Genomic DNA, 127,946 nt, shown 5'->3' on the forward strand with positions numbered 1-127,946 from the left:
GAGTCAGAGTCAGCAGGACAGAATGGGTATCATTTTATTTAAGTCACTGTGGCTGTGGGTCCTTCCAACACCATTGTGGCCTCATGCGGATGCTCTCCTTCATCCAGAACAGCAGTTTGTGCCTTTTTCTTGTGTAAAACTTAGCAAAGGAGTTCCTAATAAAATATAGTTGGATTGGGAGACTTTTTCCCCTAAAAACAAAGTAAATACAAAAATAGAAACGAGACTATGGTGGTAATAACCAGTTGGAGAGTTGAGAGAGCTGAACTCTCAATCCTGATAGAAAACCATTGTGACTGAGCACCTGCTCAAGGTCATCCACAGCCTATGAGGTTGAGCCTATGTGTTGGGGAGTAATTGTGTACATAAAGTTAACCATTTCTCTTTCTAAAGATTCTGTCTAAAGCTTACTTTAAATAATAAGCTTTCCCCTGGGCTAGGTAAAGTTCAGGGAGTTTAACCCCCTAGTATCCACCCCCTCTCAGCATTCATCATGTTAGGCCAGAGGAGGCAAATCACACCCACTACCCAGGGAGCACTGCTTCCAAAAGCACATTGCCTGTGCCGGGGAAGAGGGGAGGTACCCGGACCAGAAATGCTGACAGAGTGGAACCAGAGAGCTCAGCCCCCAGCTTCCTGAGGGAGCAGCTGTGATGGTTCACTTCTGGATGAATATGTTTAAGCAAAGGCCAAGGGCATGACTTGGGCAGCACGAAAAGCAGATGTGCAGAGGTTGTTCACTGCATTCCAGAAGTTCACACACTCTCCTGAGGCTCCTTGGCTCAATGGCAGGAAGTCATTGGTGGCTTCCACCTTCAATCCCAAAAGGTCACTGCCGTCCAGTGGATTCCAACCACAGTGACCCTATATGGAGTTTTCAAGACTGTAAATTTTCATGGGAGCCAGCAGTCTCATTGTCCCCCTTGGGACAGCGAGCTAGCAGCCCGTTTTGCCACCAGGGCTCCATCCTCTCAAATTCTGGATCCAGTCCCTCCGAATATCCTGCCCTGCCCTTGTCTAAGCTTCTTAAGTGCGTTCCACGCTGCTTATGTTAGTCTGGGTGCATTCGAGAAACAAATCCACAGAAACACGTATGTATAAGAGAGTTGTATATAAAGGGTGAGTGCACATCAAGAAAACATGCTCACATGTGCTTATGCACCCGCTTTGTCTTCAGCGATCATGTTGGTGTAGGCTGGTGTGCTTTCTCCATGTGGACTTTGTTGTTTCTTAGCTACATGGCCCCCTGTTTATCTTCCAGCCTTTAAGACCCCAGACGCTATATGCTTTGATAGCCGGGCACCATGGTGCTTAACTACTACACCACCAGGGTTCATTAGCATGTGACTTATCTCCTGTCATTCACACTAGATGCTCAAAATAGCAGAAGACCAGGTTTCTCCTTTGTGGCCACACCAGGTACTGACAGAACCAAGAACAGAGACACAGTTATATATCTTGACTATCATTTGCATATTATATGCCAGGAATCCCTAGGAAGTGTCTTGGAATTGTTCTACTCCGGTTCAAATTTCACACACCCTCCCAGTTTCCATACTGACTCTGCCAAACCCCTAGTAACTGATTTGCACCTCCTATCAACTAGGAGAAAACTCCCTAGGCCAGATATAGAAGTGGACATACTTGGTACCCAGAAAAACTGTTCAGTGTTTTGAGGGCGGCTCAGCAAACAAAATGGGCACAGTGATTAAGCATTCAGCTGCTAACACAACACTCAACTCTGTAGTGGTTCTGCAAGAGAAGGATATGGTAGTTGACCCCCCAAAAGAGTTACAAACTTGGAAACCCTACGGGTATTTGTATAGGGTAGCTATGTGTTCCAATTGAGATGATTGTCATAGGTTGGGTTTGGTTCAACCCGTCTTACTGAGGAGACTCCTTCTTTACACGCGATCAGTTACTTTAGAGGAAAAAGACATGCCTGTCCCAGAACAATCCAAGGACTGGTAAAGGCAACACCCACAAAGACACTCCCTCTGCCTGCCTAACTCTAAAATGCTGCCCATAAAACACTCTGCCTGGTAATATCTGGGCAGCACACTGGGGAGGTGCAGCAAATGTGTGTTGAATGTATGAGGCCATTTCATAGTTTGGTTGCACGATCAGGGTGTCTGTCATAAAGCCCATCTCTTTGACTCCACCTCTCAGCAGAGATGAACACAAGCTTCCCGTTTTTTTCTCGGCAATGTCCTTGTCAAATAAAAGTTCCTTGTAGATCAGTAACTTGCCACAGAGCAAAAGATATGGGAAGAGGCTCATCTTTCTCCTGGCTATGAAATAGAATGGCAAGCCCCTCCCTTCAACACACACACACACACACACACGCACGCACACACACACACGCGCGTACACGCACACCCCTGCCTTACAACTACATTCGGTTGATTAGCAAACAAAGCTCTACAACCCAACTATGTGTTTTTCTTCTCCAGAGGAATGACGGACTTATATACCCTGCATTGTCTTTTTTTAATGGAATTGCCCCAGTTCTCCTCACCTTTCCTTAGATAGTGCAGTGAACTATTAGATGACTGCAGGTATTGAAAACTAGTATTGATTTCCGGTTTGTGTCACCTTTGGCTTTTAGCACCCTCCACTTCTCTAGTAAGCTTTCCATTGCTTTGGGGAAATTTTCTCTCTCTGAATTTATTATGTGAGGGTGGTAGTGTAATAATCAATGTGCCTATGGAGGACTATCCTTCATGACCTAAACTCATTAAGGGGCAGTGCCTGATGGAGCATCAGGTTGGAGGAAGGCCTATTAACAACCTGCATTATACAGATGACACAATTTTGCTGAAAATGAGAAGGACTTGATTCACTTGCTGATGAAGATGGATTGATTAAAGCCTTCAGTTTGGATTATGACTCAATGTAAAGAAAGCCCAGACCCTCACAACTGGACCTATTGATAACATCATGATCAATGGAGGAAAGATCGAAATTGTCAAGGATTTTGTCTTGCTTGAATCCACAATCAATTCTCATGGAAGCAGCAGAGAAGAGAACAAATGACACATTTCACTAGTCAAATCTGCTACACGAGACCTCTTTAAAGTGTTGAAAAGCAAGAGATTACTTTGAGGACTGGGGCGGGTTGACCCAGGCCATGGTATTTTCAACTGTCTCATATTCATGTGAAAGTTGAACACTGAATAAGGAAGACCAAAGAAGAATAGATATATTTGATTAGTAGTGATGTAAAAGAGTAATGAATGTACCATGGACTGCCAAAAGAACAAACCCATGTAACTTGGATGAAGTACAGCCAGAATGGTCCTCAGGGCAAGGATAATGAGACTTCGCCTTAACTTTGACATGTTGTCCGGAGAGATCAGTCCCTGGAGCAGGACATCGTGTTCTGGAAAGTAGAGGGGCAATGAAAAAGAGGAAAGCCCTCAACAAATGGGATTGACACAGTGGCTGCAACAATGGGCTCAAACTTAAGAACAACTGTGAGAATGGTACAGGACTGGGCAGTGTATGATTATGTTGTATGTATGGTCACAATGAATCCAAACCCTCACTATGACACTGAACAACAACAACAACAACAACCTGACTGAATCCTCTAGGAGGACTCTTGAATGTGAGAAAAATGGAACGAAGCCAGAGGAAGGATTGGAGGATGTCTTAAGTTTCTGTCTTAATCTCCGTAACCAAAAATTATCCAACAAGTCAGTAGCCTTAAAACACTTTTCCCCCTGCTTTGGAGCTTACAGGTTCAAATTTGGGGTGCGACTCTAGGTCAGGGTCCTTCTTTGTGGATACCAGAAAGTTCCTTGGCATTCCTTGCTATCTTTCTCCCCGTACTGTGTGTTACTGGGTCTATCCTGGCCTTTAACTCAGAAGTGTTTAGGTTTAGGCTCAAGCCTATTCTCATATGGCCTCATTTTTTAAAACATTTTATTAGGGACTCATACAACTCTTATAACAATCCATACATATACATATATCAATTGTATAAAGCACATCTGTACATTCTTTGCCTTAATCATTTTCTTTTTTTTACATTTTATTAGGGGCTCATACAACTCTTATCACAATCCATACATATACATACATCAATTATATAAAGCACATCCGCACATTCCCTGCCCCAATCATTCTCAAAGCATTTGCTCTCCACTTATGCACTTTGCATCAGGTCCTCTTTTTTTTCCACTCCCTCCCCGCTTCCCCCTCCCTCATGTACCCTTGGTAATTTATACATTGTTATTTTGTCATATCTTGCTCTATCCCGAGTCTCCCTTCCCCCCCTTCTCTGCTGTCCATCTCCCAGGGAGGAGGTCACAGGTGGATCCTCGTAATCAGTTCCCCCTTTCCAACCCACTCACCCTCCACTCTCCCAGCATCGCCCCTCACACCTTTGGTCCTGAAGGTATCATCCACCCTGGATTCCCAGTGCCTCCAGCCCCCATATGCACCAGTGTACAACCTCTGCCCTATCCAGCCCTGCAAGGTAGAATTTGGATCATGGTAGTTGGGGGGAGGAAGCATACAGGATCTGGGGGAAAGCTGTGTTCTTCATCGGTACTACCTCGCACCCTGACTGACCCATCTCCTCTTCTAAACCCCTCTATGAAGGGATCTCCAGTGGCCATGTGGCCTCATTTATATTACAAAAGAACTCCCTTCTTTTCAAACAGGATCATGTCCACCAAGGTTCAAATTTCTCACATATTTTGAGGGGGCTACAGATCAATCCATAATGGTTCTTTTGGGTAGCTGTAACAACTGGCTACCAATCGAGTGACTTAAACAGCAGGCATTTGTTCTCTCACTTTTCTGAAGGACAAAGGGTTAAAATTAAGGTGTGGGCAAGATTCATTCCTTCTGAGAGCTCTGATGGAGAATCAAAGTAGCCTCTCTCTGCTTCTGGTCACTGCTGCTAATCCTTGATATTTCTTGGCTTATAGATGCACTGATCCAATCTCTGCCAGTGTCTTCACATGGGGTCTCTGTGTGCCCACTCCCCTTCTTATAAGAACACACCAATCAGTGCATGTAGTATCCATCTGAAATCTAAACCCAGAAAGATGGAGCTCTTGAAATACTTATCTAAGCACATCTGCCAAGACCTCCTCTCCAAGTAAGGCCATAGCCTCAGGTCCCATGTGAACATGAATGGGTGTGTGTGAATGTGATTTAATGTACTACAGAGGGCACGCTTTGGCCTCAGGAGGAGTGTTTCGCCATTACCTGCTTCACAGCCCTGAGATTGCCCAGGCATTTGCCACATTTTCTTGTCTTCCCAACATTTATCCACCATTAGGCCTTTTTCCCTAAGTTAGTCAAGCGTCAGTTTCTGTCACTTGTGATCATGACCCTCCCTCCCGCCCAGCTCACAAATTTAAAGTGACACAGGCAGTTTCTTTAATGGGCACTATGTTATCCTGACTAGCAAGCATTGCTAAGGAGGGAGGATGAATCAGGGAGAACCCGCTTGCTTCATCTAGCTTCGGGGCAGTCCACAGAGGATTGATCCCTGAGCCACTAACGAATTTTGCAACTGTCACAGAACAATGCAAATAAGTAAGATCCACATCTGCTGAACACCATCATGAGGTCAAACTGTGTGTAAATAAATGCCTGTTTCAAAGAGTGAGTAAATCCTAAGGTAAGGAGTGACAGGGCTTTGTTGGCATAAACCCAGCAAGGCATTATGGGTCGGATATTAATGAACTCATGCTCCTGGGCCTCACAGAGCCCCAGCTCAACTGCTTCAGCTTGTTGACAAACTGAACTCAGGGTACCCGGAGAGAGCACTACCATTTTGATGAACAAGGTTGGTTGGGGATGATGCTTCCTAACTTGCATTTTAATATAAATTTGATGATTCATCTGAGCAATGTGGAAAGAGCATTCAGATAAAAGAGAGGGACAAACATCAAGTGACCAGAGGATGAAACTTCTATCTAATCTGTGCCCACTGGAATTGCTTCTTGGGAAGGTATTTTTTGGGGGTGTGGGGTTGTTCCCCTACCCTGCTCCAAGCCTTCCTCCTCATGCCCACCCCCACCCCACCATACATCCTACTGGGAGAATGTCTCTGAATAATGAAGTTTTAATAAATGAAGCTTTAATGAGCCTGATAGTCTGCCTAAGACCCCTTCAAACTGTAGTCTTTCATTTGTATTCTTCCATCCTTTCTGAAGAAATGAACCTGATGGCAGGTAGTATGTTTCCTTTCCAGGATGAGCTGATAGAGCCTCTCGCTGCTGCAGTGGGAGGTGAAACATTAAAAGGCCCTCTGTGGCCATGAGACATGCCCACTCTCCAAGAGACACTGGGCAGGTTTTCTGAAGCTCCTCAGAATTGACTAGTGGCCCTGGTCCACCCATCTCAACCAACCCAGTCTTCATTTGCACTGCATGCCCTCTCTGAGCTCCAACTGCATGCTTCATTTGAGGATGACAAAGCCTCTATTGTCTGAGAAGATGCACAGACATATGAACTAATCAATGCTCCCCCTGTCCCCGGGGAGTGTGAAATTCTCCCATCATGACCCACCAGCTTCCCTGGAAATTCCTGTCTTAACTCAGGCACTTAATATCAATGGTGTCTCTGCTTCCTTTCTTCTTGCACACCCCCCAGGCATTAACTGTCATCCTTCCTCTCCCTAAAATATACTTTGAATCTATTCACTTCATGCCATCCCTACTGCCCCAAGGTGTGTCTTGCATTGACTATGAAACTAGATTCTGTATCCATTTTCCAGGGCTGTCAAAACAAAGCATCGTAAATCAGGTGGCTTTTAAGAACAGTCCACCACCTGTCTATCAGTTCGTGGTGCAGTGGTAGCTAGAGTGCTGCTGTGAAATTGGAAGCTGTGCCACCGATATGACAAACCCCAGAAGGGTCAGCAATGATGGGCAGGCTTCAGTGGAACCTCGAGCCCTGTGGTGCTCAACCTTCCTTTAATACAATTCCTCATGTTGTGGTGACCCCCAACCATAAAATCATTTTCCTTGCTACTTCATAACTGTAATGTTGCTACTGCCATGAATCGGGTGACTCGTGTTAAAAGGTCGCTGGACCCCAAAAGGGGTCACAACCCACAGATTGAGAACCACTGCTCTAGCCTAAGGCAGACTAGGAAGAAAGACCTGGTGATCTACTTCCAAATATTAACAAATGAAAGCCTTATGGGTCACAACAAAATATGGTCCTATAGAGTGCTGGAAGATGAGCCACTGACCTGCAAACAACAGCTACAAAAATAGACTCAAACACACCAACAAAGGCCTGCTGAACTCCAAAGCCCTAACAAACCCACTGCCCTCAAGTCCATGCCAACTCATAGCGGCCCTATAGGACAGGGGCGAACTGTGTATTAGTCTGGGTATGCTAGAGGAAAATCGAGGGAGACTCATGTGTATGAGAGAGAGTTGGTGGTTTTTAAAAATCATTTCCCTATTATTTAATCATTATATTAGGGATTTATACAACTCTTATCACAATCCATCCATCCATCCATTATAAAGCACATTTATACATTCATTGCCCTCATCATTGTCAAAACATTTGCTCTCCACATAAGCCCCTGGCACCTGCTCCTCATTTTTCTCCTCCCTCCCCACTCCCCCCTCCTTATGAACCCTTGATAATTTTATTGGGGGCTCATACAACTCTTATCACAGTCATTCCATCCATCCATCCATCCATCCATCCATCCATCCATCCATCCATCCATCCACCCATTGTGTGTCAAGTACATTTGTACATGTGTTGCCCTCATCCTTCTCAAAACATTTGCTTTCTACTTGAGCCCTTCGTATCAGCTCCTCATTTCCCCACTTCCATCCTCCTCCCCCTCCCTCATAAATCCTTGGTAATATATAAATTATTTTGTCATATCTTACACGTCAAACATCTCACTTCCCCCACTTTTCTGTTGTCCGTCCCCCAGGGCAGAGATTTTATGTAGATCCTTGTGATCGATTCACCCTTTCTACCCCACCTTCCCTCCACCCTCCTGGTATTGCCACTCACACCACTGGTCCTGAAGGGATCATCTGTCATGGATTCCCTGTGTTTCCAGCTCCTGTCTGTACCAGAGTACATGTTCTGGTCTAATTCTACCTTATAAATCCAGAGAGAGAGTTTTATATCAAACAGTAATTGTACATTAAGCAAACGTCCCAGCCCAGTGCACATCAAATCCATAAGTCTGATATTAGCCCATATGTCTGATACCAATCTATAAATTCCTTTTCAGACCCATAAAACATGTGCAGTGATGCTGAATGCAGGATAATCACAGGCCAATGGGTGGAAAGTCTTGTGGATCCAGTGGCATTGTAAGCATCTCAGTGCTGGCTGCGATCTCTCTGAGGCTTCTTTGGCTTCAGAGGTCTGGTCGCATCCATTTGGCTTGCCTTCTGCAATGTCTCCCAAGGAGTAGCAGAGAGAGAGAGAGAGAGAGAGAGAGAGAGAGAGAGAGAGAGAGAGAGAGAGAGAGGTGTCTTCCACCTCCAAGGAGGAAGTACCAGATTTCTCAGAGTTCTCAGGAGAAGGCTATGCCCACATAAAAATCTCACTGACTATCTCCAGATTGGCAGCCTAGACTCCACGCCTACACTCCTAATCCTTAACTTGACACAAGATTAGGTGACTACCACAGGCTCCTAATCCATAACAAGCCCATTTATTTTTTCCCTGCATACCGACACCAATCCAATACCCAAAGCTTTACACAATGGGTGGAGATCTACTTCTAAAACATGAATATAGAAAAATCGCTTTTGCTTGAAGGCTCTCAAGGAAATGCTCACTGAAAACTCCATTCCTATTATCTCACCTCCCCCAAATTAGTCTTCTTCTGGGCTTTCAGTCACACCAAGATCTCTCCTGCCCCAAGGCCTTTACATGCACTGTCACCTCTTCCAAGCCCTGAAGTGCCAAGTTCAAAGTTCCAGTTAATCTCCCTGATCCTGAATTTTAAGAACGGTGTGTGTGGGAGGGAAGGGGTTGGGCTGTTTGTTGAACTGCTGGGTTTTGGAGCCATTTGTCATGCAACCTCATTTTGTCAATGACTGGTTAATTAATGCAGCATTCATTTGCCCTTCTTCCACTCACAGCACATGGCTTGTATCTTTGGGATCACTCTTCCACCATGCTCCATCTCCATGCTTCTGCTGGCATTGACCCAATCTGCCAGCTCCAGGCCTGGCTAGTCAGGGCATGACTTTCCTCTGTCCAAAGGGACTGGGTCAGACTCAGTATGAGACTCATGCTAGGTTAATGATATCTAACCCTAAAAAGTGCCCCAGAAACAATTTCCCCATTGCCAATGAGTCCATTTTGAATCATAGAAGGTCCCTGTGGGGTTTCTCAGACTGTAAATATTTATGTGAGCAGAAAGTTCCATATTTTTCCCTATGAGGTAGCTGGTAGGGTAGCACTGCCAACCTTGCAGTTAGCAATCCAATGCTTACCTGATAGTACCACCAATGATTAGAAAGGAAAAGAGCCTCTCTCTAATAGAATTCCTGAGCTTCTAGATAAAACTACAGCTGTCATCAGGAAGCCTGCGTGAAACTCAAAAGGAAACAGCTCTGAAAGGAAAAGGTTCAAACTCTGATGGTATCAACTGAGTGCCAGAACCCAGCTATTCCTGATGCTCTGTCTCCAGACTTACAAATTCCATAAACCTACCCATTAATTCCTTCTCCTGCTCCTTCCCTTCTCACGCCCCAAGGTACTTTGACTTAGCTTTGAAGGCACTCACAACTTCACGGGTTCTGCCTTGCACAGGTGTCTGCTTGCTTCCAGTTCAGTCCTGACATTGTCCCTATCTTTAGCCATGTTAGGCTTGCGTCCTAGAGCTTTCCTTTGCTTGTCTCCCTATTGCTCTTGTCCTATGAAGTCTGTGGCTTTATCTTTAAGTCTAAGTCCTGCCCTTTCGCTTTCGTAGAAATCTGTCTCTGTATCTTGGCTCATGGCAGGTTGTGTCCTTCAAAGATGACTGTCCTAATGTTGCACATCGCACATTCTCTTGTTACAAGATGAGTTTGTGTTCATTTTTCCAGAAACAGGGCCTGCTTTCCCTCTTCCTTGCATCTTGGCAGGCCTTTGACTATGGCAGAAGTGTTGCTCTGTGACTTCCACCTGGTCGTATTGGGTTGTTCACCATTGGGACCCTATCAGGATGTTGCAAGGAAGACCAAGCCAAATGAAAATGTCACATATAGGGTTCTTCTTGAGCTCCAACCAATAGAAGTATCAGTCGTGTGAGGGAGTGAGTCTTAAGAGAGCTGCAGCGTCTGTCCTTTGAGCTACCCCAGCTAATGCTTGATGAAGCCAAAACTAGTGTCCTCACTGAGCTCTGCCCAGATTGCAGATTTGTGAGCAAAATTGATATTATCATTACTTTAAGATGTTATTTGTGGGGATACTTTCTGTTAGCAGCAGATTATCAGAATACTGCCTAATCAGACTGCATTGCCAGTTTTACTCTCTCTCTCTCCATATATAGATATAGATATCCTCCACTCATCTGTCAGTTGGTTGTACTATAATGGTTTGTGTATTGTTATGGTGCTGGAAGCTCTGTTCCCAGAATTTCAAATACCAGCAGGATTGCCCATGGTGGACAGGTTTCAGTGAAGCTTCTAGACTAAGACAGACAAGGAAGAGGGGCCTGCTAGTCCACTTCCAAAAATTACTGAAAGAAAACCTTATGGATCACAAGAGAACACTGACTGACTAATGTGTTTTGGACACACTATCAGTGGACAATTGCTAGAGGAAGACATCATATTTGATGAAATAGAGGGACATGGAAGATCCTTATTGAGGCAGATTGACCTAATCGCTGCAACAATGGACTTCAACATTCAGGAATGTGTGACAATGGTGCAAGATCAGACAGCACTCCATTCCATTTCATATAAGGTCTCCATGGATCACAGTAGACTTGATGGCACTCTCTATATGTTTGTCTTCAGTGACTTCCCAGAGGGCTGCTCTGCCTGGCAGCCTCTATTCTTCATGCTTCCAAATGGGGAGCACAACAGGTCCATAGTCACTGATATTCCCCTCAATCCCCAGGTCAAGTAAGGAGGCATGAAACTAACTATGTTGTTCTCTTTGCCTTGTCTCTCTTCCTTTTCCCCTCCTCCAACAGGGCTAGAGGGGGTAAATACTTACCTTGCAGTCTAGAAGAGAATTTCTTCCACACCAAAATCTTCTCCTTCCTCAAAAGGCACATACATGCTTTTCTCCCTGTTTTGAATTAAAATGGCAGATGGGATGGTAGGAAAGAAAATGAACTAGTCTAACAGAATGGCCAAACAGATTTACCTTCCACATAAGAATGCAAATAACTCCTCAATCTTGTTATAGAGTCATGATATGATGAGCTCCATCAAAGCAGAGTAGAACACCACGGAGGTCAGACCAGAAAGACCATATTGAGTTGATTTTGTATGAGAGATTCTAGTTGCTAATTATACTTTTCATAACAGACAGATGGCAGGTATAGAAGCCCAGACTTAAAATGTCTTTATCTAATTGCCTGCCTAAATATATATTTGCAATATGGTCCTCAAAGGGAATACTTTCTTTACCTTAAATTCCATTTCTTTGTCCCCTTTCTTATGTAATTTTATTGAAGTATCATTGATGTACAATAAACCATAGTGTGTTTTGCTCTTTGAGGTTTTTAAAAAGAATCATTTTATTGGGGGCTCCTACAACTCTTATCACAATCTATACATACATCCACTGCGTACATTTGTTGCCATCATCATTCTCAAAACATTTGCTTTCTACTTGAGCCCTTGGTAGTAGCTCCTCATTTCCCCTCCTTCCCCCTTCCCCTCCCTCATGGACCCTTGATAATTTATAAATTATTATTCTGTCCTATCTTACACTGTCCGACATCTACCTTCACCCACTTTTTTGTTGTCCCTCCCTCATGGAGGAGGTTATATGTAGATCCTTGTAATCAGATCCCTCTTTCTACCCCACCTTTCCTCCATCCTCCTGTTATTGCTACTCTCAGCACTGGTCCTGAAGGGGTCATCTGTCCTGGTTTCCCTGTGTTTCCAGTTCCTATATGGACCAGTGTATATTCTCTGGTCTAGCCAGGTTTGTAAGGTAGAATTGGGATCATGATAGTGGGCGCGGTAGCATTTAGGAATGAGAGGAAAGTTATATGTTTCATCGTTGCTACACTGCATCCTGACTGGCTCATCTCCTCCCAGCGACCCTTCTGTAAGGGGTTGTCCAGTTGCCTACAGATAGATCTTGGATCCCCTAACTGTACCCCCCCTCATTCACAATGATATGATTTTTTTGTTCTTTGATGCCTGATACCTGATCCCTTCTACATCTTGTGATCACACAGGCTGGTGTGCTTCTTTCATGTGCGCTTTATTGCTTCTGAGTTAGATGGCCACTTGTGAACCTTCTAGTCTTTAAAACCCTAGACTCTTTATCTTTTGATAGCTAGGCTCCATAAGCTTTCTTCACCACATTTGTTTATACACCCACTTTTTGTCTTGAGTGATTGTGTCGGGAAGGTGACCATCATGGGATACCAGTTCCTTAAATTCCATATCTATAGGCTTAAGTCTTACCCACAGGAAACCTATTTTTATTTTATCCCTGGAACAAAATCTTGCAATAATTTTCTCTTTTTGGGCAAGTCCATCCTCAATCACTTATCCTTTAACATTTACAAGAATTTATCTGTAACCAACCCCATTTACATAGTCTCATTCATGCTATTTCCACAATAATTGCTAATAACCCTATTTTTTAGAATCGGCAGAAAGCATCAGCATCAATATCCCATTGCCACTGGGTTGATTTCAACTCAGTGGTACCCTATAGGACAGAATAGTATTGCCTCATAGGTTTCCAAGGCTGAAAAAAAATCTCTTTATTGTGAGTTGGGTGAAGGTTTACAGAATACATCTGTTTTCCATTTGACAGTTCACACATATTTTGCTTCATGATATTGACTGCAATCTGCTCAACGTAATATAACTTATCGCACTTCCTCCTTGTATTTCCTGTTTCCATTCCCCCTTCTTTCCTGAGCCTTCTGAACTTTATCTTTGAATAAATTATATCCTTTTGATTCAAAGAGTTGATTAGTGTTACTTTTTACCTTATAAATCTACCTATTGTTTGGCTGAAGATTGAGCCAAGGGAGTGAGTTCAGTTCCAGATCTGAAGGTGCCTAAGGACAACAGTCTTGTGGGTTCCAAGAATCTCTCTCTGAGCAATACCACTGAAAATTTAAAATAAGTTTAAACTTTGTTGCTCATATTTCTCCTATTCTATCCCAAAATTCCAAAGCAAACTCATTATCATTGTGTTGAAGCTGACTCATAGAGACCCTACAAGATAGAACAGAACTTCACCCTTTGATTTTCCAAGGCTTAAATCTTTACCAGAGCAGACAAACTCCTATTTCTCACATGGACCAACTGATAGGTTAGAACCACTTTCCTTGTGGTTAGGAGATCAATGAGGAGTCCACTCTGCCATTAGAGCTCGTTAAGAATGCGATCCAGCATCCCCTAATGCTATCCCTCTCAGATCAGTTGGTAGTGGTAATCAATGTAAATCTTAAGGGGGTCAGACTGCCACTTCGTAACTCTTCCTTGGGGAAGATGGTGGGTTTGAACTGCTGATTGATTAGCCCTTAAGTGCTTAATTACTGCCTCATCAGGGTTCTCCTTAACATCAAAACAGTGGACACTTATTGGTTTATCTTACTGGTCTCTGTTCCCTAAAAATTGCACTTCATCCACAGGGTTTTCTTCTACAACACACAGCTGCTAGTGTTTTTGGTTTGTTTTTCCACATGACTTCACCTTCCTGGTCAAAGCTGATTTGTCCAGGGCTAAACACACAATGAAAACATAGCCATATTTGCACACTACAAAATTTGAAGTGAGACAGCAAGCTATTTGTTGAGTTTTTTGAATGACTGAAGTCTAAAAGGAAGTGTTATGATACAGGAAACAGTGAGTTTTGATGTCCAGGATCTATGCTGGGGACCCAGTTGGCACTCCGAATGACTATTCAAAGTGATGGTATGAATTCTCCTCTTCCATGACCTACACATATAATAGCTATAACCACTAAGTCCATGATTTGACAAATGTCTTGTGTGATTGAGTTTGGGTTCCCCATAGGATTAGATCCTGAGACAAAGGTTTTAATTAAGCCATTTTCTGGGGAGATATCAATAAGGAAATGGGAAATAGAAAAGAGAAAGAAGGCAGCCAATGAAAAGTACATTATCAAACAATTTAAAATTGTGAGCAACTGGAGGTTAATCTTACTGGAGACACTGTAGAAAATCCACTAGTTATTCTGCCCAGAATGTGAGGGAGTGTGGCTATTTGTCCAACAACTCCTATGGGTCATTGGTTAAGGGTTACTCCAGGAAGCAAGAATTAACTCCACAACCTCCTAAGCCATGCATGCTCAGGTACAGTGGTCTACAGAAACTAGAGAAAGCAAGAAGAGAGATGTGCTGGCCATTCGGAATTAGGCTAGCATGCCAAGTTGTCAGACATGTCAGGTTCTTGAACTATCATAACTTGAAAGTCATCATGATCCTGTGAGATATACCACTGGTATTTCAAACACAAGCATAGTTACCCGTGGTGGAAAATTTTCAGAAAAGCTTACAAGCTAAATAGACTAGAAAGAATAACCTGCCAATCTACATCTGAAAAAAATAGTGGTGTTTGTGGAGCACATTGATAGCAGTGGAATATTGTTTCATATAGTGCAGGATGATGAACCCCTCAAGTTGGAAGACACTCAAAATATAATTGGGGAAGAGCTGTCTCCTCAAAGTAGAGTTGACCTTAGTGATATAAAGTTTTCAGGACCTATATTTGTTGATGTGGCAATGACTCAAAATGAGAAGAAACAGCAGTACTGCAATAACCACTAACAAGAAGATGGGATGCATGAAATATGGATCTAGAAAAATTGGAAGCCATGAAAAAATGGAACACATAAAGATCAAACACTCTAGGTGTTATTGAACTGAAATAGACTGGTATTGGCCATTTTGAATGTCACAATAATATGGTTTACATACCAGAGTAACAAATTTGAAAGGAATGGATGACTTTCATGTTAAAAATGAGAATGTTTCAACATCGATTCCAATGTTCACCATTGTTAGGTGTAGGATATATTACACCTACAAGGATGAATAATTAATAAAGTTATTATTCAAATTTACACACCAACCACTAATGCTAACAATAAAGCCATTGAGGATTTTTACCAACCTTTTCAGTCTGAAATTGATGAAACATGCAATCAAGATTACTGATGACTTGAATGCAAAAATTGGAAACTAAGGAGGAGGATCACTAGTTAGAAAATATGGCCATGGGGATGGAAGCCACATGGGAGATCTCATGATAGAATTTTCCAAAAAGGATGGCTTATTGATTGAAGATTTATTTTTCAGGGATGTAAACAGTAACCATAGACATGGATCATGTATATTCGATAGAAATACACAGGAATTAAATCAACTATATCTGTTGAAATAAACTACTATACATACTCGAGTATAACCCAAGGCAACTAATTTTACCCCCCAAAGCTGGGGTGCTTTTTCAGCATAAAAAATGTGCTGAAAAAACCTCGGCTTATACTCAAGTATTTACGGTATAAAGAAGTTCAATATCATCAGTCACGAGACTGGAGACGAACTGTGGAACAAACCATCAATGGCAAATTCAACTCGAATTCCAACAAAATTAAAACAAGTCCCCAAGAGTCAAAGTATGAATTTGAGTATATCTCATCTAAATTAGAGGATACTTCAAGAAGAAAGTTGACACATTGAACACAAATCACCTGAGATGATACGAGTTCTGCAATAATATCAAGAACATCATAAATAAAGAAATTCAAAGATAATTAAAAAGATAGAAACTAAAGAAAAGACAAAACGGATGTCACCTTGAATGTGGAGTAGCTGAAGCCAATGAAAGAAATGATGAAGTACGAAAAAGAGAGAGAGAAATATAGAAATAATTGATGAAGTAAAGACGCTGAATAAAGAAGCTGAACATAAAATTTCAAAGGGGAATTAAAAAAAGATGGAATAAAGAATTATATGAAAAGGTGCAAAGACCTGGAATTAGGACAGCAAAAATGAAAAGCATGTGCATTTCACTAGCTGAAAAAATTGAAGAGAAATTCAAAATACAGAATTACACAGATAGCATCAAAAGAAGATGAAAGGGATTCACTGACCACATGAAGCCCAGGCTCCACAGCGCTGAGTCCAGAAGACCAAGATAGCATAGGGTTCTCACTGCAGATTGCTCTGAAAGTGCTCACAGTAGTAGGCCCTGGATCAACTGGGGAAAATGTAGAACTCAAAATAAGAAGACTAACCTTAGGATATGATAGGCACTAGTGGAATTCCCATTTGACACCTGACCTCACCTCCATGGCTCAACTTTCAGCCCCCAAATAGGAGACCTATACTGTCAACGATGTACAATTCAGAGCCCAGCATTTGTCAGGGAGTTACTCAGAAGGCAGGAAGGCATGGGAACGAAAGACCAATGGAAACGGCAAACAAAGGGAGGGAATAGGAAAAGTAGTATTGCATTGTAGGTATTGCAATCAATATCATAAAACATTGCATGAATTGTAAAGAAAATCAATTTACTCTGTAGATTTTCCCTCACATCACAATCAAAACAGTGTAAAAAGAAAATAAGTCATATGACCGAGTACACTGGTAGATCTTGCTGAAGACCAATTTCCAGTGTTAAAAGATGTCACTTTGAGGAATAAGGCACAGCTGAGCCCTAGTGGTATAGTGGTTACAAACATAATGCGTCAGAACCAACCAAGTTGGGTTGCTCAACACAAGATCAGCAGTTCTGCTCCCATACAAAGTTCCAGTATTGGAAACCCACAGGGATATCTCTCCCCTGTCCTATAGAGTTGCTAAGGGTTGGAATCAACTTGATGGCAGTGAACTGGATGTAAGCCAGGCTGACTAGAGACACAAATCAAGTGACACTCATATATGTGCAATAAATAGTTTTTAATCAAGAAGTCATTATAGTATTTCTATTTCAAGGAAATAGCCCAGGCCAGTCCAACTCAAGTCCATAAGTCCAACACTAGCCCATAAGTTCCTTTCCAACTTACGCAGTTACATGCAATGATGCAGAATGCAGGGATGTCAAAGGCCAGTGATTGCAATGTCGTGTGGACCCAAGGTCGATGGAAGCATGGCAAGACTCTGGCAGCTCTCAACGTGGGCAGGACGCAGTCAGGTGAATGCAAAAAGAAGGGGAGGTTCCCAGGGCCCTCCTTATGAGAAGGCCATGGTCACAAAGAGGCACCATCAGGCTATGGTGTGATTGACAGATTGGATACCAACCTTACACTTTTACATATCTTCAAACTGACATAAAATTATATAACTATCATACTATGGCATTTTCAATCACCTCATATGTACTTGAAAATGGACAATAATTATGAAAGGTAAAATAAAAGTTGATGTCTTTGAATTATGATGCTGGTGAAGAATATTGAATATTCCATGGACTTTCAGAAGAAGGAACAAATCTTTCTTGGCGGAAGTAGAGCCAGAATGCTTCCTAGACGTGAGAATGGCAAGACTTCATATCACATACTTTGGACATCTTAACAGCTGAGCATAGTCCCTAGAGAAGGTTATCATGCTTGGTAAAGTGGAGTGGTGAAAAAAAGAAGAAGGTCCTCAATGGGATGAATTGGCATACTGGCTGCAAAAATGGTCTCCAACATTAACTGTGAGGAAACAGGCTGTGGGTGCTATGAGTTAGAGCCAAATTAACAGTGTCTAACAATGACAACTCCCCTCCCGCGCCCCATCTGTCAATTTGCTGCACTGTGGTAGCTTGTGCTTTGCTGTGATGCTGGGAGTTAGTCCACTAGTACTTCAAATACCAGGCAGGATCACCCACGGTGAACAGATTTCAACACAGCTTCCAGACTAAGAACTGACAGGACGACAAAACAATCAGTCCACTTCTGAGGGATTCACCATTGAAAACTTTATGCATAGCAGTAAAATATTGTCTGATATAATGCCAGAAAATGAGTCCCTCAGATTGCAAAACAATCAAAATATCACCGAGAAAGAGAGCTTCCTCAAAGTAGAGTCCACCTTAATGATAACTCAAAACCTCACAACAGGAGCTGTAGATAACATCATAATAAATGGAGAAAATATTGAAGTTATCAAGGATTTCGTCTTGCTTAGATTCACAGCTAATGCTCATGGAAACAACAATCAAAAAAACCAAATAACATATTGCATTAGGCAAATCTACTGCACATAACCACTTTAAAGTACTGAAGATCAAGAATTTCACTTAGGATTAAGTTGCGCCTGGCCCAAGGCATGGCATTTTCTGCCACACCTTATGCATGTGAAATTTGAACATTGAATGAGAACGACTGAAGGAGAACTGGTGCATTTGAATTAAGGTACTGACAAAAAAATACTGAAAGTACCATGGGTGGAGAGAAGAACAAACAAATCTGTCTGAGAAGAAGTGCAGCTAAATGTTCCTTGGCAGATAGGATGGCGAGACTTCATCTCATGTACTTTGCAGATGTTATCAGGACAGACCAGTCCCTGGAGGACATCATACACATTACAGTGGAGGGGTTGCAAAAAGAGGAAGACACCCGATCAAATGGATCGAGACAATTCCTACAACAATGGACTCAAACATAACAAAATTTTTGAGTATGGGGCAGGACCAGGCAATGTTTCATTCTGTTGTGTAGGCATTATTATGAGACAGAACTGACTTGAAGGCATCTAGCAACAAAGTGTACTAAAGCTTCTTCTGGCACCTTCATTTGCTAATGGATTATAATTCAAAATGAGAAAAATCATTGCAACCATTCATTAATAATCAGAACATGAAACGTGCAAAATAAGAATCTAGGAAAATTGGAAATCATAAAAAAACGGAATCTGACCTACAAAGATCAATATCCTAGGCATTGGTGAGTTGAAATAGTCCCTTTGAATCTTAAAATGATAAGAATGACTATGCTGACAATGACAAATTCAAAAGAATGTCTCTTTCATCCTCAAAAAGAGCATTTTTAGATCTATCTTGAAGTGCAATGCTGCCTGTGACAGAATATTTATCTTCATACACAAGGAAGGCCGGTTAATAGAACCATTATTCAAATTTTCTCACAAACCACTAAAGCCAATGAAGAATTGTACCAACTTCTTTAGTCTGAAATTGACCACACATGTACTGAAAATGCATTAATAATTGCTGACAATTGGAATGCACACATGGAAACAAAAAGGAAGGAAGAGTAATTAGAAACTATGGCTTTGGGGATCGAAAAGAAGCTGAAGACTGCATGAAAGAATTCTGCAAGAGCAATAACTTCCTCATTGCAAACACCTTTATTCAACAACAGGAGCGGCATATATACATGTGGAATACACAGGAATGGAACTGATTAAATCTGTGGGAAGACAGGATAGAGAAGCTCAATATCATTGAGACAAAACAAGACCGGGGGCCAACTATGTAAAAGAATATCAATTACTAATATGCAAGTTCAAATCAAACCTGAAGAAAATTAAAATAAGAACGCAAAAGAGCCCAAATACAGTCTATATTATATCTGTGGTCGGCTGGGGTTTCTAGAGAAACAAACCAGTGATACTGATACATGTAGAAGAAGGAAATTTATATCAATAAGAATTTTACATTAAGAAGTCCACACAACAAGAAACCCCAGTCCAACTCCAGCCCATAAATCAGATGCAAACTAGAGGCCCTTCCAGACTCCTGAAGCTGTTGGAGGAATAGCCCAAGAAACAGGAAAACCACAGGATGGTGGAAGCAGAGTTGGGAGAGTCCAATGTCAACAGGCAGTTGGCAGGCCACAGACAGCTCTTAGGGTCAGCAGGTCTCATGGTGATTGCCATCCCAAGAAGCCAGACGTAGGGTCCAGGGTCATTTCATCAGGAAGAAAAAGAGTGAGCCCATTCTCCACAGTCTACTTATAGCTATGAAATAGGTCATACCCCCAAGGAGAGTGTGAGCTGCACCTTCTGAAGATCCTGGTCAAGCTAAATTGACACGAAACCTTACTATCACAATATCTCACCTGAATTTAGAGCCTATCTCAAGAATGGTTCGGACATATTGAACATTAATGATCAGCTACCAGAAGACTTGTGAAATAGCATAAAGGTCATCAATCTTTTTGTTTTGTCATGTCACCTTGGCTATTTATTTATTTATCATAAATCATTTTATTGGGGGCTCCTCAAAAAGATCATTAATAATACAGGAAAGAAAGAAAATACTACAGTGGATATCAGAGGAGACTGGGAAACTTGCTCTTGAACATAAAGCAGTTAAAGCAAATGGAAGAAATGATGAAATAAAAGAGTTGAACAGAAAAATTTGAAAGGCCAGCTTGAGAAGATAAAGTAAAGAATTATATTGTAACGTGTAAAGACCTGGAATTAGGAAAGCAAAAGGAATGAGTACAGTCAGCATATCATAAATTGAAAGAACAGAAGAAAAAATCCAAGCCTCGGATTACAATGTTCAAGGATTATTTATCAAACTATTGAATGATGTAGGGAGAATCCAAAGAATATGGACGGAGTGTCCAGAGTCTCTGTTCCCAAGAATTAGTTGAGGTTCTACTAGTTCAAAAGGCCAAGAGGAAGTTGAAGCTGCAATGTAAGCATTAGTGAAAAGCAAGGAAGGGATAGGAATGGAAATATTTCAACACGCTCATGCAGTGATAGTCCATGTCAAGAAATTTGGAAGATAGCTATCTGGCCAACCAACTGGAAGTGATTAATATTTGTGTCCACTCTAAAGAAATATGACGCAACAAAATCTGCAAATTAATTTAAAATAACATTAATATGACATGCAAGTACAATTTTATTGACGATACCTTTAAAAGTAGTTATAGCAATATGTCAACAGGAAGCTGCCAGAAATCCAGGCTGTATTAAAAGAGGGCATGGGGCAAGGTATATCATTGCTGATTTCAGATGGACCGTGGCTGAAAACAGAGGATACAAGGAAAATGCTTACTTATGTACTATTGACTATGCAGAGGATTTTACTGTGTATCATAACAAACTTTGGGTAGCATATGAATACATATGAGAACAATGGGAATTCCCGTACATTTAATTGTGCTCCTGTGGTACCTGTACACAAACCAACAGGAAGTGGTTCGAATAGAACAAGTGGATAGTGCGTGGTTTAAAATCAGGAGAGTGTGTGTTGTGGTTATATCCTTTCACCATATGTGTTAGACAGGGTTCTCTAGAGAAACAAAACCAGGACATTTATGATTTGATAGATAGATAGAACACGAAGGAATATAACAGCTAATTAGTCCACATAGCAGTACAAAGGACTCAGTTTAACTCACTTCCATGCAACAGTAAATATGGCAGTACAGCCAGGCAGCAAACTGCAGAACTAGGTAAGGCAGCCACACACTGGTCTGATCACCAGAGAGCAACTGAGAGATAGGTGTGGCTTGCTGAGCCATTTATCTCTTTGCCCACGAATCAAACTGCGAACTTATTAATCCCACATGTTCTTATTGGCCAGGTTGGCACTATAAACCTACCTATCTATCACACTATACTTATTCAAATAATCTGAGAAGCTGCTCTGTATGAAGAAGTTGAGGCATCTGGTTTGGAGGAAGAATCATTAACAACCTGTATTATGCAGATGACCCAATCTTGCTGGCTGAAAGTCAATAGGCCTTGAAGTACTTACTGATAAAGCTCATATAGTACACCTTCAGTATGAATTAGTCTTCAACACTAAGAATACAAATGTCTTCTCAACTTGACAAATATAAACACACAACATCATTACAAATAGAGAAATGTAGCTAAACTCTATTTTACTTGGACCCACAATCAATACTCACAGAAGCAGCAGTCAATAAATCAACGTATTTCATTGGAAAAATCTGTTGTAAAAGACCTCTTTAAAATGTGAAAGAGCAAATGTTTTACTCTGGGGATTAGCAAATTATGCCTGCTTTTAGCCTTGATATTTTTAATCACCTTAGATGCATGTGAAAGGAGTCTTAATTTCAGTGTCTGGTATGGGTTGAATGACTAACAGCAAGGTTGGTGGTTCAACCCACTTGCTGCTCCACAGAAGAAAGAGGAAGCTATTTGACCCTGTAAAGATTTACAGCCTTGGAAACCCTATATGGTCACTATGAATAAGAATAGACTTGATGGTAATGTTTGACATATGCATGTGAAAGATGGACCATAAATAAGGAAGACTGAAGAAAATATGATGCCTTTAAAATATGATGTTGCAAATAATATTGAATATGCCATGAATGCCCAGCAGAACAAAGAGGTCTATCCCGGAAGAAGTACAGCCAGAATGTATTTTAGAAGTGAGGATGGTAAAACTCCATTTCATATACTTTGAACATGGTATCAGGAGAAATTAGTCCCTAGAAAAGGACAAAATACTTGGTAGAGCATCGTCAAAAAACAGGTAAGCCCTGAATGAGATGGATCAACACAGTGGCTGTAACAATAGGCTAAAATATGACCATTGTGAGGATGTCACAGGACTAGAAAGGCTTTTATTCTATTGTGCATAGGGTCACTATAAGTGGCAGTGCGTGAGTTTTTGTTGATTAACAACACTGGGATATGAGCAATGTGCCCATGGCATATGCTAAACTGTCACCATGCTGGACACAGTTGATCTTTGTGGCTTTAGAGGGTAATTATTTAGAGGGTTATGATTCCACTGAATTTTTTTCTGTGTATTCAAACTATTCCATCCTAAGATTCCACAGATCTATCCAAACCAAGCTCACTGCCATTGAATCAATGCTAACTCATATCGACCCTACAGGACATGGGTAAAATTGTACCTGTGAGGTTCTGAGACTGTACCTCTTTACAGAGTAGAGTCCCATCTTTCTCCCGAAGAGCAGCCGGTGATTTCAAAATACCGACCGTGCAATTAGCAGCCCAATGTGTAACCAAGAACTATTCAGGGAAGCTAGAGGGAGAGCATGAAAAGAAATGAGTAGTTGAGGTGGTTGGATGCGCATCCATCCCTTTGTTCTACTCTCTATGACTTTTTCTGAGTTCATTCAAAATGTAAATTAAGACACAAAATAGAATTCTACCCAACCCTGCTATATGCCTAAACAGTATCCATTTTTCTCATTCTTACTACTAATAGAAGCTCAGTTTTGTTTAGGGTGATAATGTACCTACTTAAATCGCTCCCTCCTAGGCTCCCTTGCAGCTATGCATAAGCATTTGACCCAGTTTGGGCCAAATATGTGTAGGTGAAAGATACTGAGTAGGACTCCCAAGAAAGTTTTTGTTGTTGTTTAAGGCAAAACACTTGTCTGGCATAACCCATTTCATTTTTGTCCTTGGCTCTTCTGCTGTCATGCTCCCTAGTCAGAATATTGAAAGATGAGAGAGTCACATAGGTTACATGAGTTTGGCAGACCAAAAAGCATGCATTCTCCTATATCCAAGATGAGTCCCTGAGCAAATACGCCAGACCTAGGCTACCTATTTCAAGACTTACTATTGTATAAGGCAAACCCCTGTGTGGTGCAAAGGGTTAACACAATTCACTGCTAAGACAAAGATGCCTTGGAAGAAAAACCTGGCAATCTACATTTAAAAATTCAGCCCTTGAAAACCTCATGGGGCACAGTTCTACCCTGAATCATATGGGGTAACTGTAAATCAGAATCAATTCAGTGGCAACTGGTTTGGTATTTTTGGTGTTAATATAAGAAAAATGAAGCTTTTGTGATTAGACCACTAGTGTCGGTTTGTTTTTTCCCATGTAGCCAGATGCAATTTGGACTGATAGAGAAATAATTAAAAGAATGTAGAGTTAAGTAAGCGTAATGATTATGGAACTAATCATTTAGCAATGGGCTGTCACGGTGTATCATATGAGGTCAGCCAGCGGGCCTTGGGGGCCCTTCCCATTATCCATAGATATTTGAAATAAATGGAGGCCCTCAGCAAGATGGGCTGCAGACACCTCCAGGACTCACTTGATCCTTGGGAAGCTCCCTTAGCCTTAGGACACCACCTGCTGGAACTGTGGCTTTGCTGCCTCTCCTGGCTCTCAACTTCCCTCCTAGAGGACTCCAGCCACCCTTCTCCTTCCAGATCCTTCCAGCAGGAGGCAGATATTGGTCTCTATTGCTTTTGCATGTGGCCAGTTTTCTAGGGACAGATCAGCCTCTCCCAAGAATTTGGGTTCACCAGAGTGAGCGTGCCCACAAGTCTGCAGAGCGTACGGCCAGGCCTCTGAAGAGAGAACTGCTGGAAGATTTGCCCCTTTTCAAAAGCGCTAATTCCATAGTTGAGAGCTCGTCTCCTGGGGACTCAGCTTGAGTCTTAAGGAGCACATCCCCTTTGACACTGCTGGCAACTCGAGGTGCTGTGGATCATTTTCTTGCCTTTGAGGAGTGCAAGGGAAATGCTACAATCTGTCCCTTCACATGAACCACCAATCCTTATCTGGAGAACTCTCCGAGATGACAGGGATGGGAGGGAGATGTTTCTGGGGCACGCTTTCATCTGCACATCTCTCAGGTGAGTCAAACATTTGACCCCCCAAAAGTTGAGTGTGATGGTGAGAGTTCAGGCTGGGAGATAGAGTGTCTGGGTTCAAATCAAGAGACTGCACATCTCAGCTCCCATGGTTCTCCTGCATAAAACCCAAGCCAAGCAGTTTATCACTTCCCTGCTGAGCATCCTACTGAGGCCAGCTAAACTCAATCTTTGCTGATGACAACGTTGCTTGTACCAAATGGCTTTACCATGTAGCCCTTAGCAATGGCCAGAAGGGCTGCTCATCAAACCGCAGAGCAGGGCTTCTGGCGCACATGTTAAGAAGGGGGCTATTCACAACAAAGTCGGTAGTTCAGAACCCACTAGCTGTTTCTCTGGAGAAAAACTGTGGCTGTGTGCTTCCATAAAGATGCCCAGCCATGGAACCCCCCTGGAGAGGGCCATGATGAGCTGGAGTGAGCTCTACAGGAGTGGGATTTTTTACTGTGGATGTAATCCCACCCGGGCAGAGATTTTCTTTGTGACATTAAAGAGGCTGTACCTTACACCAATCACGTGGCTGATACAAAAGGATTCAATTCAACACTGAAGCAAACCAACTCCAAGGGAAGAAGGCAGAGAGCTCCAAGGACCACCAACCATGGAGGTTTTTGAAGTCAAAACAAGAATACCGCCCACGAGCCCTCAGCCCCCAGGGATGGACAAAGAGAGCCTGCCCATCAAGCTGGTGCACTGGCATGATGCTGTCAGCCTCCGGTGCTGTGAGAACATTGACTTTAGTGTGTTAAAGGCATCCACTTGCGGTATGTTTGTGATGTCAGCGTGTGGAAACTATGGCAAGCCCCCCTCCCTGCCTCACAGCAGCAAAGCCTCGGCATTACAACCCCGTGCCTTCTGTGGCGCTTGCCAGCTGTGAGAGGGCAGTAAATGCCCTTGGCTTTTCTGCTCCTTGTTGCGACCTCCCGCTGAGGCAGGGAGCAGAGGATGTGAGGTTGGAATCTGTTTTGTTTCATCACTACCCTTTGTCATCTCTCTGAACACTGTCATGTGCTCCTCACCAGTGCTTCGCCCTCTCTATCACCAAGCCATGTGCTCTTTAAAACATGCACACACACACACACACACACACACACCTGATGTTCACATTTTGAGGCACATTTGTCTTTAATTCACTAATAATAACCATAACTATTCAAGCCCCTTTACCATCTGAAAAGAAATCTCTATGCATACACTTAGATCATGGATGCCAACTGCCTTCTTAAGAACATTTCCCAATGAAATATTCAGCAGCGATTATATTAAGCCTGAAGCTGTTCATCCAGTTTGTGTTAATCAAAACAAAAACAAGAGACGAAGGGATCCAAAAGGACATGTAAGATCATAGACTGAAAGTAGCCCCCTTGAGCACCAAAGGCTTGTCCAGAAGGGCAGAGCCACAGGTAAAAGCTATGTCTCTCTGGAGTTGCTGGCATTTAACTAGATGCAAAATGTCAGCGCAGGAAATTGCTTGCCCAATGCAAATACTAACAAGGGAGGCATGTGTTCCTGTGTAAATGGAGCTTCTGCCACTCCGGGCCTTCAGGATCCAGCTCCCATCGCAGCATCCACGGGAAGCACCAGGGGAATGTTCCGTTTGCTTATTTTCCCTCTCTTTGCTAAGAAGAAAAAGAGCCTTTGTGGCCTAGTGGCTACAGGTTGGGCTGCTAATTGCTATAACAGCAGTTTGAAACTACCAGCTGCTTTGTGGGAGAAAGATAAGGCATTCGGCTCCCATAAAGAGTTCGAGTTTCAGACATTCACAGGGGCAAACTTACAGGGGCAGTTCTACTCTGCCCTATAAGTTGGCTGCGAGTCAGCATGGATTCGATGGCAATGAGTTTTCTAAGAGTAAGGAGTATCTAGGGGTGTAAACAGTTAATGAGCTCTGCTATTAAGGGAAAAGTTGTCATTCCCAACGCACTTAGAGGAGCTGTGAAAGAGAAGCCTGGCAATCTTCTTCAGAATCCTCGGCCATTGAAAAGTTTATAGAATGTATTGGCCTTGGTTGTTAAATAAATCCAGGTATATGGTGGAGCATACAGGGCCCAATGTCATAAAACTGGGTGGGGGTGGAAAAAATCTCTGAGACAGATGCAAAAACTGTGAGGGAATGAGTTGTTGAGCCTGGGGGATCAGGACCATCGTCTCTGGGATTTTCAAAGTTCCTGAGCAATCAGGAAAGGGGCAACAGTTGGTCTCTCCCCATCCAGAGGACAGCAGAAGAGGAGAACTGGTTGAGCACAATGAATTAATGACTAGTGACTCAAGCAACGATCACCCTCCACCACTGGAGACCAGAAGAACTAGATGGTGCCTAGCTCTCACTATCGACTGCTATGAAAGAGATCACATTAGAAGGGCTTGATTAGAGTAGAAGGGAAATGTGGGGCAAAACTCAAAATCATGATGAAACACCAAGCTTACTGTTTGGATAAAGGCTGGTGAAATTGCAAGACTATGGTGCTTAGTTACCCTGCAGGTCTGGAACTGAACTCATCATGGCTCGATGTTCAACCAAACAATAGACAGGTCTATAATGGGAACAATGACATTAGAGACATACAAATACCGTAGAATAATAGATCACATGAGATCAAAAGACAGCATTCCCCCAAGAACGAAGTTCAAAAAAGTTGAGAATGAAGGCAGCTTGGAGACAAGAAACAAGAAGATGTGGGGGAAGTGATGGTACATTGTGGGAATTGCTGTCAATGACATGAAACAAAATGTGTATGCATTGCTCAATGGACAGCTGAGCTGCTCTTTAACCTTCACCCAAATCACAATAAAAATGTTTTTAATCAAAGAAAACTTCATGGTTCACTTCTACTCTGACACACACGGGGTGATGAGGAAATAGTGTCAACCAGGTTTGCTGTGGTCCAACCACCAGACATGTGCTTATGGGAGAAAGAGCATGATGACGCTGGCAATACCGAGCAGGACCAAGATGGTTTTATTTGCCTGCATCATGAAGATGGTAGCCTGGTGGTGAGATGATTCAGAGCTCAAGTGCTAACCAAGAAGCCACCCAGTTTAAACTCACCCAGCCCTACTGAAGGAGATTTCCCTCCTCAAAGGTGTTGTTGGTTGTTATGTGCCATTGAGGCGATTCTGACTCCCTGTGACGGGAAGGAAAGGCACACTGTGCTATAGTGTTAGGGTTTTCAGCGGCTACTTCCTCTGAAGTGGGCAGTGGGACCCTTCTTTGTATTCTGTTCTTAGCCTGGAAGTTTCCCTGACACCTCTTCACTTGGGGTAACCCTGCTGGCATTTGAAATACCAGTCACGTGGCTTCCAGCATCACAGTAACACACAACTCACCACAGCACCACAAATGGACAGACAACAACAGGCTAGGAGTCTTCATGGGAGCAGGCAGTCACGTCTTCACTCTCTCGATGGGGATCAGCGAGTTCAAACTGCCAGTCTCTCTGTTACAGCCGCACATGCAACCCCTGTGCTGCTAGGTACATTTCCTTAAAATTCTGCCTAGAAAAATCTGTGGAACAGTTCTTCTCTGTCACAGAGGGTCACTGTGAGCCAGGATGGGCTCTGAGACACACAAATGCAACACCATGAAGCCACCTTACTCTGTCCTGCTCTTATTTAACTCTATTCTTTTCTGAGCTATCTTTTCCATATATTCAGAAGAGACTGGCACTGAGCAGTGTTAATTCCACCAAGGCCAGGAAGGACATCAAAGAGTCACAAAGGACTATCTCTTTGCTCTCATGCCACTGCACTAAGGAGGCTTGGGTGGCAGCTGGAAGCTGCACATTTCACTCCCTGTCCCTACACTCCTGGCTGAGTCTCCTCAGAGTGAGACTGCCCCTTTACCCAGCTCACTGCATTGGCTGTCTTGCTCTGAAAAGAGAATTCGCACATGTGAGTCTGACTGGGTGACAGATGGGAATCTTAATGCTGCTCTTTGGAATATGAAAGGCCTCGGATCAGAGTGCTGCAGGGGAGTGATGTCTGCAGAAGACCTGCTGGTGTCCCAGTTAGAAAGAAGCCTTCCCCTTTGCCTCAGAGGTGCGTTCACTGTGGGTGGCAAGTCAGATCCTTGGGCTGGCACTCTCAGTAAACAGATCATATGGGCACCTTGAGAAGCGCTTGCTCACTGACCCAGCTCCCCAAGGATGTAAATATACCAACCAGGATGACTAAGGACACCAGTGCCAAGAATGATCACATTCTTTGCATGTGTACAAATGAGGTGGGCAGCCACCTTCGCTGATGGTGGCTGCACAGTGAGTGTCTGGAATCACACCTGGCTAGGTGGACCATTGAAAGAGTTGGTGACATGATAATAGGGAGTACACCCCCTTGCCAGTAAAGCTGAGGAAATGGCATTTGAGGAAGCAGGGGCAGCCGGGTCGCCAGAATGAGGTCAGCGAGAACCTTGCTTGTGCCTCCTTTGTTCACTGGTGGCTGCTGGCATCTGGGTAGTGAGGACACCATGGCTACTGCCAGAATTCTCCACGGTCCCTGGTTCCACTCTCAAGTCGCTGGCTTCATCACTACCACTGCCATCGAGTCGATTCTGACTCACAGCAACCCGAAAGGACAGAGTAGAACTGCGGCTGGTGGGTCTGCGGGGACTGTGGATCATTATGAGAGCATTTCTATCTCGCAGTAGCTAAAGGGTCCAAAATGCTGACCTTATGGTTAGCAGCCCAACATAACCCACTTGGTCATGAACCTTTGCCAGCTGATCCAGGGAGTCCATTCCCAAGTGCATATCTAAAAGAATGAAAGACGAGTACCCAGATGGATGCTGTACTAATCACTATGGGCAAAAGGTAAACAATAAGCCAACAATACCCATCAGTAGAAGAATAGAGAAAATATGATCTACACAGAGTGGGGTATACATATAGTCTGTCACAAGAAAACTAAGGCCTTTGATTCGGACAGACTCTGTAACACAGGTGAATGCAAGACATGAAGTGAAAGACGCCAAACACCAAATGCCATGTATTGTGAGTCCATTTAGAGGAAAAATGCTGGACAGGTAAATCCCGTAGAGCCATAGAGTAGATTGGTGGTTTCCCAGGGTGGGGTGGGAGGGGCAATGGGGAATGACTGCTTAATGGCTGCAGGGTCGATGAAAATGTTCTGGAACTGGATGGTGGGAAGCTTTCACAGTGTCCTTAAAACTACTCTTAAAAAGGGGAGAGAAAGAATCTGCAGAAAGCACAGTTCTGATTGACTCACATGAATGTGATCACCAAGAATTGGAATCCACTAGAATTGGAATGGCAGCTAGACTATTGTTTCCTTGGGAGGTGCCTCCAGGAAGGACCAGTAGAGAAGGGTAATACTGATAGAGCAAAGGAGGGGGCCGATAAAGAAATATCATTGAGTAGGTTCCCAGAGACAGTATAAATCCTCTTGTAGTTGTCCCACCCAAAGGCTGAGGGAACTGGAGTGTGGCTCCACCTAACCTCATGTGTCATTGGTTAAAGTGGCATTAGGTCCTGGAGGATGTCAACTTCCCTGTCTGCTCAATGACTGTTCCCTGTGTGGGGAGTTACATGTGCTTCCTGTGAGACCATTGGCATTTATGGGAGTGGTGGATGCCAAGTGCTAATACATGGGCACATTAGCAGCTGCTACAGCAAGTGTTGTACATTTTTAGCTGCTTGAGTGACAGGTGGGCCCTTCCTCCTGCCTATATTCAGTGGTAGGGTGTTCAGATGGGGGGCATTCGAAAAATAACAAGGCCCTATTCTTTGCAAATAGACATTATTATTATTTTAATCTGTCCCAACCCCCTTTCTTATCTGTCCCTGTGAACTACCTCACTGGCTGAAATATCAGTTCCCTGGGGAAGACACCACATTTCAATACGGTCACAAGGCTGTTTTCATTGGCCCAGTGGAGACACTGACATAAGATGGGTCAACTAGATGCTTTTTCTGGAGCATTTCCAACCAAAAAACGAAAAAGAAAGTCCCGCTTTTGCAAGTGGCCTGGCATCTAAGAAGCATAATTCAGAAGCACATGTCCTGCCACGTGGAGGAGGTGGTCTATGTTGCGAGATTACAGCATGTGCCCTGAGAGACAGACACAAAGAACACAGGAACTTGCCAGTGGTGGTCAGGAATGGTCGACAGAGCCAGCTGTCCTCTTGTTCTCCCCACCTTTCCATTCTCCTAGGATTCTCTCTTCCAAGTATTGGTCTCTTTGCCTATTTACAACCAAATGAGCCCCAAATAAGATCCAGATCATAGAAATAGAAGGAGGAAGTTGGATGGAGACTGCAGTTCATACTCCCTGGAAGCCATTCAGACTCCCTGCAAGAAGGAGACACTGTGATGGAATTAGCTCTGGATTCCTGACATTTATTGAGGAATGCACAGGGAATAAGCACCTGTGGGGGGAATCAAGGAAGGGCACAAGAGGGAAATATCAACAGAGGTCTCAGCCCTGCCTATGGAGAGTGTCATAGTCAGTGTTCCCTAGAGAAACCAAACCAGTTATATAGCTGTAACTGGAGATATCGATATATCCACCAGGGCTCCTATGGTTAACCACTGCACCAGCCACTCATTGCCATCAAGGTGGACTCAAAGTGACTGTGTAAAACAGTATAGAACTGACCTTTTGGGCGCTGGAGACTGTAACTCTTCAGGAGATAATGAAGCTTCATCTTCTCCTCAAGGAGCCCTTGGTGTTTTCAAACTGCTGTCCTGGCTGTTGGATGCCCAATGGGCCACCCACTATGACACCAGTGCCCCAGAGAGTGAGGCTTATTTCTAGGAATTGGCTCACATAGGGGAATGGCAAGTTCCAAATTCAGAGGTCAGGCAACAGCCTAAAGAGCTCTGTAGATGTTCATCCTAAAATCGATAGGTTAGGTGATGGGAAAAGACAAGAATAAGAATGGTCAGAACACACCCTAGGGAAACTCCGTTTCTGCGCTGAAGGCCTTTGGCTGATAGGTTTACCCCTTCCCACATTATGGAAGGTATTCTATTTTGCTTGAGACCAACTCCTTCATAAGAGCAAATAGATGAGGTGAACAAGCGGCCATCTAGCTCAGAAGCAATAAAGCCCACCTGGAAGAAGCACACCAGCCGGTGCGATCACGAGGTGCCAAAGGGACCATGTATAAGGCATCATGCAAAAATAAAAGAATATATATATATATATATATATATATATATATATATATATATATATATATATATATATATATCTGTGTGTATATGGGTATATATATATATACCATAGAGAATGAAGGGGGAAGTGCAGAGTGGAGACCAGAGGCCCAAATGTCCACCACTGGAGATCCCCTCATAGAGGGCTTTAGGAGAGGAGATGGGTCAGTCAGGGTGCGATGTAGTACCGATGAAGAACACAGTTTTCCCCCAGATCCTGGATGCTTCCTCTCCCCAACTACCAGGATCCAAATTCTACCTTGCAGGACTGGATAGGGCAGAGGCTGTACACTGGTGCATATGGGAGCTGGAGGCACAAGGAATCCAGGGTGGACGATACCTTCAGGACCAGGGGTGTGAGGGGTGATACTGGGAGAGTGGAGGGTGAGTGGGTTGGAATGGGGGAACTGATTACAAGGATCCATATGTGACCTCCTCCCTGGGAGATGGACGGCAGAGAAGGGGGGAAGGGAGACTCCGGAAAGGGCAAGAGATGACAAAATAACAATCTGTGGATTATCAAGGGCTCATGAGGGAGGGAGGAGCGGGGAGGGAGGGGACAAAAAAAGAGGACCTGATGCAGAGGGCTTAAGTGAAGAGCAAATGCTTTGAGAGTGATTAGGGCAAAGAATGTACAGATGTGCAGACCTTCAGTTAGGGCTTTGGTTAACAGGCTCATGGCCAAGAGTCTCTCTTTGTGAATAAAATTCTATCAGCACACGGCTATGTCCTTCTCTACTGCTTGCTGCTATTTTCACACTCCATCAGTTGGGTTCAGTAATAGTCTCAAAGAGTATATGACCAGTGGAATCATAAAGTATGATTTTCAGGCCTTTTTCAAAAAAGAAATTTGCTGATCCTTGATCTAGGGGAAGAGTCAGGAAGAAAAACAGCAAGACTTTCGGAAATATATAATTTTAAACTATAATGATTATTTGACAGAATATAATATTTTAAATTTTTCACTTGAATGGATAGGTAAGAACTACCTACCATGGTTGTACAGTGGTGACTTGCCCAGTAGTTAAATGAAAAGTCAATCATTCAGACCCAGCAACTGCTCTGTGGGAGAAATTTTTGGTAGAATAACCTCATAAGGAACTACAGGCTTGGTTTTCTTATATGAGAAGTTCTCATCTGTCCTATAGGATTACTAGGAGTTGGAAATGATCAGTTTTAGCAGACTTTTAGTTTGGGTGAAAAGCAACTTTTTTCAATATATTATACTTGAATAAATGACACCAATTTTCAAACCACCAACTTTACAGCCATTAGTTGAGTCCTTAACAGTTAGCACTACCCAGGAACTTCACTGAGTCTGCCTGAAAGCTATTCGACTGTGGCAGTTAAGTGATTTCCTGTCAACTTGCAAAGGAATGAACTCTAGCCTGTCAATCAGTTTGCAGCTAAATGACCTAATTTGGAGGTGCAAATAAGATAAACATCTCACTAGAGGCCACATACATTCTCTCCATGCGAGGCATTCCTGTTCACAAGTCACATGGAGCTACGCAAATAGCAGCCAGAGCCTTGGAGCTGGAGGAGTCCCATGGAAACCCATGTTAGCACTAAGATGCTTTCAAGGCCACTGGATCCACAAGACCTTCCACCCACTAACTAGCCTGTGATCTGCCTGTACTCAGCGTTGTTGCATATGTTGCATGAATCGAGAGGAATTTACAGATTGGTGTCAGACATATGGACTACTATTGGACTTATAAGTTTGATCTGTCCTGGGCTGGTATGCTTTCTCAATTTACAATTGCTGCTTCTATAAAGCTCTTTCTATACACATAGAAGTGCCTATGAATTGATTTCTACAATCCACCCAGACTAACATACTGACCTCAAGACATATGCTGATCACCCCTGACAGAGTAATATACACTCCCTGTAGAACAAGCTCATTTGTTTGTTTTCCTCTCCAACAGAATGTTTTCTCTTCTTACAACTTTGAATCCACAAACATTAAGGGTAGGCACTGAATCATAAACAATATAGATTCCAAGTGGGAAACTATGAGATGAAGAACCCTGGATCAAAGTAAGAAACCTGACTTGAAACTCCCTCTCCAAATGCTCCAGAGTCAGAATGCTTCCTTCTTTTCAGGCCCTTACAGCACCCTACAATACACAGCTCCCTCCCTGCATGGGCGGTTCGTATCTGTACTCACACTGACTTCCCTCCGTGTGTCTTACCCACCGTAATACATGGAATTGTGATTGACTTTTAGACTGTCCATTCGCTGATACAGTGTGTTCTTGGCAATGTTTCTAGAGATGGTACACCAGCCTTCACGGAATCTACATAATATGCGATAGCAACAGTACTAATATGTGAAACCCACTGTAGGCCTGGAGCATGACTGATACAGGTCACAGCAGTGATACTGAAAGTGAATCCAGAGATTGCACAAAAGAATCTCAAAGACATCTTAAGCTCCCTCAAGTCTCCTTCAGACCCAGCGGGTTGCACATTAGTGTTGACACTTGCAAACACAGAATATGCTGGTCATGAAAACCATGACATATTTCCAGTCTCCTGCTCCACACACTAGCTCTCAATAAAATGACTTGTTAAAATACCTGAGTGAGACAAGTCTGTGTTCATACAAACTACTGAATGGGCTTACCTGGGGACTCTGGTACTGAGGATCTTTTCCCAGAGCTGTATGGTTGGGAATGGTGTGGATTTTATTAGCAGAAGGGGGGGGGCGGTATTTGCATATCTTCCTAATATACAGTGGCAACTATGGCTGAATATTTTCAAAATGCTCACTGTTCCACCTTAAACGTAAATGAGTCTCCCAGAAGGATTCATTGGGATTATTACTTGGAAATGGTTCCTTATTATGTGATTGCGATACACAGAATACAGTCCTGTTCATATTGTTTCATACACAATAAGCGATTTATATATAGCTGATTTAAGACAGTATGTATGCTCATTTGCTTAACATATTTCACTCAATTTATTTCATTTATGTGGCAATAGACCCATAAGTTTATATCTAGTCAGCATGAAATGATTTTAATGCTTAACATCTTAGAGAAGGAACACGCATATACTACAATTTATCTCTTTTTAGACATTTAGGTTATTTCTCATTTCTGGTTTTATAATGAAAGTTACTATTTGGGTTGAAATAAAAGAGAAGAGAAAAAAGCATTCACATTAATATTACAAGAAATCACAGTAACAGACATGGCCTTACAGTAAACTTTTCTTCAACACAATTGTAATATTAACAATAAATATCATATTTTTAGTGAGAGCGTTCCCATTAGGACAGAAACACACCAAAGTCTTAACTTTGCTAGAGAAGATGTCTTAGATGACATTGGAACTGCATAAAGATTTTTCTAAAATATTTAATAGTTTAAAGCCTCTTGTGTCAAAGTCAATAGGATCTCCCAGAAGCACAGACTTACGACAATACTTGTTTTATTGCAGAACATATCTTAAGATGTAGATAACAAATGTGGCGAAGAAAGCTGATGTTGCCTGGCTATCGAAAGAGATAGTGTCTGGGGTCTTAAAGGCTTGAAGGTGAACAAGCGGTCATGTAGCTCAGAAGCAACAAAGCCCACATGGAAGAAGAACACCAGCCTGGGCGATCACGAGATGCCAAAGGGACCAGGTATAAGGCATCATGCAAAAAAAATGTGTATATATATGTGTGTGTGTATATATATACATACCATAGTGAATGAAGGGGGAAGTGCAGAGTGGAGACCCAAGGCCCATTTACCGGCCACTGGAGATCCCCTCACAGAGGGGTTTAGGAGAGGAGATGGGTCAGTCAGGGTGTGATGTAGTACTGATGAAGAGCACAGCTTTCCCCAGATCCAGCATGCTTCCTCCCACAACTACCATGATCCGAATTCTACCTTGCAGGACTGGATTGGGCAGAGGTTGTACACTGGTGCATATGGGAGCTGGAGGCACAGGGAATCCAGGGTGGATGATACCTTCAGGAGCAGGGGTGTGAGAGGTGTTACTAGGAGAGTAGAGGGTGAGTGGGTTGGAAAGGGGGAACTGATTATAATGATCCACATGTGACCTCCTCCCTGGGAGCTGGATGGCAGAGAAGGGGGGGTAGGGATACTCCAGATAGGACAAGATATGACAAAATAACAATCTATAAAATATCAAGAGCTCATGAGGGAGGGGGGAGCAGGGAGGGAGGGGAAAAAAAGAGAACCCGTTGCAAAGGGCTTAAGTGGAGAGCAAATGCTTTGAAAATGATTAGGGCAAAGAATGTACGGATGTGCTTTATACAACTGATGTTTGTATATGCATGTACTGTGATAAGAGTTGTATGAGCCCCTAATAAAATATAAAAAAAAAGAGGTAAGTAACAAACAAAATTGATTTCCTTCTAATCGCTTGATGGTGGCTAGGGTAGCAGGAGAGTAATCACTGACAAAATGCAACCAAACTTACCTCTCCTGAAACTCAACAGAATAAAATCACTGAAAGGCTAGGTGTACATTCATAAAAATCTATATCTGACACAGATAAGAACAAATCTGAAATTATGTCCAGAAGTTACTCTTCAGTTTGTTTGTGTATGAAGTCTTCCATTTCAAGAGGAACATAGACATTTGTAGCTGAAAATATTTTTCAACAAGGGAAAAAGGAAAGGGCAGGCACAGCTTCTCGACCTTTGCAGGAGGAAAGAAACAACGAGAAAGTCGTATCTCAGATGCAGGTTCTAAAAGGAAAGAAATGGGCTTACTTCAGGCAATGGTAGTTACCTGGACTTGAGGTGGGTGATCTTCAGTGGGGCCTTATACCCTGGGTACCATCAATCCTCCAAGGCCAAGCCAAGCAGCTCTTCTACTGAGGCATCTTGAGCAGGTTGCTCCGGAGGTGTAGTGGAATAAACTGTACCACACACTTTGTGTTCAGTGGGGCAGTCATTTCCCCAGCAACCTTTCTGTTCATACTATGGACATTACTTTCTTGGAGGTAACAAATTAGGACATACATTTGCCCATGGCCCCGAGTGGGAGCATCTGAAGCAGGGTGCTCATGGTTCACTCGTGGGCGGCCCAATAACTAGTTTAGATACACCCACTCGGTCCTGGAGGGCACTTGCTAACATTTGAAATTTAACCTTAAGTCTTGATAGCTTATATAACTTTTCCTGATCCTCGCTACTGTTGAAAACTTTGAATGCTGCACTGCGATCTTGCTGTGAAGTCTGGGGTCCACAGTCTAACTTTTTAAGGTTTCTTTTAATGTCTGGAGCTGATTGTGAGATGAAATTTGAGTGACGTACAATGATCCCTTTTGGTGTAGTAGGGTCTACTTTCATGTATTTAAACCTTCTGGAAGATGATGTGACAGAAATTTGGCAGAATTTTCATTTGGTTCCTAAATGATTTCCCTAATTTTGTCATAATTGGCTGCTTTATTTGAGGCTTTTGGCAAGCCCTCAATGAGATGAAAATCATATCATTTTGAAGAATTGGGTGCTCATGATCATCTGATAATTCTAATTAGGGTTGTGCTTGGGAACTGCCTTGAAGTCCACGGGCTTAACCCAGTCTGGGCATACCCTTCATCAGCTCTCTTTGTGCAGCTATCCAGATTCTCTCCCGATCTTCAGGGGTCAAGGTAGTTGTTAAAATCATATGGATGTCATGGCAGGTAAGATCATATGACTGAGTGACATATTTAAATTATTTTATTGTTTATCTTTTATTTCATAATCATAAACTTAACTCTGCTTTCCAGCTGGACACAGGAGAAATAAGGAAAGTAGGAAACCTGAGTAACTGGAGGGAGAACACAAGATTAAACGATACTGCAAGCACATTGGGAACAGAAGGGTGATTTCTCAAGCTACAAAAGGAATGGTCTGGTGCTTAAGATAAAACATGAAAATTCAGATCAAATTTAATTAGAGTTGTCCACAGTCAGCAATGGTGATCTTCTTGCTGGTTTTGCCATTCATGGAACCAAAACGCTCCATGGCTTCCACAATATTCATGCCTTCTTTCACCAGACCATCCAACCACTCAGTCTTTGCGGGACAGATAACTGACTGGGAACCGTTCGTAGTGGGCCCAGTATTTGCATAGACAGGGTGCCAGGACTTGTGTGCTTCAGGATGAAGTTCTCATCTTCAAATTTCTCTCTATAGATGGACTTGCACCAGTGCCATTATGGCATGTGAAATCACCACCCTGGCAAATGAACTCTGGAATGCGCCTGTGAAAGAAGGAGCCTTTATAACCAAAGCCTTTCCCCTCAGTACTCAGAGTGCGGAAGTTTTCTGCTGTCTTTGAAACTTGTCTGCAAACAGCTTGAAAGAGATGCAGCCGAGGGGCTCACCATTGACAGCTATGTCGAAAAACACAGTAGGGGTGACCGTGGCTGGACCAGAAACCCTAAAAATTCAAGCAGCAGCATCTGCAAAGCCGATATTTAAATTCTTTAATGTAAGTGTCTGGGTCCAATGTATAGCATCTAAGATGTTTTCCTAAGCCTGAAAAATAATTTAACAAAAAAGGGATCTGAATTTTTACTAGCCTCTCTGCTCCTGCAACATCACAGAGGGTACTGAGGGGGGATAGGATTGAGCATGGATGCTTTGGATTTGAAGGAGCTGTCTTTGTGCTGGAGAGGGCTGGACATAAAAGAATGAGAGGTGGAGATGGTGCTGGCAGTAGGGGACAGGTGTCAGATGTCTTATAACATGGCAAGGGTGGGAGGGGAACTGGTGACAGAGAGGTGGGAGGACTGGACAATCATGGTATGGACAAGGGAGGAGTTTGGGTAGAAAGTGTATGAGGTAACAGGGTAGGGGATACTGGATTACAGAGTGTGGGCTCAGAGGTGGTGGGAGGGTGTTGAAACAAGGCAGGAGTGGGAGGAGGTGGTGAGGAGGAAGGCTGAAGAAGAATGAGACACTATAGCAAGAGATATAGGGTTACAGTCTGGCAACTGGGAGAATGTAGCAGCATCCTGTGGGTTGGAGAAACCTGAAGGAGGTTGTAAAGGGGAGGGGAGAAAGAAGGCACAGCTGCAGTTTGGTCAGAGACAATAGGCACTGAAATTGGCGGCATATCATGAACAGAAGGATCACAGACTGATTCTTAGTCTGAGAGAGGAACATTTTCCTGAACCAGTAGGACTTGCATAGTGGAACAATTCTGAAATAAATGAGGTTGAGCACAAAGGAGAAAACTTGGATATACGGAATATCAGAATATATTTTGTAGATTAAAAAGAAATTATTGAGATCTTGAAAAAATTTAAAATCAAGTATACCACCTGGTGACCATCTTGAATTGTTGTCCAATTTGTACTGCAGTCATGCATTATTACATGAGAAAATCAATTTTCCCCTATGAATAAATGATTTAAGACCGAGTGAATTGAAGTTTGCCAGTACACAAACTAGAAGTATTTTATGCCATTGCTTAGTGTGGTAGTTATATAAACATTTGACAATTTGATGATTAAGACTGAAGGGGTGGAGTCCAGCCTGCCAATCAAAATATAACCAATGGCCCCTGTGTGGGTACGGCCTTCTCCTGACAATTTTGGAATTCCGGAATTTCCTTCTTGGAGGCAGGAGACAGTCTCTCTCTCTCTCTCTCTCTCTCTCTCTCTCTCTCTCTCTCTCTCTCTCTTCTCGGCTCACTCTCTTAGAGACGCTCTACTGACCAGACACATGATACTATGCTGATAGACCCCATGCCCTGGGAACTAGAGAAGCCACATGGAGACCCCTGCCAATGCTGAGATGCTTACACCACCACTGAATCCAGACTTTCTACCCACTGGCCTGTGATTATCCTGCATTCAGCATCATTGCATGTGTTTCTTACGTCTGAAGGGGACTTCATGGATTGGTATCGGACATATGGGCTAATATCAGACTTATGGGCTTGAACTGGACTGGGTGGGAATGCTTTGTTAATGTACAATTTCTCTTTATATAAACCTCTTATACACACGACTTTCTATGAATTTCTCTAGCCTACCTGGACTAACACACTGAGCATTCTTACAACCCATTTTAAAATGCTGAGTGAAAATGTGAGCTCTGTTATATGAGGTAGTAAAACAGGAGAGCATCCTTACACTGGGTAATTACCACCTAAGCCCCCGGGGCTGGGAAGACAATCTGACTGAGCAAAGCTTTCTGGTACGTGGACATTTTCAGAAAGGCCAAGAGAAAATGAGCAGATGACCTTGAAGTAGGGAGCTTTGGATTTAACACTCACCAATGTGTTGTCAGAGGGTCTTTAGCTGAAGATGTGGAGATCCCTCTGTTAGGCTCACTGGCTTGAAGGGGGTCCAGGAAGGCTGCTGGGAACTTTAGAGGCTAGGGAAAGGAAAGTGCCACTCCAGTCCTAGCCTCGACAGCCCCCCACCTCCCCCGTGCAGGCCACCATATCTCAGGTTTTACAGAGATAAGAGACAGAGTGAGACCTTTAATTTATAGATTTATTGAGGGAGGTGTGGTTTGTAGGGAACAGGAAATCATAGGGGTTTAGAATAGTTAGGTAAGAAAGGTTAGAGCTGGCCCTTCGTCTAAAGCCAGAGGATTAGCTAAATTAAAATGTGTAAAATCCATGAGACCCACTATTACATAAGAGAACATGAACGAACTACAGTAGAATTGGTGAGGAAGGGGTTAAACAGCTCTAATGTCTGCTGCAGAACCTGCAGAAAGAATCTAAGTGGGAGGGAGAGCCAGCCTTACAGGTAGAGAGAAGAGGTGAGAGCAAAAGAGGCCAGAGCAGCAGGAGGGTAGAAGGAGCCCAATCCAATCCAGGCTCAATTTGAGTGTGTAAGTCTTTGGGATATCTGTACTCTTTTTGATAGGAGGGTTCCCCCACATCTTTGTGGGTGGTCTGGATAACTCCAATGGACTGGCTGCCAGCTTCCACAGACTGACAACACAGCTGGGTGGCAAGATAGATGGAGGAAGCTTTGTAAACATAAGAAACCTATGCTTTCCTTAGTAAGGGCTTCCAACGAACCCTAGAAGGGTTCTGGCCCTTCTAGAGACCTATAAGCTTTTCCCCAAAATACTGGGTCTCCCTTTGACTGAGTTCCAGGTCACTGAACCCAGTCTTTCTAGGGCAGGGTGTGTCTCTTCTTCTCCTGCCAGCTGCCAAGGTGTTCACTAAGAGCCACCGAACTGGGCCATCTCCTTGAGGCCCCAGTCCTGGAAGGGCTTAGCCCAGCAACCTGGGAATGCCAATCAGTTTCAGTGCATGGTGGCTGCACTGGAATACCACTTCTACACCCACAAGGCTGAGGCTCCCTGCGGCCACACAACAGCTGGCACTAAGAGCCAGGGAGTTTCTAGAACTGGACCTTGGGTTCTCCCCCGGCCCTGCTTCAGAAGAAGGTACCGCACAGGTGACAAGTCTTAGCAAACCTCCGGAGGAAGCCCTAATGTTTTGCGCACCAGCTGCAGCCACTAGCTTCTGGAGACGCGTGCTCTTCTTCGTAGTGAGAGAAACAACAGACCCCAGGGCTCACCGTTGAGCTGATGAGGTGCAAGGAGTCTCTGGGAGAAGGTATCGATGTATGGAAACAATGAAAAGGGGGGTGAGCAGAAACCCACAAGGCAACGAACCTGGGAACCTCGAGGACAAGACCCCCAGCCTGGGATTACCTTTCTCCAACAGGGATTTCCACCAAGAACCCCAACCAATCCAAAAGTTGGGGGATGGGACACCAGCTCACCTCTCACCAGGAGAGGAGCGTCCCCTGGGGAAGGTGAGGAGAAGAGAAAGGTCGCTTACATCCCAGCAGGACTTCTGTGTGCACCAGGGTACCCCAAACTGGCTGCTGCCCACACGCACATGCTTGGGAAAGAGCGCCCCTCACATGGGAGCGCTGGCTACTACGCAGAGCTAAGGTACCAGGAGGTTCTCTCGCACCACATGCAGCGCACAGTAAGTAGGACGCTAGGACGCGCCCAATAAGCCACACTTCCGGCTGGGACATCGCCACTTCCACCCCATCTCTGAGCACCCGGGTTAGGAGGAGCCGGCGGGGTTGGTCTCTGCCTTCACTTCACCTTTGAGGCGGTTCTGGACCGGACCATTGGCTTGGATGCACACACCCAGGTGTCTGGGGAAGGGAAGAACCAGAGTGCTGTTTAGGCTGGGGGCGGGGCCAGAGGCGGGGCCTGGGGCGGCGCGGGGAGGAGCCAGTGATAGTCCTCCCGCAACAATGGGCCCTCAGACTTTGATAATGATGGCCAAGTCACCTGAGGGCAGAAACGGTACTTTCTCCCAGCACCGAGAGTGTGCATGGGAGACATAAAACGATGTACAACGTACGTGGACTGTGTAAGCTTGTGATCAGATTCCCCAGATGGGGCATCCTCCTCACTAACATGAACCATCCAGCCATTCAACCCTGCCACGGTGTTAATGGTGCTGACGCAAGAACCGAAACTAATGACCTTTGAGGTGAAGGGCCATTCTGCTCCCCAAAGCATTGTCATGTATGAAGACTGCCTTTAGGAAAAAAGAAGTAGCTGCCATCAAATGCTCTAGGTAAATTTTATGTCAGAGTAACAAAATTTAAATATAAAACAAGCGGGAGCACTAAAACGTGATGGGAGAAGGGGGAGGGGAGTTGTTAAACTTGACTGTCCTTAGAGTTGGAGTTTGTACTTTTATCTTGTTTTATTTTGCTTGAATGCTATTGGGGCAGTTAAACATGACAGTTCGATTCAATTATGCATATCATGATTTCCCCACTCTGCTAATTTAATTTATCACTCACCAGAGGTTCTATCAATCCAATGGTTTCAAGTGCATGGGCAGAATATTTGTAGAGACTCTTCCAAATTGCGAGGTCTGGAATTTAAATTTAATTCCTCCAAGTAACTCTGTTTGGTCTCTCACAACAAGTGCTTATGGGACAGATCAAAGTGAAGCATGTCCCTATTAATTTGCATCCATAAAGACTATGCTTCTTTTATGGCTGTTATACTAGATAATTTCATTATGAAAGTTCTAGTCAGATTCCAAAGTTGCTGGCTGAAAATGGAGATACAAGAATTTCAATATTGTTACATTTCCCAATTTGGTGAGATCATTCCACAGACGATGGAAAACTGTCGCCTAACTTTATAAGGAATCAAAAAAAAAGTCACTTATCGGCAAATATTTACTGAATTAAACTGATTTATGTTGCCAGTTCTGATGGACTCGCCATATCCTTAAATCTTGGGAAACAGAGACTAGATTTTGCAAAGAAAAGGGGACTTCTCTTGAAATACCTGCCCTGTTCGACTGGGTAGGCTAGAGAAACAAATCCAGGGACACTCATAATGTATACGAAAGAGCTTTATATCAAAGTGTAATTGGATATCAAGAAAACATCTCAGCCCAGTCCAGACCAAGTCCATAAGTCTGATATTAGCCCATTACTCCAATACTAGTCCATATATTCCTCTTCAGACTCATGCACCACATGCAATGATGCTGAATGCAGAAGGATCACAGGTCGGTGGCTGAAAATTCTTGTGTATCCAATGGCAGTAGACTTTCTTAGTGCTGGCTCAGGTCTCTATGTGGCTCTTTTGGCTCTCTGAACAGTGTGAAGGTGAAGCAGAGAGAAAGAAGTTGGCCAACTTCCAGGGAGAAAGAGTGGAAGTTCCCAGAATTCTCATGAGAAGGTCAAGCCCACCAGGAAGCATCATGGAGCTGTGACATGAATGACAGGCTAACCTTCACCCCTAGACTAATTTATCAGGTGAATATGAAATTATGTAACTACTACACCTGCTTTCATGTGAGGTTTTCTGTCCCCATGGATAAATCATGAATTGTCAAAAAAATAAAACAAGCAAACAAAAAAAATCAATCACTGCGATCGAGTCAATATGGACTCAGAGGGATGCTTATAGGACAGGGTAGAACTGCCCTTGTGAGTTTCCAATTCAGCGTCCAAATTAAGTTCCCATGGTTCAGATGTTTACATATTTTTGCAGTAGTTGATTTCACAGTACATGATTTTACATTTACCCTGTAATTATAATTCATGAAGTGTTGTTTTACTTCCAGTATTGCTGCTTCCAACCCAGTAGCTGCTTTTAACAGACTAGATACTTTCAACACAGCAGCTGCTCTCTACAAAGTAGCTGCTCTCTACACATGTGTTACTGGTAAGCAAAAGCACATTATGGCACTAACCCTGTCACACACACTTGCATTTGTACGGGGTGTATGTGATTGGGTTGGAGTTATGATATCATTACGCCAGTTACTCATATGTGGGTGTTTTTTGCATGTGGGAGGATCTGCCTGGAGACAGATAGAGGATTGGTGTCTTGGTTCCTAAGACCATCAGAAATATGTGTTTTCTGATGGTCTTAGGCGATCCCTGCAAAACGGTGTTTGTCTGGGTATTTTAGAGAAACAAATCCAAAGAAACTCGTGTATCAGAGAGAGTTTTATATAAAGGTTAAGTACACATCGAGAAAATATACCAACCCAGTGGTACCCAAGCCCACAAGTCCAAGATTAACCCTCATGTCTGACACCAATCCATTAAGTCCTCCTCCACCTCACAAAATACACACAATGACTGGAGGAAAGCCAAATCAGAGAACATGTAAACATCTCAGTGCTGGAAGGGGTCTGCCACGGCTGCTCCAGGGCTGTATTGGGGTAGGTCCATGCGACTTCTCCTTGGGGATGTCTTGCAGGAAGTGAACCTTGTCAGCTTAAGCAGAGAACTGGCCAAGGCCGCTGCACCCTGGTCCGACCATCACAACGCAAGAGACCTGGGAACTAGAAAGGCAAGGCTCACCGAGTCATTTATCCCTCGGCCCTTCAAACAATCCCACATGTGTTTATCGGCCAGGTAGGCACAATAAACTAATTACCTTGAGTAGTTCGACCTTCAAAGGGGTATCGACCCTCCAAGTTGAGAACCAGTGCTCTATAGGGTTTATATCAGTCTTAAGTGACTGGACAGATGTGAATTGTATGTTTGGGGTCCAGCCTCTAGCGTTGCACCTGAGATAGACCCAAGGTAACAAGGACAATCACAGTTAGCCATGTGTTCAAGAGGAGCATCTCCCCACTCTCATGTCTGAATTCCTAAGGTACTCTCCTCTGGAAACAGCTCCCAGAATGGACTCACTTGATTTGATTTTTCTAAATATAAATCAACCAGTTTTTAGGGAAGAGGCTGAAAAGAATTTATTTCTACATAAGTCCAATGGTCACAAATCATAATATGCTTCATAAAGGAAAGGCAGATGAACCACTCAAGAGAGATTTGAAAACAGTTTCCCCTTGCAAATTAATGGATTGAAACCTGAGGACACAGGCTTGAATGACCCAGCAAACTATAGTGAAGAGCAGTCATTGTGAACTCCAATGAGGCTAACCCTACTCTCTACCCCTGGTTTTTCCAGCTTTCCACCTGACCACTTTTTAGCACTTATTTCATGGAATATATTTGTTTTCCCTTTCCACAACGTTTTACCTTATGCTACTATTTCCTTTCTAAAGCTTTACAGCAATCCCTTTCTCGTTGTTGTTCTACTAATTCTACTACTTCTGCTTCATCTTCGTTTTCTTTTACATTAAGAGAAAATAGAATGGTTCCTACTGGAATTCCTACTAAATCTGTTGCTAAAATCCAAATTTTGTTTGAACAAAATAAACTAAAAACCACAGCAGACCATCCTATTTGTGCTCTCACTTGCACCTACTCCTGGATCTTGGGCCTGTGCTTTTTGGGCCTGAGCACACCCATTACCCTGAATTCCCTTCAGTTCAACCCCAACCCTGTGCTGCAAGGTGGTTTATATGGGAACTCACATTAACTTTCCCTCACTGTGTCTTCTTGCACAGTCATACGCAGCCGGGTCCTCCACGGCCACAGTGCTCAGGTGCAGGGAGAACTGGTTCTTGGATGTGTCTGGGTTGATGAATAGATGATCTCTGAAGGATGGTGTGTATTCGCTAAATCACTCTTACCTGTAGAAGCTCCTTCCTATCCACCCAGGGCCTCTCCCAGGGCTGCCTGATCTGCTCCCAAATAGCGCTGCTTCTGGAGCCTGAGTTCCCAATGATGGTGCAAGTGTGCGTGAGGGTCTGTGATGCCCTCACCACCTCATGGTCTGACTCCTGCAGCTTCACTTTGGACGGGACACAAGGAGACTTACAAAACAAGTATTAAATATCCCACCTGTCATTAAAACTGCTGTGACCTACTGTATCTCCCTGCCACTGACACGATGGGAGACACAGTACCATCAAAATGAGAAAAAGAATGCAAGCAGACCTTTCTGTATCAGAGTCTCCTGGTACAGCAGGCTCTGGAATTCTGCTGGTTCCAGAGGGGAATCTTGAGGGTGGGGTGGGTGTTCATATCATTTAAATAATAAACCACACCAGGCTTTTGCTTATGAGTGTTACTGGCTGTTATCAGGGGGTCAGAGGATGACTATTAAGAGTGTGCTAATTGACAGGGCTCACAGCTCCACATGGAAGCTTCTCCAGAGCTGGTTCTTGAAGCACGTTGTATGGCAGTGATATGTAAGCAATGAGAGTGGGGTGGCCCACAGGCATACACTGAATTTATACCCTCCCAGATCCTAATATTTGCAATCATAAAATTATCCGAGTTCCAGTGTACCTTGTATTGTTTGATTTGAAAAAATGCATCCACTAGTGTGTGCATTAATTTATTCATTTGAGTTCTGAGAGCTATGAACACGCCAGACATTCTTCTGCACTGAGGGAAAATCAGTAAACCACGCAACTGAGCTAGGAAATGAATGATCTCTTCCTCAAAAACTAAACCCACTGCGAGTGCACCTGTCCTGATTCATGGGAACCTTATAAGATTGATTAAAGCTGCTCATAGAAATTCTCTGACTGTAAATAATAACAGGAAAAGACAACCTCATCTTACTTAGGAGGAATGGTTGGCTGGTTTGTGGTGAGCAACCCAATACTTATCCCATTACATCACCACATCTCTGTATATCTTTATACTAAGAAGCCCATATTAAGGGCTTTTTAAATGTCACTTTGAGAAGCCAAGTGGTGATACTTTCAATATTATTATATGAATATGAGCCCTGGACTATGAATAAGGGGTCCATAACCAAATTTATGGCCATTCACTTACCTTTTGGAAAAGAATGTTGAAAGTACCATGGACTGGGCTATCAATATAACAAGCAGATCTCTTGTGAGGGAAACATAGCCTGGGAGTTCCTTAGAATGAAGGATGGTGAGACTTAGTTTCATGTACTTGAACATGTTATCATGACACCAGTCCATTGAGAAAGGCATCATCAATGATAAAGGGGATCAGTAAAGAAGAAGGTGATGGACTGACACAGTGGCTGTAACAATGGGCTCAAACATATTTATTGTGATAATGGTGCTGAACTAGGCATTATTCAGTTCTGTTTTGCGTTGAATCACTGAGATTTGAAATTGATTCTGTGGCACTTAACATCATCAAAATTAAATGAAAAGACACAATATTCTTCCAAAGTTGAATGACAGTGCTAGGGAAAGGATATATGTTTTATTTTCCGTAGCAAAAGGAAATATGTAACAGACTACACTCTTTATAATTGTTCTTATGTGGAATTTCATTTTGCCTTGGTTAAATATTGGTTGCAAAAGTCTTGTCTTCGTATTTATAGAACATTAAGCATCCAAGGTTGTTTGGGTGCAGGAACATAAAGACTCTTAGTGACCCTACATGAAAGAGAACTCTCTGAAAGGATTTTCTTTTCTGTAATAATGATGGGATAACCTTATCAGGTCTTTAACCAACTGAGTCACCATGTGGTTTTGAACTGCCAACCTTTTGGCTAGAAGTTGAGCATTTAATCATGCCCACATAGTTTTGTGGTCCAGGTTCTACTACATATAATTTACATGTATCTACTTTTACTTCCTACAGGTGAATATTTATGTGTATGTTGACTGGTCTTAAGACATTATGTAGAGTTCTTCTAGGTCAATACTATTACTATTATTTGTTCCTTGAGTGTTTAATATGGGATTCTGGCCAATGCATTGTGTGATTTTAGTAGTAACCCTGGGCACCGTCTTCAGTGCCAGAAACACCTCCCAGAATTGTGAAAACTAAGAGTGACTCCTGTAATGGCCAAATACCCCATAAGACATATCAAGGAATCGATGCATTTGGGTTATGTTGTGGCAGTTTCATCATCTCTTGTCAACTTGGGAAGGGATGGAGTCTAGCCTGTCAATGAGATCTCAGCTTGATGACTTCATTTGTAGGTGCAAAGGAGATGAATATCTCCCTGGAAGCCAGACCCAGATAGCATCTCTTCTTGTTGAGACATTCCTGTTTACAAAGCCACATGGAGCTACACTGATGCAGCTAGAGCCCTGGAACTGGAGGGGCCATGTGCAGACCCATGACAGTGCTGAGATGCTTCCATCACCATAAGAACCACAAGACTTTCCACCCACCGGCCTGTGATCTACATCATTGCATGTGTTTCATGAATCTGAAGAAGAATTTATAGACTGATATCAGACATAGGGGCTAATATTGGACTTATGGACTTGATCTAAGCTGGGATGTTTTCTTAATATACAAATACTCTTTGATATAAAGCTCTTTCTTACACACATGTGAGTTTCTCCCTGGATTTGTTTCTCTAGTATACCCACAATAGCACATGGTGTTAGAGAATAATATTAAATCTGTCATGGGCTGCCTGAAGGACAAGCAGGTCTGTCTTGGAGTAAACACATCTTGTTTAATTCTTGTAATCATTCAAATAAGATTGTATCTCACTTATTTGGGCATGACATTAAGGAGAACCAGAACCCAGAGAATGATCTTGTACTTGGTAAAGTAGAATGTCAATGAAAATGTGAGATACTTTCAATGAGACTGATTGTCCTAAGGCTGCAATGATGAGTCCAAAGAGAGGGATGATTGTAAGGATGGCGCACTTTCGGGCAGTATTTCATCCTGTTTGTATTAGTCTGGGTACTTTAGAGAAACAAATCCAAAGAAACTCATATGTATAAGAGAGTTTTATATAAAGGTAAGTGCATATCAAGAAAACATCCCCAACCGGTGCTGCCCAGGCCCACAAGTCCAACATTAGCCCATACGTTCAACACCAATCCACAAAGTCCATTTCCATCTCAAAAATACATGTATTGACACCGACTGCAGGAGGAAAACTGAGTCAATTAATGTGTAAGCATCTCAGCTCTGGCAGAGGTCTCAACATGGCTGCTCCAGTATCTAGGGTGCATTGGGGTGGGTTCATGTGGCTTCTTCTCAGGGATGTCTTGCAGGAAGTAACCCTTGCCAGCTGAAGCAGGGAACTGGCTAAGGCAGCTGCACCTTGGTCCAACCATCAGAAAACAAGAGACCTGAGAACTAGAAAGATGAGGCTCACCGAGCCATTTAGCACTCTGCCCTTCAATTAATACCACGTGTTTATCCGCTACATTGCACAATAAACTAACCACCTCACTGTTGTTCATGTGATCACTGTGAACTTAAGCCAACTTAAAGATCCCTAACAAAATATTATGCAGGTTATTGTAAGTTAAAATTATTACATAAACATATATTTGTGAGTATTCACTGGAAGGAAAATATTGGACATGCAGCTGATGGATTGGAGAAAATTTGAGGCTCACCTAAGAATTTTATACTGCATTAATATTTTTATAAGGAGTTTTGGTGGCATAGTGGTTATGCATTGTGCTAAGATTTGCATTGACCAGTTTGCAACTACTAGCCACTCCATGGAAGAAAGACGGGGATTCTACATCAGTAAAAATCAGAAACTCACTATAAATTGGCATTGAAATAATGGCAGTGCGTTTGGGTTTGGTTTTCTTTTAATATTTTTAACTTGACAACAAATGGCACTAGTTAGTGTCCTGAATTGTAAACTGAGATCTGAGTAGATATTGTTGTGAAGTCTGCCTTTGGGTAGATGGTAAAAAAAGGCCATCCCTATAAAAAGAAGTATGGTCAGATGCCTGGAGATTCCCTAGAATCACACTCTGCACAATGGTCCCTAGAGAGGTGCTGACAAGGCGAGGGAACCACAGCGTCTGAGAGGAAAGCATCACTGACCTAAGTCTCTTGCATCTGCTTAAACCATGACCTGATGTACTAAGGTTTGTGTCTGGGCTCACACTGACTTCCCATCACTGTGTCTCTAGCACAGTAATACACGGCTGTGTCCTCAGGATTCACAGAGCTCAGTTTTAAAAAAACTTGGCTCTTGGAGGTGCCCAGGTGATGCTGACTTGGGCCTGGAGAGCTGGATTATAGTCTGTGCTCCCATCACCCCGTATATCACCAACTCACTCCAGTACTTTTCCTGGGGCCTGGCAGATCCAGTACACACCATAGCTGGTTAAAGAGAATCCAGAGACAGTACAGGTGAGAGACAGGGTCTGTGAGGGCTTCACCAGTCCAAGAACTGACTCATAATTGCACCTTGGCCAGGATACCTGGGTATAAAGACAAACACAGTGAGTCGTGTGCTCAAATGCTGTAATCTCAGACTTCATGTACGAATCTCTGAAGCACTCACCTCCCAGAGTTGCCACCAGAAACAAGAAAAGCCATACACAATTCATGTTCATGTGGCTGAGATTCATGATAAAGGAATGCTCTCCAGGGTGAGAAGGCATATGACTTTAAGTACATGTATGCTGTGGTTTCATCTGAATGCATATTAGGCATTTGCATGTGGGAGGTGCGGTTGTATGTAAAAAGGTGGAAAGGGCAGAATGGTGGTGTCCAAGTGTGTAATCTAAAAAGACTTTCCCCCAGCTTTGTCTTCCCTAAAAATATGCCAAACATTAGAGGCTATTTGCCAGCGTATTGTGGGAGGTAATTGTTTCCATGGAGAGCCAGAGAAGAGGTCAAACCTGCTCAGTGACATCCAAAGTTAGGCTGCCATCCTGAATCTGAGATCCGTCCATCTTGGCACAGGTATACCCCAATTCCTCCCCTTCCTATTGCCTGTATACCCCTAGATTTTCATCCTCTCATTACTGTATTACCTATAGTATGACCCCTCCCTGTGATGTGTGTCTTTACCTGAAATTAGGGGGCTTGCACACCCTCAAAGGTATATAAATCTTGGTTAGAAATAAAGAATCTCTCTCCCGTGGTGCTCTCCTCTGCGGTCCTCGCTTCCGTGTCCCCTCTCCCCTTGTTCTCCTTCCCCTCACTCTCCTGCCCTCAGGTCTCCCATCTCTATGGGAATCACCGAGCGGGGCTACGGTGAGCATGCTAACATGAAATTTGTCTGATTCCATCATTTTACTCTTTCTTCTATCGCCTGTATTTCTCTATGAGTTTACTATAATCTTTAATTATTATCACTGTACAATTGTGCCTACCAGACCTGGGATGATTTGTGAGGTGCTGGCTACCCTGACAGCCATGGGAGAATACAGTCTTCTCCCTGAGGTCTTCACTCTAGCAATCATACAAACATCTGTGCAGATTTCATGTTTAATGTAGCTTTATGTCATTTCCATCAATATACCCAGATGTTCTATTGAAATTAAAGACAATCTCTATCCTCACGATATTTAGGTAACAAGACCAGGCCTACCTGAATCTTTCCATACATCTGAACACATAGGGAAACTAGAGTATGTCATCCATAAAGCTCCTTGGCCCTATGATATTTCAGAATATTTAGAAAGGAGTAAAAATACTTTAACCCTATCTTCTAGATTTAGAGTTGGAATAAAAGGTTTCCTAACAATATGGTTATTGTGTGGTTAAAAGAAACCACAGAAATAAGAAAAAGTGCATTTATCCTCTCATGAGTTATTACCGAGGGTGGGCATTGGGCTCAGTGTATTTTGAGAGGCGCCTGCTAACAGCGAGAGGCGTTTCCTGGACTTACACTGTCTTCCACAACTGTGGGTACCTCAGCAACATTCTTTTCTGGTACTGAGCTTTCAGACTCTTGGTCAGGAGTATTACCTGGAGTTGTCTCTGCAGGTTTCCTGCCATGGGCAGTAGAGCTACCATAGTGGTCAGCACAGCAGTTCTAGCTGACCAGGCACTGCAGTCCTTACCCAGACTCCTGTCTTCACTTCTATCTTCTCTTGGTCCAGAGCTGGTGGGTCCTTAGCATCCATGCAAGTCTGCTTTCTCCCTGAGACTGGTTTTCTGTCTGGACTCACACTGACTCTCACTCACCGTGAAAAGCTTGGGCCATAGAGAATGATACAAGTTGCGAACACTCTGAATTGGTTGCAGTGAAATGAAGTGAGATCGATTCATGTAGATAATTATATAGATATTGTTATGAGATATATGCCACAATAAAATATCAATCAAGAAAGACATTTGCCTGAAAGACAATCAAAGTATTAAACAGAGGTTAGGGTTCATTCTGTCCACAGAAATAGGAACCATACTTAAAGCAGATTTCTATTCAAAGTAATTCAAGCAAGAGAGTTATAGAGTTATTTATTCCATGTTAAGGAAGAAATTGTCAAGTGAGAATTCTTTTTATGGGTTTCTGTGATGCGTTTGGGAGGGAATTTTGCAGCTGTTGGTAATTGTTGAACACAATAATAATCTAATGCCATTTGTGTTAGTCTGGGTACATTAGATAAATGATCCACAGAAACTCATATGTATAAGAGAGTTTTATATAAAGGTTAAGTGCACATCAAGAAAACATCCTAACTCAGTGGTACCCAAGCCCACAACTCCAACATTAGCCCATATGTCCAACACCAATCCACAAAGTCTTCTTCCATCTCACAAAACATGCACAATGAGGCCGATGGCAGGAAGAAAGCCAAGTAAGAGAATGTGTAAGCATCTCAGCACAGGCAGGGTCACCCCTCAGCTGTTCTAGCACTCAGGGCTTCATGGGGGTAGGTCCATGCAGCTTCTCTTAAGGGATGTTCTTGCAGGAAGTGAGCCTTGCCAGATGAAGCAGGGAACTGTCTAAGGCAGCTGCACCCTTGTCTGACCATCAGAAAACAAGTGACCCTAGAACTAGAAAGGCGAGGCTCACCAAGCCATTTATCCCTCGGCCCTTCAATTGACCCCATAAGTGTTTATCGGCCAGGTTGGCACAATAAACTATGTACCTCTCCATTGAATTATGTATGAGAAGAATGTTGAAAATATTATTTTGTAGCACATATATGATAAAAATAACTTAGAATATGACATAGTTTTCATTTTTTACTCACAATTAGAAACTGATGGAGAGTGTTGCTGGTACAACATTTCAAAAGACTAGCTAAAATATTCAATCAGAAAAGAGATTATGATATAAGCCAGAAATTTGAATTTATAAAAAGTGTTAGCAATGGAATAAATATTCTTTATTTAATATTTTATTTATTGTCTCACTTTTCCTCCAAAACTGTTTTATTGGGAGCAAATGCAGTTGTCATATCCATCCGTAGTTCAAGTGCATCAAGCAGTATTATACAACTGCTACCCCAATTAGCTTGAAAACATCATCTTCCTTTCTCAACTAGTGGCACCATCTCCCTTTATTCCACCACCACCACCACTCCACTGTAGTCCCAGAAACCCCTATTCTACTTGCTGTCTCTTTATGTTAATCAATTCTGGCTTTCATCTACCATCAAAAAGAAAAACATATCGCTGAAATTCAAGAATGCTATCCCCCAATGACAAAATACATGAGATAAACTCCAATAAGAATTTAAATTGAGGAAGCAGGCAGTCCAAGTGCAGTCAGCAGCCCTTCCTCGGAATCCATAACAGACCTAGGTGTGCTTCGGATGTGTCAGTCTGGCTACTGGAATGTGAGGATCTTGTCAGTTGACTGCCTTTCTCAGGATATTCTGGATCCAAAAGCACTCTTTAGTAGTTGGTGTCCTGCAACACGCCCTGTGGCTCATGCTGAACACGCAAACTGCTTGTCATATGCATGATATTGAATACAGCAAGAAACAACAAAAAACACCTACTCCCTGCCTTCAAGGAGATTTCAGCTCACAGCACAGCCTTATTTCTCTATGTTTGCTGTTCTTCAACTGCAGCACAAAGGAGGGATGCTTGCAAACCTCCCTCCCTGCACTGGCCACAGAGTGAAACCACTGGCTGTGAGGACTGCTGCCTACTCTGATGGTGAGCCGGCTCTGTCTCTTCTCTGTGAGCAAACTACTGTTGCACACAGAGCCTGTGTGTGAGCTGAGCTTTTGTCAGTGACTTCCGACACTGGTTTAACAGAAATCAACAGTTATATGTGTGCAGTACACAAGAAGGGGAGTAATTCAACTTGAAGGGAGAATAAGCTTATTTTTATAAAAGAACCTTGTAAATTGAAGCACAATCAGGAAAAATATATTTAAAAGGAAAACCATTAACATGTTAAGAAAGATTTTTAAAATAATATAAAAGATGTCACAGAAAAGGATGATATAATTAAAATGAGAATACGATATATGAAGTTTTGTGGAGACCAGGATGATGGAAAAAATAGAACAATTTTTAAAAATAGAACAATTCCTGATAATAATATGAAGTATGATTAAACACAATGCAGAATACACAGAAAACAAATTAATGGACATAAATAAACAAAACAAGATACAAATTCAGAAATTCGATAACTATAAGCCATTGGCACCGTTGAATCCCGAATCACAGTGATTCTAGGACAGAGTAGAACTGCTCCGTAGGGTGTCAGACACTGTTAATCTTTTGGAGGAGCAAACAGCCTCATCTTTCTCGCTTGGAGGAGCTGGTGATTTCAAACTACTGACATTGAACTTTGCATCCCAATGTAAAATAGATAAAAAGATGGCAAAATGAAAACCTGTGCCAGGGGAGGCTAAGAGTTAAGTGAGAAAGCCCTAATTCCAACAGGAAATCCTCCCTGTCATCCATCTGTGCCTGTCTAAGGCTGGGTTCTCTGCGCCCCCTGCTGCCCAGTGTCTTCCCTGCAGGGGAGGTTTGTGTCTGGGCTCACACTGACTTCCCCTCACTGTGCTCCTTGCACAGTAATACGTAGCCGTGTCCTCAGCGGTCACGGAGCTCAGCTGCCGGGAGAACTGATTCTTCGATGTGTCTCTGGTGATGGAGAGTCGGCTTTGGAAGGACGGGTTATAACCTGTATTACCACCATAATCTATGCACCCCATCCACTGCAGCCCCTTCCCCGAGGTCTGGCGGATCCAGCTCCAACAGTAACCACTGCTTGTTATGGAGAAACCAGAGACAATGCAGGTGAGGGACAGCTTCTGGGAGGGCTTCACCAGTCCTGGACCCGACTCCTGAAGCTGCACCTGGGACAGGACGCCTGCAAATTAAAAAAAGAAAATTCCATGTCAGTCACAACTATCTCCATAGACCCAGGTCGGATATCTGAATCTCTCACCTTGGGGAACTGTCACAGGCACAGCAGAACACACAGCAATAGCATCTTTAGACCACAGCTCTGTTTCCCAAGAGACCCACAGCCCTGTCTGAAGAGAACTGATAGTTTTCCCACCCCAAGGGTGAAATTGTACCCTAGTGCCTGAAAGATAATTTGCATATGAGGGAGTCCTGTCCTTATAAACAGAAAGTGATAGAGGCCAGGCCCCCCTTTATCTTCTGAGCCCATGGTACTGTAACTGTTTGAACTCATGTTAAGCAGGGACCCTCAGTTCTTGCTTCAGCCCCATTAACACTTTGGCAGAGTTGGGGGGTTGGGTGTTTCCAGTTTGTTAGGAGGATACACATCCACACCCAACGTACATCGTTCTATCTCAACCATGTCACCCATGCACTCCCTCTGCAAAGGGCCAAATTACTGGTGCCTCAGCCATTGTTATCTGAGTCTTTGCCGCTGGAGTTTCAGCCACAGGTGTGGACCCTTTGGCGTGGACCGCCTCTCTCCTCTCTGGCTCCTCCCCGAGCCCCGCCCCAAGCCGGCCAGGCCCCGCCCACCCCCTCACCAGGCGCCTGTGCTGGCATCTCAGCAGAAATGGGCGGGGAAAGAGCTGCCTTGAGAGGAAGTGAAGGCAGACCCCTACCCCTCTCTGACCCCGCCAGCTCCTCCCACCCCGGGTCACGCCCAGACAGGGCCGGAAGTGGCGGTGTCTTATTCTGAACTGCAACTCACTGCAAGGATTCCACTGTCGGTGCTCTGCTTGCGGTGCCAGAGAAGCGCCCACAGCCTGAGCACCCTGTTGCCGGCGCTCCCAGGTGGGAGGCTCTGGGCTCCGGGACATGTATGTGGGCGGAGGCTGTTTTAGTCCAGCTGACTAGGGTGCAAGCGCCCTTTCTCTCCCCCAGGAACCCTGCCAGCGCTTCTCTTGGTGAGAGGTGGGCGGGTGTCCCCAAGGCCGGTCCTATTTCCCTGCTTTCAGATTGGTTGTGGTTCATGGTGGGAGTCCCTGTTGGAGAAAGGGGATCCCGGCTGGGGTTTGGGGCTTCGGGGTTCCCTGATTCTCTCTTTGCGGGTCTCCTAACCCCCCTCCCTTGTTTCCTTCCGCACAGCGATGCCTCCTCCCGAGACTCCTTGCGCCTCCTCAGCTCAAAGGTGAGCCCGGGATCTTGTTCTGCTGACCTCTCTCTGGACCCGACCAGAGTCTGTTCTAGGCGCAAGATCTCTTGCTGGTCCGTGACAGAAACGTCTTCCCTGGCTTTAAAATATTGGTGGCCGCCCTTTCTTCTTACTCTTTGTTTTTATTTCTATCTATATATTACTAAGGTTTTTAAAATCATTCCCATTTCATTTCCTTTCTATTCTTTATTGTTTCTGTTGGGTTCAGTTTGTGAAGCACAAAAGGAGTGGATGCCTAGAGATGAAATAACATGCGAGTGTCTGTAAGGATGCCTGGGTGGGGTCGGGGTGGGTCGCTGGCGGAGTTGGGGAGGGTGAGGGGACTTGGGGAGTAAGAATGAAGGATTGAGGGGACTGAACACTACAACTGAAGGTGACTAATAAGTCTGCTTAAAGGCGATTTAATCATAGTGGGAAAATAGACGATGTGAAATCGATTGTGGTAGTGATTGTGGAATGCTTAAGATGGCTGAATTGTGGGATTATGTGGGATATGTGGATTAAGTGCCCCAAAACATGTTAAAAAGAAAGAAAGATGCTCTCCATCACAAAAGTAATCTAACTAAACTATGCACAGAAGAATCAAAAACCAAACTGAAACAAAGGAACCAAAAACAAGGTAATGTTAAGGTGTTCAACCTCTATTTGGGGGATGAAACTGGAAGTGACCCTGAAATGGGCCCTTGGCGTTTGAACGTTGTGAGGCTGAAGGACAATTTATTTGGGGCTGGTGTAGTGGGCGTTGGCCCTGGGGCCCTTGGCCAAGGCGCCTCTGCCAGCTGTCCAGGCAGCAGCAGGCTCATGGTCACCAGGATGTCGCAGGCTGTGATGGTGGAGTAGTTTGGAATGTGCCAGTTGAGATGCCTGGTCGGCGATGTGCCCAAAGGTGTCTTTGATCAACGAGTGCACAACGCTCATGGCCCTGAACGAGATACTGGAGTCTGAGTGGACCTACTGGAGCATCTTGTGCACATAACACACAGTAGGTCTCCTTGCCGCTGCATTGGCATTTCTTGCTGTCCTCCCTTTGAGCCTTAGCTGCAGCCTCCTTGGGACTCCTCCCTGGAGCAGGCAGGGACTTAGCAGGGTCAGGTGGGTTGTTTGACTGGGACGGTACACCTGGTAAAGGTAATGTAGGTGTCCTAAGGCGAGCTGAGGGAGGACAGAACCCTCCCCTGGAGCAGAAATTGTTGAAGCTCACTGGATCTTGATTTTTAGTAGGAATTTAGACCATGAAAGAAGGACCTCTAGATCCCTCTGACCTGTTGGGGTTTCAGCAGGAAGTGTTGGAAAAGTTACCACAGGGATAACTGGCTTGTGGTGGCCAAGTGTTCATAGTGATGTCACTTTTTAATCCTTCAATGTCGGATGATTTGATCTAATCTTCCTTGTAAGATGGGGGTGGAGGGGTGAGGGGCAGGAGTAGAGGAGGGAGGACAGGAGAGAGGAAGGAGGTGAGAGGGAATGATTGGAGCTGCCTCCACACTCCCTGATCGCCCCTAGCCTTGAACCCCGGGCAGCCACCTGCTGGAAAAGGTGTGTAGGCCAGCCACTGAGTGGGGACTTGTTTTTCTCGACACTACCTAGGTGGTCAATGAGGAGGTCCTGTTAGGAAAATGGGTTGGAGATGCTCACATTGTGCACTTGTGTGTCAGCATGCCGTTTGGATCCCTGGCCCGCTGTCGGCACTCTCCCACCCTGGGGTCCCCAGGCTTTCCCACCTGTCTCACAAACTTGAATAGTTGAGTTGGATCCCATTTTATTTTTGTAGATCTTATCATTGTTTCAAAATGTTTCACACACACAAAAATCTATTTTCAATTTCATTATTTATGTGATTTTGGTGTGTACATAAGTGCATGTGTGTGTACCATACACATGTTTTTGTAGTATCCTTTTTGATAACAACTAAGGATGTTTACCAGTAGTTTTGTTAGGGCAAAATGTGTGCTACCTGCTAACTGCATATATAAATCTCCTAGTACTGCTTTTGCCCATTTTAGCCCTGCAGGCAGGCTGGCCGGCTCTCCCTGCTCTCTGGCAAACAGCATCACCTCCTCCTCCTCTTGTGTTTTAGAAGGGTATAGGTGTGTTTGAAAGATGGTCAGCATCTTAATATGTAAGGGTTAATGGTTTGGGAGTTGGAGATTAGCAGTTTATCATTAGGGATTTAAGTACCAAGTATTTTTGTGTGTTGAAATGTTGCCTAGAACATTTTAACATTTACTACCTATATATAGTATTTATGACCTATTTGGCAACTTTTAAAAAATTGAATAAATCTTTTTATTGGGGCTCATACAACCCTTATCACAATGCATAAATATATCAATTGAGTAAAGCACCCTTATACATTAGTTGCCCTCGTTATTCTCAAAATTCTCCTTCCACTTGGGTTCCTGGAATCAGCTCGTTTTCCTTTTTATCCCTTCCCTTCCCTCCCCGCTCTCCCCTCCCCCATGAACCCTTAATAGTTTATAAATTATTATGTTATCTTATACTTCCAGGCCTCTCCCCTCACCCACCTTCCCATTGCCCATCCCCCAGAGATTAGAGGAAGGTGATCACACAATGATGGTTTTTGTTCTTGGTGTCTGCCACCTGGTCCGTTCAACACCTTGTATTTGCTTAGGTTGCGCACTTCTCTGTGGGCTTTGTTGTTTCCGAGCTAGATGGCCGCTTGTTTGCCTTCAATTGGCAACTTTTTTACATGACATCTTCAATTTATGATGAATAAGGAATTTTCTTTTCTTCTTTTTGGAAGTCATTTTCTTCTTTTTATTAATTCTTTTTTTCTGATCAATCTAGCTAGTATCATTTTTAATATGAGTGGTGAAAATGGATATGTATGTTTATCCTGATTCTGCGATGGGGTGAACTTTTTTCTCTTTCTCTTACATGTGACATTTGCAAAGTTTTTTTTTACAAGAATGTATATTAGCATATTGAGTTTTACCTATTTCATGTTAGATTTGTAGTTGTTTTTTTTTTAACATGAAAAGCTTTTTACTTTGTTTATTATTCATTCTGTGTCAATTTAGATAATTGACTTTTCCCCCATCACTAGGCATATTTGAGTGTTCATTTTCTTGTGTTAAATCAATTCTGGGATGAATTAGAATTAATCTTGATGCATGCTTATTTTAATATATTGTCTGACTCAGTTTCCTATTTTAAAAATAACTTTTTCATTCAGATCCATTATCAACACTCGTCTATATTTTTCTTAAAATATCGTCATCTGACATGGGTATCAGGTTATTTCTTGTCTCATAGAAAATGTTACTAAGTGCTCTAAAAACTATTGTTATGTTGGAACCCAATAAGTTGAACTTAAGCAACAAAACAGTAAAAAAGTGCTTATTAATCTTATGTGAATACTCTAGCTGCCAGAATTTTTAGTTTTCATCTATCTTACAGTTAGGCTGGAAGTTTCTCAAGAAATTTTATTTTGATTCAATTGATTATAGACCTTCTAAGCATCCTGCAATCCAGTGAGTAATTATTGTCAGTCTCTTGCTCTGCTGGATCCTCTGAACTTCCAGCTGAACCCTCAGTGTACAGGACTGCATGATTTACAGTTTCCTAGACAGACAAATAGCTGCTCACCACTTAGTGAGTGTGTTGTTTTAGACTAGAGCCCATGTTCCTGAAAGTACTCTGCCACCTGGCATGCTGTGAGGCCCTTAGAGAACTGCCTTCAGCTCACCAAAAGAATGGACTAATGAGGGGTGGAAATGCCTCAGTGATTTTGTTGTCACCTTGTTTGTTCCAACTTTTTTTAACTGAAGAAACCTCTTCCCTTTTTTTCATGAGAGAAATAATATCTTTTGTAAACATAACACACTAATGTCTTTGTGTTTGCGCTGGGTGTATATTTGTGGTTTCTGAGACGGTTGTCATATCAGCTGTCATTGAGTCAGTGCCATCTCACTGGGACCCATTGCACAACAGAACAAAACATTGCACTCTCCTGTGCCATCCTCATAATTGAGGATGAACGCATGTTTTTTAAAAATTTATTTATTTTAACTCATTTTATCAGGGGCTTGTACAGCTTGTATTACAATCCATGCATATGTCAATTGTGTTACACACATTTGTACATGTTGCTATCATCATTTTCAAAACATTTTCTTTCTACTTGAGCGCTGTATCAGCTCATTTTATTCTTCCCTCATGAAGCCCTGATAAATTATAATTTTTTATTGCTTTTTCGTGTCTTATACTGTCTGATGTCTCCCTTCACCCACTTTTCTGTTGTCCATCCCCCTGAGAAGGGGTTATATGTAGATCATTGTGTTCATTTCCCCTTTCACCCCTCACCTACCCCTTACTCTCCTGGTATTGCCACTCTGATTATTGGTCCTGATGGGTTTATCTGCCCTTGATTCCCTGTGTTTCTAGCTCTTTTCGGTACCCATGTGCATTCTCTGGTCTAGCCAGTTTCGTACAGTAGATTTGGGGTCATGATTGTGGGGTGGGGGGAGCACTAAACAACTAGAGAAAAGTTGTATGTTTCATAGGTGTTATACTGAACCCTAACTGGCTCATCCTTGTGACCCATTCTGATAGGTTAGTTTATTGTGCCAACCTGGCTCATAGGAACATGGTATAAATAATGTTGCAGTTTGATTGGAGGGCAAAGAGATAAATGGCTAGGCAAACCGTGCCTCTCTCTCTCTTGCACTCTTCTCATCAGATCAGGGTGCGCCTGCTAGTTCTCTGCCACAACTTGTGAGCTACACTAAGTGTTGGCCTAACAACCTGTGGATCATGTCGCTAGAGCTTGAGGTTCCTTTGAGAAGTGCTTCATCATGTTGCTGATGTATGCATCACTTGAGCTTGGGACTGTTGGATCCTATCTTCTTGCTCTTTGTTGATGATCTGCCCTTTATTTGCTGCCTGTGTCCAGACTGCCTGCATTGCCGTACATAAGACTCACCTGTCTGCTTCCTTGACCTTGGACCCAGTGGTCCTCATGAGTTGAAGGACTTCCAGTATATTAAATGTTTCACGGAAGTGAGTTGAACTGAGCACTCTGGACAGCTGTGTGAACAAATTAGCTGCTATATTCTTTTGTGCTTTATATGTCTATCCATTATATAGAATATATAATAATATATAATGATTATATATAATGGTTTTATATATAATGATTATATATTGTATATGTAATAGATGTATGTATGCACATATCTATATATATTCACAAGTGTCCTGGTTTTGTTTCTGTGTAACACACCCTTCTGTAAGGGGGTGTCCAATTGCCTACAGATGGACTTTGGGTCTCACTCCACACTACCCCTCTTTCAAATTGATAGGATTTTTTGTTCTGTGTCTCTGATGCCAGATACCTGATCCTATTGACACCTCATGATCACACAGGCTTGTGTGCTTCTTCCATGTGGACTTTGTAGCTTCTCAGTTTGATGGCCTTTAGGACCCCAGAAGCTATATCTTTTGATAGCCAGGCAGCATCAACTTTCTTCACCATATTTGCTTCTGCACCATTTTGTCTTAATCGAATGTGTCAGGAAGCTGAGCATCATGGAATGCCAGGTTATTAGAACAAAGTCTTCTTTCATTGAGAGAGTACTGGGGTAGAGGTCCAATGTCTATCTGCTACTTTTATACTTAAAATTTAAATATATTTACATAGATATGTTACCCTTTTGTCATATATATGTGTACATATGTAAATGACTGTATTTAGAACTCTATAAATGCCCTTTGTCTCCTACTTCTTTCCTCTATTTCCTTTTACTTTCCTCTTGTCCCACTATCATGTTTGGCCTTCATCAGTTTTCAGTAATTCCTCTCATTACATTGCCCTTGATCACGCCCTACCAGGCATCCTACACTCTCCTCAACGTCGATTTTAGATCACTTGTTGTGCCCTTGACCCCAGGCTTACAGCCACTTCCTTTCCCCCACTTCCCTGTTTCCTTTATCCCCCCCCCCCAGAACCATCAGCCCCATTGTTGTCTCCTCTGGTGTGTTTATCCTGCCAATCTTATCTAGATAGACATGCGGAGACAATAATAAGCACAGAAACAAGACAGAGCAAAATAACAACAACAAAAAAGGAAGCAACCACCGGAAAAAAAGAGAAAAGACTTAAGAATCATTCCAGGTTTGTTCGTTGATCATTAGGAGTATTTTACTGTTGGTTGAGTCTGATGTGGTACCATGCCTTGGCCACTCAGTCTGTTTTTTTGTATTTCCCGGGCACTTCATTGCTTTGCTCCTCTTGCTGCTCTGTTGCATGCCCTTAGAGTTTTGCCCCAGTGTGGTGAAGTCAGATCGAGCACATTTCCCACAGTGTGCCACAGTGTTGTCCCTCATAGCGCTGTGGGTCATTAAGGGATGCCGTGTCTTGTGATTGGGATGGCCCTATGGTCCTCTCTGTGCATTAGGCAATTTGAGCAGGAATATCATTCTTCGGGTTTGGTGAATCATTTGTCGCAGTCACTTTGTTAATCCATTTGGTAGTGGGATTCATGTTTTTCACTGCCCGTCATCTTTACCAAACAAAATATCCTTTTCGAGGAATGATCTTTTCTGATATATGTCCAAAGTATATAATATGAACTCTCACCATCCTTGCCTCTAAGTAGCACTCTGACATTACATCTTCCAAAACAGACTTGTTTGTCCTTTGCATGTCCATGGTATGTGGGACATTCTTGTCCAGAACTACAATTCTAATATATTCATTCTTCTTCAGCCTTCCTTTTTTCATCTTTCAAATGCACAAGAGTCAATTGACAATAGCCTGCTTTGGTCAGGTGAAACCAGTCCTCCAGGTAATATCTTTTCCTTTCAATACTCTAAAGAGGCATTGTTCAGCAGATTTATCTAATGCAATGATTGATCTCTTGACTGTTATACTTTCAGTATTCAGGATATTTGTTTGTTTGGTCTTTTTTCTATACACCAACCAATTTTTTTCTGGAAGGAGTTAAAATTTACTCAAGCTTTAGATTAAGAATTTTGATCAAGGAGGGGCTGTCGGAGCCAGCTCAGGAGTCAAACCGTCCTGAAAGAGGGGGAATGATTATTAGGGTAAAAAGAAGAGATTAAAAGTATTGGGAGGGCAACAGTGAATACTGAAGCTTCGGGTTTGTTTTACATACTCCTTTTATCCATGCAGAAACAACCCGGGGTTTATTATCTCATTGTTAAGCAAGCACATTTGCTACACATAGCAATTTTGTCTTCTGCCAAGGCAGACATCCCTGAGAAAATTAAACAACGTATCTTCCCAGACTTTGCATACTTTCTTGTTCTTTTTTTTTTTGTTGTTCTTGTTCTTAACAGTATGTTCAAAACGTAAAGTCACAGAAGAAATCAGCAAACACTGACACATAGTTCATGAGACTTATCAGCTGTTTCAAAGCTGAGTCTTAATGGCCTTCAACAGCCCCCGCTTTTTTATTTACTGAAGACGTCTTTACTCAAAACGTCAGCAGATCACTGTGTCTGTCTTAGGTTGTGAAGTCCTGAAATCGCCCTTACCCGTCATCAGTCACTGTCTGCAGGAGACTATGACCTGTCTTAGGTTGGAATACTCAGACTCGATTTTACCCGTCTGACTAACCAGCCTCTGCCTTATACTCCTGTTTGGGGAGGGAGTGAAGTATGCAGGTGTACTTCCTGTAATTTTGTTCCTAAAGCCAATAATTCAACCATAACCTTGTGCAGTATCATAGGGAGTATGCATAAGATAAACAATACACACACTCCCGCTGTGACTAGAGAAAAAGCATGTGAGGTAGGCCTCTGAGGTTTCCTAACGAAGGGAAAGAATCTTGAAAATGCTGGAGCCAATCCTCAGCAACCTTGTCGACATCAAAATAAAGAGACTTAGCATCTTTTATGGCTAATATTTCTTGATGGAGTTGTAATCAATCTAAAGACTCATTAGCATTGTGCCAAGTACCTTGAAGATGATTCTACACTTTAATCCAGCTATACTGACTGTTAGTGTACTATTTAGGTGTAACACAGATCCATGTATGTACAGCATGGCACTGTAGACTAGACCTGGCCTTAAGCCCCTGCACCTCGTCTCCTAAATACATGACCATGTCATAAAGAGCATTTACTTTTTGTTCTAACTTCCTGTCTATATCTTCTTGAGTACCCAAAACATTAGTCACATCTTTGGATAATTCATTTCCACAGTGGGCAGTTTGTAAGATTTGTGAAAGTACAATTTCTGCAGTAGTAGCAGTAGCAACTAAACTTAATATAGCTAAAATACTTGCTATAAGCAAACCTACAAAACACTTAAATCTGGTTGATGCTTTTTCAGTCTCTTCTAATACCTGTAACCCTCTTTCTGAATACCAAGGCCCAGTAATATTCACTGGCAGCATAACAAAAGAAGGTTGATATAAAATGGCGATGACAATACCTTCAGGGGACCAGGTAATACAATTAGACAAATTGCAGTTATTACAAGACCTGTTAAACTTAGAGTCATCATGATCTATAGTAATATTCCCTGCCAAAAGTACATAAGGCGATGGTACGCAGGCAGTAACATTTCCCTGTGGTCTGGAGGTAGGGCCCATAAGCTTCATGTCCCCCTAAGCAGCCCCTATTTTCCACCACTGAGTTTGTGGAAAACCCAAATCTGACCACCAAAGCCCTGCAGACAGCCCCTTTTCCCATTTGGCAGTGTTTTTTTTTTTTGAGTATTGTCCTGGTTGACAGACCAATCGATGATATATCTCTCTTTTGTGACGTTATACCTGATGGGCTTGTCTGTGAGACACGATCTCCACAATATGGTTTTATTATTCTTTTGAATCTCTAGTCTACATGAGGAAAAAGACTGTGGAGTGGGTGGAATAACATTTCCTTCACTTTGTACAGGGAGGGCGTGAGTCATTAACCCACATCTTGATTTCCAGACCTTCCCAGACAGCAGGAAGTAAGAGTGGTGGATCAGAAACTTAAGCCTAGTACTTCTCACTGAGCCATGTCCCCAGAAGCACTCTAAGGCAAATTACCATCTGCATGGTTTGCAAACTGCACCAACCATTCAGGCAGCCCCTATGCTCCATCAGCATCCTGTGTAAAAACCCAAACATGCCCTCCTCCCCATATTAATAGCGGGTTGGGGCCATTCCTCCAGGCAAAACAAGCCAATGATATCTCTCCATAGGCTTTTTGAAGTTGGTGGAAGGGACACTAAAGGCAAATCTTTTACAATATTTTGGATCCAAGGGCGTGGTATAAAAACAATCTTTTAAATCTAAAATGATCTTATATGTATTGGCTGGAATAGCAGAGGGGGAAGGGAGCCCAGCCTGCAGGGCTCCCATAAGTTCCATAGTATCATTAACCCTCCTTTACTGTTTTTCCTTACAAAGCAGCTGCTATCGCAAGCCCCTGAGTAAAGAAAGGTTCAATGTCTGAGCATAGTCTGATATAATCGGACAGGTTGCCCTTTTTTCCAAAAGGTCTCAGCGCTGCCTGGCAGGCAGTATTTGCATTTTCAAAAGCCAATTGTTTCCATTCTGCGGCGGGACGCACCTCGAAGGAAAGTGTATCTAATAAAGATTGAGTAAAAGAGGTAGTTGGGCCATATTGGGCACAAGCAACCTTGAGTTCTTTTAGCTGTTTGAAAGGAATAGGAGTAAGCCCTCTCCAATAGTTTGTGTTATTTTTCATCAGTTAACCTTATTTAGAGAGCTTGAACCCCATTCTCTGGGCAAAGATGATGGAAGATAAGTCATCCTTTTCCTTGATCCATCTCATTTACCTTTAAACTTCTGCATTCACGTTGGCTCTTGGCATCACCCATGTACCTACAACTAGACATCCTTTGAGTGTAGCGTGCATTCTTTTACAAAGGCTTTATCATTGCCATCCATAAACACAAGAGCTTCAGAGAGGAGAAAATAAACATCCCTCTGGGCCTGTTTCCTAGTTAAGGATGTCTCTGCATTGACTAGTTCACCTCTAGGATTTGCTGTTCATGTCCTTCTGTTTCTTATTGTCCACTTTAAAAAGAAGTTTCACGGATTAGCGTACTCTGCTGTGCATATTACTATGGGCCTCTAATGGATTCCCCCAAGCTTAGTAATTTCTTAACACTCAATAAAGTATTTTATTCAAGGAGATGTGAGCTCATAAAGTTTGAAGAGCTCACATGGGTTGGACTGAACACACGCAAGCAGGAAACTCACATAATGACATTTGTGTTTTAACAGTCATATTAACATACACATGCCTACTATGAACAAATCAGCACATATACTAGAACTAACAAATCTTCATACAATACCCTCAGATTAATAAATATACATGCATTTACTTAAGAAAAAAACCCACAAAGACACACTAAAATATACTAGAATTATAATAATAGAATCAATGCAGAACAGACTACAAGTTCTGTCATATAGTATAACATATTAAGGCACAGAGTAGTTCATGTGTACTAGCACATACAAAAAAACAGACAAAGTGCATACAAGAATATACACACTGAGCTACAAGAATGTGGAGGTGTGTGGCAGAGACATTTTCTCTGCAGGTAGAGGAAATAGGTACCTAATTTAACTAATCCTTCTTAGGCTCCTCTACATTTCTCCCCTGAGGGTCTCTGTTATCGGTGGGCTTGAGTGACCCCTGAGCCCCGCCCTCTCCCTGTATGGGTGTATGTGTCTGGGTTCCCATAGCCTTTCCCTCTGTGTGTGCCTGACTCAGAAATATGTGATCATAACTACAGCAGTCACAGTACTGATTGACAGAAAATCAGTCCCTGGGCATGTCTCTAGAGAAGGATATTCTGACAGAACTTGAAGGGAACCTGTGGGTGCCCTGTACAGAATAGGATGCTTATAGCCCATGCACAAGGGGACATAGGGCAGGAAGGGAGGTGAGGTCTGGGGAGGCATGTTGAGACTAAGCATAAAATGTGTCTTATCTCCCTTTTCCTACTCTTGTATCAATATGCACAACTGCTAAATTAAACAGCCTTTGGAGAAAAAAAAACTGACTCTCAAATTAGCCTGTGGTGGACAAGGACAGACAGGAGCTGTGAATGAATAAAATGAATGAACTCAGAGAAGAAAGTCTCCGTTTGGATGAATGGAGAGAGGTGACTTGATCTAGGATTGGGCTACTGGTGGTAAGTTCATGTAGTATGTTGTGTGGAAATATGTATATATATATATACACACACACACACATACAAAGATAATAAAGTGAGATCCTTTGCACAGCAGGGACTGTTATCCCGAGGAAGGAGGGAATACAGGAGGGTTATTGAAAGCAAGGGATAAAGTTTTTGATGAAGCCGATGATTTGAACAGAATTTGTCCTAGATGCAGGAGTTACCAATTACATGGGAAATTTGAGACAATTCAAGGGAAAAACGAAACAAGCTAAGTTTGAAATCATCCTATCATCAGAGGGAGATTGGGTGAGTGTTTCAGAAAGACGGGAGGAGATGCACTGATTCCCTGAGGGATGCTGAGAAGGAGAAGAATCCCCAGACACAACAGGAAGCCAGTAGTGAAGCTCCATTTGGACCTGCTCCTGGGTCTGAGTCCTGTGCTCTGCAGATCCTGAGGGGTTCCTGCAGCCTAACCTCTTCCACTAGGGTACATTCATGTCTGGGTTAACTCTGACTTCTCCTCACTGTGTGCGTTGGTCTGGGTAGACTAGAGAAACCAATCCATAGACACACGTATATTGTGTATAAGAGATTTAATATAAAGGGCAATTGTACATTTAGAAAGCATCTTAACCCTAGTTAGGTCCAAGCCCATAAGTCCATTATTAGCCCATGTGTCGGAAACCAATGTATAAATTCCTCTTCATACTTATGAAATACATGCAATGATCCAGAATGCAAGATGGTCACAGGCCAGTGGGCAGAAAGTCTTTGGATCCAGTGGCATTGTAAGCTTTTCAGTGGAGACGGGTCTCTACATGGCTTCTCCAGAACCCAGGGCTGCATGGGGTAGGTCCATGTGGCTTCTATTCAGGGATGTCTCACAGAGAGTCACCCTTGTCAGTAGGGTGTCTCCCAGGGATTAGAGAATCTCTCTTCCACCTCCAAGATGGAATACGGGATTTCCCAGAATTCTCAGAAGGCCATGCCCACGCAGAGGCTTCATTGGCTATGATCCAATTGACAGACTCCAACCCTTCCCTCTTTATCCTCTGAAGTCCCAAATTCACACCAGATTATGTAACTACCATACTGTGCATCTTTTGCACAGAAATACAAAACTGTGTCCTTGAAGTTCAGGTTGTCCATTTGAAGTTATAGTATGTCCTTACCATTGTCTTTGGAGATGGTGAATTGGCCCTTCGGAGAGTCCTACCAACACTATTCATGTATGAAACCCACTGCCGCCCCTTCTCTGGGGCTAGGCAGATCCAGTGTATATTATAAATACAGGCAATGAATGCAGAGACTGTACGGGAGAATATCAGAGAAGCCTCCGACTGCCTCAAGTCTCCCTCAGATGCCATAGCTCCACCTCACACTGGACACCTGCAAACACACAGACATCCTGATCCTGAAAATCATATTTACTGCCTCTCACTCATGCCCCCTCATGCACACTTTCTCTGCATCAAAGCATCTTTTGAAATTCCAAAAAGGAAAATTGAGCTCAATAGAGATTCCATTGTGACTTGATTTGTTCAGTCTTGAATGGGGGTACCTTGGAATTCCAGAGGTGGAGCAACTGTCCAAGAGCTTCAGAGTTGGGACTTGGATGGTTTTCCTCAGCAGGGGAGGGGTCTATTTGCATACCTTCTGCCTATATAGTCATAAGTAATGTTGAATGACTTCTAAGAGAGTCACTCCAAGAGTAGATAAGAATGTTCTAGATATCTTGGAAAGCCCTGCGTGTGGGGTTCATTATGCAGTGTGCAGCTAAATGCAAGGTCAGTCATTCTAAATCTCCAATGGCTCTGCAGGGGGAAGAATTCTCTACACACCCATGAAGATTTATAGACTCAGAAGCCTACAAGGGCAGCCCTATTCTATAGGGTTGTTAAGAGAAAGAATTGACTTAATGGAAATGTCAACCTACAGTTAGAGACAGTGCCTTGAAATGTGCCCTCCTCCTCTCCACCCCTTAAGTGTGGTGCTTATTCATTTCTTGATGCAGTTAAATAAATATTCCCCTAGAAATATATATTTAATCTGACACAAGCTTCCCTTGTCTAATTCTCTTTTAAATTATCTTTTGGAAAAGAAAATTCATATGCTAAAAGTAAAACCCTCCCCAGCCCCTTCTAGACCTTCCCTTAATTGTCCCCTTGAGCTGAATATGACAGCGGCTCCTGAGTCTCGCTCCTTCCCTGCAGGTTTGTCTTGCCTTGAATCAAGCTTGCCTTCCCTTCACAAATCTTTTGCACACCAAGAATTTTAAGGTACTGAGTTAAACTTAGAAGTTCTGTAGATGCTGAAGGTCTCTACATACCCAGAGAAGCCAATGCTGTCTGTGAATTTGCATAACACATCGGGACGTTTCCAGGGCATCTTCCAAAAACTAGAGGAAGTCTCCCATGCTTGAGGAGTTGATTGTGCTCTCCAAATCTAGGTATTATGCTTTACAATACTAATGCTTTCTTTTTTATTAAATACTTTTATTGGGGGCTCTTAGGGCTCTTATCACAATTCATGCATTCATCCATTGTCAAGCACATTTGTACATATGCTGCCATCATCATTTTCAAAGCGTTTGCTTTGTACTGGAGCCCTTGATATCAGTTCCTCATTTTCCCCTCCCTCTCCCACTCTCCCTCTTTCATGAACCTTGATAAATTATAAATTATGATTTTCATATTTTGCATTGTCTGCTGTCTCACTTCACCTACTTTTCTGCTGTTTGTCCCACTGGGAGGGAGTTCTATGTCAATCCTTGTGATTGATTTCCTCTTTCTACTCCCACCTTCCCATTACTCTCTTGATATCTCTATTCTCATTGTTGGTTCTGAGCGGTTTATCTGTCCTGGATTCCCTGTGTTGCGAGATCTTATCTGTAGCAGTGTAAATATTCTGGTCTACTAAGATTTATAAGGTAGGATTGAGGCCATGATAGTGGGGAGAGAAGCATTAAAGAACTAGAGGAAAGTTGTTTGTTTCATCGGTGCTGTAGTGCACCCTGACTGGCTCTTCTCTTTCTTGTGACCTTTCTGTAAGGGGATGTCCAATTGTCTATAGATGGGCTTTGGGTCGCCACTGCACACTCCTCTTCATTCACAAAGATATTATTTTGTTCTGGGTCTTTGATGTCTGATACATGATCACGTGTACACCTCATGATCATACAGGCTGGTGTGCAAAGAATGTACAGACGTGCTTTATACAATTGATGTATGTATATTTATGGATTGTGATAAGAGTTTTATGAGCCCCTAATAAAATGTAAAAAAAATAATTTGACAAATCCTGGTTAAAGGATATGTTTTTCTCAAGAGAATAATTACCTATTAAAATAATAAATATTGACAAAAATAATATACAACTGTCAATTATTTCAGAAATGGTAAAATCAGGTTTGGTTTGGTTTTCTCTTCACAGGAGATACTTGGGCTGGGATTCACACACATACAATTTCAACCTAAAGTAATTTGGAAAAAATAATTAGGATGGAGAGAAACTGATTGTGTTGAGTGAAGCACATGGAGGTCAGAATTTAACGGCATAGAGAGACTACCAGTCCTTCTGGGATTGATTTCAACTTGTCCCAAGTGTGATTTCTTTCTCCCCTGTCTTCTGAGGAAGAATATGGGCTTTTAATTTTTAGGATCTGCCCTCCAGGAAAATAAGAGGCATGCGAACCTAGTTGCTGAAGGTTCCTTGAAGTGCTCTTCCACATGGGTGAATTGGAAAACTCCAGACACAAGAGCAAAGAAACACTTGGCACCCCCTGCACCTGCTCCTGTGGCAAAGATTGTGTCCCATGTACCCTGAGCTCCCTCTGCTGCCCAATTAGGGTTGTGATGCTTGAGATGTTTGACCATTAAGCCTTCATTGTGTCTCCTAGTACGTTTCCTACATTTTACATGTCAGTGTCCTCAGGTTTCAGATTGTTAAAACACATGCAGCTGGTTGAGCTATAGTGGTTGCAATGCATCAATATGTGAAAACTGAGTTGTTGCTAAGACTCATCACAAGGCTTCTGTGCCACCTAACACAGGTCGTGTTTCCCAGAGCCTTTTAGATCTAGAAACATTGATATTTTCAGACCTGGAAGCTAGACATAGCACTTTGAGACATAGCACATAGCTTTCCCAACTCATGACTGGTCTGTAGCAGCTCTACCTGCACGATCACACCTAGGAATACGGGGGGAAATATAATTTAAAACCATTCTAAGATGAAAAGAACTGCTTTTGACATGAAGGTGCTTACAGGGTAGGACATTCATGTCACCAAGAAGAATCCAGAAGGGTGTCACCTCCACAGGCATCTCTGTTTAACATGGTAAGGATGAAGGCCTAAGATACCTGACTTTCATGTGTGACTTGGAGCTCTGTTACCATATTTTACTGTAGGCGATCCACGTGTGCTGTGCTTGTGGAAGCAGAAAGAGGATGGCTCTGAGGAGGAGCAGTAATGGCCTCTAGAGGGGATTTTCCTGACCTGTGTTCTGTGAGGTCAATCTCTACCCTTCATCATTTGCACTGACTGTGGACAAACAATTTCTTCCTGAAAACCATGGGTAGATTTGTAGAAATGCAGACAGTTGGCCTGAGGTGTGAGCCATAATGAAGGGAATTCCTGGGGATACTATTTTCCTAGGAATGTTCCACTTTCTCTCTGGGCAGCCCAGTTCTACCCTTAGGACAAGGGTAGCCCATGAGATGTGCAGGCTGTTGAGTTAAAGTGGAAGGTAAAATGATGAACATTTCTGAGCATCCACTTCAAAACAAAACACTTTTATTAGAACTTTCCCCCTTATATAATTCAATACTTCAACCATATCAAGAAGAGTTGTATAATCTTTACCACAGTCAATTATAGAACAATTTCTCCCCCTCTGTAATCATTATTCATGTAATATATTTCACATACTTGCAAAACTGTATGCAACAAAACTTTCACCGATTCAACGCCTTCTACATGTGTAATTCAGTGCCATTGAGTATTCTTTTCAGGTTGTACAACCATTATTTTTATCCCCCTGCATATTGTTTCACTGCAGTTAAACTTAATTTAATGCCCCCCTAAGCCAAATCTCTTCCCACATCACACATGGTAACCATAGATCGTTTTCTTTCTTTCTTTCTTTCTTTCTTTCTTTCTTTCTTTCTTTCTTTCTTTCTTTTTTTCTTTCTTTCTTTCTTTCTCTTTCTTTCCTTCCTCCCTCCCTCCCTTCTTTTCTTCCTTCCTTTTCTTTCTTTCTTTCTTTCTTTCTTTCTTTCTTTCTTTCTCTTTCTTTCCTTCCTCCCTTCTTTCCTTCCTTCCTTTTCTTTCTTTCTTTTTCTTTTTTTCTTTCTTTCTTTCTTTCTTTCTTTCTTCCTTTCTTTCTTTCTTTCTTTCTTTCTTTCTTTCTTTCTTTCTTTCTTTCTTTCTTTCTCTTTTCTTTCTTTCTTTTCCTGATATAACATTCACATTTCCATACTTAAAACACTTCTAAAAAAAAGTTGTATGCCCATTTTCAAAATAAGCTTAATGCTCCCTCCTGCTTCACAGATCCACTGATTACTCCTCCCCCTTCCATATAAACCATTGCCTCAGTTATGGTCTCTATTCATCCACTCCTTTACTTCCAAACTTGGAGATAATAACAAAAACAATTAAAAACAAAGATATAATTAAACATAAAGAAAAATTATAATGACATAAAGATACAAATAAGAGTAGAGTACAAAACAAATAGAGAAGGTACCTACTTCGCTTTTCCTGTCCTGCTCTTTATCTGCCTCCATGGTTGCTGTGGTAGTTGTATAATCTGCTGTCAATTTGAGACTTAAGATGAAGGGATGGAGTTTAGTCTGTCAATCTGGGTGCAGTTTGATGACATCATTTGGAGGCACTGAGGAGAAAAATAGCTCGCTGGAGGCAGGACACAGTCTCATGCCCTATGAGACATTCCTGTCAACAATGCACAAGGAGCTACGCTAGAGCCCTGGAGCTGAAGGAGCCACGTGGAGACTCTTAACAGCTTTGAGATGTTTCCACCCATCTCCACTGGATCCACAAGACTTTGCACCCACTGGCATGTGCTCTTCATGCATTCGGCATCATTGCATGTGTTGCATGAGTCTGAAGAATTTATAGTCTGGTGTCAGATATCTGGGCTAATATCAGACTTATGGACTTGAACTGGACTGGGCGGTTATGCCTTCTTAATGTACAATTTCTCTGTGATATAAAGTTCTCTCTTGTACACATATGAATGTCTGTGAATTTTTTTCCCTAGTCCACCCAGACTAACATAGTTGTGGAGTTTCACATGTTCACTTTCCAGGCACTAGTTAGAGGTGCCCATGGTATATGACAGGATTTAGCTAGATCCATCCTCTAGGTGATCATATTCTGGGTACAGGATCTTAACATGGCTCTGCTCAATACTTACCTTCATTGAAAAATCAATGAAGATAGGGGCATTACAGCAAAGTGGGGTGAAGAAAGCAGATGGTACCAGGGTATCAATTATCTGGGATCTAAATGGCTTGTCTTCAAGCAGCCATCTAAGTCAGGTGTCAAGGAAGTCCACAGTGAAGAAGCACACCAGCATGTGTGACCCAAAGATAGTGACAATTCAAATGTGATGAAGGAAAAACCTTCAGAGCTCAAATTATGAACATCCAATTTGTCGAAGGGTAGGTGAACAGTGAGAACTCAAAAAAATCCATCTGAAGAATATTTAGTCATATTAAACCTCTGGCAGATCCCCTTGAAAAGCTTTACTCTCAGACAGAGATAACTGCGAACTTGATCACGGTGGATCAGACCATGGCATAATATGACAATTGGTCAGTTGACCTACCTCTCGATCCAACCTGTACTTGCTCTAAGGTAAAGCATTTCTCACTTGTTCCATGACAGGATTTTTTTTTTTTTTGCTGAACTTTAAAATATTGATGGTAGTCTTTCCTTCTTTATTCTTCATTTTCATTTTTATCTTTATATTATTATTATTTTCTTCTTGCTGTTTTATTTTGGTTTTGTTTTTTGTTGTTTCTATTGGGTTTCAAAGTTTGTAAAGCACAGAAGGCGTGGATCCCTAGAGACAATAACTGATGCAATGGTCTATAGGGCCCTAGGGGAGTAGAGGAGTAGGAAGGGTGAGGAACTTTCGGGAGCAAACAATGAATGTGGGAGGGGGAGAGAACCAAAGAATTCATTATTATATATATGCATATATACATATAGTACAACATTTTAAACATCTATGTAAATGAATACTATTTTTAAAAAACATTTTATTAGGGACTCAGACAACTCTTATGACAATCCATACTTACATTAATTGTATAAAGCACATCTGTACATTCTTTGCCCTCATCATTTTCAAAGCTCCCTCCTCCCTCATGTTCCCTTGACAATTTATAAATTATTATTTTGTCATATCTTGCCCAGTTCAGAGTCTCCCTTCACCCCCTTTTCTGTTGTCTGTCCCCCAGGGAGGAGGTCACATGTAGAGCCTTGTAATCGGTTCCCTCTTTCCAACCTACTCACCCTCTACCCTGCCAGTATCACCCCTCACACCCTGGTCCTGAAGGTATCATCCTCCCTGGATTCCCTGTGCCTCCAGCTCCTATCTGCACCAGTGTACATCCTCTGCTCTATCCAGACTTGCAAGGTAGAATTTGGATCATGGTAGTGGGGTGGGGTGGGGTGGAGGGAGGGGTGGAAGCATTTATGAACTGGAGTAAAGCTGTATTCTTCATCAGTGCTATATCACACCCTGACTGACTCAAGTCCTCCCCTAGACCGCTCTGCAAGGGGATCTACAGTGGCCAACAAATGGGCTTAGGGTCACCACTCTGCACTTTCCCCTTCATTCACTCTGGTAAGATTTTTTTTTTCTTATGATGCCTATACCTGATCCCTTCCACACCTCTTGATGACACAGGCTGGTGTGCTTCTTCCATGTGGGCTTTGTTGCTTCTGAGTTAGATAGCCGTTTGTTTACCTTCAAGCCTTTAAGACCCCAGACACTATCTCTTTTGATAGCCAGCACCATCAGCTTTGTTCACCACATTTGCATATGCACCTGTTTGTCCTCGGTGATTGTATCATGGAGGTATGCACCCAATTATAAAGATTTTTTTGTTCTTTGATGCCTGATATGTGAATATTATATACATCTATTTTTAAAACTATATAAAAACAAACAAAGCTTGACCAATGGTTACCATGGGTGAAGGTGAAATGGTTGTTGCTTAGGGGGAATTCAGTTTATATTATTGGTGATGGGATAATTTTGAAAAGGATATCAATAATGGTTGTAAACATGAAAAGTATCATCAAAGATACTCAATTGTACATATAACAGTGGTTGAATTAGAGAATGTTTTCTTGTGTACATTTTGCCAAAAATGTAATGATATGAACAAAAGGAAGAAAAAATTTAATCGATAGTGATGATGATTGTATGCCCCCCACTTTTTTTAAAAAAAAGAAGCATCTTTATTAATACAGTATTTATTTGTCTCTGTCAAACCTTGAGCCAATTATTTTCCCCAGGCTGTCCGGGGAGGTGCAGGGAAGGGAAATTTTGGGCAGAGAGACTTGGGACAGAGAAATGTGGGGGGTAGATATGGCTCCTTCACATGGCAAAAAGGATGAGGAAGGCCACCATCAGGCAGAAAAGCCCGAGGGCCTTCGAGAAGGCAAAGCCCAGGATGGCATAGGAGAAGAGCGGCTGCTTCAGAGAAGGGTTCCTGGCATAAGCAAGGATGAGGCTCCCAAACCCAGTCCCAATGCGGGCTCCAGAGATGCCACTCCAACTGTGGCAGCCCCAATGAGCTTGGCTGCTGTGTCAATGTCCTTTGAGATATGCTGGTTTGGAAGCTGTGACTAGGGATCAATCAAGTCAGGGAATGTAGGGATGCCAAGCTGCTGAAGCGCTCTTCTGTCAGTGTCTAGGATGTTTCTGCGCCACAGATGGGACACCTCATCAGCTGGGAGGCATTCCTGACCAAGGGATGAGTGGAGAAGAATTTGGCACTGGCAAAAATTTTTAGGGGATGAGGGGTAGTGGCAGGCAAGCTGCTCCTACTGCAGAGAAAATCAACACAGGTATATGCCTCTTCTTGATATGATTGAATTATATCATGTGCATGAAATTCCAATAAAACTGTTTTAGAAAAGAAACAGAAGATCATCTGTTACTTACACAGACCCTCATTGAAGGGCTTTGGTTAACAGGCTCATGGCCCAGTGCCTGTCTTTGTGAATAACATTCTATTAGCACACAGCTATGCCCTTTTCTCTTTCCTGCTGTTGTTTTCACAATCAGTAAGGTTGAATAATTGTCTCCAAGTCTATATGACCAATGGAATAATCAATTATAGTTTTCAGAGGTCTTTTTGAAAAAAGAAATTTACTGACCCCTGATCTAGGGGAAGAATCTGGATGAAAAACAGCAAGGCTTGATGAAAAACATAATTCTAAACTATGAAGATTGTTTGACAGGATATAATATTTTTTAAAAATAACTGATAGATAAGTAAGAACTACCAATCCTAATGGGACAGTCATGACTTGCCTAGCTGTTAAATGAAAATTCAGTCATTCAGACCCACGAACTGCTGTGTGGGAGAATTTGTGGTGGAATAATCTCATAAGGAAATACAGGCTTGGAAATCTTGTAGGAGCAGTTCTAGTCTGTCCTCTAGGATTACTATGACTTGGAACTGATCAATGTCAACAGAATTTTAGTTTGGGTGAAAGCAACTTTTTACAATATATTGTACTTGAATAAATGACACCACGTTTCAAACCACCAACTTTACAGCCATTAATTGAGGCCTTAACGGTTAGCACTCCACTGAGTCTTCCTGAAAGATATTCAGACTGTGGCAGTTACATGATCTCCTGTGAACCTGCGAAGGGGTGCAGTCTAGCCTGTCAATCAGGTCACGCCTTAATGACCTCATTTGGAGGTGCAAAGGAGATGAATAGCTCACTGAAGGCTAGATACACTCTCTCCCTGTGAGGCATTGTTGTTGACAAGCCACATGGAGCTATGCTAATGGCAGCCAGAACCTTGGAGCTGGAGGAGTCACGTGGAGGCCCACGCCAGCAGTAAGATGCTTCTAATGCCACTGGATCCACAAGACTTTCCACCCACTAACCTGTGATTTTCTTGCACCTGGCATTGTATCATGTATTGCATGAGTCTGAAGAGGAATTTACAGAATGGTATCAGACATATGGGCTAATATTGGCCTTATGGGTTTAATCTGCACTGGACTGGTGTGTTTTCTCAATATACCGTTGCTCTTTATATAAAGCTTTTTCCTATACACATAGGAGTGTCTATGAATTTGTTTCTCCAGTCCACCAGGACTAAAACACTGACCTTCTCAAAATACACGCTGATCACCCCTGGAAAATTTCTACTCCCTATGGGACAAGCTCATTTTGGTTGGTTGTTTTTCTCTCTATGAGAATGTTTTATTTTCTTACAATACAACTTTGAATTCACAGATATTAAGGGTAGGAACTGAATCATAAAAAGAAAACAAAACATAAATTCCCGTGTGAAATAGTGAGATGAAGAACCCTGGATCACAATAGAGATCCAGACTAGAAACTCCCTCTCCAAATGCACATGATCCAGAATCATTCCTTCTGTTCATGCCCTTGCAGAGCCCTGCAACACAGCTCCCTCCCTGCATAGGAGGTTTGTGTCTGTACTCACTTTGACTTCTCTCTGTGTTTCTTCCCCACCATTATACATGGACGTGTGATTGACTTTTAGACTGTCCTTTCGCTGATACGGTGTGTTCTTGGCAATGTCTCTGGAGATGGTAAACCAGCTTTCATGGAATCTGTACAATATGTGATATCAACAGTACTAATAAGACACCCTGCAGGCCTGGAACTTGGCTCATACAGGTCATGGAAAAGTTACTAAATGTAAATCCAGAGTTTGCACATTAGAATCTCAAAAATGTCTTATGCTCCCTCAAGTTTCCTTCAGACTCAACCAGTTGCACATTGCAATTGCCATTTTCAAACAAAATATATGCCGGTCATGAAAGCGATCACACATGTCAACTGTGTGCAACTCATACCCACTCACACACACTTGCTCTCAATAGCATTACTTATTAAAATAGCTGCCTGAAAAACCCAGCTTAGTACAGACTCCATGATGATTCTGTGTTCATACAAACTTCAGAACAGCGACTCTTGTAGATTATGGTACTGAGGATCTTCTCCAAGAACTGTTTTGTTGGGATTGGGGTGTTTTTTTATCAGCATAAGGAGGGCCTTTATTTGCATATGCTTCTCCTGAAGAGAATGAGCCTGATTCACAGATAAAGCAGTCACAAAACCCCATGCTTCAATCCCTGAGCGTTTCACCTCTGAGAGTTTCCCCAAGAAGAGGAAGAAACTGACATATTGGCAATGAGGCCTATTTTCCCAGGTGTATTAAATCAGAATAAGAGCTAAATTTGAGTAAATACATCATGAGACTATATCCAATGGACTATGTGCAGATTTGCATGTGAGTGGTAACTTTGTAATAAAGTTTAAAAGGGGTCAATCTGAGATGAGAATGTTGGCTGCTTCCTCATAGAACACATTCCCTTCCGTGACTTCTCCATTCTTCAAGAACAAGGCCTATTCTTTCAGGCCACAGAAAGTGATGAAGAAGATGGTTGAGGAGGGAGACACAAATTAAGTTTGAGAACAGCTTTGGGAATAAAGGCAGTAGTCCTCTCCTCTCAGGGACTTATATCTTTCTAAGATACTCAGAACAAAACCAAGAGCATTTAAATTGTCAGATACACATTTTCTCTCTGCAATAGATTATGTAAAATTAGATATTCAAATATTTGAAGGTCAGCTAAATCTAGAAATCTCATTGAATTCAGCCAAAAATAGCTCCCATTCAATGCGTGCTGTAAATAGGAGTGGCTTTTGTAAGTCACTAAGAAGGAAGAACTTTTCTTTGACAACTACACTCCTACATCTACTCAAGAGTTATTCTAGTGTGGAAAGAGTACATGCAACACTAAAAAAATTACCTTTGACACAGGAAGACATGTAGTATCCACAAAGTCATCATTAATAAAGTTATTGACACCTAATCTTACATTTCATACAGGATCTTATACAAAAATAGCTGAAATTCTTCACTTAAGGTTGTGTGTCAATGGATACTGGGAATGTTACCGGTATCAAACAACAAAATACTAGCAAAGCCACTAGGAGGAGGATGAGCTCATTAATAGGACAAATGTGGACCCTCTGGGTGAAACCAGAAGGAGTGGCCGACATTCTTTGGGGCTGTGAAGGTGAAGATACAACATCCAGCATGAAGAACTGAATGATCCCGTTTGGCCCTAAGCTCTCCCTGAATCCTGAATTTTCACAAAAAGTTAGTGTGTTTCCTGGACTATCATGGGCTGCAGGTTCTGAAGGATAGACTGATATAGGATATTAACACCCAGATATTAAAATGCAGTTGGCGAATTTATGTATTTTCAGATGGGATTCCAGAAAAGATACACACACACACACACAGCCACAAAGGTTAGGAAAAACAACCAAAGCTGTCCTGACCCCTGAGATTTCCCCAAATGTTGGAAACTTGACTGAATAATTTGTGGTAGTAGAGCCCTGCGTTTGCACTCTACCCTGGGGTAAAAAAAAGGAAAACAAAAAAAGCAAAAATCAGCAACAACAAAAATTGTGTCATTTGAAGAAACAATTCAATATAAAATAGGCAGACTGCCTATCTTTTATTAAATTATTAGCTAGATGATTGCCAGAATTCCTCAGAGTGTGCTGAAAGAACATACTGTTAGACTTTCAGCCAATACTCAAACACTTAATAGATACCTTTACCCAGGCACCATTTTCCTGAAGTCTGATTGGAAAATATTTTATCTGAGCGTCTTGAGAACTCTGATGCAGGGACCGCTGGCAAAGTCATTTCCTGTCCTTAAAGGTTAAGAAGCGGATTGTTGCTGTGGGGCAGAATATAGTTTTGGTTACAATATAACTTTGAATTCACAGATGCCAGGAGTAGGCACAGAAGTATTATTTTTTAAATTAGAGATTTCCCACAAGGAACTGAGATTTCTGAGAATCCACATATAACCACAGGAAACCAGCCTTGAGCTCCAGCTGCTCCTGGGTCTGAGTCCTGTGCTTTGTGGGTCCTGCGCACCCCCTGGAGACCAATATCCTCCCACCAGGGGAAGTTTGTGTCCGGGCTCTCACTGACTTCCCCTCACTGTGTCTCTTGCACAGTAATACATGGCTGTGTCTTCGGCTTTCAGGCTGTTCATCTGCAGATACAGCGTGTTCTTGGCGTTGTCTCTGGAGATGGTTAATTGGCCCTTTACTGAATCTGTATAGTATGTACTAACACCAGTACTAATGCCTGCGACCCACTGCAGGCCCTTCCCTGGATACTGGCGGGCCCAGCTCATCCATGGTCACTGAAGGTGAATCCAGAAGCTGCACAAGAGAGTCTCAAAGACTCTCCAGGCTTTCTCAGATCGCCCACAGACTACACCAGGTGCACCTCACACTGAACACCTGCAAACAGACACTCTGATTAGATGACTTACATACAAACACATGCACTCACAATTATACACACACACAGCAAGCTCTACAATGATTACCATGTAAAATGGCCAAAATGAAAGCCACGTTTGGTACCAAATTCATTATGTGTCCTCTGGACTAGCTCTTGCTTTCAAAATATTAACAGCAGAGACCCCAGAAACGGGTACTGTCCTCTGAGAAGTCCCACATCAGGGCCTGTGGTTGTTTTATCAGCAGGCAGAGAGCTGCATTTGCATGTCCCCTGATATTTAGAAGCAGATGAGTAGAGAATATGGACAAGAGTTCTCCCTCAGACTGAACGAGCACTCCCAACAGAAAACAGCTCTTAAGCAGGTTGTTTATCAAGCATTGCTTTAATTGTTATCAATTATCAATCTTTTTAAAAAATAGTTTTCAATTTGTAAACTTTATATTACATACATAACAAACTTTCTAATTGAGTGGTATGAGCATTCACAATGCATCCTCTCTGATTCCCCTTATGGTGTGGATTTACATGATGATAGTGGACCGTTCTATTACCTGTTTCTTGTGTGGGAACCTTACTGATTTTCTTTCCTTCTAAGCATTTCCATATTTCAGTGATATTTGTACAGTGTGGACAGGAAGTTCTTCATAAAGCATGTCCACAAAACATGCAGAATGGTGTCTCCTCTCCGGTTTCTGATCTGAGAGATTCCAGTCCTCCTGCTTTTGTGATAATCAGGAAACCTGGCTATTTATCACTTTTCTTCATCTTCTAAAAGAGTCAGTTTTCATATAATCAGCTTACTGGTTGTGTTCCTGTTATTTCATTTATCTTGGTTACTTTTTTATTGTCTCTCCCAGGCCCGTGCTACCTATGCCATGGATATTACCTATGCATACTCACCTTTTTCTAGTTCCATTAGTTGGAAACTGAAGTAATCAATCTCAGAGTTTTACTTCTACACTATACAACTGTGTGTTGCTATGAATTCCTCATTAAGTTCTCTTCAGATGAACCCCACGGTTTGTTGTCTTGTGATTTCATTTAATCCAGTACAGCCATCCAGGATGTGAAAATCATTAAACACATGTTCATGACACAAATAATATAGTATATATCCATATATTCATCACTCACACTCACTGCCATGAGCCAGTGCAGACTCATCATGACCCTATAGACAGCGTAGAATTGTCCTTGAGCACTTCTGAAACTGTAACTCTTTAGGGAGAAGAAAGCCCTGTTTTTCTACTGTGGAACAGCTAGTACTTAAGAACTCCTGAAATTTCAGGTCGCAGCTTAATGAGTAACCAAAACACCACCAGGATTCATTTATGCATACATATATTTAAATGTGTTTATGCATACAACATATAAATGAATGAATATTGAAATTGATGTGGTGTTTTGTAATATTTAGGAAGACAAGATTCTCAGAGAAAATGTTTTGGAGGGAAAGGAAACCCTAGATACTAAGAGGAAGCTCCTTGCTCCCATGCCTCCCCCATTGCCCTTGCCCAGAAGTCTGGCTCCTGTGCTCTGTGCAGCTCATGTGATCCCTATAGACTAAGGTCATTATTACAGGGAAGGTTGTGCCTGGATGGCACTGAGTCCTCTCACTGTTCCTCTCACACAGTAATGGACAGCTGTGCCCTCAGTGGTCATTGCGCTCAGCTGCGGGGAGAACTGCTTGGTGGATATGCTTTTGGCGCTTGAGAGTCAGCTGCATTAAGGCAGGTAATTGTTTCCTGATGCTCAAACATATTGATAACATGTGCTGCAAACTTTTCTGCTGGTTGTGGTGGATTCAGGTCCAGAAATATGGAGCCACAAGAGACAGCAAATCTTAGGGAGAGGATTTGTGAGGGATTCATCACTCCTGGGCTCAAATCCTGATGCTGTACCTGTCACAGGGCACCCAGGACAGGGAGGAAAAAAATCCATGCTGACAACTAATGTAAGTCTCTTTTATGTTAACCCATTTTTGGAGTCTCTTGCTATTACGAGAGACATAACTTCCAGGCCAAAGAATATATGAAAGAAAATAAAAACTTGCGGACAGGTTATACAGTTTCTGGAGAATTGTGACCAGTGTGGTGCCTTTCACCATGTTTTGAACTTTAACCTGGAAATTGAAGGAGTGATCTGCATGTTAGAGCCCAAGGAGAACAAAGTAGAGATACTTTCAATCTTTTCTCAAAAAACCGAAAAGAGAGTCTAATGTCTTCATCTTCTCTGGAATTGGCTTCCATTTATTGAGAACTCAAGTTCCTTACACCAAAGAGTGGAGAAAATGTCTGGACACAGAAAGCTTAGAGAGTGTTAAGAAATTCTGATTTCATTAACCCCCAGCTGACAGTGGATATTACTTCTACTGTGTTCTCTCATTTCTCTGAATAGTCTCTTGAAAATTCAGTCCTCTTTCTTTAGCCTAACATGTAAATTAGCACTAGTTGTGATGGTGGACATGTACAGAGTTTTGAGATGCAAATGGGCAAAGGACATGAATAGATACTTGACTAAAGGGGACATTCAATTTGCAAAGATACACATACAAATATGTTAATTCCCATTACTCATTGGTGGTGTTATTGTTTATTTGGTTGACTTTGTTTTTGAGATCTTTTCTTGGAATGGTTACAGAATACCTGGCCATATTTTCTGGAAAACATTTTAAGCACTTTCACGGAATATTTTTTCTAAAACATATATGTTTAATACAACCTGTAGTGTGGTTTGTTTGTTTTTTCCATGAATTTTCATTGTGCATCACAGTAATACAGAATCATTGAAAGCTGTAGTAGTTTCTCTGTGCAACACGCTGTTCTGAGCAAATAACCTGAGAAGCTGTACTAACTGAAAACTATGACATCAAGATTGAAGGAAGCCAGGTTCATAATCCGGCACATGCAAATGACATAAAACTACATGTTGTAAGACAATATGACTTGTAAAACTTACTGATAAAGAGCAGGGATTACTGCCTTCACTTTAGATTAAAATTCAATGTAAAGAAAATTAAACTCCCTAATATGGGACCAATGGAAAGTATCAGGATAAATGGGGATAATATTGAAATTTGGAAGAAGTTCATCTCTCTTGGATCTACAATCAATATTCATGGAAGCTTGACTCAATCAACTGCTGCATTTAGTTGAGGAAACCTGCTGCACAGACCTCGTCAAAGGTGAAGAGCAAGGAAGTCTCTTTGAAGACTCAGATGTACCTGGCCCAAATTATGAGGTTTCCAATTGTCTCATGTGCATGTCAAAGTCGGACAATGAATGAAAAGGATGAAAGATCAAACGATGTACCTGAATTATGGTACTGGAGAATAATTTGATGGTAGGATGGACCACCAGAAGAACAAACAATTGTATATTGAATGATGTGCAATGCTTAATAGAAAGAAGGGAGGAGGTGATTACTTCATCTCAAGTACTTCGGACATTTGTTAGGAAAATCAGAACTTGGATAAGGACCTAATGCTTTATGAAACATAAGGTTATTAAAAAAGGTAACCTTTAACAAGCTAGATTGGCACAGTAACTGCAAAAAAGGCCTCATACATCACAACTGTGAGAATGAAGCAAGACCTACGCTTCATTCTGTTTTCTCTAGTGTTGCTGTGGGTCCAAATTTATTTGATAGGACTTAAAACAGCAAAATGCAAGGTCAATGACAAACATTGAACTCAATGCAGAGTAAGTGAAGGCATTCACCTTTCAAATTGGAATCAGATAAGGCTATCATTAAATACCAATCTTAATTCGTATTGTGCTGAAACTGTGGTAGTTAAATAATCTGGTGTCAGCTTGAGAATACTGAAAGTGAAGGGGTGGAATTTAGCCTGTCAATCGGGTCACAGCTTGATGACCTCATTTGGTAATGCTATGGAAATAAATAGCTTGCTGGAGGAGGGATACACACTCACTCTAGTTGTGGGATACAAAATGCCCCCCAGCTTTGTCTCACACAAATTTCTGACAAACAGAGGTTATTTGAAAGCTCATGGTGGGAGGTCAGATGCTTAGACATATTCCTCCTGCAGGCATCTGTTCCACTCTAGGTGGGGTACCCACCCAACTGTTAATGGTTTCCATGGAGAGCCAGGAAACAGGTCAAACCTGCTTGGTGACATACAAAGTTAGGCTGCCATCCTGAATCTAGGATCCACCCATCTTATCACATGTAAACCCTTAATCCCTCCTCTTCCTATAGTGTATGTACCCCTATATCACCCCCCCTACCACTACTGTATTACCTATTCCACAACCCTTTTCTCTGATGTATGTCTTTACCTGTAATTCGGGGGCTTACATGCCCCACCCAAAAGAAGATATATAAGCCTGGGTTAACAATATAAAGCCCTCTCCCCTCACTCTCCCTGGCTCTCAGCTCTCCCTTCATCTCCCTCCATCCTTGCTCCCCTGTTCCCTTTCCCATTGTCCTCCTTCCTCTCCCCCTCTCTCCTGCCCTCCTGTCTCCCATCTCCACGTGGACCACCAAGTGGGGCTGAGGTGAGCATGCTACCAGGAAATGTGTCTGACTCCATTATTTCAATCTCTCTTCTAATCTCTCCGTATTCTCTAGGACTTTATTATAATCTTTATATATCTCAACTGTACTATTGTGCCTATCAAACCTGCAATTAGTTGTGGGAGGCTGACCTTTACCTCACACTCCCTGTGACACGTTCCTGCTGATAAGACACATGGAGCTACACTAGATTCCTGCAGCTGGAGGATCCTGTAGCATTGAGAGTTTCCATTGCCTCTGGATCCACAAGTCTTTCCACCTACTGGCCTGCGATCTTCCTGTATCCAGGGTCATTGCATGTGTTGCATGAGTCTGAAGCGGTATTTTTAGATTGGTATTGGACATATGGGTTAATATAGGACGTATGGACTTGGATAGGATGTTTTCTCAATATACAATTGCTCTTTTATGTAAAGGTCTTTCTTAAACAGATTTGAGTGTCTATGAGTTTGTTTCTCTAGTCCACCCTGACTAACACAAACTTTGAACAATAGCTATCAGTCAACAAATGAAAACCAAATGCATCCTAAATGGCAACAAAGAGGTAAAACTCTCTATAATTGCTGATGACAACTCTCTGTAATTGCTGATGATTTTCTAAACATAGAAAATCCAAAAGCCCTAGAAGAAAATTGTTGAAAGCTCTGAAAAGGAAATCAGAAAATAATATCATTTACAATAGCTACCTAAAAGATAAAATAAATGGAATAAACCTAAGAGAACCAAAGTCTTGTAGAAAGAAGTCTATAAGAAAAACACTACTCCAAGTTACCAAAAGAAATGCAAATAATGAGACTAATGGACCATGTTCATGAAGCAGAAGGCTCAGCTTTGTGAAAATAACACACTCTAAGCAATCTATAATTATAATGCAATTACCATTATAATTAACTTCTGACCAAGATCCCAGTGTCTATCTTCAAGGACATGGAAATTACTGACCATATTTTAAAAGAAATGGGAGGAGATGAGTCACTCAGGGTTCAGTGTAGCAACAATGAAAATCAAAACCTTCCTCTAGTGCTTGAACGCTTCCTCCCCTCAATTCTCATGATCCCAATTCTGCCTTGGGGACCTGGTTAGACCAGAGGATGCACAGCGGTGCAGTAAGGATCTGGAAACAGGGAATCTAGGACGGATGAACCCCTTAGGACCAGCGGTGAGAGTGGCGACACCTGGAGGGAAGGGGGTATAGAAAGGGAGAACCGATCTAGGGGATCTACATGTAACCTCCTCTCTGGGTGATGGGAAACGGGAAGGAAGGTGAGGGGAGAGACCGGACAGTGTAAGATAAGATAAAATAATAATTTATAAACTATTAAGGGTTCATGGGGGAGGGGGGAGAAAAGAGGGAGGGGTAGGGGAAAAAGGAAAATGAGATGATTCCAGGAACCCAAGTGGAAGGCGAATTTTGAGAATGATGAGGGCAATGAATGTATAAGGATGCTTTACTCATTTGATGTATGTATGGATTGTGATAAGAGTTGTATGAGCCCCAATAAAATGATTTATTAAAAATTACTCTTCAACTTAAAAAAATGAAACAAATCCATCATAAAAAGGCCAAAACTACACAGACACTCCATACCTAGGAGATCCAGTGGTGTTGTAGATTACAAAATAGACTACTATTTGCAAGTTCTGCAGTTCAAGACCATCATCTAATCCTCAGGAGAAAGACAAAGCTTTCTGATCATGGAAGGTTTTACAGTCTCAGAAATCCAAAGGGGCAATGATGGTTTGTCCTGTACAGTTTCTATGAATCTTAATTGATTCAACAGCAGTTAAGTTGGGTGTTTGAGGGTGGGGGGACAATCCCTATAACTGCACCTGAGATTGACCTATGGGAAAACGGACAATCACAGTTTAAGTGGATCATCGCTAGACTTGTCTCTGAGTCCCTAAGACAGTCTTCTCTGGAAATGTCCACCTGGAAAAAAAATCACTCACTTGTGTCTCAGGTATTCTGGATGTGAATGAGCTAGTTTCTAGAGAATATACTAGAACAGATTGATCCATATATAAAGCCAAGGGTCACACAGCAGAATATGTTTCACAAATCCAGGCAGATGAACTACCTCAAGAAATGATTTCAAAATACTTTCCCTATGCAAATGAATGGATTGAAATTGAGGACACAACCTTGTATGAGTGTGCAAGATAAAAACAAATTTTAAAAAAATGTCCCCAAACAAAGCAACACACTCAGGGAATTAAAATAGAGATAAAATGACTCCAGGTGGGAATACACAGTTAAAATGGAGTCGGCATAAGTCTAAACATAGGACAAGCTGCTAGAAACTTCTTCAGAGGAAACAGAAATTTACCTTTGGGCAATAAATAAGCAGGAGCAGCTCCCACACTCCCCCGGCTTTGTAAAAATTAAAGAAACAACGCAAAATTCTTGAAGAGTGTATGTGGGAAGGGAGATCTTCCGTACTTGGCTCTTGCCCTTCTATCGAGACCAATACGCTTTCCCAAAGAAAGACTGGCCTTCACTTTGGCTGAGTTCCTGCTCACTGAACCCCATCTTTGTACAGCTGGGCCTGTCTCTTTCTCCTTTTACTTGCCACCTGCCAGACTGTTGACTGATAGCCACCAACCTGGGTCACCTCGCTTGAGGCCTCCAGTCCTGGAAGGACTTAGCCCAGCTACCTGGGAATGCCAATCATGTCTCAGTGCGCCGTGCGTGCGCTGGAATATCACTTCAACAACCTCAAGGGTGGGTGTACTCCCCGCAGACACCCTACTGGCTGGCAAGGAGCCAGGGCATTTCCAGACCTGGGTTCTCCCCCCGCCCCGCTCCCCGGGGAAAGTTACTGCACAGGTCACAACATTGGGCAAACCTCAGGAGGAAGCCCTAACGTTCTGTGCACCAGCTGCAACCACTCGCTTCCTGAATAGCGTTCACTTCTTCATAGCGAGAGAAGAAAGGGACCCGGGGCTCATCTTTGAGCTGAAGATGTTCCAGGAGTCTCGGGGAGGTGGCACACTGTATGGAGACAATGCAGGGGGCTTAGGAGAGACCTGCAAAGCGACTAATCGGGAACACAGACGCCCAAAGCCAGTCTGGGATCCCCCTTTCTCCAACAGGTTTCTCGCAAGGAATTCCAACCAATCCCCAAACAGGGGGATGGGACCAGTCTCTGGGACACCCTCCCACATCTCACCGTACAAGGGGAGAGGTACTGGATAAGAGGAGGTGAGGGGAGAAGGGTGCTTGCACCCGAGCCAGGCTGCTGTGTGCGGCAAGGTCACCCCAACTGGTCACCAACACGACCCCAACGTGGGCGCGCCGACTACACAGAGCTCAGGCTGCAACACTTCTCTGGCTCCACACCGTGCACAGCAAGTAGGAACCTAGCTATGACCCTCACTTCCGGCTAGGACACTGCCACTTCTGTCCTGTCTCAGCGTGACCCGGAATAGGAGAAGCATAGTCATGGGTGTGATTGGGAAACACATAAGTGAAAATTCAGTCAGGACAGACTTCATTAAGCACAGATATTCAGGAAAATATGGATGTGGTAGAGGTTAATATGGATGTGGCAGAGACATCAAAAACAGTAGTTCCTGGTGCTTAAATTCCCACCAACGTATCTGAAAGTTTGTTCTTCATAACACTGACCATACAGGAAATAATTCAGATGAGTTGGAAATAATGCAATGTGTAGGTCTTAGTGGGGAAAACCCCCCCCCACCAGATTCTTATCCTGAAAAACGGTTAGATTAGTATTACATGTATGATCAAAGTCACATATCCCATACAGCACTGAGCTAAAAGCACCAACCTGTGACATTCAGTATCCACATCGGAAAAGGTGACGCCTGAGTCACTGTGATAGTGGGTCAGGATGTCATTCTCTTACAACCAGAATCTCACAGCTGTGCTCAGGGCCTCATAAAACAATTAAGAATACACTTCTACCATATCGACACAGTTGTATACAAAATAAACTGAATATGTTCTTCAGCTCTTGGATAGTCGAGTACATTTTAACTTCCAGGTGGTGCTTATACATGTCTGAGACTGAGAAAATCAACCACTGCATCACCTGTCTAGTTTTGGACTATTGTCTATAAGGACACTACTTGCTGTGGTAAAGATGAAACATGTTCTATAAAATGTAAAACACAAAAGCCTAAGGAGCTGTTTCTCTGCTCTCTGTGGTTCTATGAGTCAGAATTCACACAACAGCTCTGACTTTATTGTTCTTCTTTTAAATGTATTTTCTTATTCCATATATGTAAAACCTTTAGAGTTTTGTGTATTTGCAAACCGGAGGCAAAAACAAGAGATATATCACTTCAACCATGGAGCTTGGTAAACAAGAGGAAAACTTTTTAGATTGAAAGAGGCTGAGACAATGGGCTCAAATATAAGAACAATTATGAGGACGGTTTAGGGCAAGCCAGTGTTTCTCCCTGTGGTGATATGGTCACTATGATTTGGAACTAACTTAGTGACACCTAACAACCTCTCTTGTACAGGGACTGTATGTACAATAAGTACTGAAATGTTAGAGTGTTTCTTTTTAAAATAAGCAGTAAAGTAATAATCATTCCAGAATCTTGTTGAAAAAAAATATAATCATGGTTTTAATATGTATACCTGCAATATGAATCAATAGTAAAGGACAAAATTGAATAAATATAGATTTGTACAAGAAACCTTTTTATTAATGCATGAGAAACTTTAAAAGAAAATTTTATGACTACAGAGAATATGGGGTAAAATTATTTATAAAATACACTCTACAACAGAATATATGATACTAATATTTTAACAATAAAGGAACATATTTGATGATTACATAACTATTGGTTTAGGTGAGTGAGTAGATCATACATCAGACCAGTTTATCTTTACATTTGTGGAAATGGGATGGATTGAGTTAGAGAGCGCCTATCCCTGACTTTGAGTTCATATTTCAACTTGATTAAGTGGGATTATTACCAGGGATACAAGAATGTTTCGATATTAGAAATAATTAATGTAACCAACCACATAAATAGGACAAATAATAAGAACCATATCATATTAATAGATGCGTAAAAGGCATTTGACAATATCTACTACCTATTCCTGATAAAAACCCTCAATAACATAGAAATAGAAAGGAGAGACCTCAACACATGAAATATATTAAAGGAAACATTCTGTGTAGGACAATTAGTTGACTGTAACTTGGTCAAAATAGACACTTGTTCACATAGAAAGGTTTCATAAAAACCTATGTGAACATAAGAACCCACAGATTGGGGGGAAATAAATCTTAAGCAGTGCTGGGAGAGAGAGAGAGCAAGGGAGGAGAAGAAGACAACAGGATAACTGGCATTTTCAGGGATTCCCCATCTTGATGCTCACCTGATCATACACAGGGAGCAGAGCCTGAAGCACAGGGAGCAGAGCCTGAAATCAGTGTCTGAGTTTCAGAGGCGTCCAGGTGAAAAGCAGGAGAGATGTGGTCAGGTGGAGCAGATGGCAGCAGATGCTGTCAAGTGTGTGTCTCTGTGGCCCTAGCTGCTGGAGTGTCTCTTGGGGAAATTCCCACTTGGGAAGCATGCCTTCCACCCATCACTTTTCTTTCAGTTTGTCTTTGTGCCTGGACTTGTGTGGTGTTGGGATTCAAATGCAAACGCTTTTCAAATGCAAGCTGGGCCACCCAAAGTGCTCAGATTTCAGCAGGGCTTCCAGACTAAGAAGAAACTACTAAGAATGAATCCTTTGCCTTGCCAGGCCCTGAGCCTCACCTCCAGGAACCTCCCTCCACGACACCCTCATTACCTCCAGGCCCCGCCCCTTCCCACAGAGACCACCCCACCCCCTCCCCAGGTGATAGTTTCCTGCTGAACCCATTTCCTCTGAGTGAGAAGGATCCAAGAGTGCGGCCCAAGAGCTTCTGTGGGTGAGTTTCTGTGTTTCTGTGCTGATCCCTGGCGCGGAATCCCCTGCAGGCCTGGAGTCCCAGCTGTGTCCGGGTTCCCGTGGACGTTACACTTCCCGCAGCCCATACAACAGTGTTCCAGGTCGCCGCGACCCCCTGGGACATTTCCAGTTAAATCCTTATTGAATTGGTTGCAGGCCTTTGCCTTCGGGCGCGGGAATACTCTGGCCGCTTTTTCTGCTCAGAGCTCCTCCGTCCAGAAAGGCGCGATTGCGTGTTTTTTTTTGTTGTTTTTTTTGGCGGGGGGGGGGGGGTTGCCTGGGGCCTGTCCCTTCGTGTCAGGTCGCGGGCATGAGAGCATGGGGACCCCAGAGTGGCCTTTACTGAAAGGAGAGGCAGCCTTGCAGTCATCAGGCCACCCCACTGATGACCGAGGTCTGTATTAGAGCTTAACTTCTCAGCACCCTGCTTTGCAAAGGGGTACCAGAGCAGTGACAGCCCCAAATCCCCGCACAGATCTGGTCCTTGCATAGATTGCAGAGCCCCACATGGAGTGAGCCTCTATTGAGTGGTTTCTGCCCAGGAACCAAGGTAGTAGGTAATCTGACCCTCAGGCTTTGCAGGGTGGCTTTGCTTCACCTCTGCAGGCAGCCCATGGAGAAGCAGTTTCTCTTGGAGGTTTGCCTGAGTGTGTGTCCTTGATGGAGGTCACCAAACTGGAGACAGTCCAGGGGACTCCTAGTCAGGAGCCACTTGCTTTTAGCCTTTCCCTGACTGCATTGGTCAGGAGGCCCTGGACCCATTTTGTAAGCCTGCTATCTAAGGATGGAATGTCTGCCATTGAGATGCATGCTTTTGTGAGTTTCCTTTGCCCCGCCCCTCCCCCACACCCTCTTTGGCTCACATCTCAGTTGTGAACCTTGGAAGCCATTTCCACCTCCTGTTGGTGGCTTCCTTCATTCAGATGATGTGTTTGTGCCCTTGTGCTGTCTTTGTCTCATAAGATTTAATAGATGTTCTCTTTAAACTATATTTAAAACGCGGTCTCCTTTTTACTCTACTGCATGTTCTTAACCATTTCTGCCCATCAAAAACTAGCTTGTGCTCTGATTTGGACTACAAAAGGAACTCCAATCTCAAATATAATTTACGGAGAACATTTATTAATTATTAAAAGAGACAAAGAGAATACAAAGACGCGGACCCATCACCGGATGGAGATCATAGTGCAGTTCAGGGAAACAGTCAAGTCGGGAATCGAATGAAATAAGATTGCAACAGAGGAAACGGTCACACGTTTCTGATTGGTGGAGCATCAGTACAGCATGTTATAAATGGGACTACAGAAGCAGGGACAGGACTGTAACTGAGCCACCTTCATTGCCAGATAGAGCATTTTACAAGATTGTTCCAAGTCCTTCTGACCCAGGCAGTCAGGGCTCAACTGCTAAGGCATTTTGGGCTCCTGACTATAGGACCCTCTGCATTACCTGGAGATCAGTGAATGGTGTTCACCTTCCCAGTTCCTCTGTCCCTGGGCCAATTTAATCTATTTCCTTGCTTGATGATCAGAAAGAATTCAATGGAGGCTTAATCTACAGCCATCTATCCTATAGCGCTTTACTCACTGGAGTGCTAAGACTTTAATCTCTAATACAGCTCCTGAGATTTGTGTCTGCGGATGCTGGACTTTTCCACTTGGAGTGTGAAGAGCTCCAGGGGGGGATGTTTCCCCTATAAGCCTCATCTCAGAGATTGGTTGCATTGATGGCTCATCTCTCTTTAAACTGCCACTTTCCCCCCTGCCGCCACCCTCTTATGATCCTTCTTGGCTCTTAGAGCTTGCTGGCCCAGATTTAATATCCACTCATATTTTTAATAGGGAGTTTTGGTTTCCTTTTACATCCTTTTGATTTGCAGGACCCAGCAATTATTTTACTTACTTATTTTCAAGTCATTTTATATATTAATGTGGAGAAATAATAGGTCTTCCCCTGTAGTGTTTCAGTTTTGAAAATCCACAGGGCAGTTCTACTCTGTCCTCGGGGGTCACTGTGAGTCAGAATTGATGTAAGTTAGTGGCACATGTGGTCAAGGTCAGCACTTTTTGGTAATTTCAGTTATTTTATTTTCACAGTGACATAGATTGAAATCCATCATTTATCCTACTGGATACAGAAAGCGTTTGAAATATCCTGATGTTTATTAATTAACCAGATGAATTTAGCTTCTATATTTTCCAGCTTATGCTTGAGTTGGTCCCCATCCTCCCCAACCCCCTCTCCCCACATGATTTATTTTGAAATCATTAATAGTGGACATACATCCACATCCTAATGGCTGCATACTGTGACTGAACGACCCTAAGTCTCATTTGCTAACCTGCTGACACTCGCCTCTATATTTCCATTGCTTCAGCTTGCTATTTCTGCATTGGTCCCCGGACCCACCAGATTCAAAATGTTAGTGGGCTGCTGCCCATGCCCATGTTGGATATCAGCAGGAAGTTCCCTAGCTGCTCCACCCCCCTTAGTCAGCGTGTACAGTTGTGATCGGAGGAGAAAAGTATTCCCGCCCGTTCGTGGTTTCTTGCTGTATAAACCAGAGTTCAAGTAGTGCGCTTGGGGCCAGATGGATTGAGCGCCAGCTGTTTCCTGGCGGCCAGCTCCAGTGAAGCTTTGCATTTGATCCTTTTCCCTGTGGCCCTGATTAATCTTTTGATTTACTTTTTTTTCATATGTTAGCTCTTCAATTTGTTTGCATTTGCTGTTCAAGAACAGAGTCCTACTAATAGCTCCTCCTTTTAAAATTTGTGTCATGATTATTTCTAATAGAAGGCAACCTCCAGATATATAACTGTTATATATAGTAAGATAGCATGTTATTTTCTCTGTGCCCCACTGCATGGTAATGCTTGAATGTTCTAGCCTTTTATCCACGCGTTCTTGATAAGAGGCTTGTTTTGTCCACTGCGCTACAGTGGATTCTGTGAGTGATGTCACAGCACCTTCCACTCCTCGTTGGGGTTTCTAGGCTATAATCATGCATTACCAGATGGCCACTTCATGGAGCTGCCAGTCCTTTAACCACTGGAGCAGTGGGGCTTCTTCACGGACTAATTTAGATGGGCCACACTGACATGTTATTCATTGCAGACATGGTGATTCTTAATGGGAATTATATTTGTTTTTGATTTAGTCATAATTTCAATGTAATATCCATGTGTATACATAGACAAGAATATGTGATCATGTTCAATTTCCCCTTTGGTTAGGTGTCATGGAGTTAGTTCCATCTCATGGCTATGTCATGTGTTATAGAGCAGAACTGTTCCATAGTTTTTCTGGAGCATCATGTTTGTGGAAGCAGATCTCCTGTTCTTCCACAGTAATGCGGGCTGTTTACCCCCATCAAGCCTCAGGGGAACAGTCTAGTGCAAGCTGTTTGTGCCACCTAGAAACTTTGTCCCACCCCCCAAAACAAACTCACTGCCACACAGTCAATTCTGACTCATAGTGTTCCTCCATAGGTATCTGATAACAAAATCTATACAGAAGCAACCAGCCTCATTTTCCTTTTGCAGATGTGCTGGTGAGGTTGAACTGCCAGCCTGCAGAGTAGCAAATGATACCAGAATTCATTTTTCCCCCAAAGGAATGAACCAAATCAAGCATCTGCCATCAAACCCACACCAACTCCTGGGGACTCCATGTGAGTCAGAGTGCAGGGATGTTGCCGAGGGGTTTCAGTGACTGGTTTCTCAAGTGCATCACCCAGGCTTTCTTCCCTGGAGACTGAGTAGACACAAACTTCCAGCCTTTCCATGAACACCTATCCATGGTAACCATTATCATGCTCAGGGACATAAAAAACTAAGCAAGACACACATGTGTGTATGTACACACATGCCAGAACCTATGAAACCTGGCAATCTATCAAAGAAGGAAAATTCAAAACTACAAGGAGATTGAGTTTCTAACTATAACATGAAAAACCACACAGTTGAATTTGTAAAATTTGCAGGACCCAGAAAAATAAAGTCATTCTGTAAATTTTCAGCTCTCAAGTTTTTATGTGTATCGTACATATATACGGTAACCTAACTGGTCTCTTTACCATAGATAGAGAATAAAATTAATATCAGCTTTAATAGATCTTTAAGAGAGATGCTATATGTAAATAGCTTAGTATTCTTTCTGAATTATCATGGAAGATGAACAGGGATCCTAAATACTTTTAAGATGTACAATATTTGAGGAATTAAAAAAGATTTATGACATTATTCTATTTAGCATAATTTTGCACTGTTTAGCATAATCTATTAGGAAAAGATATGCAGTAGCTTCCAAATGGAAAAATTCCATTATTTTTATTCCATTTTCCCATGGCCTTTTTCAAAAACCCCTTGTGCATTCATGGCATGAAGGATTGGCTACCAATGAGCTCCTTGTATCTCAGTTAAGTAATACTTGTTAAATATCAATCATTTTGCCTACCATTGGGTTCCATATGGTGACCGTATGTGGTTTCAGAGTAAAACTATGCTCCGTAAGATTTTCATTGGCTAACTTCAGAAGTTGTTGATTTCTTCTAAGGTTGCCTTCAGTCTCTAATCATTTGTTTGGTAGCTGAGCACTCTGTTGCTCACACTACTCAGGGACTCCATTTAGGGACCTGCATCTTGAAGTGTGAGTGCTTGCAGGCAGAGCCCTGTGTAGCCTGATGTGTCAGGAATTAGCTTCCCTTACAAATTGGTGGGCCTTTCTGGAGCTGCTTTTCTTTTTCTGTAGGTCTTTCATGAGTTCCTGTAATGATACTTTATTGTATGTGGGACACGTGAACAAAGGAGTCCTTTTGTCCAGTGGGTTAAATATTGGGCTGCTGACTGCAAGGGCAGCTGTGCACACTCACCAGAAATGTGCAGAGAAGATGAGTCTGCCTGCTCCACTAAAGATGTGCAGGCGTGGGAGTCCTACAGGGAGTTCTGCTCTGTGATAGCTCTGCTGTGAGTTGGACCAGATGTGGTGGCAGGGAGTTATGTGCGGACAATGCCAACCCATGTTCTTGACCCCTTATTAGCTATTTGAGGCTAAATGCAATTTGATTCACATTTTTTGTGGACTCTTGTGAAGTGCAAAAAATAGAATATTTTTTGTTGACAGTTTTGGGAACTGATATATTAGTGGAGGAGAGTTTTTTGGAACATGCTATTTTTTTTAATCATTTACGTTGGGCTCAGACAACTCTTATCACTATCCATACATCCATCCACTGTGTCCGATGTCTCCCTTCACCCACTTTTCTGTTGTTCATCCCCCATTTGTCTTTAGTGATCTTATAGGGAAAGTGAGCACACAATGGTATGAAATTTTGGAACATGCTACTTTTTTATTGATTTCAATCTTTTTGCATTTCTTCATTGAAATCCCAACGACACACCTTTCTGACTTCCTTTATCCTTATAAAAATGTATTTGTTCAACCTGGGCTTTGACTATCCTTAAAACATAGCAAGTACATTTCTTCCTAATACCCTGTGGTCTGGTATTTTCTCCTCTAGGAACAAACTCTTTTGGACTACCCATTAGTTAATCCCATCACATCCTTCAAATCACTGTTTTCAATGAACGCAATTGATTAGACTACTAAGGGCAGATAAGGAAAACCACTTGTAAACAAAAGGGCCCCATAGGCAGGTACACAGAATGATTTCACAATGAAATCAGCTGAGAGAGTACCTGTTTTCACCGCCCCTCTGTATTGAGGACAGATGTTTGCTCTGGGTCCTAACTAGAGTAATTAATTAGAGGCATTTAAAAGGATGCTTTTCTTGTTGTTAGTTACCATCTAGTTTTCTCCAATTTATTACAACACTGTGCACCCATGGTGATGTAGTGTGCTATGCGTTGGGTTGGTACCCACATGTTCAGCCATTCAAAACCGCTCACTGGTCCACAGTAGAAGATGAGGCTTTCTACTCCCTTAAAGAGTTGCAGTTTCAGAAACGCGCAGGCCCTGTTCTACTCTGCTCTGTGGGGATGCTTTGAGTCAGAATTGACTCAATGACAGTAATTTTTTTTAAAAATGTACACCAGAAAGAAAAACATGCCCTGTGACCTCCGTACTCTGACTTCAACATGGTCAGCTTTTATCTCTGAGACTGGAATGGTGACTTTGAGCTCTTCACATATTGGTCATAAACCTGAACGTCCTCATTTGCATTTCTTTTAACTATTGCCTCTTTTGTTTTACTTTCTTGCTGGTGCTTCTTCATGCTCCACTTATTTTCCAGTGTGGGAAGTTCCATGAATGCTTATTGCTAACGAGCTTTTCATTTAGTGGCTGACCATGGAGCTTCCCTCTCCGGCCCCTGAAGACCTGGGTGCTCTTTGACTCCTTAGCCTGTATGTTTGAGAAACGGAAATCGAACTGAGCATTTGCAAATTCATCACAGAACCTTCCCATGTTGTTAGAATTTCCTTATCATGCCAGGGTTCTCTGGCTAGTGTTTCCTAAAGTGATCATTTTATTTCTCCCTACACTAGCTCACGAAATGTAAATATGTATGTGTTAATGCTTAGACTCCACCTCTGTTGCATTTCTCATAAGAGTTATTATCATTTGGCCTTGTGCTTTTGTTCTTGTTATTTACTGTGGAGTGTTTTCAACTCATAGCCACCTCATGTGTGCAGGGTTGAACTGTTGGTTTTGGAATGGTGTGCCCTCTCAGAACACATTGGTCTGGTTTTGTTCTGATTTGCTCAATGGTTTTTTATTTGCTCAATCAATCTAATAATTTCTTATATGCAAGAGCCAGTTGTACGGCCCTGAGGTAAGCAGTATTGTCTGAGGGTCCTGGCTTTTCCAGGACAATGCGTTCCAGTTATCTGAATTGAATAGATTGTTTTCTTCGTCTCCTCTTTGTACTACACAGAAGATCCAGATCATCTCTGTAACTGATGACTGACAGAATAAAAAGCTCTGGGCATATGAACAGAAATGTAATTGCCAGGCATTTAGTTGTACACACATGGACCTGCATGCTGACCTGGTTCAACAAGTTTTCATTTGAGCAATACTGAAATTGTGAGTAATGTTGGTGACTTCAGCTCTATCCCATTGGGAGCAACATCTGCTTAAAAGTGAGTGACAAGAGGACTAAATGAGCCAATGTGGCCAAATCTTTTTGGAAATTGCCTCAGAATCGTGGTTGCTGAATAAATGCAGTGTTTTATCATGAACATGTTGTGTGAAAGAGGCCCTAGTGGTTCACTGGTTTAATCGATGCCGCTGGCCAGACCCTTTGTGGCTCCAGCATTCCAGGCCCATCAAGGGAGGCCAAGGAGGCTGCGTGGGCCCGTGAAGATTTACAGACTTGGAAACACTAGCGAGCAGTTCCACTCCCTGTTTTATGGTCAAAATGAGTTAAAATGTACTTGACCGCAGTCCATTTGGTTTTGGTTCATCATGAAGGAATGGGAAGGCTTTAAAACCCGGCACCCGATGCACTGCTGTGGATGAGATTTTGAAAGGCTTATTGGATCGACACTAGGTTACACTGTTGTAGCAGAATTGTGGAGTGACCGTGACAGCTCATGCGACTTTATGCCATAGCTAGTTGGCCATGCTGTGAAATCTTAGCATAAAGTGCAACCTTTTCTATGTTGTTGTTAGGTGGCTTCGTGTCCATTCCAGCCCCTAAAGCCCTCTATGTAACAGCGCGACACACTGCCCTGTCCTGCACCATCCTCACATGTTCCCACGTTGGAGCCATTGCGACAGCCCCTGTGTCGATCCATGTTGGCGAAGGCCTTTCTCTTCTTTGCCTCTCTCTCCCTCACCAAGCACCATGTCCTTCTCCAGGGACTGGTCTCTCCTGAAAAGATGCGGGAACAAAAGTATGACAAGTCATGGAGGCCAGTCCCACAGCTGAGAGAATGCTAGTGGTCATCATGTTCAGCTAGTCGTCCTTCCATGATCTGCAAATGTGAAAAAATCTTTAAAAATCTAAAATGTGAAAAACATCTCAAAGCCTGGTATGTAAGTCCTAGTATCCTAACAGTTTAACATTGAAATGCACTGAAGTTCAGTCAACTTATAAGAAAATTGGAACCTAAGTACATTTTCCCAATCAGCAAAAAGGACATGCTATTATGAAACTGAATATATTGTGCTCTTTTGTCAGTATATCCTATGAGCTTAGTGTGTATTGATGTGCGTATCCAGTATTTTTTGAGGGGAGCAGTCCATAATAATTACATGACAGTAGCTTTGTCTCAGTGGGAAAATTTTCAAGATATCTGCATATATTCTTTTTTTTAATCATTATATTACAACTCATCACAATCCATACATCAATTGTGTAAAGCACATTTGCACATTCATTTCCATTATCAATCTCAAAGCATTTGCACTTCACTTAAGCCCCTGGCATCAGCTCCTCATTTTTGCCCCTCCCTCCCCACTACCCCCTCCCTTATGAACCCTTGATAACTTATAAATTATTATTTTGTCATATCTTATACTGTCCAAAATGTCCCTTCACCCACTTTTCTGTTGTCAATCCCCCAGGGAGGAGGTTATATGTAGATCCTTGTAATCAGTTCGCTCTTTCCACCCCACCCTCCCTCTATCCTCCTGGTATCGCCACTCTCACCACTGGACCTGAATGGATCATCCACCTTGGATTCCTTGTTTCCATGTTCCTATCTGTACCAGTGTACAGAGGGTATCTATATTCTATTGTTACCTTTCACTCTTGCCCGGTTTCCCTTTTCAATAGCTTGTCCTATCTCATTGAAAATACAAAATACACAAGCGTGCAACTGCAGAGTGACTGGAAAGTAGGCGAGTAACATAGACACTCTATAGAAAATTTCATAATTCCCCAAATAATCATCTCTATCACCAGGTAACACGTCAGCTCTTGATCACGTAGAATTCTCCAAGAGGATACCATGACTCCAGGGCTTTGGGTCCCTACTTTGTTAGTTCATACCAGCAGCTCTCCAATGGCTAAGGAGGGGCGACAGGGAGAAGCACAAATTCTGCAGTGTTTCCTAGTTGTCATCTTCCTTTCACCCTGTGCTTCCTGTTCTGATAAATATTCTAATTTCAATCCTCCCTCCAATGGAAGAGAGGATATGAATTTGGAATCGAGGCTTTTATTTTTGATCATTCATCTGATTTATGTGTTCTGACTGTTCTCTATTCTGAAACAGCTAGATAGAAATAAGGCTGCAGTTGGTCACAGACAAACTGTACAGAGATAAACTCATTATGCTAGAAGCATGCAGTCCTTGGGATAACATGTAATTAGTGAGGGAGTGTGTCTAGTGCAGTGGTTCTCAACCTTCCTAATGCTGCAACCCTTTAATACAGTTCCTCATGTGTGCTCACCCCCCAACCAAAAAATTATTTTCATTACTGTAATTTTGCTACTGTTATGAACGGGAGAACCCTTTGAGAGGGTTGTTCAACCCCCAAAGGAGTTGCAACCCACAGGTTCAGAACAGCTGATCTAGTGGGTGAAGTGGGTTAGCTAAACCCTGATGGAAATCCTTAGAGCAAGACCCCTGTGTCTAATGCCCATGTGAAGTCTCTGTTTCCCCAGGACTGTCTTCTTCATCCTTTCACATAGTGGAATGCATGGTACCTTGCCAAGCCAGAATATACGGGATGTTTTAGGACACTGTGGCTGTTGAGGAGGTGGCTCTGAATTTCTCCGAGGAAGAATGGGCATTGCTGGACCTTTCTGAGAGGAAACTATAGAGACACGGGATGATGGAAACTTTTAGAAACCTGGCCTCAGTAGGTATGAATATTTTCATTAAAAACGGAAAGATGTGTGCGTGCGTGTGTATATGTATATTTGTGTATGTTTCATACTCAGTGATGCTATTGCAGTATGTGAGCTGAGTAATGGGAATACTTTGTTATATAAACAAGTGTAGTACTTTCCTCTCAGGAGCATGATGTCATGTTTCCCCATGAATATAAGGCTCTTAGTGTTATACTGATTTCTTATATCAAGTGTGACTATGAGTCTACTAAGTTTCCTTACGTGTTATAAATGTGAGTGTTGACCTTTGGTGCAGAGAGGCTATGTGTGCATTGTGCCTTGTAAGAGCTCTGTGTTTTTTCAAGGTTAACATGATAGCTTTATCTATTTATTATCTATTTATCCATTGTGTGTCAAGCACAGTTGTACATGTGTTACCTCATCATCCTCAAAACATTTGCTTTCTACTTGAGCCCTTGGTATCAGCTCCTCAATTTCCCCCCTCCCTGCTCACTGCCTCTCCATCATGAACCCTTGATAATTTATAAATTATTATTTTTTCATCCTTACACTGTCCGATGTCTCCCTTCACCCACTTTTCTGTTGTCCATCCCCCAGGGAGGGGGTTTTATGTAGATCCTTGTAATGGGTCCCCCCTTTCTGCCCCACCTTCCTTTCACCCTCATGATAGCACCACTCTCACCACTGGTCCTGAAGGCATCTTCTGTCCCAGATTCCCTATGTTTCAGGTTCCTATCTGTACCAGTGTGCATCCTCTGGTCTAGCTGGATTTGTAAGAGAATTAGGTTCATGATAGTGGAGGGGAGGAGGAGCATTTAGGAAGTAGAGGAAAGTTGTATTTTCATTGTTTCTACACTGTACCCTGACTGGCTCGTCTCTTCCCTATGATCCTTCTGTAAGGGGCTGTCCAGTTGCTGACAGACGGGCTTTGGATCCCCAATCTTCACTCCCCTTCATTCACAATATGCCCGATACTGATCCCATCGACACCTTGTAATCAATCCATAGGTTGTGTGCTTTTTCCATGTGGGCTTTCTTGCTTCTAAGCTAGATGGCCACTTGTTTACCTTCAACCCTTTAAGATCCCATATGCTATATCTTTTGGTAGCTGGGCTCCATCAGTTTTCTTCACATTTTCTTTGCACACAGTTGTCTTCAGCTATCATCTTAGGAAGGTGAGCATCGTGGAATGCCAGGTAATAGAACAAAGTGTTCTTGCATTGAGGGAGCACTTGCATGGAGGCCCAATGTCCATCTGATACCGTAATACTAAACCTATTAATATATGCACCTAGATCTATTTCCCCACCCTAATATAAATATATTTACATATGCACATGCTTGTATTTAGACTTCTGTAAATGCTCTTTGTCTCCTAGTTCTTTCCTCTATTTCCTTTTACTTTCCTCTTGTCCCACTATCATGCTCTGTCTGTAGTTCAGTAATTTCAGGGTTTCAGTAATTCTTCTCAGTTACATTGCCTTGATCAATCCCTACCAGGCATCTTACACCCTCCTTGCCACTTATTTTGTGTCAGGGGAAAGGCCAGACCCTAACACATCACAGCGGGTCGGTTGGTGCAATTGTACAGTGATAATAAATAAAGATTATAGTAAAGTCATAGGGAGCATGAGAGATAGAAGAGAGATTGAAATAATGGAGTCAGACACATTTCATAGTTGCATGTTCACCTCAGCCTCACTTGGGGGTCCACATGGGGAGAGAAATATTTATTGCTAACCAAGGCTTTTATATCATCTGGGGATGTGCAGGCCCCCTAATTACAGGTGAAGAAATCCATCACAGGAAAGTGTTGTGCTATAGGTAATATAGTAATGGGAGTGGGCTGCTGTAGGGGTTCATATGCTGTTGGAAGAGGAGGGAGTAAGGGTGTGCATGTGACAAGATGGGCGGACCCGAGATTCAGCATGGCAGCCTAACTTTGGATGTCACTGAGCAGGTTTGACCTGTTCTCTGGTTCACTGTAGAAATCATTATCAGTAAGGTGTACTGTAAACCCACCTTGCAGGGTCTAAATTGAAGCCTTTAGGGGGAAGTATCCCATTGTCCTTAACAGCAGGGATGGGCCCTATATGTGGTGGGACTAGACAGTCCTCTGACAGCTGATTGCCTTCAGGGAGGTAACTTGACAATTATTTACCATTAATTGTGAGCAGTGTCCTAAGTCTAACATATATTTGGGGGAGATGACTTGGAAAAATCTTTCTGTTTCCCACTATTTTGGATCACTTATTGATTGTTCCCTTTTCCCTGGGTTGGTTAACACCACTTTCTTTCCCCCACCTCCCCTTCTCCCATGTCATGCTCCCTGCCCCAACCATGGGTCCTGTTGCTTTCTCCTCCAGATTGTTTATCTGGCCTATATTATCTAGTTAGAAGTGCAGTTATAATATGCACACACACACACACACACATACACACACACAAGCACACATACACACAAAAGAGCAAAACAAAATGACAAAAGAAAACAAAACAACAGCAACAAGAAAAAAAGGGAAAAAAGAGAAAAGCCTGTAAAAAGTTAGAGGTCTCTATGTTGACCTTTAGGAGTGCTTTTCTGTGGAGTCTGATGGGGGCCACGCCCTGGCCCCCGAGTCTAATTTTGGTACTCTTGGGACTTCCTTGCTCTACTTCCCTTGCTGTTCTGTTGCACAACACCCTTAGTGTTTTGCCTGGGTGTGGTGGGGTCAGATCGGATGCAATTCCCAAACTGTCTCCAGTGTTGTCCCCTATAGGGCTATAGGTCAGTGAGGGATGTCATGACTCATAGTCGGGGCAGCCATAGTGCTTCTTTTTGCATGGGCTGCTCAGAGCAGGCATATTGTCCTCAAAGCTTGGTGGGCCAGGATGTGTGCTCCACTCTCTCTTCCTCCCCCTTCATTTTCTCCCGTGTGCTCTGATCAGACATGTCCCTTTCCCTGAGCTGTAGCTTCAGTGTTGTCCTCTGAAGTAAATTCTTCTGGGGGAAGGGGCAGCTGTCCTCTTAGTTGGGATTGGGGCTGGCCCCTCTGATATTTTTGTTATAAATAGATTTTCTTCCACCAAAATTCCACAGACCTAGAGGAGCATAGGACTGGCTCAGTGTCAGGGAATTGTTGATTATCTTTTCACACTTTCCTTGTGATGTGTTTTTCTCCAAGAGCAGCATGTCAGGTACACCTTTTCGCCCTCATATGACACTAATGTGATGGGGATCTGCCTTAGGCTGGGTTCTCTAGAAAAATAAAACTATAGACACTGACATATGCATAAGAGAGAGCTTTTCATCAAGAGAACATCCCAGCCCAGTCCAACTGAAGCCCATGGGTCCAATGCTACCTAGAGCATCCATGGCTCAGTGTGTTCAAGTCCCCAAACTTCAGTTTTTGGGTGAGCATCAATCCTATCTGTTGTCCAGCTTGGTATATGTGTGTGTATCACATACATATATGTGTGTGTATCACATACATATATGTGTGTCTATATAGTCACTCTAATATTATATGTGCACACGAATGCCTTGGTTTAGTTTATTAATTCATCAGTATATGAGGACCTTCAACACTACAGAAAACTACAGGACTCTAAATTCATGCTTTCATCACAGAATGGGTGGAAACAAATTCCCTGTTTCAGGGTTTTAATCTGAATACATTTGTACTTCCTTTTCTGTAAGATAAATGCTATAATTTTGATCATGCTGTATTTCTTTTTTTATTAAATCACTTTATTGGGTCTTGTAGAACTCTTATCATAATCCACACCTCCATCCATTGTGTCAAGCACATTAGTACATTTGTTGGCATACTCATTCTCAAAGCATTTTCTTTCTACTTGAGCCCTTGCTGTCAGCTTCTCATTTTTATTCCCCCCTCCTCATGAACCCTTGATAATTTGTAAAGTATTATTTGTTCATCTCTTACACTGCCCTATGTCTTCCTTCACCCACTTTTCTGTTGTCTATCCCCCTGGGGAGGGAGTTATACGTAGATCATTGTGATAGGTTCCCTCTTTCTCCCCCCACCTTCCCCTTCCACTTCTGATTAACAATTAATAGTTAGGGAGTTAAGTACCAAGAGTTATTTCAGCGTGTTTAAATGTAGCCTACAATGTTTTAGCATTTATTAGCTATTCACGGCATATCGTGAATATTTTATGGATGTGATAATTAAATTATGATTAAAGGAATTTTTATGTCTTTTTGGAAGCCTCTTCCTTAAAAAAAAGTGAACCTGGTAGCTCTAGTTAGAACATACAGTCAATTTTTAATATCACTGGTAAAAGTGGACATTTATGGTTGTCCTTTTTCTGACGTGGGGTGATGTTTTTTCAAGTATGACTTTTTCTTTTTAGGAATGTATATTAGCATATTAACATTTTGAACTATATTTGTTTTATGTTAGATTTGTAGAGTTATTTTTCCTTAGCATGAAAAGTCTTTGACTTTGTTTAGTAAGTTTTGTGTCTATTTAGATTATTAATTCTTTTTTACATTAATTGGTATATATTACAGTGCTCATTTTCTTATATTAAATCAACTCTAGGATAGATTCTACTTAATTATCATGTGTAATTATTTTCATGTGCTTTCTGACTCTATTCCCAATGTTTTCAAGAACTTTTTCATGTAGATCCATTATCAATATTGCTCTACAGTTTTCTTGAAGTATCATTATCTGACCTTGTTTACAGGTTATTACTGGTCTCATAGAAAATATTAATAAGGTTACTCTGACAATTATTGTTATGTTTCACCCAATAACGTGAACTTAGACAAAAAGAATAAAGCGTCTATTCATATTGCGTGAATACTCTCCTGTCTAGCTGCCAGAATCTTCAACTTTAATCTGTCTTACAGTTAGCCTTGAAGTTTCTCATGGAATTGAATTGTGATTCAGTTGATTGTAAACTTTCTGAACATCCTGAAACCCACTCGACTCTCATAGATCACTTGCTCTGGCTGGATCCTCTAGAGTGATAAATGATTTACACCCCTCTTGACGGGACAAATCGTCACTCACACCTGAGACTATGGATGGGACATCCTTGAACCCAAGCCAATAAGCCCACTACTACAGTGTGTGTTGTTTGCCATCAGTCAGCATTACCTAGAAAGCTTGGAATCCAGAATTTAGGTCAAGATGACAAAATGGTTTGATCAGTCATCTCTTTTCTGGATACATCTTGCATTTTTAAGCATCTTCCCTCACCTTGGCTCTTACCATGACCCCTTGCCATTCCATGACTGTAAGCTGCAGTCTTTCCCAAAGGCTTTAAAATCGGACATCTGTAAACACAAGAGCTTAAGAGAGTAGCAAATAAGGATTCCCCTGGCTTGTTTTCTTGTTTAGAATATCTCTATCTTGGCCAAGGTACCTCTAGGATGTGCTATGGGTGTCGCTCTGTCTCTTGTTGTCCACCTGTACAAAAACTTTCTCTAGTTACTACACTATTGTGCATAAATGGGCTACCCAACCATAGCGATTTCTTCACACAATAGATATTGTAAAGAATACCCAGGATGCAAGGGGATTGGAGTAGGTTTTACTTAATGAGAAGCTCAGCCTGAGTTGGAGTGGCAGATATGAGCGTGATTCAGCTTGATCACTTTCACCAGATATGTCAAGGGTTTTGGTCTGAGGTTCCGTTATGGGCTTTTAAAGAACATTCTTCATAAAATATTCCGTTCTTCAGTTAGATTGCTGGTGAAAAGAAGATATTTACCTTCAATGGAGCTTGAGAAATTTGAGGCCTTAAGTACTTCCACTTTGTGGATCCAAAGTTGATCATGATATTTGGGAAATTAGTAAAATTGCTCTGCAAAGATAGAGTGGACCCTTGTTTGATGCAAACCCTCAGCTTTGAGCAGGATTTTGATCCCAGGTGGTGGGGGTGGTCACTATTTAGCGCAAGAAGTACAGGCCAAGAAAGTGATATGCCTTTTTCAACATTGCCTCCTCTTCTGTTTCAGAACAAAGATTTGCCACAGAGAAATACAGTCCAGTCTAGGGAGCTAGAAATCTGGTACTAGTGTCTTGCACATTGAAGCATGACAAGGAAGGACTTCAACTTCTGACTGGGTCGTGAACCAAATCCATTCACCTGACTCCAAGCAGGGTGAGCATCCCTGGGGTTCCTGGGGTCAGCACTGGGCAGAGGAGTTTGAGGGGAAGCAGGAGGGATCTGAGCTTTCTGGGGTCTGAACCCAGGAAACACCAGTGTACAAGAACCCAGGCTGCCCCATTGGTCGGGGTCCGAGCAATTTGCGCATCTCCCGGAATGATAGAATTTGCTGATAATGTAACCATGTATAATTGTATTAGAACTTAAATTGTGAGCACTCCAATTTGCAAAAGGCGGGTGGCATAGTGGTTACAGATTGGACTGCTAACTGCAAGGTCAGCAGTTCAGAATTACAAGTCACCCCTGAGGAGAAAAACAAGGTTTCCAATCTTGGTAAGAGTTATAGTCTCCGAAATCCACAAGGGGCCATTCCACCTCCCTTTAAAGGGTCACTGTAACCAGAATCCACTCTGTGGCACTGAGTTGGGTTTAAGGTTTGCATTGCTGATGACAGTGACAACTCTGTCCATTTGCTGCCTCCCAAGTTTGATTAAGCCTCCATTGAATTCCTTTTGATAATTAGCCAAGAATGTAGATCATCTTACCCTTGCGGAAAATGCCTTACAAAATAGATTGCCTGCACTCCTCTCCATCCATCCCCCTCCAAGGGCCTGCCTAGATGTATCCTTGATGGAGCTCACCTAAGCGAGGACAGCACAGGGGCCATTGTTATGAGTCTGGCCTTGATTGCCTCAGTTTGAAGGCCCTGGACCAATCTTTTAAGTCTTTCTATCTAATAATGTGCATGTCCCAATTATGGTCCCATTCCTGCTGCTGCAGTCCCACCTGTATCTGATGTATTGCTTTGCCACCAATCATGATCTGTGACATGGCCTTTTGTTCTGTGTCCTATTTATCTAGGGTCCCGACTCTGAATCCTCAGTTGCATTTGAACTGCTAATGGCCTCCCTTATCCATATGATGTGTGTGCGTATCTTTTGTTGTCTCTTAAAGTTCAATAAATGCTCTCCTCAAATTATGTTTGACAAAGAAGTCACTTTTCCACCCTAACACACAATTTAGCATCATCAGTGCCTCAAGGTACAGTTCTCTGGGACAGCATCTTGACAGCCGTACCTGCAGGTGAGGTCAGGCCCTACAACCCCCTGGCTTCTGTCCTAAATGTACAAAAATTACAAAGTTCTCTTAGTTCTGCGGATAAATTCTCTCTCTGCACCTTAGCCTTGTACCAGACACACTTAGCTCTATGTGGGTTGGCAAATCTAGTTCCCCAGATAAGAACTCAAATGTACCCCTATTTCACCTCTAACCTCCTGCCCAAAGGCACTTAGCTCTCTTGTTCTGTGGTCTGGGAATGCCACTGCTCTGTCTCAGGCTCTTGGTTCTGCTGCCACCATGTCTCTGTTGCTGCTTCTTCCCTTCATGTCCACTCTTGTGTCACAGCTGCCTGTCTGCTGGATTGAAGAATTTCTGTGAAAGAATCTGGGATCTAAAGGCCCCTACTCCTGGTTCTTTTTTTTTTAAAGTCATTTTATTAGGGACTCATACAACTCCTAATACAATCCATACATATATCAATTGTGTAAAGCACATTTTTACATTCGTTGCCCTCATCATTCTCAAAACATTTGCTCTCCACCCAAGCCCCTGGCTTCAGGTCCTCAATTTTTCTTCTCCCTCCTCACTCCCTCCTCCCTCATGAACCCTTGATAATTTATAAATTGTTATTTTGTCATATATTTCTGTGTCCCATTTTTCTGTTGTATGTCCCCCAGGGAGGAGGTCACATGTAGATTCTTGAAATAGGTTCCACTTTTCCAACCCAACCTCACTGTGCCCTTCAAATATCACCACTCACACCACCAGTCCTGAGGGGATTATCTGCCATGGCTTCCCTGCATTTTCAGTTCCCATCTGCACCAGTGTACATCCCCTGGTCTAGTCAGACCTGCAAGTCAGGATTCAGACCATGACAGTTGGAGGGGGAGAGGAAGCACCCAGAAACTTGATCAAAGTTGTATTTTTCATCGTTGCTACATCACACCCTGACTGTTTCATCGCCTCCCCAAGACCCTTCTGTAAGGGAATGTCCAGTGGCCTACAAATGGGCTTTGGGTCTCCACTCCACACTCCCCCGCTGATTCACTATGGTAAGATTTTTTGTTCTGATGATGCCTGATACCTGATCCCTTGATACCTTGTGATTGCACAGGCTGGTATGCTTCTTCCATGTGGGCTTTGTTGCTTCTGAGCTAGATGGCCGCTTTTTTACCTTCAAGCCATTAAGATCCCAGATGCTATATCTTTTGATAGCTGAGCACCATCAACTTTCTTCACCACATTTGCTTATGCACAAATCTGTCTTCAGTGATCATATTATCGAGATGAGCGTGCAATGTAATGACTCTTCTCCATCTATCTTGATTGATAATTTGGCTTGGTAGCGTATTCTTGGGTTTGCATTGTTTTCCCTCAATTTTTTGAAAATGTTACTCCACTCTCTCTTCTTCATAGTTTCTGCTGATAGGTCTGATCATATTCTTATTTGGGAACCTTTATATATGATTGCTTGTTTTCCCCTAGCTGCTCTCATGATTTTCTCCTTTTCCTCAAAGTTGGATAATTTAACTATTATGTGCCTTGATGACTTCTTCTTGGGATCCAGTCTTGCTGGGATTCTTTCAGCTTCCTGAATGGTTGCCTTGTTTTAATTCACTAAGCTGGGGAAGCTTTCCTCCAAGAATTCTCTCACTACTGTTGCAGATGACTTCTTTGTTGTGTCTTCCTCCAGTAAGCCAATAATTCTAATGATGTACCGCTTCATAGCATCAGACTTAGTTCTTAAGTTTTCTTCAGCTTCTCTGATGATCTTATTAGATTTTTGTTCTCGTTTGTTGAAGTCTGCTTGGCTGTCCTCCAAGTCACTGATGCGGGCCTCTGATTCTTCCAGTTGCTTGTCGAGGTCCATGAGTGTGCTACTGGTTTTTGTTATCTCCTCCCTAAGCTCCTGTATTTCTCTTTGATTTATGGTTTTTACCTTTTCTATCATTTCATCATTTTTCTGTATTGTTTCCCTCATATCCCCTGACTCCAAGTAACATTCTGAAAATTTCTTTCTGTGGCAGCTCAATGTCTGCTTCCTCTATGCATGCATTATGTTCAGGACATCTTCTGGCTTTGCCTTTTGTTCCTCTCCTTTTTTTTGTTGAGGTTTTTGGGGCTGATGGCTGCTTGTGTTGCGTTGTTTTAGATGAGCCAGGTGCCATTTTCCAGGGAGTCGAAGAGCACTGGCTCTCTCTGGGAGACTTTGAACTGCCTATAGCTTATTTCACTATGGAATTAACCTACCACTTTGTCCTCCTGTGGCTTCCCTCTCGGGGGAGTGACCCAGAAGGGTTGCCTGCTTTGGTGTTGCAGAGGTTGGGCAGAGGCTCCTGCAGTAACTTTTGTTGAGGAGTGTTGGCCGAGCTGCCTTATGCCCCACAGGCACAAAGGCTGGAAGGAGTTTCCCCAGTCAGAAGTTGAGCAGAGTATCCCCTGTTGGGGGCCAGCAGGGATTTTTCCAGCCTGCTAACTACACAGGGTGGAGCTCACCTAGCTGCGTGTGGCTCAGGTGTAAATGCCCTAAGCTAAGGGAGTGGTCTGGAGGTTAGCAGTAGAGTGTGAGAGACCAAGAAAGAGGAAAAGAGGAGAAAAAAAAGTTAAAAAGCAAGCCAAATGTGCCCATGAGGGGCGGGGGAGGGGGAATATAGCGAAGAGATGGATAGAAAGCAACAATGTAGCTGAGCCCTTATCCAGGCCAGAGGAGCTGCAAGGGTTTAATCCTTGTTCGGAGGTGGTAGCAGCAAGCTGTGGCTGTGTTGAGAAAAGGCTGCTGCACAGCCCTCCAAGACTGATAGGGTGACAGAGAGGAGATGCAAAGGTCTAGTGCCTGCCCCAAGGCAGGTGGTGGCAAACTGTGGCTGTGTTGAGACCAAGCAGCCCTACAGGCTCCAAATGGTCCTGGCTCTGGCAGAGACAGTGGCGGGGCAAAGGTCAAGCCCCAGCCGGCCTCCACTGAAGTAAACCAAAAGCCCCCAGCCCCTCAAAACCCCATGGGTCTGTGCCTACTTGTCTTTATGATGCTCCTCCTGCATTCCAGCAGTGTTCAGTTATCTCTAAGTAACTCTCCTAGCTTGAATTCTGTGGAGTTCCTCTGGTGTTTGTTACTCCTTCGCCATCTTGCCGGAAGTCCCCCTGGTTCTTCTTTTTTGTTGGTAGTGAGATCCCAATTTCTGTCTCTGAAATAACTCAATTAGTTGTAACATGAATTCCAAAGTAACTAATCTGTAGGTTAGGTTTCAGACAGTTTATTTACATAACCACAAGGCACAACGGTACCAATGTATTGTTGGCCAAGCTGCCCGATTGTCTTATATGACAGCCCCAGTGGGTTTCCAAGACTGTAACTTTATAACGGAGTAAAAAGCCATGTCACTCATGCTTTCGAGGAGAAATTGGTGGTTTCCAATTGCTGACCTTGCAATTAGCAGCCTGACAGTAACCACTATGAGGGACAACTTTTCCTCGTTCACATTGGCAGGCGACAAACCCAGGTAAATAATTTGGAGGAAGTTAAGGGGGCATAGCTAGACTGTGTACTTGTATAGACCACCTGTCTGACTCAGTGATTCTCAACCTTCCTAATGCTGCGACCCTTTAATGCAGTTCCTCATGTTGTGGTGAAGCTCCAACCATAAAACTACTTTTGTTGCTACTTCATGACAGTAAGTTTACTACTGTTATGAATCAGGCAACCCCTGTGAAAGGGTCCTTCAACCCCCAAAAGGGTCTCAACCCATAGGTGGAGAACCACTGATCTAACTGCATTAGGTACTACAAATAATGGTATATTAAAAACATTATCTATATTGGGATTCAAAAGTGCACTCATTATTGGGGGATATATACTTCTTCATTTACATTTATATGTAATTTATATATGTATAGATATAAATTTCAATCTAATAAATGTCATATAAATGTTTATTATGGAGCCTTGTTTTTGACATGCGTTAAGTGTTGGACTTCTATCCTCAAGGTCAGAGGTACACACCCATTAGCATCCTGTCATGGCTTTAGAATCTTGGAAGCTCTGTACAGCAGTTCTCCTGTGTCCTATCTGCAGCTTATATGTCTAACTCTACTTGATGGTGAGTTTAAAAGTGTTTCTAAAGTTATTTTACAATTTATAGTTCTCCTATAAAATAATCTTTAGTTTATAATAGCTCTTTATATATCCCATGTAAAATGTTTCCAGATGCTTTAATTAACATAATCATCTTAAAGGTTCATTGATTTGTCATTCTCTTTGAGAGTCACACAGTAAGGAATTGGTAGTTTGTATGCTGTGGGGTAGGGATCCAACTCTTTGTTTATTTTTTTATATTTATATTTGATTGCCCAATCTCTATTTGTTATAAAATAATCTTTTATTCACATGTGTGAACATTATGAGTTTTAGATTTTATTGCTCATGGTATAAGCATGCTTCCCATTACTCAGTAAGGGCACCGTTAACAGTATTGGGGACTTTGGGTGTTTAGAAGAAGGAAAGAACAGTAACAGCACCTGGACCTATTGGTTATGTGTTACACTGTATTCTCCCATCAGCCTGCCGATGGTGCATCACCAGCAGCTTAGAGGAAGGAGGAAGAGTGCCTTGTATTATTACTTTTGGGATTTCCTCACGAGAGATTGAAATTTGTGAGCATCATTAGAGCTGATCCAGATAAGACAGAGCATCCCAGTTGCCTGTAGTGTCCTAAGGACCAAAGAAAATGGCCAAGGCTCAGGTGCTTCTGATGTGTTTTATCCTTTTCTGTATTTTCTACTGGAATTGTAGGAGCCTGTATAATACTGATTCAGTTCATTGGAAAAGCAGAAATGTGAAATAGTAGAACTTAGAGCTAAACTTTTACTCTGATTTCAACATTTGGCTGGAGAAGATTAGGAATATATTGATCATAGGATTAACAATAAACTATTGACATTGAATATAATATAGCACTGAGGATTCTTTGGATAACATTATCTTCCAGCTCATAATTTATTATTCTATGGCCAGCATATCTTTCAAATTATATGCTATACATGGTTTTTAAGGAGAAATAAAATCACTTCTTTAGGAGAGTTCAGTAGTCCATGGGATTTTTGTTTGAGTAACTTTCTTTAAAGCTTATTTCTGAAGGTGATATGTTAAATACTCTCCCACACAGCAGCATTCTCATCAATGCATCTAAAATGGGTCTTGTTGCATTAGTGGTTTAAAAATGAGACAGCATCTCACCTCCTCTAACTAGAGATGCAGGAGAGAGAATTAACTGTCAACATCAGCTCTGATTCATATGAGGCAGAGCTTAGACAGACCTGTACCCTCCAATGGTTTTCCAGTCTGACACCAGTATCTTTGCCACACTCCTCTCCTACTCAGCTTATTCTTTTTTTTTTTTTTTTTTGCAGTGGCCATGGACTAATTACAGTCCAGAGTCACAGGTACAGGTTTTACTCAGTAACAGAGTATAATTTGGTATCAGAATTAGTAGGCTACACATTGACTTTCATATTAAAGAACCATGTAGGCACATTTGCTCTTCTTCAGGGAAGGCCTGTTTTCCCTGTCCCCTATCAGACATTTTTCCTTCTAAAGATAGGCTCATTTCTTAGTTCCATCTTTATATGGTCCTCTCAACTACTTTTGGATATCCTCTTCTTGATCTTGCCTGCCTGTCCCACTTTCTTGGCTGAAAAGCCCTTTCTGGACCTGACACCATTGGCTCTGTCACTCTGTCCCTTCTGCCCTGGTCATTGTCTCCATTGGTGCAGCTCTTGACCCATGAATAGTACAGTTCATTTTGCAGGAGCAGCAGTAGACCCATCCCTATGTGGTAGAGGTTCAAGATGGTCCATGATTTGCTCAGCAACATCTCACAAAACTCAAAAGTCATCAAGTAAATAAATCACTCTTCAAGATGTGGAAGCTGGTGAGTTCCAGATCTATATAAAGGTCAGGAATCAGTCTGTAGGTTTTTCCTCATTGATTTGTTTATAAACGCTGATGAACCAGATCATCAGGTCAGACCACAGTCCACTGCCTCACAAAGAGAAGTTGTTGAATCTCGTCAGCTAATAGGTTGCAGGGGCTGAGGAACCCAAATTGGAAGGTCAGACAGCAAGCTAATGGCTCATAGAGTGGAGGAAGCTCTCAAGTCAGGTCACACAGGCAGCTCATAGTTGCCATTCAAGGAAATGCCACATTAATTTTTTGGAAGCTGCAAATCCCTAATCCATGGGTTCATTCTGAACTGTGTGGCTGCAGGGGCTAATAAACCCAAATCAACAGCTCAGATGACAGGATAATGCCTCACTGTCTCCTCTCAAACCATGCCTGCAGGCAGTTCTCTCTCTCCCTCTTAATATGTTGGCTTCTTGGGCCAACCCAGCATCTTCCCTGCCTAGGCAAGATTAGGAAGGCTCCAGAGATCCACCCAGCAGAATTAGGCTGGGGGCGCCTTGGAGAGCATGTGGTGAAAGATGGCAAGTTCAAGAGGACCTTGCAATTAAAGTTAAGATAATTCACTCCAAAGGTGGCTGAGGAGAATTTGTCCTAAGGTTGTCAAGAGGAGCTTGTCCTAAGGTGGCCTTTAAGAGCTTAGAAAGTTGTTCTGCACTCAGTAAGGGAGATAATGTCTATGAACATTCTGATCTTGGTTCTGACTTATAGCTTCTTGTTCCTGATCCCGAGTTGTACCTTGTTCATTAATAGACCACTTTGATCTATTGAGTGTTGTGTGACCACAGCAACAGATTATCAAACCCAGAAGTGAGACAGAGTGGTGTGGAAGGATTGACTTGTTTTAGAGTTGACAAAAAGTGTTGGAGAGTTGAGGTATGTTTGACCTCCCCCATCTGCACTGTTCCCAGTACTTATTGCCACTGAAGGTACCGAGCCTCTAATAATGGTGATGCTGGTAGAAATCCTAATGCCATTTAATAACAAATAGGTCTTTATCTACCTTGTGTGATTATAAAGCTGAGCTATTTCTAGAACATTCAGATAATGTCACTGGAACTCAAAATTCTAATGTTAAGAGTGGGTGCATTATTTTCAGGCACTGGGGTCCCCAACACTCCAAAAGTGATCCTCAGGAGTGACATTGCAATTGTGAGAATATTAAAAGACAGAGAGCAGACAGCTGGACACAGGGGCTCTCTTCCCATGTCAGGCCTGAGAGAGTGAATATATTTTCCAGTGGGTATATATAATGGAGCTTACAGGTCTTTCCATAAGGCGTTCGTGTCATGCAGTTAGCATGTACATAGTTAATGGGTCATATCATAAGCGGGTAAAATTCTAAACAAGCAAGATGCTGAGTTACCATCTTGACCTAGTGTTAGTTGACTTCAAACTGGCCCTGTGCCCTCCCCAGGTGTTTGCTACATTTATGTTGGGCTGGCTCTAGAACCTGATTGCTCAGATATACAGATAACCTTCAGGCATAGTGAAGTAGCCAGGTACAGAAATGATTCCTCTACTATGGGAGCTCCTTTAAGCCTGCTCCTTAATGTGGAGCTAGCTATTGTGGGGGCACTGTATTTGACCTGGAGAATGTATTTGAAAACATTTATTTCTCAGAACACTGGAGATCTTTCTAAAATTAGGGCTAGTTTTCTCGGCTGATGGTCGTGAATGTAGAAATAAGGTAAAATATTTTTGTACCAAGTCCTCAGTTAATGACGCATTATGGAATGAACTACCACAATAGTTTTTATTATTGTTTTCCTTTTTTTACTGTAAGATATATTTTTTTTAAATCTTCAAATGGAAAATACTTCATTAAGTAGACCCCTCTTACTACAGGAACCACTGACATTCAACGATGTGGCTGTAAAGTTCACCCGGAAGGAATTGTAGCTCCTGAACTCTGCTCAGAAAACCCTATATCAGGATGTGATGTTGGAGAACTATCACAACCTGGTTTCCATTGGTGAGGAGAATTCTCAAGTCATTGACCTCGTCACTGGCTTTTCCTGTCTTATATGTTAAAAACTTTGCGGTGTTTGTGGTATTCTCAAAGAGGTAGATTCTCATTGCATTTTCTCATCCTAGGTTAGTGGGTTAGGTCTTCTACCCCTGAAAGAATGCTATTTACTTTGTTCCTTTGAACATTATTTTTCTAGAAATACAAAACTGCAGTCTTTACACACTTTACGTTAATTTTGGTGTGTCCAAGATTCTGTAATTTCCCTTAAACAGGTTATCTAATTGTCACCCCAGAAGCTTTCTCTCAATTGGAACAAGAGAACTGTGTTTGGTATTAGAAGCAAACTATAGTGGAATTTTCTCAGATGCATGGTCAAAACACCTTAAGGGGAATTGGCTGGGGTAGTTGATTGAACAGGGAGAAGGCCTCATATCTATGAAAGGTGTCAGAAAATGCATAAAAGTGTGTGCTACTTTGTATGTGAGAGTTCACTTGTCCAAGATGTTGAGGGAAGTACACCTGTAGCTCTTATGAGATTAGATTTCCATTTTCTTGTTTTACACTAAGTGTGTTTGCTTCCATAATTTTCTTTAACATTCTGAAATTTTCCCTTCTTTTATGTTTCCACTTTACTATGAAAATCTGTCTTGCACACTTCTCTCCAAACAGAGAACTCTGAATTAGTAACTGTCCTCTGAATACAGCACATTCCTCCCCTACTGAGTAAGAATGGATATCCATTTGCAGTATGCAGCACCATCTTGCATCTTGAGCTCCCACCATAAACGGGTCTCCTTTGTGCTTCCTTAGCTTCCCCCCTTGGAGTTTCTCTAAAGATTTGGTGTCCATATTCTCATTTGGTGTCCTGTTCCTTTAAAGTTTTCTTCATGCAGGTGATGTCAGTTCTTTCTGTTTTCTTAGAGAGATGGTCAATTTGCCTTCTCTGTTGGAATTCTTTAACAGACATATTTCCCCATATTTTACTCCTTTTGGTGAAATATATTTATGACTTCTGTTGTTTCCGGGTATCTAAAATCATCTTCCTAGCAAGAAAATTATCAGCTTAAAGTATACTTTAGCACTGTACCTTACATTTTTTTCTACCTGTAAGATTTTTTTAAGTTGTCTGTTCCTCCAATAATTTTTGTAAGTGGAAAGGGCATGTTTTTTTTAAATTAAGCAATGTCTGCTATATATTTCTTACTATGTAGTGTCCCTTCCTTAGGCCCACCCCTTCTTAACAGGTCCAATACACGAAAGATGACTGTTGCTGCTTCTAAAGAACATTTTTGCAGTATATTCCAATAGGTTTTATTGCTGTTATTCAAACAATGCATAGTACATTCAATATTGCTCTCTTTTCTTTTCTGTCTCTTGAGTAGCCTTTTGGTTTCCATGTGTAAGTTGCCTTTCATGTCATCCCACATCTCATCTGGTCTCTGTCATTAGTCTTCAGTCAGACTTTTATTCCTCATGTTTATTCTTTACATAGTCTCTAAGCTGTGCTCTAGCTACTTTGGCTAGCTTCTACTTGGATTTGAGCAATTTATGATCTGTTCCACAGTTAACCCCTGGGCGTGTTTTGACTTATAAGCTTCTCCACCATTTCTTTCTGTAGATGTGGTTGATTTGATTTTCATTTGTTCCATTCCGGAAAATCCATATGTGTAGTTTCCATTTCTGGTGTTTAATAAGGAATTTGCTATGAATTCATCATTAGTCTCAAAATGTTATCAGTGAACCTGTGTGTCATTTCTGTTACTAAGGTCACATTTTCCAACTACTGCTACTTTCCCCAAATTTTACACTTATCAGTGTGTATGATTGTTTGGTTGATCAATGTCAGGCTGAAAAATTCATGTGAAAATTTCAATATATATTTTAAAATATTTTATTGGGAGCTCTTATAGATATCATAACTTCCCATAGTTCAATTACATGGAGCAGTCCTGTACAATAGCTACCACAGTTTGAAAACTTTTTCTTCTTTAATTCCTTGATATCAGCTCTCCTTTATCCCTTCTCCCCTCAATTTCATTATTGTGGTGGTAAACAGAACCTGGATGAAAGTGTGAGCAGCAGCCTTATATCTGTACTCCTGACCACAGGGCTTGGAAGACCAGTTCTAGTGCTGGAAGAAAACCCCCACAAGTCCCAAAGCTAGAACTGCTAATGAGCAATCTCCAGACAGAGATTTCCCCCCAACTGCCCTCCAGGAAGATGTTAGTATACAGCTGCTACAGGTGCCTGACTTCTTGCTTCTCAGCTGAAAGATGCCTAGCTTTGAAAGCAATCAGGTTCCCTTTGTTGCTGTCACTTAAGGAATCAATTATCTCTTTCTCTCTTAAATGCCCACTGGATGGGTCCTAAAGGACTGGTGTGTAATTGAAGGGCAGAAATAAAAAGGCTTTGCATTCTTTCACCAATTTATATAATCTCAGGGCATGCAGCTCCCCCGCCTCCCACACAAACACAGGCAGACACCTAGCTACCTAACAAGGTAGGCAGGATCTTTAGCCTCGGGATCCCTGAAATAATTGGATGAGCAACTTAAGACCAGTGCTGAGGGTAGGTGGAGTGGAGTAATTGTCTCCTGAGCGGGGAGAACAATAACAACAACATGTCTGCTCTTGTCGTTAAAGCTGCTGGCAGATAGTAATTAGCCATGCGCTTGTATGAGGTATCATTAAGGTGGCACTACAATGAAAGGATAGTGTGGCGATGATATTTAACTAAGAGTATGTGACTGGGACTCTTCTCCAACTTTGTGAATGCTTCTATGTTTGCTTTAATTGGTGCACAAAACTGAATAACACTTGTACTAACTGGTCTTGCTTGCAGGCATATGAATATTAGCCTACCACTGACAAAATTATACATCAGGGAAGATATTGCAGTGTGCTTTTGGATAATGAATATGATGCCAATCTTCTTGAATTTGTCGATCTCAGCCTTATAAACCACTTGATTATCTAATTAAAAATAGCCAGTACCAGTCTATTAAAGTTGAATAATGCATACACTATCAATTTTTACCATTCCATTTTGTTTTGACAACTTGCAATTTTTCATGACAATATTGCATGTATGCCATTTTCCATTTACTAGAGGATATTAGCAGCTATTTTTTCTCATTTTCAGTCATGCCATGTCAAGCACTGAAGGTCCCCAAAGCTTTTCCTCCATCTACATCATTATGGTTGACTGTACTTTGAGGATTTAGTACTTGTTCAGTGTTATTTCATTGCCATTAAACCTGAGGGGTTCATGTTCCAGAAGTCGATCACCAGATCTTCCTCCCAGTCCCTATTTCTGGAGAATCCACTAAGACCTGTGCACCATGGGTGGTCCTGCTTGTATTTGAAACACTGGGTGGCAGTGCTTCTGGCATCACAGCAACCTGCACGCCACCACAGGACAGCACTGTAAGAGGAGTGCTGTGAGCTAAAATACAGGCTCCACAAACATAAGGAATGTGTTTCTGTACCATAATCCCTTTCATATATACCTGTAAAAATGGTTTTCTCCCAAGTAGAATATTCGCCATGTTTCGCATTCCCAACTTTATCTAGCACTTAGTTGTCTTTCAGTAAAGATTGATTAAATGAATACATTTAACCTCTACCAAATGGAATTAGCAAGTCATATCACTCCTGTGGTCTATTGGTCTCATGTCTTCCTTCTGTTATGTTTGTTGTATGTATTCATGTACCTCTTTAAGCAAATATCAAACCTGTGTCCATTTATCACTTTCATATCCAACCTGATTTCTATAGTAACTATTTTTACCATTTGAATTGTTTACATGATTGTATTTCGTCCAATGGGCAATAAACATTAAGCATAGTGTTTTATTTATAGTCATAAAAGAGGGTTGTCACTAAAGATCTACTTTATATCAATGTGTATTTTATGGGGTCCATTGAAAACCAAGATATTTAAAAGAGTCAATGTTGTGTTCTTTTATAGAAATCCAGAAAGATGATGATCATTTGCTTGAGCACTTGCAGTGTGAAAGATGCATTGACAGAATGGAATGGTGCTACAAATGTAATACATATTCTCAGCATAAAAATAATTTTCCTCCAAAGGAAACTTATGAGATGTTTGGATTACATGAAAAAAATGTAAAATCAGATTTAATCATTCTGGAATTAAATCAGAACAGAAGCAACAAAATACAGAAGATGAGAAAACTTTTCTCCACAGTGAACAAGAGCAATTTAATACTGAAATGAAATTCCCTGAGTGTGAACCACCCAGGTTCATGAAGTCACAGTGCATTCAGCATCAGGAGTCTGATGAAATTGAGAAACTACACACAGGCGATAAATGTGGAACAACCTTCATTGAAGACTCTGTGTTCTATGAACACCAGATTATTGGTATACTAGATAAGACCTACGAATGCAGTCAGTGTGGGCAAATATTCAAGAAAATGTTCAAACTCAATGAACATTATCAAAAAAGTCATGAAGGACAAAAGCTAGGAAAATGCTTGCAATGTGGGAAAAATTTTCACAGTGTATCATACCTCAAGGGACATCAGGAACCTCATGTGGCAGGAATGTCCTATGTATGCAGTGAATGTGGGAAAGGCTTCACTAGGAAGAGTGATCTCACTGCTCATCAGCAAACTCATACTGGAGAGAAACCCCACATATGTGGTGAATATGGAAAAGCCTTTATCAGGAAGACTCTTCTCACTGTTCATCAGCGAACTCATACTGGAGAGAAACCCCATGTATGTGGTGAATATGGCAAAGGCTTTAGCCAGAAGAGTAAATTTACTGTTTATCAGCGAACTCATACTGGTGAGAAATCCTATGTATGTGGTCAATGTGGAAAAACCTTTCTCACGAAGAATGTTCTCACCATTCATCAGTGAACCCATACTGGAGAGAAACCCCATGTATGTGGTGAATGTGGAAAAGCCTTTATTCGGAAGCATGCTCTCACTGTTCATCAGCGAACTCATACTGGAGAGAAACCCCATGTGTGTAGTCAATGTGGAAAAGCTTTTATCAGAAAGAGTAAAGTTACTGTTCATCAGCGAACTCATACTGGAGAAAACCCCCATGTATGTGGTGAATGTGGAAAAGGCTTTATCCAGAAGACTGCTCTCACTATTAATCAGCAAACTCATAGTGGAGAGAAACCACATAAATGTAGTGAATGTGGCAAAAGCTTCATTCGTAAAGGAAATCTCAAAACTCATATAAAAATTCACAGGAGTAAAACCCTATATATGTGGCAAAGGCTTTATCCAGAAGATTTCTCTCACTGTTCATCAGCTAATTCACACTCGGGAGAAACCCCATGTATGTCATGAATGTGGAAAAGCCTTTATCTGGATGGCTTCTCTTACTGTTCATCAGTGAACTCATACTGGAGAGAAACCCCATATATGTGATGAATGTGGAAAAGCTTTCAGCCAGACACAATGCCTTACAGCACATCAGAGATTTGACAAAAGGAAAAAAGCCCTTTGCATGAATTAAATGTGGAACATCTTATATGTGGACATCAGATCTCGTTAATCATGAGAAATTTTCAACAAGAAAAACTTTCATTGGAGTTAGTGTAACAAAGCTTTCAAAACAAAGGAAGAGGTGCTGGAGTTTGGCCTGGGCCAAGTGTGTGAACGGACAGTTGTGACTTACCATATGGGTACCCGTGTTCTGTGTTGCTGTCCCTCTACTGACATGGCCCACCATCTTGGCGACAGATGACCTTCCAGACTTCCACAGAGTGCATGTTCTTCCTCAGATGCATGAAGGTTCCCTAGACTATACACGGTAGTCCCTGGAGAAGTGCTGACAAGGTGGGGAAACCACAGCTTCTGAGAGGAAAGCCTCACTGCCTTCATTCCCTTGTCTCTGCTGAAACTGAGTTTGTGTCTGGGCTCACACTGAGTTCCCATCACTGTGTAACTTGCACAGTAATACATGGCCGTGACGTCAGGATTCACAGAGCTCAGTTTTAAATTAACCTGGTTCTGGGATGTATCCCTGGTGATGCTGACTCAGTACTGGAGAGCTAGATTATAGTTTGTGCTCCCCATTCTCCCATATTATCCCAATCCACTCCAGATCCTTTTCTGGAGCCCGGTGGACCCAGGTCACATGATAGCTGGTTAAAGACAATCTAGAGACCGCACAAGTGAGAGATAGGGTCTGTGAGGGCCTCACTAGTCCAGGGCCTGACTCTTGTACCTGCACCTGGGCCTATACAGCTGGGGATAGAGAGAAACCCAGTGAGTCATGTGCCCCGATTCTTCACTCCCAGACTTCATGTCTGACTCCCTGAACCACTCACCACCCTGAGTTGCCAGAAAGAGGAAAACCCACACATGCTTCATGTTCATGTGAATAAGATTCGTGACACCCAGAAAATGCTCTCCAGGTGAGAAGGATTATGAATTTAAGTCCTTGCATGTTGTGGTTTTATTTGGGTTCTTGTCAGGCATTTGCGTGTGGGAGGTGCATGGTATGTAAAGGTGGAAAGGGCTGAATGGGGCCCCTGCCTCTGGGACTCACACTAGAAAAGTGATGCTGGTGGAGTCCTTGAGAGAACACAGCCCTCTCTTTGAGGTCTTCACTCTACCAATCATGCGGACATCTGTGCAGATTTTAAGTTTAATGTAGCTTTACATCTATTACCATCAGAAGTACACAGATGATCTGGTGAAATTAAAGACAATCTCTATGCTTACCATGCAATGGAATCAAGACTAGGCCTACCTGAATCTTTTCATTCCTTTGACCACGTAGGGAAACAAGTATATGTCTCCCTAAAACTCCTTTCCCCTATAACATTTCAGAATATTTGGGAAAGGATAAAATATACTGCGTTATAGTCCATGTTTAATATTGGAAAAAAAGTGTTTCCTACCAACAAGGTTATTTGTGGGGAAACAGGAACCCACAGAAGTCTTAAGAAGGTCATATTTCTTCCCATGGATTAGTACCCTCTGTGGGTGATGGGTATTCTGAGTCCCCTGCTGACAGCAACCCATCACATACAGGAGAGGTGTTTCCTGGGCTTACACAGTCTTCCAACTTCTGTGGGGCACACAGTAACATTTTCTCTGGTCATAAGCATTCAGATTGTTGGTCAGGAGTGTTACCTGGAGTTGTCTCTGCAGATTTCCAAACACGGGCACTGGAGCTACCATAGTGGTCAGCACAGCAGCTCTAACTGCAGTCTGTATCCAGGCTCCTGTGGGGCCTAAGCACCCCTGCAAGTCAACTTTCTCCCTGAGGTTATTTTTACCTCTGGTCCCTCAGCGGGAAAAGCTTTAGAGGTAGAGAGTGCTACAAGTTGCAAACACTGTGAGCTGGATACAGTGAAAGGAAGTATGATCTACAGACATAGCTCTTTATACAGATTTTGATATTGAGATATACGCCACAAAAAATACTGGTAAAGAAAATCTGGCTCAAAGACAAAGATATTCTACAGGATTTAGGCTGCCTTCTTTACAGAGGAACGGGGAAGTATTTAAATCAGGCTTCTATTCAAAATAATTGAAACTGGAACGTTTTAGTTAATTATTTGATGTTAAGGGGAAAGTTTCTAGTCAGAATTATTTTGGGGGTGGTTTTCTGTTATGTTTGATGGGAAATTTTGCAGATGTTTTTAATTGTTGAAAACAATACTCTAATGCCACTGAACTACACCTGAGAAGAATGTTGCAAATAGTATTTTGTTGCATGTTTCATGAGAAAAATATGTTCCAATACATGACAGAAAGTTTTGCACACATAGCTGCAAACGGACAGAAATTCTTGCCAGTACAATATTTCAAAAACTTTAAAATATTGAACAGGAAAGGGATTGTGATATAAACCAATAACTGAATTTACAATAAAAAATTTCATAATGAAATAGTCTATGTTTATTATTTTATTTGATTATTTGTTTTTTGCCCAAACCATCTTATAGTTAGCTGTGGTCGTCATATAATCATTTGTCAATTTCACAGGATTAAGAGTGAAGGGGTGGAGTCTAGCCAGTTAATCAGATCATAGCCAATGTGGCCTCTGTGTTGGAGTGGCCTCCTGAGGATTCTGGGAACTCCTTCATTCCTCCTTGAATGTAGGAGTCTGTCTCTCTCTGTCTCTTTCTGTTGACTTCCTGGGAGACATTGCAGCTGACAAGACATGTGGAACTATGTGAGTGCTCTCAGCTGGAGAAATCACGTGGACCCATGCGAGCGCTGAGATGCTTACAATGCCACCAGATCCAGAAGACTTCCCACCCACTGGCCTGTGCTCTTGCTGCATTTGGCATCATTGCATGTGTTTTGTGAGTCTGAAGAAGACTTTAAAAATACGTATCGGACATATGGTCTAAGATTGGACTTAAGGAATTGATCTGGACTGGGCTGGGATGTTTTCTTGATATTTGAGTTCTCTTGTACATAAAGCTATTTCTCAAGGACGTGAGTGTCTATGAATTTGTTTCTCTAGTCTACCCATAGTAACATAGATATCATATCATCCCACAGTTCCATCACATCAAGCAGGAGGAAAACATCTTTCTTGAACTTTTTAATATCGGCTCCCTTTTACCCCACCCATTGCCCCACTGTATCTCCAAGAAATCCTTGTTTGTCTTGCTGCCTCTATACATTTATCAATTCTGGGTTCGTATACTGTTAAACAGAAATACACATAACAAAACTCAAGAGAATTACCCCCAATTGCAAAATACATCTGAGGTGAACCCAAAAGGAATTGCAAGTTGAGGAAGAAGGCAGTCCAAGTGTACTCTTCTGTCCTTCCCTGGAGTCCAGGACTGAACCAGTTGTGTTTAGGATCAATTATGTCAGTCTGGCTCCTGGGATGTGGTGACCTTGCTGGATCACTGCCTTTTCAGGGGCTTCTGTGTTCAAACATACTCTTTAGGTCTGGTGTCCTACAGCCTGCCCCTTCTACCTTTGGTTGAACACATGCTAACATTCCCCAAACTGATTGTTAAATATATTACAAGGAATACAAACGACGACGACAAAACTAACTCCCTGCCTTCCAGTAGATTCTCCCTCATAGCACAGCCCTATTTTGTCATCTTTGCTGGTGAGGAGGGAACACTGTTCTTTTAGCAGCTCAAACGAAGGATGCTTACAAAACAACATCCCTGCACTGGCCGCAAAGTGAGACTGCTGGCTGGGGGTAGTGAGACCCGTTACTGATGAGCCAGCTCCATCTCTTCTCTGTGTGTGCAAAGTACTGTTGCATGCAGTATTTGTTGGTAAACTGCTTTTGCTGGGGACCGCAGACAATGGTTTAACAGATTCATGCTGTTAAGTTGACCTTACATTACAATAGAGGGGGATACTATTGGAAGGAAGAATAAGGCTATTTTTGTACATCTACCTTTAAATTGAAGCAAAGCAAGTGAAAAAATATATTTAAAAGGAAAGCTAAGTGTTGGATCGGCCCTGTGAACAGCTCACTGCTGTGGGATTGCCAAATTTGCAGGTAGGTAGCTGGGTTGGGGCCTGGGATATAATACCAGGTGTCCTTTAAATTGGTTTATCCACAGAGAGCACAGCTGTGCTCTCAATCATGCCGTCGGAGTTCACAGCACCTTCCTGTGCTTTGCTTCCCTTGCAGGTGCTGTGGCAACTCCCGGCCGAACTGTTGATACTTCAGGATCATCCCACAGAAGCCTGCAGAGACAACTGGAGGCTTGATGGTGAACCACATGGTCTGCAGAGGGAGGAGAGCTCCCACTGGTGATAATCCCTAGCTATGCCCAGCTCCTTCCTGCAGATGATTAGATCAGGCCACGTGGAGAGAGTCTCAGCACTGGGGAAACAGGAGTGCTTGGAATCTGCCAGGTGCAGGGCTAGGTGTCGGTGGAGGTGTTTCTATATTGCTTTGAGAAAGGAATCACAAAATGCCTCACCGTGCTAGTAGAAATAGGACCTGGTATTTCCAGCTTTCCGGCACTTGTCCTGCACAGGCCAGGTACCTTTCAGAACTGGTGCCCAGACTGTAGCCTGATCCACTTCTGAATGTACACTCCTCCCTGGGCCATTCATTGTAATAGAAAATTGACACCCCAGGACCACGCATAAACAGCGGATAATTCTGAGCTGTTTAGGAAACCACTGTTATAAGCACAATAAAAGTGCACTCTTCTAAAAATAATTCACAGGGTACATAAGGGACTGTAGTGGATTGGTTATACTCCTCCCTTGCCCCAAACCACAATAACCTCTGGAAATACAGACTGGTATCTCTCATGAATATAGATGCCCAAATCCTCAACAAAGCCCTGGTCAATAGAATCCAACAGCATATAAATTTATTTTAAAAGACCAATATTCTCAGGTCAATGAATCAGGACAGAAAACCCAACAATAAAAACATCCACATACAATTGATTTTTACATTGGCCCAAAAGACATTAAATGGGAAGCAGGTGCCCTCCTCAATAAATGGTGCTGGAAAATCTGGATAACCACCTGCAGAAGAATGAAATGAAATATCTCATTCTATGTACTAAAATAACTCCAGGTGGATTAAACACCTACATGTAAAATCCAGAGCTAGCAGGATCATTAGTCCAGGGAATACATGGGTTGGCAGAATTAACAAAAGAAACATACTCCATAGAAGGTAACATAGATGAATGGGACCTATGAAAAAGAAAACACTTGTGTAAATCAATAGAGTTTATTTAATAAAAGAGTAAAAAGAGAGCCCACAGACTGGAAAAGGATATTTAGTAATGACACATCATATAAAAGACTAATGATTAAGATCCACAGAATTTTACAAGGTTATAGCAAGAAAAAAACTTTTGATAAGATGGGCTAAAGACCTGAACAAACAATTCATACAAGATGATAGATAAATGGCTAATAAACACATGTGGAAATGTTCTAGGTCTGTAGTCATTGAGGAATTGGAAATCAAAACAACAATGTGATACCAACTAAAGCCCAGTAATGTATCCCAATTTAAAAACAAAACATAACAGAACAATAAAGGGTGGACAGGGTCTGGTGGGATAAGGACTTTTGTACAACTGCTAGTAGTCATGTAAATATGTACAGCCACTATAGAAGGAGATATGGCGATACCTAAAACATATGGAAATTGAACTACCATCTGACTCACCAATACCATTACTGGGCATATACCCCAAAGAAATAAGAAAGAGATGACGAACAGACATGTGTTCCCCCATGATCATTGCAGCACAGTTCACAATAGCACGAAGCTGGAAACAGCCTAAATTCCCATCAAGAGAAAAGTGGATACATTAAAAAACAACTCTGATGTAAACACACAAATAATATGAATCCCTAAAAAGCAGCATTGAAACACTTCAAGTCGTGGAAGGATCTGGAAGACATGCTTAGTGAAGTTAGTCAAGCACAAAAGGACAAATG

The 127,946-nt window shown here is 42.3% G+C and overlaps 1 long non-coding RNA gene across 1 annotated transcript; it reads left to right on the forward strand.

Annotated features, from left to right (window-relative positions):
* The first annotated feature begins 55,935 nt into the window (after nucleotides 1–55,935).
* Nucleotides 55,936–121,592, forward strand: LOC142436617 (uncharacterized). The gene is made up of 6 exons (XR_012782027.1): nucleotides 55,936–56,100; nucleotides 56,395–56,437; nucleotides 107,398–107,543; nucleotides 112,591–112,702; nucleotides 116,410–116,536; nucleotides 120,503–121,592. It is a non-coding gene; the product is annotated as an uncharacterized LOC142436617 (long non-coding RNA).
* Nucleotides 121,593–127,946: the final 6,354 nt, after the last annotated feature.

This window comes from Tenrec ecaudatus, unplaced genomic scaffold (assembly GCF_050624435.1).
Source record: "Tenrec ecaudatus isolate mTenEca1 unplaced genomic scaffold, mTenEca1.hap1 Scaffold_476, whole genome shotgun sequence".
NCBI lineage: Eukaryota > Metazoa > Chordata > Mammalia > Afrosoricida > Tenrecidae > Tenrec > Tenrec ecaudatus.